At 35.8% G+C, this 124,333-nt stretch overlaps 1 protein-coding gene across 2 annotated transcripts; it reads left to right on the forward strand.

Annotated features, from left to right (window-relative positions):
* Nucleotides 1-37,512: 37,512 nt before the first annotated feature.
* On the forward strand, nucleotides 37,513-119,809 carry RBBP8 (RB binding protein 8, endonuclease). 2 transcript variants are annotated; one of them, XM_060118876.1, is made up of 19 exons: nucleotides 37,513-37,730; nucleotides 40,834-41,038; nucleotides 52,290-52,332; nucleotides 56,996-57,091; nucleotides 68,284-68,396; nucleotides 75,297-75,363; nucleotides 86,397-86,572; nucleotides 88,507-88,611; nucleotides 92,578-92,663; nucleotides 94,161-94,270; nucleotides 95,363-96,245; nucleotides 96,328-96,454; nucleotides 97,387-97,475; nucleotides 98,399-98,516; nucleotides 107,942-108,082; nucleotides 112,201-112,270; nucleotides 115,339-115,435; nucleotides 118,171-118,312; nucleotides 119,620-119,809. In XM_060118876.1, exons 2-19 carry the CDS (start codon nucleotides 40,930-40,932, stop codon nucleotides 119,715-119,717), a joined length of 2,670 nt encoding a protein of 889 aa, XP_059974859.1. In that variant the 5' UTR covers nucleotides 37,513-37,730; nucleotides 40,834-40,929; the 3' UTR covers nucleotides 119,718-119,809. The 2 variants fall into 2 exon arrangements, with proteins under 2 accessions (XP_059974859.1, XP_059974860.1); XM_060118877.1 differs by lacking the exon at nucleotides 40,834-41,038.
* The last annotated feature ends 4,524 nt before the right edge of the window (nucleotides 119,810-124,333 follow it).

The following is a 124,333-nucleotide window of genomic DNA, read 5'->3' on the forward strand; positions in this document are numbered from 1 at the left end:
AACATTTATATACTAATGACAGAGCATCAAAATATATGAAGCAAAACATGACAGAATTAAAGGAAAAAACATATAGTTTTATATTATTAGTTGGAGACTTCAATACCCCACTCACAGTAATGGACAGAATAACTAGACAGAAGATATGTAAGGAAACAGAGGACTTAAACAACATAAGAGACTAACGAGATCTAACAGACATGTACAGAACACTCTACCCAACAACTTTAATTTAACAAAATTTAAGAATATACATTCTTCTCAATTGTACATGGGACAATTTCCAGGCTAGACTACATGTTAGGCCACAAATTAAGTCTCAATAGATTAAAAGATAGATATCTTATAGTATCTTCTCCAACCACAACAGGCTGAATTAAGAAATCAATAATAGAAGGAAAACTGGAAAATTCACCAAATTGTGGAAATTAAACAGCACACTTTTAAACAACCAATGAATTAAAGAAGAAATCACACAGGAAATTATAAAATACTTAGAGACAAATGAAAATGAAAACACAACATATCAAATCTTATGGGATGCAATAAAGATGGTGCCGAGGGGGAAATTTATAGCTATAAATGCTTACATTACAGAACAAAAAAGATTTCACATCAACAATCTAACTTTGCATCAAAAGAATAAAATACCTAGAGATAAATTCAACCAAAGAGGTCAAAGATCTGCATACTAAAAACTACAAGACATTAATGAAAGAAATTGAAAAACACACAGATAAATGGAAGGATATTCTGTGCTCATGGATCAGAAGAATTAATGTTGTTAAAATGTCCATACTACCCAAAGTGATCTATAGATCCAATGCAATCCCTATCAAAATTCCAATGGCATTCTTCACAGAAATGGAACAAACAATTCTAAAATTTGTATGAAACTACAAAAGACCCTAAGTAGCCAAAGCAATCTTGAGAAAGAAGAACAAAGTTGGAGACATCACACTCCCTGATTTCAAACTACATTGCAAAGTTATAGTAATCAAAACTGTACAGTATTAGCTAAAAGACAGACATAGTGACAAATGGAGCAGACTAGACAGCCCAGAAATAACCCCACAAATATAGTAAATTAAACTCCTGGAAGATAAATAGAGGGTAAGCTCCATGACGTTGGTCTTGGCAATGATTTTTTTTTGGACTTGACGCCAAAAGCAAAGGCAACAAAAGCAAAAATAAACAAGTGGAACTACATCAAACTAAAAAGCTTCTGCACAGCAAAAGAAACCATCAACAAAATGAAAAGTCAACCTACTGAATGGCAAAGGATATTTGCAAATCATATATCTGATAAAGGGTTAATATCCACAATATATAAAGAACTCATACAACCCACTAGCAAACACACACACACACAATCCAATTTAAAAAATGGGGGTCAAAACGCACAAACTTCCAGTTATAAAATAAACGAGTCCTGGGGATGTAATGTGCAGCATGGTGACTATAGTTAATAATACTGTATTGCATATTTGAAAGCTACTAAGAGAGTAGATCTTGAAAGTTCTCATAAGAAAAAAAATTTTGTAACTATGTATGATGATGGATGTTAACTAGACTTATTATGGTGATCATTCTGCAATATATACAAATATCAGATCATTATGTTGTATACCTGAATGTAATATAATGTTATATGTCAATTATACCTCAATTGGGAAAAATGAACAGTTCCTGGCTTACAGCAGATGCTCAAAAAAATTTGCTGAATGAAAAAATGAAATCTAATCAACAAACCTCTGCCAAGTTCTTACTAAGTGTAGAATTGCTAATACTATGAGAAAAATGATGTACTAAACACTCTAACTTGCTTGATTTAACTTCACTCACTACTTGCAGAGGACTGTCTAGAAAGAGAAATGTGACAGATGGCTAAGTCCCCAACTTGATGTCAAAAAAAATTTTTTAATAGAAAACAAGAGAATCTCTAGTCAACAACCTAAGTTTACAACTTATTGAACTAGAAAAAGAAGAACAAACTAAATCCAAAGCTAGAAGAATGAATGAAATAATAAAGATTAGAGCAAAGATAAGTAAAATGGAGAATAGAAACACAATATAGAAAATCAGTGAAACCAAAAGTTGGTTATTCAGAACAATCAACAGAATTGACAATCCTTTAGCTAGACAGAGTAAAGTTCAATTACTAAAATTAGAAATGAAAGTGAGGACGTTATTACCAATTCTACAGAAATAAAAAAGATTGTAAGAGAGTACTATGAACAAGTTCATAGCAGCATTATTCACAATAGCTAAAACATGGAAGCAATCCAAGTGTCTCTTAACAGATGAATAGATCAGCAAATGTGGTATATACACACAATGGAATATTATTCAGCCTTAAAGAGGAAGGAGATTCTGCAATATGCTACAACATGGATGAAATTTAGAGGCATAATGCCAAGTGAAATGAGCCAGTCACAAAAAGACAGATGCTCTATGATTTCACTTATATGAGATACTTGGACAGCAAGCAAGGAAATGGGGATCCCAGTTATACTTCCACAAGGAACTGAATTCTGCCACAACCATATGAGCTTGAAAGAGGACTTCAGCTCTACATGAAAAGACAGCCCAGACAACACCTGGATCTTTATCCTTGTAAAGGATTTCTACCCAATAGAAATGAAAATATATGTTCACACAAAAACTTGTCCACAAGTGTTTTAGCAGCATATTCTTAATAGCCAAAAGGTAGAAATAACCTAAATGTCCATCAACAAACAAATGGGTACACAAAATGTGGTATATCTGTACATTGGAATATTATTTGGCAATATAAAGGAATGAAGTTCTGATAAATGCTACACCATTGGTGAAACTTGAAAATATACTATGAAAAAAGGCAGAAACAAAAAACATTTTGTGTGATTCCATTTATATGAAATGTCCAGAATAGGCAAATCTATAGAGACAGAAAGTAACTTAATGGTCTAGAGCTTAGGGGATGAGGGGTTGGGGGTGTTAGCTAAAGGAAACAGGGCTTCTTTTTAAGGTGATATAAAATTCTAAAAATGATTGTGTTGATTGATGCACATATTTTTAGTGTCATATCTAAAATCCATCTAATTGTACACTTTAAATGAGTGAATTGTATTATGTGAGTTATTTCTCAATAAAGCTATTATTTTTTTATGGATTAAATGTAAATCCCAAACTGGAAAACACACAATAACTGTAAAGAAAAATTCACTAAATGAGCATAACAGCATATTGGAGATGGCAATATTGGAGATGGCAATTGAAAGAGTCAGTGAACATGAAGACAAATTAATAGAAATTTTACACTGTGAAGAGCAAATATAAAAATGATATAAATACATAAAGTGGTTGAAAGTGAAAGAATGGAAAAATGCATGCCATGCAAATAGGAAATATAAGAAAGCTGGTATGGCTATATTAATATTAGACAAAGTAGGACTCAAGATTAAGAATATTACAAGGGATAAGGCAGGAAATTTCCTGATGATAAAAAGCACAGTTCATTAGGAAGACGTAACAATCTAAATATGTATGTACCTACTAAGAGCTTCAAAGTTCATTAAGAAAAATTAACAGAAATAAAGAAAGAGACAAATCCACAAACGGTATTGGACATTTTTAATAACCGTCTCTCAGTAACTGATAAGACAAGTAGACAAAAATTCAGCAAGGAAGTAAATGATAAACCATATTGACCTAATCAATGTTTACAAAACACTCTATCCAGTAACTACAGAATGCATATTCTATTCAAGTGTACATGGAAAGTACACTAAGGTAGGTATATAGTAGGCTATAAATCCTCAACATTTTTCCAGTTTAAAATCTTGCACAATGGAATTAAATTAGAAAGTTATTATAGCAAGATATCTAGGAAACCCACAAACATTTGAAATTAAATAACACAATGTTATGCAATACTGAAGTCAAAGAAAAAATTCACAAGTTAAATTTAAAACATTTCTGGTGTGCTCTGTAACACCCTTCTGCTGCCTTTTGCAGGGGTGGGAAAAGAGTGCAGACAAAGGCTGATGAGGGTCTAATCTAAATTTAGTCCTTTGCCTTATTTTAACTCTTATTTTGAAATAACTACAGTTTCAAAAAAAGTTGCAAAGGTAGTACAGAGAGGTCACACCTATCCTTCACTCAGTTCCCCCCAATAGCTACATCTTAGTAAATGTGTATAGTTACTCAAAACCAGGAAATCTCAAAATCAGGATAGTGACAATGCCACATGTATACATTCCTGTGTGTACATTTGATCATGTGTACATTCATGGAACCATTACCACAATTAAGATACAGAACTATCACCACAAATAAGTCTCTTGTGCTATCACTTCATAGTCACACTCTCCCCCTACCATCCCTAAACCCTGGCAACCACTAATTTGTTATATCTATCTCATAATTTTGTCATTTCCAGAATTTTATATAGATGAAATTCTATAGTATGTGGCCTTTTAAGACTGATGTTTTTTCACTCAGCATAATGCTCTTGAAATCCATCCAAGTTATTGCATGTGTCAATAATCCATTCCTTTTTATTGCTAAGTGGTATTCCCTGGTATGGATACACCACCATTTGTTTAACTAGTCACCTATTGTAGGACATTTTCGTTGTTTACAGTTTGGAGCTCTTACAAATAAAGCCACCGTGAATATTTACGTAAAGGTTTTTGTGTGAACATAAGTTTTCATTTCTCTGGGATAAATGCCAGGAGTGTGACTGCTGGGTTATATGTTAAGTATATGTTTAGTTTTTCAAGAAACCAATGAACTATTTTCCAGAGTGGCTGTACCATGTTACCTCCCCACCAGCAATGTATGAGAGATCTAGTTTCTCTACATCCTCACGAGCATTTGGTATTGCCACTGTTTTTTTAAAAATTTTAGCTAACATAATAGGTGTGTTAAGAATATTTAATTGTGGTCTTAATTTACATTTCCCTAATAGCTAGTGATGTTTAATGTTGAACATCTTTTCATGTATTTGTTTGCCATTTGTATAAACCCTTCAGTGAAGGGAAGAGTATCAAAGTCACCTTGGAAAAGAATTATGTGGAATGGGCAATATTGTTGCTGCCGTTTTTAGAAAATACAGTCTGATACACGCTACTTGGAGAAAGTGGACATCAAGCTGAGCAGGATTTGGATAGGCAAGTAGCAAGGAAAATCATTTTGAGTGTATAATGTTGTATGTACTCTATCATTAAGAAATTTTAAAGAACGCAGCATTCTTATTTAGTCAAAAATGTATAACCAGAACAAAAGATATGGAGATATGAGGGACAGGGCACACCAATTTCACATAGTAAAACCTCCTGAAAAGATCCTTTATTAATCTATTTCTCCCAAAACTCACTCCCTCTGGCAATTGTCACATCTTTTCAACCTCTACTCCTTCTCCTCTCCTCTGCAGCTCTACACATCAACCTGCCTCTCTTCTCCTTCTTTATAAAAAGGAGAATGTTACTTCCTTAACTTCTCCCAAACTCTTCTAACATCAGTTCAGAAAAAAATAAAAGGATTATATCATAACCATTTATCCTTTGAATGTTAGGGGAGGAAACACATTCCATACGATATGCAAGGTAACCTGGGGGAGAAGCAGGAGTTTTACAAACAGAAAGAGATAATACCCCAATTTTTCACTGGTTTTCAGTATATAAGCAATGCATTTCTGTCTATACATGCCTAATTAAGTGCATTTATGGATTATTAAATGTAACCCTCAAATGATGGCTTGGAAAGGCAAAAGAAAAGGCAAAACAAAGATAACACTAACAAAGCAAGCACAATACCAAACAACAAGAAAGTGGATAAATCTCTTCTTCATCAGCCTACCTTCATTTAAAAACAGTAACAGTATAATCAAATCTGGCAAGAAGCCAGCCAAAATAATTTTAAACTACTTCTTAAATTATTTAAATAATTGCAGTTATCATTAACCATGAATTTTATTATGCACTGAGATGCTACTAGTAATACAGGTACATGTATATAATTTATAAATAAATAAAAATAAAGAATAACAGTCAGAAAGGTTTAGAGGCCGCTGGGCTAAGGCATGGGTAGCACCATTCTCTCCACCTCTCTTACGCTACCCTACTCCCAGGTTAGACTACTTTTATGAAGGTCAGGCTGCTGTTTTGAGCACCTTCACAGATTCCTTGAGTTCCTAAGTTTCTCTGTTCCCTCTTCCCCCAAGGTGCCTGGAGGAAATCTGGCCTTGGGTACCAACTGAATAACTTGAGCCTGTTTTCCTTTGCCTCGATACTAGATAGATTTCCTGAGTTTCCACCTCACATTCTAGTTCTTCCACTCAACTTCCAAAGCTGGGACCAGAGCCAATCTTCTAGGTTGAATATGGTTCATCATTTTGATCCTGATACCCACCTGGCTGTCCTCTCCCTGGTACCTAGGAAAGAGCCTGCCAGCCTATGTAGCTGGGACAGAACTGAGAACAGAGCAAAGAATGCCAACACCTACAGTTCTAATGAGTCATTTATGATAACTTGCTCTTAGGATAAAGTTCTTAAAATCTAAAGTTAAGAATAAACTTCATTTACAGGTATTTTTAAAAATAATAATGTAGCCTTAATAGAAAAATTAAGAACCAACTATCAAGTACCAAGTGCCTTCCCAATATAAAGATACATTTACACTGATACTTTTTGAGTCCCACACTTTATTGGTCTGTGAGTTCCTTCAAGACAGGGACCATGCCTCATGTATCTTTGTTTCCCCAGGCTTAGCACTGAAAATAATAATTAGTATTATTTGTAACTCTTGCTGCTACTTTTTAAACATTGACTATGTGCCAGGCTCTTGCTAAACACAATGCAAATATCCCATTTAATGCTTTTAATAATCTTATTATCCCTCTTCATGGATGAAGAAACTAATCTCACAAGCCCAGTAATTTACCTAAGAATTTAACAACTAATACATGGTTGAACAGGGATTTGAACACAGGCCTTTCTCATTTTGAAACCCAAACTCCTAACAACTATACTATAATGCCAAGGAGGAAAGAATTGTAGTGGTAGGAAGAGAGAAGCTTGCCATTGCCTTCCAAGCCAGAAGTAAAAGCATGTTGCTACTTAGAAAATGTGACCTCCAGCCATGTTTCCGGCTAATTATAACTTCTCTGGCACTAAAGACACTGGTCATTATACTCTCTGACATAGGAAATCTCTAACATGTGTCACAGCAAAAAATCAGTAGTAGTGACACAGGCATAAAGGTAAAGAAAAAAATATATGAACTTTTGGGCTTCCCTGGTGGCGCAGTGGTTGAGAGTCCACCTGCCGATACAGGGGACACGGGTTCATGCCCCAGTCCAGGAAGATCCCACATGCCGCGGAGCGGCTGGGCCCGTGAGCCACAGCCACTGAGCCTGCGCGTCCGGAGCCTGTGCTCCGCAACGGGAGAGGCAACGGGAGAGGCCACAACAGTGAGAGGCCCGCGTACCACAAAAAAAAAAAAAAAAAAAAAAATATATATATATATATATATATATATATGAACTTTTGTAAAGGTGGCTGAGGTTACCTTTCCTTGGTGAGTCTATTTATTTATTGCTGGCACGTAAAGTGAAGCTATTTGCAAATTCATATCTCTTAATTTGGCACAAGGCAGCAATTTAAAGGAAAAAACTATGGGTGGAAAAAAAATAATCACTGCTTACAGCAGCACTTACAACCAGAGTGATACAATTTTCATTGCATGTCTCCTCAAGTTGGAGAATTCATTAGCATCTATGTAGTACTTAGGTAATTTCAGACAGAGCAAGTTGCAATATTTAACCATAAGTTCATTTTGCTTTGTAGTTCTATGACTGCACATTAGAAGTTTGAGTACACCAATTACTTCCACATTAAATACAGATATAAAATACCCATTTCACGTCCTTTCTCTTGTCTTGATCAATCATAAAATTTTCTCAGTAATAAATTCTTAAGGGTTTATTCTACTATTTAAGTTAGTTTTAGTCATAAAAATTGGAAAATATACAATATTGCCCTTTTCAATTCTAAATAAATTTTTATTTACACTGGTTTTTTAATGGTAGATAATGCTTAAGGTGACTGACCAGCTCCTAACTGTTCTCACTTCACTGGAAAACTAGTCAACAAGGATGGGCCCCATCAACCTGATATGTACTAAATAATCTTACGCTGGCAAGTGCTGAGTGATCAGGGGTAGATACATAATCTCAATTCTGTCAATCTGATTCTCTGTCCTGGGAATTTGGAATTGGAACCCAATTCTAATCCGCTAAAGTTGCTTGCTTAAACTGACTTGCTATAGAGAGAACTTTTTTCCCCCAATAAACACTAAGAAGCAAAAGTAACAAAGGTAAAACTTATACTATTTTAGAGACAAATACCAGTGCTGTGGGCTAAATTATGTTACCCTCCAACCCCCGAATTCATGTGTTGAAATCATAACTCCCAGTACCTCAGAATATAACTGTATTTGGAGATAGATTTTTAAAGAAGCAATTAAATTAAAATGAAGTCATTAGGGTGGACCCTAATCCAATATGACTGGTGTCCTCATAAAACCAGAAAATCTGGATACAGATACATACAGAAGGAAGACATGGGGAGAAGATATCCATCTACAAGATAAGGAGAGAGGCCTGGAACAGATTCTTCCCTCATGGCCCTCAGAAGAAACCAACCCTGCTAACACCTTGATTTCAGAGTTCTAGCCTACAGACTGTAAGAATATAAATGTCTGTTTTTTAAGTCACCTAGTCTGTGGTATCGTTATGGCAGCCCTAGCAAACTAATAAAAACATAAAGGGATGTGTCTTTGTTTGAGTTGCTTAAGATAGAGTATAAAACCCTGAGGGTGTAAGTATCAGAAGAGATAGAAACAAAGGAGATGGTAAAGCTGCTCTGCATGACATCAGAAAAAATTATTTCCCTCCAGAAAAGAGGAGGAGAAAGAATTCAGCAGGGAAGTTTGAAGTAGAAGGACTATTGTGGGTAAAGGTCCAAAGGAAATTTCTCAGGAGTGGTTAAAAATATTCTCAGCAAATAGTACTGATTATATTGCTGTGATATAAACCCCAAAATCTTCAACAAAGTCTATGACATATGGAAACAGGGACCCAGACCCAGGAGAGCATCAGCCTGGCATTCTCCCACCACCTAATCTCACTGGCCCTCACTCAGAAATCTGTAGAAATCTCATAGAAGTCTCCAGAGCCTCAATGGGTGTGGAATGTGTTTCATGCCAATATTATCTAAATCTCAAGTCCTGGGATATTTTAGCTGACATTTGGATCTGCAAAGAACGGAAAATGAAGTAGATTTGCAGATACATGCAGAAATGAAAGACCATGTGCCCCAAAGAGGGAGAGAATGAGGCTTTCTATTTCCTGGTACAAATTCCTCATTTGGCCAGACTGACTCCCTGCGTTCAAAATACTACATCCCTTTATTCTTCTTAGGATACCTTTATAACCTCAAAATAAATCTCTGCCTTTTTTGGCTTAAAGTATCTCAAGTTAGTTTCATTTGTGACAAAAGAATTTAACTAAGATTTGTAAAATACATGTAAAGGCATGAAAAATAAACAGCAAAACCAGGTAGATCATTATGGGAGGTTTTCATCACACCTGCTGCTATTCCAGGGAGAATATTTGATATTACAACATACAGTGAGTATTGGTGCTCTCTCATTTTTCCCAACTAGTGTCCTGCAGAATACTTCACACGGTAGTAGGTAGGAGGTTAACAAGTATGATAGTATGCTATAAAAAGAAGAGTGTTCTCAGGTCAAATATGTTTGAGAAATACTAACACAGAATAAATAGCTTGTGAGAAGTAGAGGAAACTTTTTTTTTTTTGGAAGGGGTGAATATAAAACTCCTTTCCCACTCACTGAGTGGCAGAAAAAAAAAAGTATGTTATTGAAAGGAACTTTAAAAGTAATTATTTCCCTAACAATAACACATATAAATAAGAGTAGCTAAATAATAGAAAAAATATCAATTTGAGGATCAAAATGTAGTTCACCTCTAAGGCAGTATAATGTAATGATTAAACACATGAGTTCTAGAGATGAGCTGCCAAAACCTCTTTAACGGGGACTTTCCTGGTGGTCCATTGGGTAAGACTCTGCACTCCCAATGCGGGGGCTCAGGTTCGATCCCTGGTTGGGGAACCAGATCCTGCACGCATGCTGCAACTGAGTCTGCATGCCGCAACTAAAAGATCCCACATGCTGCAACAAAGATCCAGCATGCTTCAACTAAGACCCGGTGCAGCCTAAATAAATAAAATTAATTAATTAATTATTTTTTTAAAAAACTGTTTATTTCCTCATCTCTAAGTATTTTAACACCTATCTTATAATGTTTTATGATAATTAATGAGTTATTGTATAAAAAGTGCTTAGAGGTGACAAGTACCCTAAATTATTAGTTATTATTATGAAAAAGCTATAGTCCCAACAAAATATTGAAGGAGAACAAAGTTGGAGGACTGACACTACTGGACTTTGAGACTTACTATAAAGCTACAGTAATCAGGACAGTGTGGTATTGGCAAAAGAATAAACGAGTAGGTTAATGGAACAGAACAGAGCCGAGAAATAGGCCCACATAAATACAGTAAACTGATATTTGATAATGGAATAAAGGAAATACAATGGAGCAAAGAAGAGACTTTTCAACAAATTAGGCTGGAACAACTGGACAAGCAAAAATAAGAATCTAGACACATACCTTACATTCTTCATAAAAACTGACACAAAATGAATCATAGACCTAAATGTAAAATGCAAAACTATAAAATCCTTAGATGATAACATAAGAAAAACCTAGATGACCATGGATATATCAATGACCTTTTTTCAGCTAAACTGAGGTGATAATTTGATATATATATATACACATTATAAATGGATTCCCACCATCAAGTTAATTAACACATCCATCACTGCATATATTTATCTTTTTATTTATTTTTTAATTTTTGGTGAGAACACTCAAGTTTTACCTTTTCAGCAAATTTCAGTTATACAGTACAGTATTATCAGCTATGGTCACCATGTTATATCTTATGTCTTCAGACTTTATTCATCTTATAACTGAAAGTTTGTACCATTTTACCAGCCTCTCCTATTTCCCCAACCCCCAAGTTCCTGGCAACCACCATTCTACCCTCTTTTCCTATGTGTTCAAATTCTTTTAAAGTGATATCATGCAGTATTTGTCTCTGGCTTATTTCACTTAGCATACTCATACTGCCTTCCAGATTTACCTATGTTGTTGCAAATGGCAGAATTTCCTTCTTTCTCGTGGCTGAATAATATCCAATTTGTCTATTCTGTCCCATTGATCTATGTGTCTGTATTTTTGTCTTTATTTTTTTTGTCTTTTTTTCCCTATCTGTCTATTTTTATGCCAATAGCATACTGCTTTGATTACTATAGCTTTGTAATAGTTTGAAATCAGGGCACATGACGCCTATAGCTTTGTTCTTCTTTCTCAAGTTTGCATTGACTACTTGGGGTCTTTTGTGATTCTACACAAATTTTAGGATTGTTCCATTTCTGTGACAAATGCTGCTGGAATTTTGATAGGGATTGCATTAAATCTGTAGATCACTTTGGGGAGTATGGACATTTTAACAATATCAATTCTTCCAATCCATGAACATGGAATATCTTTCCATTTATTTGTGTCTTCTTCAATTTCTTTCATCAACATTTTATATTTTCAGTGTACAGATCTTTGTCCTCCTTGGTTAAATTTATTCCTGAGTATTTTATTCTTTTTGATGCAATTGTAAATGGGATTGTTTTTTTAATTTCTCTTTCCATTAGTTTGTTGTTAGTGTATAGAAACTCAACTGATTTTTGTACGTTAATTTTGTATCCTGATACTTTACTAAATAAATTTGTTAGTCCTAACAGTTTTTTGGGGGTTTTTTTGGTGGAGTCTTTAGGGTTTTCTATATAATATATATCATCTGCGTACAAAGACAATTTTACTTCTTCCTTTCTTATTTTCATGCCTTCTATTTCTTTTTCTTGCCTTGTTGCTCTGGCTAGGACTTCAATTACTATGTTGAATGAAAGTGACAAGAGTGGGCATCCTTTACTTATTCCTGATCTTAGAAGACAACCTTTTAGCTTTTCACTGTTGAGTATGATGTTAGCTGTGGGTTTGTCATATATGGCCTTTATTATATTGAGGTATGCTCCTTCTATACTCAATTAGATGACAGTTTTTACCATGAAAGGATGTTGAATTTTGTCAAATGCTTTTTAGATATCTACTGAGATGACAATATGATTTATATCCTTCATTTTGTTTAATGTGGTGCATCACATCTCTTGATTTGCATATGTTGAAACATCCTTGCATTTCAGGAATCTCACTTGATCATGCTGTATAATTCTTTTCATGTACTGTTGAATTCGATTTGCTAATATTTTGTTGATGAATTTTGCATCTATACTCATCAAGGATATTGGCCTGTAATTTTCTTTTCTTGTAGTGTCTTTTCTGGCTTTGGTACCAAGACAATGCTAGCCTTATACGATGAGTTTGGAAGTATTCCCTCCTCTTCAATTTTTTAGGAGAGTTGGAGGACTGGTATAAATTTTTCTTTGTGTTTGTTGGAATTCATGAGTGAAGCCATCTGATCCTGGGCTTTTATTTGTTGGGAGGTTTTTTATTACTGATTCAATAAGTAACTGGCCTGTTCAGATTTTCTATTTCTTCGTGATTCAGTCTTTTTTTAAAAAAAATATCTTTTCTATTTATCTTTTTAAAAAATATTTATATATTTGGTTGCACTGAGTCTTAGTTGTGACAGGCAGACTCCTTAGTTGCAGCTTGTGGGCTCCTTAGTTGCGGCACTCGGGACTCCTTAGTTGTGGCATGTGAACTCTTAGTTGCGACATGCATGTGGGCTCTAGCTTCCTGACCAGGGATTGAACCCAGGCCCCCTGCATTGGGAGCACCGCCGAGCCACCAGGGAAGTCCCCATGATTCAGTCTTGATAGGTGTACGTTTCTAGGAATAACCATATCTTCTAGGTCATCTGCTTTGTTGGTGTATAATTGTTCATAGTAGTTTCTTAATAATCCTTAGTATTTCTGTTATCAATTTTAATGTTTCCTTTTTCATTTCTGATTTTATTTTAGTGTTCTCTTTCTTTCTTAGTTTAGCTAAAGGTTTGTCAATTTTTTATCTTTCGAAAAAACCAGCTCTTAGCTTAATTTTTTATATTGCCTTTTTAGTTTCTATTTTATTTATTTCTGCTCTGATATTTGTTACTTTCTTCCTTTTGTTAACTTTGGGCTTACTTTGTCCTTCTTTTTCTAGTTCCTTAATATGTAAAGTTATGTTGTTTATTTGAGATCTTTCTTTTTCCATAATATAGGTGTTTATCACTATAAACTTCCCCCTTAGAACTGGTTTTGCTACAACCTGTAAGTCTTGGTATGCTGTGTTTCCACTTTCATTTGTTCCATGATTTTTTAAATTTCCCTTTTATTCTTTGAGCCATTGGTTTTTCAGGAGTGTGTTATTAAATTTCCATGCATTTGTGAATTGTCTAGTTTTCCTCCTGTTACTGATATCTAGTTTCATACCATGGTGGTCAGAAAAGATACTTGGTATGGTTTCAATCTTCTTACATTTGCTAAATTTTGTTTTGTGACCTGTATGTGATCTATCCTGGAGAATATCCCATGTGCACTTGACAAGAATGTGTATTCTGCTGATGGATGGAATGTCCTATATGTCTGTTAGGTCCATCTGGTCTAATGTGAGTGGAATGTGCTGTATGTGTCCATTAGGTTCATCTGATCAAATGTGTAGTATAAGACCAACATTTCATTGTTGATTTTCTGTCTGGATGTTCTATCCATTGTTGAAAATGGGGTACTGAAGTCCTCTACTTTTTTTTTCCTAAATGAGTGAGAATGTTACTGGGAGTGGGATTAAAATTTAAGGAAAGTAAACCATGAAATGTCAGAACCAAAAAGGACCTTGGAGAGTATCTAGCCCAAAGCCCTTATTTTACAGATACGGAAGCTAATGCTTAGAGAAAAGAACAAATTTGCTCAGGTCACCAAGTCAAATAGAATTTGGTTGAATTCATGCAATATACATTTATTGAATGCTGACTTTATGCCAGGAAGACCTTATGCTAGGTGTTGGAAGTACATTGGAGAACAGGCAGACATAGGCCCTGACCTCACGGAGTTTGTTTTTTAATTGAGCTATACTTGACATATAATATTTTATTCATTTCACATGTACAACATAATGATTTGATATATGTATATATTGCAAAATGATCACCACAATAAGTCTAGTTAACACCCATAACCACAGTTACTCATTTTTCTTTTGATGAGAACTTTTAAGATCTACTCTCTTAGCAACTTTCATATATACAGTTTACAGCTTTTTAGTTTGCTGTGGTCCCACTTGTTTATTTTTGCTTTTGTTGCCTTTGATTTTGATATCAAATGCAAAAAACATCACCAAGACCGATGTTAAACTGCTTACCACCTATGTTTTCCTCTGGTAGTTTTATAGTTTCAGGTCTTACATTCGAGCCTTTAATCCATTTTGAGTTGATTTTTTTGTATAGCATTATACAGTTGGTACAGTTCCACTCTTTTGCATGTGGCTGTCTAGTTTTCCAAGCACCATTTATTGAAGAGACTGCCCTTTCTCATTGTACGTTCTCAGTTCCTTTTTAATAAATTAATTGACAACATGCATAAACTTCCCTAATATTACTGTACTGCTGAGTATTTCTCCCTACAAATCTGTTAATATTTGCTTTATATATTTAGGTATTTATATATTTATGTTGGGTGCATAAATATTTACAATTGTTATAACTTTTTAATGAACTGACACTTCTATCATTATATAATGACCATCTTTGTCTCTTATTATAGTGACTGAAAGCCTGTTTTGTTTGAGGTAAATATGGCAACCTGCTTTCTTTTGGTTTCCATTTGCGTAGAATATCTTTTCCCATTCCTTCAGTTTCAGTCTATGTGTGCCCTTAAAGCTGAGGTGAGTCTCTTTGTAAGCAGCATTAGTTAGTTAGGACACGTTTTTTTATTTATTCAGCTACTTTATGTCTTTTGATTGGATAATTGAGTCCACTTACATTTAAAGTAATTATTGATAAATATGGACTCACTATTGCCATTTTGTTCATTGTATTCTGAATATTTTGTAATTCCTTTGTTCCCTCTCTTCCTTTGTGATTTGGTGATTTTCTGTAGTGGTATGCTTAGATTCTTTTCTCTTTCTCTTTTGTGTGTCTACCATAGGTTTTTTGCTTTGTGGTCACCATGAGGCTTACATAAAACATCTTATAGCTAAAATAGTCTGTTTTAAGCTGAAAACAACTTAACTTCAAACACATACTAAAGCTCTACATTTTTATTCTCCCCCCCAGCCAACATTTTGTTTTTGATACCACAATTTACATCTTTTTACCTTGTGTATCCATTAACAAATTATTATAATTATAGTTATTTTCAATACCTTTGTCTTTTAACCTTCTTACTAGATTTATAAATGAGTTACCTACCACCATTACAATATTAGAGCATTCTGAATTTAACTATATATTTTACCTCACAAATTTTAGTATGTTGTGTTTTTATTACCATTTATCTCAAAATACTTCCTAATTTCCCATTTATTTCATCATTGACCCATGAATTATTGAAGAGTGTGTTACTTAGTTTACAAATATTTGGAGATTTTCCACACATCATTCTTTTTTTTTTTTTTTTTTTTTTGTGGTATGCGGGCCTCTCACTGTTGTGGCCTCTCCCATTGCGGAGAACAGGCTCCGGACGCACAGGCTCAGCGGCCACGGCTCACGGGCCTAGCCCCTCCACGGCATGTGGGATCTTCCCGGACCGGGGCATGAACCCGTGTCCCCTGCATCGGCAGGCGGACTCTCAACCACTTGTGCCACCAGGAAAGCCCCACACATCATTCTTGTATTGACTTCTAATTTAATTCTCCTGAGCTCAAAAACATACTTTGTATGACTTGAATCTATTTAAATTTGAGACATTTTAGAACACAGAACATGGTCTAACTTGGTAAATGTTCCATGTACATTTGAAGAAATACATGTGCATTCAGTTGTTTTTAGGCTGAGGGATCTACACGTCAATTAAATCAAGATTATTGATAGTGTTGTCTTCTACAGTCTTACTGATTTCCTGTCTACTTATGTATCAATTTTTGAGTAAGGGTTGCTGAAATCTCCAAATACAGTTACTAAATATAATTATGGATTTGTTCTGTTATCCTTTCTGTTCTATCAGCCTTTGCTTCACATATTTTTTTATTTACATGATTAGATGCATAAATGTGTAGGATTATTAGGTTTCCTTGATGAATTCACTCCTTTATCATTTTGAAATCACCCTTTTTGTCCTTAGTAATATTCTCTGAGCTAAAATCTATTTTGTCTGATTAATATAGCCACTCCAGATGTCTTTTGATTAGTGTTAGCATGGCATATTTTTTTGATCCTTTTACTTTTAACCTATCTTCGTCTTTATATCTAAAAAGATGTTTATTGAGGGGAGTACACAGTTGGGTTTTGCATTTTTATCCAATCTGACAATCTCCATAAAACCACTAAACTCTACCTGAGGAACCCCTGTCTTCTCCATGGCCTGGATACTCTCTCCTGGCAGTAAGCTGGAGTGATTATGGGACTCACCTTGTTTACTCTCTCTCTCTAGAGATAACTGTTCTTTGTTGACTGATGCACAATGTCTTGAAAACCATTGTTTTATACATTTTACCCTTGTTGTTTTTTTAGGTGGTAGGGTAAATCTGATTCTTATATCTTCATCTTGGCTGGAAGCAGAAATATTAATGCTTCACTCTTAATGTTATAGCACCTACAACCTTCTTCAAAGGAATGTTCTCAGGTTACTAGAACCACTTCTCATGGAGAGCTGAAAGTGCCTGGAAGTTTACAAATCCCTGGAGCAGCCAGTAGGCAGTGACTGGTTCAGGAGTATGAAAGCCTTTTCCTTTGCCTCTAGGTGGGATAAATTCTTTCTTTGTAATTTGTGCTCTAGAGCTCCCTGGCACCAGGCTGAGCTGAAATCATACCCTTGCTTTTCTTATTCTCCTTTCTGGTTCTTCCTTCCTCACTCCCTAACTAGTTTCATATTGGAGCAGATTTCTAATAAATCACTTGAATGTGAATCCATACTTCAGTGTCAACCTTTGGAGAATATACAACCAAAAATTAACTTGCATTTTAAAATTTCTCTTCTGTAAAATGTCTCCTTGATTGGTCTATCTTGCTTTTGCTCCCATATTTTTTTGAATTGTTCACTTGCCCAAAAGAACTTTCGAATAAAAGTGTTGAGCTGAATAGATATTTAGAATATATCCAATCACACTCCCTCATTTAATAAATGAAGCAATTGAGGCTCAGGATGTTAAATAAATAACTAATCCATGTTTCCATACTCTAAGGACAACTGAGGCAAGCTCAAAATCAGGTTTTCCTGATTTGGGTTTATTCAGGTAAAACATGCTCTTAACTTCATTGTAATCAGGTTTTACTAGCTGTTGGATAGTATGTTGCAAACCTTTACTTATGAATATTGGCAGATATGAATGTTTATGCAATCTTTTTCTGCAGGTGCAAGTTTGTACTTGTACCAGTTTGACTGCCTTCCTCATTTTATGATCTGTGAACATTAACCCTTGGTAAAGGGTAAAGTGAATACTTGCATTTAAGAAAATCTTTTAAATTGAAATCCAAAACCAAAACCTAACCATATTCACATCTCTTTCTCTCCTCTTCTCTCTCTCTCCCCCTCTGCCCCACTTCCCTTTTCTTCCCTCAATCATAGGCAACGTGAATTTGAAGTAAAAATCACAGTCTTCAATAACTTACTAGTGTGCAGTGACCCTATAGAGTGCCGTGGTCTTGGGACTGGTGGCCATGTTGAACTTTAAGCAAAGAGAAGAAATGGAGCTACTTCTGGATTCCATATTTAATCTTTTTCAATTTATTCTTATTTTGTAACACATCCTTCAGTACTTTCTGAATTTTACTTCCTGGTAGATTTCCTCAATTTTATCTTCCAACTCCTGTTGACTTTATTTCTGCCACCATATTTTTACTTTCCAATATCTCTTTTTTATTCTGCAAAAGTTCCACTTTTAGATAGACTTCTGTTCCTGTTTCATTTATTCAGTATCTTCTCTTGTTTCTTTGAAGAAATTCTTATAGTGGATATTTTAAATTATTATTATTCTGTTCCCTACACTATTTTCTGTAAGTTCTTTTTATCTACTAGTTTATTTTTGTCTCTCTCATGTTAGATACTCTCTGTATCTTAGAATGAGGCATAAAAATACTGATTTGCAACTCTCTGTGCCTAGGTGCAACTTATTTATTTATATTAGGGTGATGTTGACTGGTAGGCTTAACATTAGAGTAGGGTTTCTCATCTTTGGCACTACTGACATTTTGGATCAGAAAATTATGTAGGGAAGCAGTGAGGGAGATGGAGGATGTGCTGTCCTGTGCATTGTAAGATGTTTAGTAGCATCCCTGGCCCTTATCCAATAGGTGCCAGTAGCACAACTCTCTTCTACTTTCCCCAGTTGTTTACAATCAAAAATTTCTCCAGATATTGCCAAATGGCCCCTGGGGGCAAAATCATCCCTAGTTAATAACCACTGTCTTAGGGTGATGAGAGTCTTGAGAGTTTCTTGGAGAGAAATTCTCTAGTTTTCTGCTTTCAGAGTGAGGAGTATGAACCTGGTTATCAGCATTCAGAAGCCATGCAGTGGAATGGATCTGGCCATCTCACTATTCAATATAGAAACTTTGACCTAATCTCTGTGGTAGGCAGAATAATGGTCTCTCAAAGATGTCCACATCCTAATCCTGGGAACCTGTGAATATGTTCTGTTACATAGTAGAGGAGAATTAAGATTGCAGATAAAATTAAGGTTGATAATCAGTTGACCTTAAAATGGGGAGATTATCCTGGATTATACAACTGGATTTAAATATGAAAAAGGAAGGCAGCAGAAGCAATGTCAGAATGATGCAATGTAAGAAAGAGTTGACTGGCCATTGCTGGCTTTGAAGATAGGAAGGGGCCATGAGCCAAAAACACAGGCAGCCTTTAGAAGCTGGGAAAGACAAGAAGACAGATTCTCCCCTAGAGCTTCCAGAAAAGAATTCAACCTGGCTGACTCTCTATATCTTAGAATGTCAACCCTGCTGATTTCAACCCAGTGAGACCCATTTTGGACTTCCGACCCCCAGATCTGTTAAGATAATAAACATGTGTCCTTTTAAACCACTAAGTTTCTCGCAATTTGTTACAGCAGCCTTACGAAACTAATACAATCTCATTACTTTACCATTTACCCTCAGCTCTGCCTGGTATTCTCAAGTCCAAAACCAACCTGGGACAATCTCTCCCAGCATGAATCAACAAGTCCTACCTGTCTTTCATCAACGTTGAAGAGGGGCAGTCTCCAGGCTCCTGGGCTGAGGAAGGGATCTAGGGTGCAAACTGTTGCTTAAGCATATTTTCAACCAATCCTCTACTTCAAATTCCCCCCACCCTCACCCAATACCCAAAGACTATTTAAAGGTACCTTATGCCTCCAATTCCTGAAGTTTTGCAGGATTCTGCAGAAGAGATAGACTTGCTTTTATTATTGCAAGTAGACTTCCTCCTTCTCTGTTCTGCTAAATCAGTCACCACTCATCCTCATTCCCTCTTCCAAAATTTATGGACACCTCTTGTCTGCTACCTCTCTCATTCTTTTTGATCCTTAAGAGTTCATGCTGTTTTGATTCTTTACTATCATTTTAGTAGACTTTAAGAAATAATGGAAATAAACAACCATGTTCAACTACTATGTTTAACCATTCTTATATTTAGCTGACAAAATTTTATCGGGCCCTCACTGTGTACTAGATTTTTGGATAAAGCCTCACGTGAGTTACATTATTTGAATTTTACAATAACCCTAGGGGTTAGATACTACCACTTTCATTCACATTTTATAAATGAAAGAGATGCCTGAATTAGGTGACAAAGCTATATGGAAGAGAATTGGGATGGAACCCAAGTCTTTTTGACTTCCAACCCTATTTTCCCAACCAATTATGCAATCTTGCTAATTTTCACAAGTTACACTCTAGAGCAGGGGTAAAATCCAGCCTGGATCACTTGTTTATAAAATTTTATTGGAACACAGCCACCCCCATTCATTGACTACTCTTTATATCTGCTTTTGTGCTACAATGTTAGAGCTGAATAGCTAAAACAGAAACAATCTGGCCCACAAACCCTAAAATACTTAATCTCTGATCCTTTATGGAAAAATCTGCTGACACCTGCTATAGAAAATAACCTTATTACTGAGTGTTGAGGTCATTGTGTCCTCAGGTACCTAAAACTTTTGTTACTTCTATCAAAGGCATTCTTTTTATTGTTCCCTCAACCTTTTGTTATCCTGCAGATAGCAATCGTTGGTCATGGTTAAAAAGGAAAGTCTCTAAACCAATCTCCTTTGTAACCTCCTATACTCAGTCATACTTGCTCCCTTTTCTGTGCTACCACCTCAGTTATTCTAATTACATTACTTAATGCAGTTTGATTCATATAACACTTACTAGTTGTGATGCCCCTGGGGTCTAGCAAGTGTTGCCCCTGAGTAGGTATTTCCTCAATAAGCATTTATTAAACACTTTCTAAGTGTCTGTGCTAGACACTAGAGATACAAAGATGAATACGGCAACTTGTGATTAATATAGTCTATTTAATTAGGTACAAAAATAGAAAAGAAGCTGAGCACCATAGGCTGAGCCCATGTCCCTGCAACAACTGCAGCAGGATCACTGTAAGTATCAATACTTGGATAAGATCTCAGATCTACTCAATCAGAATCTCTGGAGGTAAGGTCCAGTAATCTCTGGAGGTGAGGTCCAGTATAAACTTCAGGTTATACTTAAGCAGGAAAGTTGTAGAATCACTCCATCAGCAGATAGAAAAGACTGTTTCTAAATGTGTGTCATGAGAGAGTAAGAACAAATCTCACATGATCTCTCTTAATACAAACCAATTTTTGTCAAAATGTGATCTTGTGTTGCTCACTTCCTCTATCCAAACGATTAGTAGACGTGTTTAACCGGGAATCTGGACATTGCTCCCATTCTTACTAAATTTGTCTTTTTTCACCATTGTAACCCTTTACCTGGCACAGTTCCTGGCATATAGTAGTTATCATGAATTTGTGTTCAACTGTTGAATATCCAAAGTAAAACCTCTCCAAGTTGTCCTAGTACGTAGAAATAGGAGTTTTTCCAATTTTAAGACTGGAATGGTATGAGGATCATTTGAGTACACGAGAGATAACACACCCAGGCAAGTGTTTGGTCAATCCACATCTTGTTTTCCTTCCTCTAGAAATGCCTCCTTCAAACTCTCAGGGCCACTGCCCTTGTGGGGAATATCAACACCCCTTCAAGGATGAGCTAGACCAAGTGGACTAGTGGAAAGGTCAGGTATTATGGATTCTTCTTCATTGTAATCTCTTTCTAGAGGCTTTAGTCTGCAGAGCCATGGAGTACATTTAAAAAAGGATTACCTACCTCTGAGGATGACAGACTCTCAAGTTATCTACAATGAGAGGTTTATAACAATGGACGTTTGCTGTACCTAACACAGATCTACCCCTCCCACTAGAACTCTGAATTATTTTGCTGGAGGCTACAACATTCTGAGCAGTTTGTTGGGAGTTGACGGGGAGGTGGGGATAACTCACCTGGTACAAGCTTAGCAGAGCTGAGCCGCTGCAGCTTGTTGGGCTAGCCTTTGATGCAGACTGGTTGGACGGGTTCTGGATCTAAAGAAGAACCGGTCTGACTGGCCTGTTGTGCCAACATATTCTGGTGTGATTCCATGTTCCACAGACGGTAGAAACCTGCCCAGCCAGTTAAATGAAAGGCATATTAGGTTATCCACTGCACGCCTTATATAGCTTAGATGCAGCAGAACTCTTCCACATAGCAGTAGTGTCTAGCAAACTCTAGCGTGGTCCACAGAGGTGTCTCCCACTGATTTACTGTGTAAGTTCACAGCTTCAGGGAAAGTCAGCAGTGAAACACCTTCTGCTTTTGGCCAAGAGCAGAAGTTTTCTAAACAAATGGAAGGGTAAGTTAATATATTTTTTATCTTTCTCAATTTTCTATGCACTTTTAGAAGTTTAAGTTCAGAAATGATGTTTAAGAAGATATCTATTTTTAACATGGTAATACCTGCATTATATCTTTTATATAAAGCTGGTTAGATATTTTATAATACTTGCATATATGTTCATTGATTTGTTTGGATAAAGGTTATTTGGTATATAATCACTTTTGCTATACTTTTTGTAAGTTTCTTAATGGTCATTAAGAAAGCTGGGTTGAATAATTTTGCTAAATATATTTCACCTATTAATGTAATGTTGCATCTTAAGCTATCTACTTCTTTGATAATATACTATTATGTTTTACAGGCTGTTGCTATATGGTAACATTTTATATGGCAAATCTAATTGTGGATAAAATAATAATTGCCTTTTTAAGGCATTAAAAAAAATAGTGCTGGCCTGCTTGGTGATCCTCAGCACATTAAAAGAACAATTCACAGCAAGAAATGAGGAGTGTGAAAAACAAAGATTGTGGAATCTGGTAACTGATTAACTATTGGAGCTCAAAAGCACTTGCTGAGCTGAATAGAAAGGAATGAAGACAGGTTTTGTCATGCCTATTAGTCTGAAAACCTTTTTAGGTTAAAGAATATTTGGATCTTCCTTTAATTTATATTTTAAAATAATTCTTTTACCTCTCTTTTTCATTGATCCAATTAATTTATTTTAGTAATCTGTGTCACTTAAAATGAAAGTTATAAATCCCTTTAGATTTATTTTGGCATACCCTTAGTTATTAATATTAGGAACTGAATGTACACACCTTCTGGGCATTCAATCTAACATAACAACTGACACATGAACTTTACCTGGGAATTAAAAATTGCTTTTTAAAACAGATTTATACTAAATACTTTCCCTTCAAGGACTATCTGTAGGCCATCACATGACTTGCCTTGAACTGAGCAAGACTGATGCATCCTTTTCATTGTCCCTTTAGAGTCTTCACTTTGTCATTACGTTCAGACTCAAAGGCTGTAAGAGTTTCTTCAGGATGTTAATAAAGAATTTTTTTAAAGTGAGAATAAATGTTCAGATGAGATTTCAGTTTTTGTAGGGAAACCTTTTGGATGCTTGCCTACTCCAGGGCAATTCTGCATAAAACTTCTGATATTCAGCTGAATTTCTAAAAAGCTATGTAACGTTGAATCTGCAAAAGGAATGTGCTGATTCAGCAAACCAAAAATTAATTTATTCAGCATAAACTGTATTTGGACAATTTTTGGAGAATATGGACCAAAATTTTTAGTTAGTTGAATTTTTCTCTTTTCAGTTAGTTTTCAGGCTAAATATAGATATATGTCAATAGAGTATAGTTTTAGTGATTCTGGTAACTATATTATATATAGTAACTTAAAATTTTTAAATCTTACTATGTTTAAAATACAGGGCTTACTCTTCAAAGATTAACTTAATTTGGGATTCCAACTTATTTATTAAGTGTTTTTTATGTTTATGGTTTTGAGGAAAGCTATTTAGGAACTAGATATATATTTCATGTAAAATTTGTGGGTAAAATTTCAAGTCTAACTACATTTTGGGAGAGGAGTCAACAGTTTTCACTTAATGGATTTTTAGTTTCAAATATATGAAAGTCCTATTAAATATGACTTTTATGTATTTTCCATAAATTGATTCCTTTAAAATATTGATACACTGTGATGTTTTGATTAAAATTAAGGATATATGGATTTACCTAACAAATTAGGAGTCTGTGTTTGTACATGTGTGTGTGTATGTATTTTATGTAGCCCTGCATTATCTGAGGGCCCAGGTCAAAAATTGTTCTAGTCATTTAAAAATCTTTTTATTCTCTAAGTCTAGTTAGGGATGCATTCCTTTGTCTTTATTCCTGGCAACAGTTTCACACAATGACTCTTTTTGTCAACCATGCTAGCTTTCTTTACAACTATAACCTCTTTCCTTCCTGAATATATTCATGTGTTTCCTACCAAAAGCACTTAGAATCATGACATTTTTGAGCTAGAAGGACTCTTTAAGAATAACTAGTGAATTCAACTTCTCACTTTTTAGTTGAATTAAAAGCCCCCAAACGTAGCTAAATCACTATTACACAATCTAAGGGTAGAGGTGGTACCAGAACATCCCAGCTTCCTGATAGCAGCCCAGACGAATATTTGTTTCACTGCTCTATATTGATTCTTCTGACTACTACATGAAATCTGTTCTGAGTTCTAAAGGATTTGTAAAAAGGTAAAATTGTGTTGTATAAGTTATTTTAAGGAATATTTACTGAACCAATAAATTATTTGCTTTTATATTTTAATCTATATAATTATTGCCCCCAAACTTTTTTGGTACACTGGCCGAACTTATGGGGTTGCCATTGGCAATGAAGAAGACGACCACCTCAAAACCTAATCTCTTAGTGCCATCACAAAATTGTGAATCAAAATCATAAGAGTACCTCACACTCCTTCATATTTGCCCAGATTATTTGTGGATCCTGCTGTCATTTTCTGACTTATTATTGCTTTAAACTGTCTCAACTTTTTTCTTAGTATGTATGTATTCTTGTATTGTTTTAATCACTCTTATATGGATATAGTTTAGGATTTGCCTAAGAAGGTTGTACTTCTAAAATTTGGTTAGAATTGACAGGAAAATTTCAATAAGGTTATGAAGCCCAGAACTGAAGGACTCAAAACCCATCTAAGAGGGGACAAAACCTGCTATTTAAAGGGTGAGATCTTAATAGAGTGCTTTGAGCACAAGTGCTCAAAAATGCTTTAAATGTTTTCAACTTGAGGAATTCCAAGGAAATAGGACCATAGAAAGCTTGAGAACCAAAGGCTCAAAATTTTCAATCCTGATTCTTGGAGCTAAAAATTAATTCTCCTAAGCCCCTTCTCTTTTTACAGGTAATAACTTACCAGAGGGATGTTTCTAAATTTGGTAAATTTAGTTCAGTTCAAGTGGACTCTGGAAAATAATTACTTCCATTCGTTTCTTGTCTTTACAATCAAGGGAAAAGGTAGTATATTGAAAAACATATGGGTTTTTGAGCCAAACTGAGATGGGTTTGAATACTGACTCTGCTACAAGCTAGTTTACCCTTGGGAATTATTTAACAGAGTTCTCTTTTCTCCATCTGTAAATTAAGGAAACAAATACCATTCTCTAAGAGTTGTTGGAAAGATCAAATGAGATATTCTGTGTAAACACCTAGCAGAGTTCCTAGAACATAGTAGGTGTAGCACGTCAATATTCTTCCCCCCTCTTTAATAGAATATATAATAAATTTCAACAAATAGCTTGAGTAAGAGAAGTCAAAGCTTAACTTAGAATATACATTTTCTTTTGGTCAGAGATAAAATTAAATCAGCAACCTTGGAAAGCATTAAGATTTAATATTAGAAAACATTTTAATCTTATTAAATTAAAAAAATTAGAAACCCATATAATTGAATCCAATTAAAGAATCACTTCAAAGATGCCTTTGTTAAACGTATTCTGAGAGCAATATACCAAGGTGATTAAAAGGCTTAATTTTTAAAAATTCAAATTTCAATCATCTATACCAAAGGAAGGAATTGTGACATAGTCCAAATTATACCTTGCTTGTGCCTAGTATCTGAGTTTTTCAAAGGCATTTTACATCTATTTATATCTATTGTATTATTTCACATATCAGATTAGTTGGCCAAGGATTTCTATATGCTCTAAGGATTGTGCTTTCTACTACCGATTGAATTATTTCTTCAGGGCTCTAGAGTATGTTTTTTCCTCCAAAAGTTTCTCTTAGGAATTAATTTACTGTAGGTCAATATGAAATTATATTACATTCCCTTGATAGTAAATAATGATAGGAAGAGTGAATCCAAAATTGGATGTAAGAAGATAGAATAGGATTTAACATATTCTAAAAATATTAAATTAGCCTCAGACTGATAAATTGATTAGGAGATGGAGCCAATAAGCAAAGTTCACACGTGAGATATTCATGAAATGCATGTCATTAGCCAGAAGGGAGTTCAGAAGAGTGTGACAAAACATTTTAAGAGCTTATCTAACGAAAGCTCGGTCAACTGACACATCTTCCAATGTGTGAAGAAAGAACAGGGAAGAGGCTATGACTTCATATTAGAACCAACAAGTAGATCCACTTCTAACACAAGCTGATCTTATTGAGCTCTTGTAGTCAACTTTAATTTCCTGAAAGATGTTTCACTGTTGTACAAATAAGCGTTATGTGAATAGTATAATTTGAATTTATATCCATGGTAAATGCACTGTTTTTCTCTTAAACTGAAAAACATGTATGTAGATGGTATAAAGACAAAAGTACCACTTCACCAATTTAGCCCACTAATTATACATTCTTATTAAAACTATTAGATACATAAGCAATTTAACCTTATGTGACTATTCATTAAATTAGTATTTAATTTGCATTTAATTTTCATACATACAGAGTGGATATTACTATAAACAATTGAAAAGAAGGCATATATTTTTTAAATGTTTCTATATAAATAGCTAATTTGGATAACACAGGACTAATGACCAAACTTGCTATGCATCAAAAACTGACTGGGAAATAGAGAACGGTATAGCTCATCATGTTAAAGACATATAGTCTTAAAAGTAATCAGAAAACTGTTAACTTAGGAATTACGTATTACTGACAAAGTGAAAAAATAACTTACATGGCAAAGTTTTTTTCAAAGTTCTATTGTAAGTCTACTCTCTTGAAGGTTCTGTGCCTATCCATTCTACAATGATTTAGATTAGGAGTGAGAAACACTTCCTTCCAACATGAAAATATTTTAAATCTAATGGATTTCTGAATGAATCTTGAAACATTATGAAATACATATCGATAACTTTCTGTAGCTTGCAGTACAATATTTATGGACACAGAGCAATATTATAGAGTTCTGCGATGAGGTCTTCTAGAAAAAATTTACATTTAACATACACAGATTTTCCTCAACTTATGATGGGGTATGTCTCGATAAACCCACTGTAAATTGAAAATATCATAAGTTAAAAATGCATTTAATACACCTAACCTACTGCACACCATTACTTACCCGAGTTTACCTTAAATACGCTCAGAACACTTACATTAGCCTACAGGTGTGCAAAGTCATCTAACACAAAGCCTACTTTAAAATAGTGTTGAATATCTTAAGTAATTTATTGAATACTGTACTGAAAGTGAAAAACAGAATGGCTGTCTGGGTACAGAATGGTTTACATGTACCAGCTGTTTACCCTCATGATTGCATGGCTGAATGGGAGCTGCAGCTTGCTGCAGCTGCCCAGCATCACAAGAGAGCATCATGCTGCATACTGCTAGCCCCTGAAAAGATCAAAATTCAGAATTCGAATTATGGTTTCTACTGAATGTGTATGGCTTTCACACCATCATAAAGTTGAAAGATCATTAAGATCAAACCATCTTAAGTTGAGGACCATCCATACAGGTCTACATTTGGAGGTCTCCTAACTGAAAGTAGATGAAATTCAGTCTGAGATGAAAGGAACATTCGCATTTCTGAAGATATTAATATTGTGATCAATTTTCAATCATATAATAAGTACTGAATGATAAATACCATCTACATAGCAGTTTCGTGAGCTGTTACCTTCTGCTCTATTCACTGTCCAAGTGCTTGTTTGACAAAACTAAAAACAAATATACGTTGCCCAGGAACAAGTATACTGCTTTTTAACTATAATATAGAACTAACCACTGGAACCTGACTATAGGCCAGGAACCTGGAACCTGGAACCTGGCTACACTGGAACCTGGCTATAGTTCATTCAGCAAGAAAAGCTGTTCAGTCCATTCCAGCACAACAAAACCAGTCTCTTTTCCCACAGCTTTACTTTTTAAGATGAATGGCTTGTTATTCTAGTTCCACCAGTAAGTGTAAATTAAACACATCTAGTGTAAATTAAATTCTCAGCAGTTCCTCTGGTACCATAACAAATCACATGTTATGCTAATGTTAAAGCCGAAAGTCAGGTGAGGTGTCAGGTTTTACTTGACAGGAATCTGGTTTGCACTGCAATGACTGATGTAAGCAGGGCCCAAGAGGAGTCCAGTACGTTATTATTATTGAACAAATATCGTAAAACCACTTTTTCCTTGGTTTAACAATATACTTTTAACTAATACACTGTACAACTAAAATAGATTTTTTGAGAAATGAGTACAGCAATTTCAAATGGAAATAAGGAACTTGAGCCAATTTTTTTCTGACGTATTTGATCCATTCCCACAAAACCTGAGATGCACAGAAACTTGATCTTCTGTGAGAAAGGTATTTTCTAATAAACTACATTTCATTTCCTGAATTTGGCTGCCAATTTTTGAAGAGCCAAACAGCCACAAAATGAACAATTAGTACATACTCTGTAAATACTTTTATATCCAGCATTGATTCAAAGACGTTATTGTTTAAGTCTACACTGGTAAAACTGTAATAAAAACAGATTGACTATGTTGGACCCTCAAATAACACTTCTCACTATAGTAAAACACAGAATTTTGAATGCTACAAGTTTGTCTTGGACTATGTCCAATAGGGTCTGGTTACAAGAACTAATTCATTATAACCTATACTGTGATCCTGGAGCATGGCTCTGAAGAATACGTTAGATGAAGGCTCTAGTCAAGTGGATTAAAAAGAGAAAACTGAATAGCCAGTTATGTGCTCTGATTAAGTAAATACCATATTTGCATAATGATAGAAACTTAGCTTAGAAAAATGAGGAAGAAACAGGTACAAATAAAAAAGAAATCTGATTAAAATCATATCCTTTTTTCATTTAACTTGAACTATGTTAGAATAGAATAATTAACTGTGTTTTAAAAAAACTCTTTCTTAGAAGGTGGTTAAATTAGCTATGAACTGAAAAAGGGAAACTGGACTGAAGAGGGCATAGATATAAGAAAAAGTGGGGACATACACTACTGAACACAGCCCAATAATAGCATATACTATTTTCAAAAGGATTTATCAAACATACTCAGGTCTTCACTAAATTAGCTCAGATCATAATCAGCTTGATACCAATGCTCCCTTTCTTGGACTTGAAGCTGAATAGATCATAAATCTCTGTTAAATAAATGATTCCTTACAACCACCAATTTCTGAAATAAATGAATAAATTAGTTTCTCCTTTCTATACAATTCTGCAGTTCAGCTAGATAATGGTTAAAATCCCTTGTAATGTAATGGAAATAACAACAATATAATAATTACCTGACTATTTAACTACCAAACTTATTTAAACTTAATTATTTGAATCAAATAAGATGTATAAAAGCACTTGATTATTTAATCCATTCTATAATTATAAATCTCTCACAATTTGCATAGCAATTAAACAATTTCACTATAATTATATAATGTTAGCAATTGGAACAATCTCTCTGATTAGCTGCAGCTCTTAAATTTACCTATTATTAACAACAACTTCTTACACTATTTGAACACATATATATAATCATTCAATCCTTAACAATCTTGTGAAATACCCAAGGTTTATATTATTACCTTCATATCACTGATAAAACAACTGAGGCACAGAGAAGTTAAATTACTTGCTTAATAGGATTATAATTACAAATTATAATTCATTCAAAAAATCAGGTGGAACTGCTGCTGATTTCCCACTATCAACCTATACAAATACATTACTATATACTTGCACTTTCCAGAGCTCACAATGATTCCCCACAGCAGAACCTTTGCACATGCCTTCTGCCTGGAAAGCCTTCTACCACTCTCTTCCCAACTGGCAAGCTTTACGAAATTTCACATATAATACCTCATTTTTACAACCACCCTTTTGGACATACTAAGTATGAGTAGTCTCATTTTCCAGTTGAGGAAGTAAGACTTGTCTAGGAAACATGCAGATAACCAGAGATAGGGCCAGAGCATAAACCCTGGTCGTCTCTTACTCAGGACTTGCACAGTACCATAGGCTGGGAATATGGACACACACAATGGTTGACTGTAAAATAAGGCCACAATTTTTGGAGCACTTCCTGCTCTGGTTCCTTCTGAGATTACAACATAATTCAAGGCTCTTTAATCTATTTAGTTTTAAACGTACTACATGAAAGAATCTAGCTGGGAATCTAGTATAAACATTTTCACTAATTCCATTAGAAGTCAATTTATATTCATCTCTCAAATGTCCACATCTATTGTAAACCAAGTAAAAGGGCATATGTGCCATAATTACTAAAAAAATAAAATTATTATTGCAAAAAAGTCTAAAAACACTGAGATTAATCCATAGAATAGTGCTTCACTCCAATCCTGACCAAGACAGCCCAGTTTATTTTCCTTTTCTCAATAAGACAAATTAAATTGTTATCAAATTTAAAAGTCCTTATAGTAACCTCATATAATGTAAAGCTTTCTGAAGTAAACAGAAAAATGTACTGGGACTGCAAATTAGCCTTTAGGTAATAATTTTTTAATAATTTTTCAGAAACGTTATTTGGTTATTTTCTCAAAAGCATTTTCTAAATTAAAAACAGAAAAGCACAGAATAAGCTTCATAGAGATTCTATTATTTAAAAATAGCATGGTGTACTGAAAAGATCATAGTCACAGGACTCATGTCCAGAAGACTGAGTTTAAAGTCTTGGGTCAACTTATCTACTAGTTTGTACATATAGTGCTAGTCACACCACCTAATTTATCAACCTTTCTGAAAAGATGAAAACTGTACCTGTTCTACCTGTATGATACAGTTATTTTTAGGTTCAAAAGAGAAGATAAGTAGGAACAGTACTTTGTATTTTTATCATCGCAAATTTTTCTTGAAGCCATTTTCTATCAGTATTAAACAAACCACTTCCCAACTAATGGGAATTTCAGAGTACTAGCAATAAATCAAGAAGTGCAATTCTTTTATGGCTTACAGTATCTGTATCATAATATTCTTTAAAACGAGTTTAGATAGACCTGTACATAGTTGAGAAGAAAATACTCCTGACAAAAGGTCATTTGAATCTTCTCTTTTTTATTAGTTTATATTTCAAATTCCCTAAAGCTTCTGACCATTTGACTTATCACCCAAACCAGGACATTTTTTAGAGTAAATGGGAGCCCTGTTAATAGTTAAGCCAGAAGAACAGACATTAACCAGAACTGTTGCTGGTAAGCCAGGGCATATGGTCATTTTATATAAGTGTACTAGATTTGGGAAGAGGAATTCTATCTATCCTAAATAGTCTGCAAAAACAAATTGTCCCAAAGGGTGAGAAGTGAATTAAAATATAATTTAATTTCACTATTCAGTTCTAATACTTCCGATTATAACAAGTAAAATAGAAAAGTATTGGCTAAAACTGAAGGCCTCCTCTAAGAACTGAATTTTAAACGTAAAACATTTTTGGATCGGTAATTATCAAAGCTTCCATAACCTTAGACTGACATATGGATTAGGAAAAGTAAAATGTCATTATTTTTTAAAAAGTCTGTTTTTCTCAAACATGGTTAGCATAAGAAAAAAATGGGGGGGAAAAAGTCAGCCAGTGTGTTTGAAGACATATCTGCAATTTGTGAGGCATGAGTACATTAAAGATCACAACTATTTGCCAGCAGTGAATAAATTCATTAATTCATAGGTGGAAAAATTACGATTTAAGACGTGCATCATTATTTTTTTAAGTGGACAAAGCAATGAATATTAAACGTGTTTGCTCCTGTGAACCCATCAAGGAATGCTTTAATTAATAGACTCCAAGTGTCAGTGACTTGTTCCTACAGTTAACTCTTCATAATATTTTCCATTTACATTACTGTAAATATTGTTCCCCCAGTTTCCAGCATGGGAGCATTATACATATGTACACAGGACAATGTTGTATAGAACTACATTTACTGGATAAAAAGATAAAATTGGTTTTTCAAGATTCCCAAAATACAATCCACTTTTCTACTCTACAGTCTTAGTGATCACTCTTAAATTCTTTTATCATCTCTGCAGCGATTAAGCTCTGAGGTTCTTACAAATGCCAGTGTTACAGAAAGGGCCTAAGGGCTATCTAACAAAATTCCTAGGCTTCATTAACCTATATTGCAGAGATATGAAATACTGCCCAAGCAGCCACTGTATACAAACTGATGACCTGGAAGAAAAAGATGCCTCTTTCCACTGACAATAAATAGCAGATCATTAACATCCTGGATCAGCCCACCATCATTTAAACCTATGCCAATAGGCAAGCACACAGTATACTGTATAAGACTACTTATCAAGTATAAAGTGATAGTTCCTAAATTGGGAAAATTATATATCTAATAAAACTTTGCCCATTGCTGATGTGAAATGAACTAACTAAGTACTTAAAGACACAAACTACTTTAATAGTTTATAAAGGGAAATGAAGAAGGTATATGTAGCCATAGAGATAATTAAAATACATAAAGTTTCTCTACCTAAGTTGGACGTTGGCTAGACTACATGAGGCTACTTTTTCTAATCGGAAAGCAATGTATAATCTTTAATGTTTTTTATAAGCACTTTAATGACCACCTGACTGTCAAAAGAAAAACTGTGATACTGACATCCTCCACGAATGTTAAATATATCTTTTAAAACAATTATAAAACTGCTCAACCTAACTGGAATCTCAGCACCATCAACTCAAATCATAAAACATTTTGGCACTTGGGGCAAGATCACTAATTGATGTGTACCCCTACCCCCAAACACTTAGTAATTACTGTAAACAACTTTTTAAAAATTAAATCGTGTTCATTTAGGTTGACACAAATTTTGACAGCATAATTTTCTATTATGTTAATACTTCTCTCCCCTCTTATCCCTCTTATTATTTTTATCTTATTTTTTTATCTTATTATTTTTATCGTTCTCTTATTATCTCTTTTGTTCTGCTCTTAAAGTAGTTCTGACTGTAGGTATACAGCTCACTCCAGTTTACTAGTATTTTGTGTTCATATTAAAGGTGCTGGACATTATTATGTAAATAATCATAATGGGTTGAATCCCTAAATTTTTTGCCTGGGGATACAGGCAAAAAATCTGCTGGGAGGGAAAGAGAATGGCATGATGTATAGAGTGGGAGAGAGATGGGAAATGCCCAGCACAAATAGCAGAAATAGCCTTAGAGTAGGAAACAGCTCCATAGGAATCAGCTCCATCTTGGTTCTTCAGGTAAATCATGTAACCTCATTTGTTCATTATATATGCTAGGCATGTTTTGTGCCAATATGGTAGCCACTAGCCACATGTGAGTTTGAGCACTTGGAATGTGGCTAATCTAAATTGAGATGTCCTGTGAAGGTAAAATACACATCAGATTTTAAAGACTCAGTATGAAGAAAAATAATGTAAAAGGCCTCATTCATAAATGTGTATATGTATTACATGTTGAAATGATATTTTAGATAAATTAGGTTAAACAAAACATATTAAGTTAATTTCACCTGTTTCATTTTACCTTTTTAAATGTGGCTAATAGAAAATTTTAAATCATATATGTGGCTTTATTGGGTAGTACTGTTCTAAGACTCTCTGATAAGAACAAGGAATACCGAGAAGATTGAAGAAAGCACAGTCTCCGCTATCAAGAAACCCCTTGCAGCCTAGCTGGGTAAGATAAAAGATATAAACATAATTACAATATAATAGCATTAAATGCAGTGACAAAGATACATATAGAAGGGTATGGGAGAATGAGGAGGGCTATTTGTGGAAGGGGGTAGGAAGAAGGGGTGAAGAGAGACATTAAGGTCGTCTCCTGGAAGCTGCACTACCTGAGCTAAGTCTTAAAGGATAAGTAGAAAGGGGGTGAAATATAAAGGATCTGGGGGGAGGTAATTTCAAGAGAAGAGGATTGTATGAGCCAAGACAATGAAATAGCAAAGAGCAGGAAGGAGGAATATAAGCAGTCTCCTGTTTTAGAGGGAAAGGATAAGGTCGGGGGTAGAGGTGTAAGGTTAAGAAGGGCTTCTTTGACATTTTAAAGGGATTGAATTTTAATCTTTAGGCAACTGAGAGCCACTGAAGGGTTTTAAACAAGGGAGTGCCAAGATCAGAAATAATGGTTGGGCATTCTGGCAGCTGTGTGGAAACTGCATTTAGGTGCAAGACTGGAAGCACAGTCTAGGTAAGAAATATCAGGGCCAAAACTAGGGCAAAGGGCTTCCCTGGTGGTGCAGTGGTTGAGAGTCCACCTGCCGATGCAGGGGACACGGGTTCATGCCCCGGTCCGGGAAGATCCCACATACCGTGGAGCGGCTGGGCCCGTGAGCCATGGTCACTGAGCCTGCTCGTCCGGAGCCTGTGCTCCGCAACGGGAGAGGCCACAACAGTGAGAGGCCCGCGTACCACAAAAAAAAAAAAACACACTAGGGCAAAAAGAGTGAGGATGGATAGGAAAGCACTAATTCAGAACTCTATTTAGGAGGTAACATCAGTAGAATACAGTGATTGACCTGTACCTGACTCCATGGAAAGGGGGTTGATATTATTCTAAAGTGATGGGAAGGGCTTCCCTGGTGGCGCAGTCGTTGGGAGTCCGCCTGCCGATGCAGGGGACACGGGTTCGTGTCCCGGTCCGGGAGGATACCACATGCCGCGGAGCGGCTGGGCACGTGAGCCATGGCCGCTGGGCCTGCGCGTCTGGAGCCTGTGCTCCGCGAGGGGAGAGGCCACAACAGTGAGAGGCCCTCGTACCGCAGAAAAAATAAATAAATAAAATAAAGTGATGGGAAGACTCTGGCATGTCTTAAACTAAGGGAGTGTCATGTTCTGACTTAGGTTTTAAAGAATCATTCTGACTGCTGTTGGAGAATACACTGTAAAGGGAAAACAGTGTAAGTAGAAAGATAGTTGATTAAAAAAAAAAAAAAAAAAGGGAGGCTATTGCTGCAGAAGAGGTTTAAGATGATGGTGGCCTGGCCCAGGGTGGATACAGACGAGGTGATGAGAAGCAACTGGATTAGGGTTGCATTTTTCTCTGCAAAATGGTATTGCCTAATTCACAGAGTTGAGAAAGGAAAAGGAAGTTCAGGAAGATCACACTTGTTGAGTCCCATTGTCTTGTTTAACCAAGAGGTGAAGGTGTCTGCTGAGAGTGAGAATACTGTATAGAGGCTTGAGGAAAACAGTGAAGGTTTGGAAGACAGCAAAGGAAACAGAAGGAGCTAAATAAAGGCTATTTTAGAGATTAATTGGTGCCCTATATGAGGTCTGAAACCATGTAATTTTAGTGATATCAGTCTAACCTGTTATGTGATTTTCCCGTCACACCACTCAGCTACCCAGCTGTAGGAGGTAAGCAGATTGTATAGAATGAATCAACAAAGAGTTTCAGTTGTAAAATGGCTTGAGTTAGATGATTTCAAAATCTACATAGTTCCAAAATTCTACAGTACTAAGAATCCTAGAGTTTTTAGTACACAATTTTTCTCATTGCGGTTAAGTGTACACATATAAAAGTTACCGTTTTAACCATTTCACCACACAATTTTTAAATCGACCATCCTAACCAAGGGCCTCCAGTATGTATGCTAGGACATTAAACTCCCAACCCTCAAGGTGGCAGTGCTGGGCCTGAGGTGGCTGGAATCCTAGTTTCGTTGCCTCTGGATGGAAGCAGTCTCATCTTTTTATCACAATATGTAATACAAGTATTCTTTTTCCAGGTACTGAAGAAGTTTGGGAAGCATTGTTCTAAGCCATAAAATTTGAGAAACCCAGTATTACAAAGAGTTCAAAATATCTGCTTCACTGTTAAAGAAGTTTTCTCATAGGACTTCATAATTTATATGTAGGTCTTAAGGCTCCTTATTGGAGGCAGATATCTACACGTATGCCTACTGTTTCCACCGTTAAAGTGATTATCATAAAATCCCATAAAGAGAATCTAAGAATTTAGAATGGATTCAAAGATATTCTCCGCTTTAATGAAAAAGATGAATCCCTCAAGGAACGCCCAATTCATTCCTTTTACACGGAGACTGACTCTCTGGAAAGCACTGGGTTAGTTTCTGGTGATAAAAAGGTGAACAAGACATGGTTTTGACCTTAAGAAACTTAAGAGTCTAGTGAGGAGACAGAATTAATTAAATAAATAATGCAAACTGCAATAAGTGTCAGATAGGAAGGTACATAGCACATAGTGCTGTTAAGAGGATCTGATAGAAAAGACTAAAACAAGATAAAATTTGGAAGTGAATGATACTTTAACAGGGTAATGAATGTTCAGCAGCTCTCTTTTTTAAGATACCAACGTTCCTACAGCATTGCTAGGATGGTACAGAAACATCCTGTTATGTCCACTCGCAAGGAGTAAGCTGCGATATTCATCCCTTAAGACCGGGAATGAACGGGGAAATTACTTTTACATTTTATATCTTTGATTTCCCCAATACAACTCTACTTTTGAAAGTTTATAATATCCTCTGTCTTCCTCCCAGGTCTTATAAGTATTAAAGAAAAGTATTGAACTGGTTTAAGAAATATTATGATACTGTCTATTCTGTTTATTTTCTTCAACTTCATATATTTAGAATTTCTAACGCTAAAACGCTTCTTTTAAATAGGAAATATAAATAGGAAAATATACTAATAATTTGAATGTTTATGAACGAACAGCCACATAAAACGTTGACTTAAAAAAATTACCTAACAGCATGTTGTTCCAATAAATAATGCGTCACTTCTGATTCCGTCTCATTTCAGGTTCGTCAGAAACTTTCTTTAACCTGAGCAAAATATACATCGCTCATTTTGCTACGCGGCCTCGCCACCCAGTCCGGTCAGGTCGCATCACTAAACTGTAGATAAGAGCTACCAGCCGGAAAGCTACGTTAGATTGATCTGTGTCCCTTCCCTCCTCAGTTAACTTTAACTTTCCATCTGGTACAGGCCGCTCCTACATGCTTTCCCATAAACGGGCTTAAGTCAGCCACATTCATCACTTCTTAGGAGAACGTGAAGCTCCGCAGACAGAACAGCTTGAGCTTTCTCCGGGCCCTCTCAAAAACGCGGTGGCAGCCGCCAGCTGCCGGAGCTTCTGACGGCTCAGAGGAGGAGCTCCACTCTCCAGTCACCGCCCAACGCGGTGGGACTCGACGCCGACCCAGCTCCTCCTCAGGGGGCGTGAGGGGAACCACCCAGCTCCGCGGAGGGAGGAGGAGGAAGAGGCGTGACGTCGCGGGAACTCCCACGCGACGTTGCGTGACGTCGCGCGAGGTCCGGGCGGGGCGAGCGGAGCCGGTGGCCCTTGGGCCCTCCCCCAGCGCTGGAAAGCGCGGGCTGCCCCGAGGGGGCGGCTTGGCTGCTGGAGATTTGGCAGATTAGTGAGGGAACGAGCAGAAAAGCGAACGGCCGTCTCTTCCCCGCTCCAGAGCGTGCTCGCGTTCCTGCTGGGGCTTTCGAGAATCTCGACGCAATCTTGCAAGCCGTGAGTAAAAGAAATCTCTTTCCCCGACCCAAAGCGCTGGGTCCTAGCGGGCTATTTCCGGTCTGGAGCTGCCAGCTGACCGAAGGCGTTTGGCCCCGGGATGGTGATGGCTGTATGGCTCTGGGGCTGAATCTGAGGAGTCGGCTGGAGCCGGCCTAAACAACGCAAGAGGTAGACCGGATTGCGGATGACCCAGCGCTGAGTGCTGTTTCCGAGTCTTCGCACCAGCTGAGAACTTGCCTGCTGGCGCCGGGCCCGCCACGCGCATGCGCCGACCTGCGCCCGGCGTCGCAGCGCGCGCTTCCGGCGCCAGTCGTGCGGTTTGCTCGGGGGAGCGCTTTGGCGAGGGCGGACCGCCAGCCCTTGGCGGCGCGGGAGGAGGCTGATGGCTAAGGGTCCTGGGATGGGAGCCACTGGACCTCTGCTCTGCTCATAAGAGCAGCAGTCAGAGTCCCTGTTCAGTTTGTTCAGGGCCCTTGTGTGAACTGAGGAGCGGCTCTTGCCTCACCTAAGAATGTGTGTGGCGTGACAGGAAAGAAATCTTCTCTTGAGCACCTTCAGTGTGGTGGTTTATGGTTTACACTGAAATAGGAGGCACAGAAATGTGTTAAATTATTGCAGACTGTTGAGCCCAGGATGCAACTTGAGAGGCAAGATGCACATTTTTGAGAAGTTATTCGTGCATTGAATAACGGTTCAATATCAAAAGAAATACCAGCAAAAAGTGCTAAGCATGCAAAATAGATTGGAGAGGGTTTCAACTTTTGAGTTGATGTGGAATACAACAATATATTGAACGGAAAACTGGAAAACTCCCTGAAATATTCTTGACTTAAGCATCTAGACACACAGATGCACACACTGTAAAAGCGCAAGAAAGATGATTGCCATAACACGAGTATCTGAACAGCTTAGTATTTTTTTTTTTTTAAACAAGATGTTGGGGGTAGGAGTTTATTAATTAATTTCTTTATCTTTGCTGTGGTGGGTCTTCGTTTCTGTGCGAGGGCTTTCTCTAGTTGTGGCAAGCGGGGGTCACTCTTCATCGCGGTGCGCGGGCCTCTCACTATCGCGGCCTCTCTTGGTGCGGAGCACAAGCTCCAGACGCGCAGGCTCAGTAGTTGTGGCTCACGGGCCTAGTTGCTCCGCGGCATGTGGGAATCTCCCAGACCAGGGCTCGAACCCGTGTCCCCTGCATTAGCAGGCAGATTCTCAACCACTGCGCCACCAGGGAAGCCCCTGAACAGCTTAGTATTGATAACTTGTTATGTGGGGGGAAAAAAAACACTTAACCTTTTTATTACCCCTGAAGTTAGATTAAAGGAAGCTTATTTTACACTATTGGTTTTAAACTATTGAGCTAAAATATACAATTTTAAATTGTTCATTAAAGTAACTAAAACTTTGTTTTGAACTTTTTGATTAATAAAAATAATTAACTTTTTTTTGTTTTGTTTGCTTCTTAGAAGTATTTTGGAGTTCATTGGCATCACAACTTGAGTTGCAGCGGTGACGTGGCCGTAGTAGCCGTGTCCTAGCAATGTGACCTCGGGCGAGTCACTTAGTCTCTTAAGCCTGTTCTCTTCAACTCTAAAATGAAATTAATAATATCAGTAGTAGCTGTTTTATACAATTGTGAAGATTAAATTAAAAGGGAGGGCCTCCCTGGTGGCGCAAGTGGTTGAGAGTCCGCCTGCCGATGCAGGGGATACGGGTTCGTGCCCCGGTCTGGGAGGATCCCATATGCCGCGGAGCGGCTGGGCCCGTGAGCCATGGCCGCTGAGCCTGCGCGTCCGGAGCCTGTGCTCCGCAACGGGGGAGGCCACAGCAGTGAGAGGCCCGCATACTGAAAAAAAAAAAAAAAAAAAATTAAAAGGGAATATAAAACAGCACACTCCATGGTATATAGTGAACACTTAATAAATGGTGGCTTTTATCGACAGTAGTATAGACCCATTGATTTATCTTTTAGAGTTAATAAATAGTTGAATAAAAGCCTCTTTAGAAATTAAAAATAATTTCCTAATATTATGTAAAATCTATTACTTGTTCAATTTTCACTGATTATCTTTAAAAAAAAGTGTAATCACAATTTTTGAAAAGCTTATTAAATGTATTTTTATTTCTGTAGTGTTTTATAGTTTACCAAGTGGCTCTGCACATAATATTGCTCCCTTTAGACATGGCCTTGCTTATCTTAGCCTCTTCATCAGAGACCTCAGGAAATGGTTAGTAAAAGACACTTAAATCCGTTTGGGCACTTGTTAGCAATGGTAAGGCATTGACTAAGGAGCCGGACGTGAGGGTTAGTAGATTTGTTAATCATTTTATTTTATTTTTTTAGTAGTAGCTAGTTAATGGTTTCAGTTTAAGAACACATATTAAAATATTTATTAATCCACTTGAACTTAATAGCCTGTTGCTTCCTTCAGGGACTACACAAATAATAAACTTAATCATTCACCTTTATTCTGAGAGGCACAAAATAGCTTTACCCATATTTGCCTTGTTTTTAGATGTTTCTGTATTCATAGATCTTGGCTGTGTCTGTATCTTGCTCACCAAATTTCATTGTAATGAGAAAGCTGTTCAGATACTCGTGTTATGTCAGTCATCTTTCTTGCTCTTTTACAGTGTGTGTGTCTGTGTGTCTAGATGTGAATGCTTATTAAGTCAAGAATATTTCAGAGTGTTTTCCAGTTTTTGGTTCAATATATCGTTGTATTCCATATCAACTCAAAAGTTAAAAAAGCAATAAATTCTTTTAGAATGGGGAAACAATACTGACCATGAATGATTACAAACCTCTCTATATAATAATCCTTTCAATTTAACATAATGTAGGTAATTACTTCCTCATAGGTGGAATAAGAAAAAATTTGCCTGAAAGTGTAGCTTAACTTAAGGCCAGATAACTGAAATTGGGGCTTTTCTCACCATACTCATCTTTTTTCCTCACTTCCACCCCCTCAGATTCTAAAGTGATTGATCATAGGTAAATAAGGAAAACTTAAGATCAGCTGCCTGGGCTTGAAGTCATCCTGATTTCAAATTACACAAAGATAAATGCAGAATTCACTTATGTTGCAATCTGTTGTTTCAGGTATTTGAACTGGCCAAAGACAACTTCAGACCTGTATAATGTAACAGCAAAGGTCAGAAAACATTAGGCAGTAGAAGTGTGAGCATATTAAGTAAGATGAACGTCTCGGGAAGCAGTTGTGGAAGCCCTAGTTCTGCAGATGTATCTAATGACTTTAAGGATCTTTGGACAAAACTAAAGGAGTATCATGATAAAGAAGTACAAGGTAATTTTTTTCTGAAATACTTGGTAGCAGTATTCTGCTGAGACTATGATAGTAATAACTAATTTTTATGACAGTTCAAAGATCCCATTTTTAAGGGACCTTTACTATTCCAATTTTGGGAGATTCATTTTTATGGTTGAGTTGTTGTTTTTTGACTACAGACAACTACCACAGAATGTAGCTCTTGCACAGCTTGTAGTTACTTGTGGTAATATGTATGGTGTGGTGGAAGGGGCATAGAAATTGTTGACCGAAGATCTGGATTTTAATTCTAATTTCATTTATGTATTTGCTCTGTAATCTCAGCAAGTTACATAACCTCTAAACTTAATTATCTTCTGTAAAATTATTTGCAGGATTGTTTATTGACATAAAAATACTACCTAAGTCATTCGACAAACCTTCAGAATTTGTATCTCAGTGCTTGGGTTTGCCACCAAGCCCTGAGACCCAAAAGTAAATGGCAGTTTGCCTTCAAAGAGCCTGCAGTCTGGTAGAGAGAGAGTCATGTGAACAGAAAATTAACAGTATAGTGAAATAAGAGCTAAAAGGTTTATATGAAATGCAATGAGCATACAGAGAATTGAGCTGTTGTGGTTAGGTTGAGTATATAAATGTTATATAGGATTGTGTTAAAATGTACTATTAAAAGCTAAACTATTAAAGCTAGACTCAAGTTCTGATATAGTAAGCCTTAATATACCTATCTAATTCTGTGACTTTCATGTAATACATTTCCCCCATGTGTGGGAAATGCTTCATATTACATTTGTTTCTTGATTACCTACTGCAACCATAGGTTAATACTACAGTGCTTTATAGGTTTTTTTTTCCCGTCAGTTGAATAGCTTTCTGTTTTTTTAAAATTGAAGTATAGTTAATTTGCAATGTTGTGTTGGTTTCAAGTGTACAGCGAAGTGATTCAGTTACACATATATATACATATATTCTTTTTCAGATTCTTTTCCATTATAAGTTATTACAAGATATTGAATATAGTTCCCTGTGCTGTATAGTAGGTCCTTGTTGTTTACCTATTTTATATATAGTAGTGTGTATATGCTAATCCCAAACTCCTAACTTATCTCCCCCCACCCCACCCCCAGTCCCCTTTGGTAATCATAAGTTTGGTTTCTTTGTTTCTGAGTCTATTTCTGTTTTGTAAATAAGTTCATTTGTATCATTTTTTTTGATTCTACATATAAGTGATATCATATTTGTCTTTGTCTGGCTTACTTCACTTAGTATGATAATCTCTAGGTCTATCCATGTTGTTGCAAATGGCATTATTTCATTCTTTTTATGGCTGAGTAATATTCCATTGTATATATGTACCACATCTTCTTTATCCATTCATCCGTCGATGGACATTAGGTGCTTCCATGTCTTGGCTATTGTAAATAGTGCTGCTATGAACATTGAGGTGCATGTATCTTTTCAAATAAGAGTTTTCTCCTGATATATGCCCAGGAGTGGGATTGCAGAATCATATGGTAACTCTTTTTTTAGTTTTTTAAGGAGCCTTCATACTGTTTTTATTTCCCTAATGATTAGTGACGTTAGCTTTTCATGTGCTTATTGCCCATTTGTGTATCTTTGGAGAAACGTCTATTCAGGTTCTTTGCCTGTTTTTTTAATCATATTGGTTTTTGTCGTGGTTGAAGTTCTTTGTATATTCTGGATATTAATCTCTTACCTGATATATGGTTTGCAAGTATTTTCTCCCATTCTGTGAGTTGCTTCTTCACTCTGTTAATTGTGTCCTTTGATGCATAGAAGTTTTTAATTTTGATATAGTCTAATTTATCTACTTTTTTCTTTTGTTGCCTATATTTTTGGTATTATATCCAAGAAATCATTGCCAGATCCATTGCCATTAAGTTTTGCCTTGTGTTTTCTTCTAAGAGTTTTATAGTTTTAGATCTTATGTTTAGGTCTTTTTTCCATTTTGAGGTGAATTTTGTATATGGTGTAAGGTAAGGGTATAACTTCATTCTTTTGCTGTGGATATCTAGTTTTCCAGCACCATTTGTTGAAAAGACTGGCCTTTCCCCATTGAATGGTCTTGGCACCCTTCTCAAAAACCATTTTTTTGAGAAGGGTGCCAAGGCTCTATTCTAATTGGTCTGTATGTTTGTCATTATGCCAGTACTATATTGTTTTGATTATTGTAGCTTTTTATTAAGTTTTGAAATCAGGAAATATGTGACTTCCAACTTTGTTCTTTTTTAAGATTGTCTTGGCTATTTGGAGTCCCTTGAGATTTCATATGAATTTTAGGACATATTTTCCTATTTCTGCAAAAAAACATCATTGGGATTTCAACAGAGATTGCATTGCATCTGTAGATCACTCTGAGTAATGTTGACATCTTAACAATATTAAGTCTTCCAGTCCATGAACATAAGACGTCTTTCCTTTTTTAAATTTCTTTCAGTGATGTTTTGTAGTTTTCATCATACAAGTCTTTCATCTCCTTGGATAAGCTTATTCCTTATTTTGTATTGGATGCTTTTGAATGCTACTGTAAATGGAATTTTCTTAATTTCCTCTTCAGAGTGCATGTGGTTAATGTAAAGAAACACCACTGATTTTTGTGTGTTGCTTTGTATCCTACAACTTTGCTGAAAGTTTCTATTTCTTAGTTGTAGTTTTTGAATTCTTAGCTGAGAAAAACATTAGAAACTGTTTAATTTTATTATGAAAGGTTGGAGTTCAACTACATCTACTACTTCACTTGCCTCTGTTACTGCTCTGTTATGCTCATTCTTTGATAGATTTTTCTGATCCATGTTTCCATTAAAGCTCTCTTTCAGCATATTAGGATTGCTGATGCAGTCAGGGTACATTAGTGTTCAATTAGAAATCCAGGTGTCAATGGAGTTATTGTTTTATCCATTTTTTTTAATTTAAACTTTTTTTCTAAAATTGTTAAAACACAAAATAAACAGCAAAAATTTACCCTCTTCTCCCCACACACAAACAGGTAACCACTTTTATTATCTTTTGTGTGTGTATTCTTCCATTTTTTTAAATTTAAAGTTTAAGACTTTTTAATTTTAGGAAATATTATACATTTATAAAAGTAAAGAGAATAGTATAATGAACTCCTATTTACCCATCACTCAGCTTCAACCATTATCAGTACACAGCCAATCTTGTTTTACTTATTTTGCATTTGCATCTTTATCCCTCTTCCACTCAGTTATTTTGAACTGTCTGACATAATTTCATCTATAAATACTTCAATATATTCCAGTAGTCTTTTTTAACAAAAAATTGCCATTATCGTACTAACAAAACAAATTCTTTAATGTCATCTTATACCTATTAGATGATTGTGTTCAAATTTCCCCAGTTATCTAAAATGTCTTTTTATAGTTGGTTTGTTCCCATCTGTATCTAGAAGAATTCTCCATGTTGTGTTTGATTAATATATCTATCGATTATTTTCAGTGTAGTTTTAGTTTATGTTTCCCTTATGAATGAGATTAAGCATCTTTGCTTATGCTTGAGGGTGATTTGTATTTCTTTCTTAAGAACTGTTTATATACCTGATTATTCTTTGGTAGTTGGCCTTTTCCCTATCAATTGATAGGAGCTGTTTATATCTGAGGCAGATTAGTTCACTTCAAATATTTGAAAGTTTAGAAACTCAAATTTGTTGTTAGTGATAAAGATCTGATTTTTAAGTGACTGTTCTTGTGGTCATATGTTCAGGGACAAATATGAGTATTTTACATTAATTCTGCTCTTCATTTGACTACACTGTTTTCCCCCAGAAAATGTAGTGTGAAACATTGAGGAAGTATTCTGAGTTTTAGTACTGACTTGCTATTCATTCAGTGAGCAGTTATTGAATTATATGCTGAGAATGGTAGCAGTTGCTGAGAATACAACAGTGAAGAAGACACAGTAGGTTTTGGGGGCATTGTATTCATTCTCTTTCGGAAAATATTTATACAGTATAGTTATATAATGAAATGATAACAAAAATAATCCAGATACAAGATAACATCTCCCAACTTCTGTTGAAGAGAAGCCCCATATCTTCCTCTTGGTTTATAATACTGCAACCCCAGCATGTAAGTTTACCAATAGGAACAGTTTCAAGTTTAAACTGTTATAGGAGCTATACGCTATAAAAAAGCTTATTCTTTGTGACCTGGAGGTAAAGCAAATACAATATCTTCAAATGATTTAAATAGGACCAGATGTACTTGAGTTTTTATTAAACATTTAACAGAGAAGAATTAGCATTCTGCCATCTTCAAGTATAAGGTTAAATTCTTTATCCTTCAAATGATTACTTTCTATTGTCTTATAACAAGAGATTAAAATTTTAAGAAGATCATTAAAATTTTATTATGCAGAGTCCCTATCTTAATCATCTTTCTACCTGCATTTCCATAGGTAAAAGTGCTTGGCACATAGTAAGAAATTAGTAAATGGTATCTGAATGAATTGCATAGTTTAGCTGCATCAGTGAAACATTTTCTTGAACATAAGTTTTTAAAATCCCATAATATATGAAAATATCAAAATTTTATATCTCTAAAACCCTGAAATGCTTTACTACCCATTTACTTTAAATTTTCTATTTTTAGATACTACTGTAGAAAGTTGGGAAAAGAAAAATAAATCACCATTTTATAGGAATGGCATTTGTTTATTCTTTCCTAGTTTTAAAAGAAATGCATGTAGCTTATTGTTGTGTTCAGTGTACATACTGTTTTATATGTGACTTATTTTTGTGATTATTTCATTACTTAACCAAACTGCTTGTTTTTCATGTGGTACATAATCTTCATTTTAGAATATTTAGGCATACCCATTTAAAACTGGGACAGTTTTATTTTTTAGGCTCCCAGTTTAACAAGGATGAAGCATTTGGCAGCTTTCTTCCTCATGTTCATTGGTGTTTCAGGGTCTTCAGGAGACCTCTATGATGAGGAAGCATCAAGAAAATAACATATTGTTTGATAAGAACAACATGCCATTCATCAGATTACAGAACATATAAGACTCACAAATATTACATAATGGAATATTCTTTTTTAAAGTGTGTACTCCTCATGGCCATACTCTTAGTAGCCATCACACTCCCAGGAGCATTAGTTTATATACATGGAAAAACTTTAAGGGAGGAATACAGAAGTTGTTGATGATTTTGATTAATATCTATGTGCTTTATGAATGGTAGGTATTGGATATATGTTTGAGCTGATGAGGGAAGATAACTTCCAGCATATTATAATATATTGATCAGGCTACTTTTACCAATTTCAAAATCACTTATGGATTCTTAAAAGTTTTAAATGATCGTGCACTATTTTTTAAAAATTAGTATGTTATTTAAAAACATTTTGGTTGGGCCCAGGCAAATTTGTTGAAAGGAAGACTTTTTTGACAGTCCCTTGTCAATGTGTTCCAGATAGTTCCATATAAAATTAGATCCTGTGACTCTGTGATAACATCAAAGACATGCCTAAATGGTACTTAATTTTTTTTTTTTTTAAGTAGAGGATCCACTTGGAGAGACCAGTATAAGAGGCTATTTGAAAGACATCAAACATGGACTTGTCCAGACTTTGCAGGTTTTGAAGTATATATAGGAATCAAAATTCAGTCATTGCTTTTAAAACTTCATGTCAGGTTAAAAAAAAGGGGGGGGGAGAAAAGATATGAAATGAAGGTAGTACCTGAGTTACATAATTTTTCTTAGATACGCATAAGAACTTAGATGCATCTGAACTTGTTTGGATACAGGGTTTTTTTTTTTTGCCTTTTAAAATCCCTTTCAGTATCAGGTTTATTATTAAAAAGCACAGGTAATAAGATGGAATTTAGAATATTGTTCAGAATGTCACCATTTTAATAAATGGTTTTTGTCCATGCTATGTTTTACCATCAACATCTCATCTAGTAGTGTTTTCTATATCTGGTAAATAAGGTAATCAATTTCATAGAAAACTAGGCAGATTTTTGAGGACAGAATTGGAGCCCCATTAAAGAAACAGAAAGTATAGAGGCTCTAATATGACAGGATAAATATTTCTTGATTCAGTTTTGGATTGCTCCATTTATTTTCTTAGATGTTTCATCAAAAATTCCAAAAAGATAACATTCATATTATGACTACACAAATTAGCAATGAAAGGAATTGCAAGTAATTTTGGTCCATAACATCAGTGTTCTAGTCATTAAGAAAGGCTAGTCATCAGGAAAATGCAAATCAAAACCACAATGAGATATCACCTCACACCTGTCAGAATGGATATCATCAAAAAGAACACAAATAGGGGGCCTCCCTGGTGGTGCAAGTGGTTGAGAGTCCGCCTGCCGATGCAGGGGATACGGGTTCGTGCCCCGGTCTGGGAGGATCCCATATGCCGCGGAGCGGCTGGGCCCGTGAGCCATGGCCGCTGAGCCTGCGTGTCCGGAGCCTGCGCGTCCGGAGCCTGTGCTCCGCAACGGGGGAGGCCACAACAGTGGGAGGCCCGCATACCGCAAAAAAAAAAAAAAAAAAAAAAGAACACAAATAACAAATGTTGACGAGGATGTGAGGAAAAGGGAACTGTCATACACTGTTGGTGGGAATATAAATTGTTGCAGTCACTGTGGAAAAAAGTATGAAGGTTGCTTAAAAACTGAAAATAGAACTGCCATATATGACCCAGCCATTGCGCTCCTGGGTATATATCCGAAAAAAAACAAAAACAGTAATTTGAAAAGATACATGCACCTCAATGTTCATAGCAGCATTATTTGCAATTGCCAAGATATGGAAGCAACCTAAGTGTTCATCAGCAGATGAACGGATAAAGATGTGGTGTGTATATGTACTCAGCCATTAAAAAAAAAAAGAATGGAATACTACTCAGCCATAAAAAAGAAATTTTGCCATTTGCAGTAACATGGGTGGACTTAGAGGGTATTATGCCAAGTGAAACAGACAGAGAAAGACAAATACTGTATGATGTCACTTATATGTGGAATCTAAAAATACAACAAACGAGTAAATATAACAAAAAAGAAGCAGACTCACTCAGGCTCAAATACAGAGAACAAACTAGTGGTTATCAGTGGGGAGAGGGAAGTGGGGGGCAATATAGGGTAGGAGATTAATAGGTATAAACTGTTAGGTATAAAATAAGCTACAAGGATAGGGACTTCCCCAGCAGTCCAGTGGTTAAGACTCCGCACTCCCATTGCATGGAGCTTGGGTTCGATCCCTTGTCTGGGAATGGAGATCCCACATGCCGCACAGTGCGGCCAAAAACAAAAACAAAAGGATATACTGTACAACATGGGAAATATAGCCAATATTTTATAACAACTATAAATGGAGTGTAGCCTTTAAAAATTGGGAATCACTATATTGTACACCTGTAACAATATTATACATCAACTATAATTCAATAAAAAAGTACTATCATTAACTCTCAATGTTATTTTCCATTTGTGTTAACATAAATTCGATAATATCCACAAAAAATTAACTTACCCATTTTGAGATAATTAAATCTTAATAGTAAACTAAGCACACCTTAAATATGGCTGCATCTCATAAAGACAAGTGTCTTTACTTTGGAGTTGAAATAATTGATTAGGCAGTTACAAAAATACTAGTAGTTGTGTTTTTGGTAGAAGCTTAATTATTTCATCTATATATAAAGCCACTATTTATCAAGAAAAGTGTTATTAGGCTTACAATTTATAATTCAGAACCATAAATAACTTGTTTTACAGTGACAGTACATACATATATGGTTTGTTCTGGGTAGCGAACGAGAATGAGTAAAAATGAACATAGCAATGATTTTTATTTTGTTTATAACAAATTGAATTCTTGGTTTATTTCTGAATTCTTACTTAAATTTGTTTCTTGTGTTACATTCGTGACTACACATATGGGCCCTTAATTGTTTCATTTCTTTCAAAATTCACATACACGTTATAAGGTTAATTGTAGTGCAGCGCTTTTGGTCTTTTGAGCGCTGTTTCCTCATTAGGTGTCTCAGGTTGCCAGTGTTACAATCCTAAATACTTTTTTGAACACAGACTACCTGTTCATACAGGAGCTGCATTGTTGTATAGCCTCATTCCTTCCGATGGGTGTGGAGCAGGATTAAAGCACACTTTATAGGGGTTCTAATTGTGGATGCCTAATTGACTTGATGAATGGCAAATGCTAAAATTTAAACACACATACATACACATACACACATAAACCTGTTTCAGGGCTGATCTGCATGACAGAACAAATGCCTCACAGGTGTTGAATGCTTACAAGATAAAAGAGTAGTCTTTCCATATTTCCCAAGAATTTTCTTTTGAAGTTTGTAAGGATTTTCTGTCTCATTGTTTCTTTTCTTAAAATGGTTTATGGCAATAATCCATTTCATCTTGGGTGCACTTTTCACTTCTAAAGGCGGACCTGAGTTTTAGAGTCAGCCAAAGTTAAAAACAAGAAAATCTAACAGCAAGTAAATTTTCACACACTTTGGGAAGGGTAAAAAGAGACTGAAAAACTGCTGACAATAGTCTTTGGCCTAGTAGGGTCACAAGTTCTTTTCTTAATTCTTCAAGAATGATTTGATGCTTTACTAAGTACTTTCAAGGTCTTGTGAGTTTGTCATCATTACCTGAAAAAGAAGGAAGCTTCTCCAGCTACGAACTTGACAGATGGAAAAGATTTTTTTAAAAATCAAAAGATCACACCAGTTTTTATTTTTAACAGTGAAAAAATAATGTTTCCCTTTATTATAATAATTTACATTTTAACAGTATTCCAACTCTTAGGGTAAATATTTTTCCATAATTTTTTTTTAGCTTTTCATTTTGAGCTTATTGTAGATTCACACTGTAGTATATACCCTTTACCCAGTTCACCCCAGTGGTAACATCTTGTATAACTATAGTGTAATAGCACAATTTAGAAATTGACATTGATACAATCTATCAATCTTATTTAGATTCTGCTACTTTTACATGCCCTCATTTGTGTGTGTGTTTTAATTCACTAACGTGTAGATCCCTGTGACTACCTAGGGTCCCTAATGCTACTCTTTAAAGTCCCCAACCACCTTCCTCCCACCCCAACCTCTCCAGCTTCTGGCCACCCATAATCTGTTCTCCACCTCTATAATTTTGTCATTTTAAGAATGTTATGTACGTGGAATCACATAGGGTATACTTTTTGGGTTGGCTTTTTTTTTTCCAACTCAGCATAATTCCCTGTAGTCCATCCAGGTTGTTGCATATTTTAATACTTCTTTCCTTTTTATTGCTGACTAGTACATGTAGTACAAGGATGTACCACAGTTTTGTTTTGTTTTGTTTTTTTTAACAGTTCACTCATTGAAGGATATTTGGGTTGTTTCTGTTTTTGGCTGTTATGAATAAAGCTGCTGTGAACATTTGATTACAGGTTTATTCATAACATTTTATTTATTCAAATTATAGGCCATAGAAATGAGGGTAAATTTATCATATCAGTTGGACATTTCCTAGAGGTGAAATTTGAGATATAGGGCAAAAGTATAACTAAAAAATTCTCCAGGGCCTTTATTTTTCCATAATAACTGGATTTCCTGGCATTAACTCCTTACCTCTTGGGCAGTAAGAAAAGGTGACTTCCCCATTAGTATCTATGTGACTTTTAATTTCATCCCTAGTCAGCACCAGGGATGGGGAGATTGTGGAAAAATGTATAGGTCTGTTTTCTAAAACTCTTACTTAGCTAAATGATGTTGTTCAGACAGATAATGAAAAATCCTGTTCTTAGAAGTGACAAATTTATTAATGTTTCTATACAAATTATATGGAAAGATTTTCTAAATGTATAACTTATTAGAAGCCATAAACTACCAAAGACAGTCAATCTTTAATTTTTCAGAAACTAGTTAACTAATAACCATTTATTGGGGATTAACTATGCCCCAAATAAAAGAAATTCTTAAGTAGATACAGAGTTTTTAAACTTTCTAGGCACTATTTTTAAAAGTGAATATAATATCCGCAAGTGGGAAAATTGTAGAATAGTAAAAAAAAATTGGTTTAGGAATCTGAAAATGTAAACACAGAAGTTTCTCCCCCCTTTTAATAATCACATTGCAGAAAATAGCATAGAGGAAATAGAGAACCAAATAGTTTAGTGTTGCTAAATAGACTTATTCTTTTTTACTTAATGATTTTAACAGCTGTGTATTATTCTGTCTAGTGGTTACATCATATTTTACTTAAACTCATCCCTATTTTAAGCATTTTATATTTCAATACATTGTTCAATATTCTTTGTGACTATGAGTTTCTCTATTGTTTGGATTATTTAGGTTAGAATCCAAGATGTGGGATATTGATGAAAAAGACTCCCGTTATATATCTCTAGCTTGCTTTCCAAAAGAACTGTGCTAATTTATAATACCTCCTGCAAAGCATGGCAGTGTAGTTTTACAACACTTTTATCAACACTGGGTATTATAATTTTAATAATTTTGCTAAGTAATTTTTTGGGTTTGGATTTATATTGCTAGTGGTGTTGGATATATTTTCATGTTTGTTTAATGGCTGTTTTTCTCCTTTTAATTATTGTTTCTGAGACTGAGGAATGTCACTCTTACTTTGTTCATATCCTTTCTTGCAGTCTCAATGCTCATCAGCCTGCTTTCTTAACAATAATTACCCAAGTCCCATAGGCAGTGGTCTTCTATTTTGTATCAGACTCAATTAAAATTAAAAATACATATAACACATGTAATACATATCTTGAGCTAAAAACAGTACTGCCTTATATTAAGTACTTTTTTGTTAGCAATTGTGTTCCTAGTCCAGGACTTCCTGACACAATCTGTTTTAATCCCAGAAGATCTGAGCCTACATAAGCACTATTGCTGTTATCAAAATACATAGGCTGTGCCAGAACATAAACCTTCATTTATAGTGAACTTCTAATTATATGCTTGCCCATGCTATTGGGAAGTAACTCACTTTAGGTGGAGAAAATTTCATTCTATTTGGCTGTCATACAATAGACTAAGAGCAATAATGTTGCAAACACTCTTTTGTGACCTAAGTGTGCAAGTAAGGGAAATACACTCTTCAAACTAATGGGACCTGGCTCATTGTTCAGAGGCCAGGCTCAAGTAACTTAATAGTGTAGCATTAGATTCATAAAGAAACTTAGATTAACTGCTTTTGAAACGATAAAATGTATAAATAAAATACCGAGGATATTTTTCTTTTTCAGGTTTACAAGTAAAAGTAACCAAACTGAAAAAGGAACGAATTTTGTAAGTATCAGCATATATAACACTGATGTCTTATTTATAAAGTAATTGATATTGATGTCCTATTTGAATTCAGTGTCTTATTTATAAGGAAGTTAGCTTTACTTAGTGTGGACCTTGTGTAGTTGACAGCGAGTTATTCAAAATTCTAAAGGAAAAAATAATTTTGAGTATAGCCTTAGTTAACATTTGCATATATTTATATTTTAACATAATTTTAATATGTGTATAATCTTTTTCCTTAAAATATTTATGAAGATGGGAACTGATCTATAAATCATTTTGATCTGTTAACAGCATTTTTTTCTCAACTATGATTAATACCTGGGATTTAAGATGCTACAAGGTGGGGAGCAGAATAAGTCTGGGATTTCTAACTCATATAAGAAATGGGAACTAAATGGATATTCTAAGACCCCTTTTAACTAATTTGAAATTACCAGCAGTTCCCCTGAATTGTTTTGGTTGTTAAGCCCAGGATCAGATCTGATTTTCTAAGTCAGGAGCAGATTTTATTCGTGGTTCTTTAGACCTTCCGCATTCAGGAATCTGAAACAGATGGCATAATAGAATGTTATTACTCATAACAAAAATTAATATCATTGTGACTAATAATAATTGCATTTGCTTTACAGTATATATCCATAGGTCTCAGTTCCTTCATATTCCTAAAGCTTCCAAGACTGTAACCAGAAGCTGGAGTTACCAACCACTCATCAAAACACACCTCACTATTTTTGCTATTATAATCTGAAAATAGAAATTGTGAAGTTTTCCATTACACCTGTAAAGTCATGTTTGGAAGATGACCTAGATACAGAAATGAGAAATCATAAATTTTTAAAACAGTTTTTTTGAAGAACAATTTTATGATTCTTAATTACTGACACTTTTAAATGCTTTGCATGTTGAAAATGTACCTGTTCCTACCTTAAAGGTGTCATTTTAAACATTTAAATTTAGGATGTATATCTTATTAGTTAATCATATTTTCTTACTGTGAGACCAAAAAAACACCAGAAGTGACTTTTATGATAAAGAAGATGTATCCTTTCACATAGAAGGCCCAAAGTAGGGAGATTCTAGGACTGGTTATCACTTACTTCTGTCTTTCTTCTCTGCCATCTTTAGTGTTCAGACTTGCCCTGTTAGTCTTGATTCACTTCAGTATGTCAAGCTGGCCGTCATCATTCTAGTTATTACTTGCACAACATCTTTGTGTCCTTTTATTTTTACTAATTATAAAAGTTTGTCAGAAGCAGCCCCCAGCAAACTTCCTCTAACTCATTGACAATGTTCATTCCTAAATAATAACTGGCAAAGAGAATTGAATTAACATGATGGGCTTACACTAATTCTGACACTACTTTCTATATATTCTAGGATTAAGTGAATAAGTAAATATATTGTTGATAAGGAGGCTTTTCCTCAGTGGTGAAATTGTTTTTGAGTGGTTTGAGATGAAAAATTATGAAATACACTTATTCTATTGTTTTCATCTTCACCTTTGCCTATAGCTCAGCTAGTGATGGTGGCTACAAGCATTGTTAATCAGAAGATGAGTATGTACTATCAGTGACTTGGTATGCTGATTTAACACATACTACACTAAATAGCTAATTACTGTTCGTTGGAGTTATTCTACAAGTCTCCTCTTTTATATATAATAATACTGTATAGGAATTCTTGTTCCCTCTTACCATTATAATACCCAAGGTATAATATTTTGGAGTTGATCAGTAGTTAGACAGTGAGCTCTTTATATTGTACCTTGGTTCAGTGTTGGAAGTAAATGACCTCGTAAATCCTAGATTAACAACCATTGATTAGAATGACATCCTTTAGAATCAAAGTGTTGGTCAGTTATTAGAAACACTGTGTTTGCTATTTGATTTTACATTTTAAACTGCATTCACTAAATGTTTTTGAAGGAATTTAGTTTTATTACAAATAGATCCTTCTTGTAGACCTAGTAATTTTATTTTCTAAAATGTTACTATTTTAAATGATAGATTTATAGCTATAGAATAGTATTTCCTCTTAGCTAGAATCAGAATCATTTCCCTGCAGATTGAATGATTAGACATAGTTAGAAATGATAGGGCTTCCCTGGTGGCGCAGTGGTTGAGAGTCCGCCTGCCGATGCAGGGGACGCGGGTTCGTGCCCCGGTCCGGGAGGATCCCACATGCCGCGGAGCGGCTGGGCCCGTGAGCCATGGCCGCTGAGCCTGCGCGTCCGGAGCCTGTGCTCCGCGACGGGAGAGGCCACAGCGGTGAGAGGCCCGCGTACCGCAAAAAAAAAATGATCTAGGGCCTTCCTGGTGACCCAGTGGTTAAGAATCCGCCTTCCAATGCGGGGGACGCGGGTTCGATCCCTGGTCAGGGAACTAAGATCCCACATGCCGCGGGGCAACTAAGCTTGCGCACCACAGCTACTGAGCCCACACACCACAACTAGAGAGCCCACGTGCCACAACCAAGACCCAATGCAGCCAAAAATAATATAAATAAATAAATAAATTTTTTTAAAGATCTAGATTTGCTTATAACAAACGTACTTTTTTTAACTGAGACTTTTTATACAAAATGTATTTCTCCATACCTCTAACCAAACAACCACATGAAAAACCTTCTTTAATTCGTAAATGACTTGAATATTACTTTCTCAAAAATCACCTATAACGTTTCTGAATCTTAAAGAGCGGAAACACGGCTGGTTGTTCAGTAGGTGATAATAATGGTTTACTTCACTGTATAGTTCTCAGTCATTTGATGCTCTTAGCAACCTTTTAATATATATTGTAATTACCCTGTACCTGCCTACCTTAGGTAGCTTGGGGTTACACATTTTAGAAGCATGGGTAAGTAACTAAATCCCCTGAGTAATCAGAGAATTAAAGGGATGCTTTATTTTGTAGAAGGATAGGTCATTGCATTGTGGGACCAGGAACTCGGATTTGCCTGTATGACCATAACTCTCCTTTCCAAGTATGTTTTATGATAGACAGTCAGGGTACAGTAACAGGATGTCTGGTCTCCATATTGTTAGAATAGCTTTATTTGTGAGGTATCTCAGTCCTAGGGATTCCCACCTGGAAGAAGCAATTAGAAAAGAAATCAGTAACTGTACTATATTTGTCTGTCACTTAATTGCTTCAGACCTGTGTTTTGATGATAGTTGTCTCTGCACATGACTAATGCTCCTCTTTTACACAGATTCATTTACAAAATTACACATGTATCAATAGAAATGTTGACTGTTGAATTTTTGTTGAATACTCCCAAAATAGGATCAGTGAAAACCTAGTGCTGTTTCTGAATTAAATACATTTTCTAGAAGTGTTAGAAAATTTTTTTGTTATTAGCTTCAGCTATCTATTACTTCCAAAATTTCATATATATATATATATATATATATATATATACATATGCTACCAGAACAATATTTGTTGTATAGCAGGAGGCCACTCTTAGATGTATTGGCTTTTCATTCAATATCAAATATTCAATCAGTATATAAGAAGTACCCCCTCATATTGGTATCTGACATTTTGACTTAGTTGTTTTGCTCGTCTGTTTTGTTGCCAGTGATGTTACATTCTACGTTTTAGCAATTTTGACACAGTCATTTGGACATCTCCTTTTTCTGGCAGACTGGTTTGTCACCTTTATTTGATTTGATATTTCAGACCCTTGAGAGGGCTGGGAGAAGATATTTGAACCACGGTATTATCCTATATTTTCAGATTCCAGATGACACAGAGAATCCTGATTCAATTTCTAATGGGTTTTTCATAGAATTAAAATATATGCATACTTTATATATGTGATTGTTTGAAATATAAAGATGGAGAGGTAAAATATGGCACAACCTTGGAAAGTAACCAGGTAGTTTACTGGAAGAAAATTTTAGGTGTCTTTCTTTTTTCTGACTAAAATCAAAATGGTAAATACTTAAATAGAACTTAACTGTGTGCCAGTACTGTTCTGTATGCTGTATATTCATTAGTACTTAGTCCTTGCAAATGTCTCATGAAGTAGATACTACTAATGTATCCACATTTTTTGAGGCACAGAGAGTTTAGGTTACTTGCACCAGCTCACACAGCTGGTACATGACAGCTGAGATTCAAACCTAGGCTTCAGGACGTAGGGTTTGTGTACTTCTACTTCACAGTAAACCCTGGCTTAAAAGTAATACCAGGTAAAAGTTTAAGCAACACAAAAATTAGTAAAATAGAAAGTATAAATCTCTCGTAATTGGAATAGGAATGATATGAGTGGAGTTACCTATTTACATTATTGAATGTAGATAAAATAATTAAAAAAACAGTAAGTGTACATTTTAATAGCAATTTTGACAATGTTGAGTCAGTGGTGGCATCAGAATTTACTCCTTCATCTGTGTTCCAGCATTGTATAACGAATACCTGGTGCTTAGGAATATACTTCTGTAGAACATAAAAATACTGCAGAGCAAATTTTAGTATAATTTGAACTCTGATTAACAAGATATTCAAACCTCACCTTCTAAGTTGTTTGTTTTGATACAACAAATTCATAATATGTAAGTGGTGAGATCATGCTTTGGAGTTCTTAATGACAGAATAGTCTTGTTAGAGTATTTTTCTGTTAAAAAAAAAATGACTTATTTCTTGACTTTCAGAGATGCACAGAGACTAGAAGAATTCTTCACCAAAAATCAACAGCTGAGAGAACAACAGAAAGTCCTTCATGAAACCATTAAAGTTTTAGAAGATCGGTGAGTCTGGTTCTTGGGTCTTCTTGTGTAAGAGGTGATTTCCCTCTTAATAGAGAGTATACATTGGCTTTCATTTGTAATCAGTTCTGAGACTTAAAGTGATCTTTTTTCCAACTCTATGTCAACTTTGGATAAATACTTTATGAAATTAAAACAAACTTACATGTTTTTTCATTAATTACAGCAATCACATCAATTTACCCTTTAAATGAAGTTTCTTTATCTGGTATTTGTTGTAGGACAAGCTCAAGAGTAGCAGTGTTCTAATACATTTGATGCTTTCATTCCATTTTTACTTCTAAATAGGTGGAAACTGCTTCACAATTCTGTTCCTGTCTTCTTTTTTTTTTTTTAGTTTATTTATTTTATTTGTTTATTTTTGGCTGTGTTGGGTCTTTGTTGCGGCGCGCAGGCTTTGTCTAGTTGCGGCAAGCAGGAGCTACTCTTAGTTGCGGTGCGCAGGCTTCTCATTGCGGTGGCTTCTCTTGTGGCAGAGCACAGGCTCTAGGCACGCGGGCTTCAGTAGTTGCAGCACGCTGGCTCAGTAGTCATGGCTCACGGGCTCTAGAGCGCAGGCTCAATAGTTGTGGCGCATAGGCTTAGCTGCTCTGCGGCATGTGGGATCCTCCCAGACCAGGGCTCGAACCCACATCCCGTGCATTGGCAGGCATATTCTTAACCACTGCACCACCAGGGAAGCCCTATTCCTGTCTTATTTTCTTACTCCTGCCATTCTCTTTTCTTCCTTTCATATTTCTCCACTTTCAGGCATTCTAGGAATTCTTTTTACTGAGTATTCCCAAGATAATGCCTATTACTTCACCTCATGTACAGACTTTTTTCTTTCCCACTCCTTTGAGGTTAACACTCTACATTAGAAAAGGCTTTCAGATTTTGCTGTTTTCCCTTGTCTGAACTGTAAGTGCTATTTAGGAACTTGAACTATTTATAGCAAACTATGTTTCTTTTTTTATTTATAGTTAATATTTTTCCATTATTATCGTTTTTGTATATGTTACAGGAAGGCTGGTGGTTTGAATTCGCCACTGTGTCTTAGTGGTGGAATAATCTAATAGTCTGCATGATGCAAACTAAAGTTGAGTACTCTTTCTTCCATGACTGCTATCTCAGTGGATGCACACTTACTGGAATAGGCAGCCTATTGTGGGAAAAGGCTCCATATGCTTTGGAATCATAGATATGAATCTGAATTCCAACTTCACACTATCTCCTTAATTGAATTCAACAATTAATAATTGAGCACTTACTATGTTCCAGGTGGTGTTCTAGCAGCTAGGAATACTATCCTTAGTATATCATGGAACTGATACTTAATTTTCAAAGATTGGGAGTGGGCCTGCAAATAAGATGATTTCAGATTACAAGAGCTGAAGAAGAAATAAAAATGAATTATGTAATTGAGTGACTATGAGTATTGGGAAATGAAGGGCTACTGATGGATGTCAGGGATGACCTTTCTGAGGCAGTGCCATTAGAACTGAGACCTGAGTGATACAAAAAAGAGCTGTCACTTGAAGAACTGAAGATAAGAAGAGGACAAATGCAAAAGCCTATGGAGGAAATAGATTTTGAAATATTTGAGGAGTAGGACATCCACTGTGATTCTAACTTAATGAGTAAGAAGATGAATGATAGATAATATTGGAAAGGTGGGAAGTAACTAAATTCTGTAGGGACATCAGAAAAAAGTTTGGATTTTAATTGCATTGGGAAACCGTTGGAGGGTTTAAGCAGGGGAATGCCAAAGGGATACACGCAGGTACTGACAGCATCTGTTATATCCAAATGTAGATGTCGAGTAGGTAGTTGCATATGTGAGTCTGGAACTAATGGGAGAGGTTAGAGCTAGAGAAACAAGTTTGAAAATCATCAACTGTATATAAACAGCATTTAAAATCTTGGGACTTGATAAGATCTCCTAAGGACATCTTTAAAAGTATAGGAAAAGAATAGAAGAGGGCTCAGGGCTGAATCCTTGGGCATACTAATTAAGGTTTAATGAAGAATAAGGACCCAGCCAGCAAAAAAGATTGAGAAAGGAATTATCAGAGTAGGAGGAAAGCCAAGAACATATGGCGTGACACTAACAATACCTTCTTCACAGGGCTGTTTTGAATTTTAAATGAGATAATGCAAGTAAAAATACATAATGGAAGCTTAAAAAGACTTACAGTATCCCTCCTGTTTGGTGAATATGATTCCAACCTCTAGTGCTCTAGTCTGTACTCTGCACACAGCCAGACTAGTCACTCTCTCTAGCTGAGATATCTGGAAACTAGAAAGCCATCTGTCCATCTCACTCTTCCCTAGTCCAGGATCAAAGAGGAAATCATCAGTTACTCTTCCTTCAGTGTGGTGCGGCATTTCCTTCTGTTTTCTCTGGATATGTAGTACAGGATTGAGCAGGAAGGGTGGAGAGCATATCTTTCTCAGCCTTTAACTCTCCAGTGATTGAAGCACTTCCTTCTCTTACTTCACCATATTTTTTCTCTCATCTCTACTGCTCCACTACTTTCTACAAGCGATGAGGTTCTTCCTTCCATATAGTAATGGTAGTAATGGCAAGAGATTAGGAACTTTCTTTCTGTTCAGTGATTCCCAAGTATAGAAAATTTTAAGTCTGAGTTCTCTAAGAAAGCAAACATCAAGATGACATTAGATATTCAAGAGATTTTGGGGGGGAAACACACCTGTAAGGTAAATGAAGAAGGAGCTGGAGGAGACTGGGAGAGCTGTGAGATGTCCTTGCATCTAACCCTTTTGAAAAAGAGAGAAAAAGGAAGGTCTCAGACTGCACTGAAGTTTTAAGAAAGCTTTGGCAAGGCCAATGGGGAGTTCTGGAGCCATAGTATCCCTGCTCTACTGATTCCTTGCTGGCTTCTGACTGTGGGATGCCTGATGTGTTCACCTGTCTGGCGGGTGAAGGATTTCAGAGCACAACAGCTGGAGCCGGTGATTTTACTTCCCACGATAGGAGATACGTTTTCATGGTTGCCACACTGAAAGACTGATTGTGTTTCCTTCCAGCATTCTTTCTGTTTAGTTGATCATTAGCAAGTTGTTTAGGACTCAGTACACTGAAAAAAAATCACAAGGTAAGGTTTTCTTTATGTTTTGCACGAATTGGCTTAATACAGTTCACTCTCCCATTTCATCCCCAAGATATAGTGTTCTTCATCTTAGCTCTTGAAGACACTCCTTTCTAATACCTTCAGAACATTTCTTCACTTTATGATATAAAGTTTTGGCTGTTCTTTTATTCTTTGCATCTTGTGCTTCTCTTCTTAAGTGAATTTTTCTTCTCCACGCTCATTCTGAGAAGAAATGTTAGTGGATGAGTGCCCCTACCCTTCCCATTGAAGTATTTTCTAAATTACCATCCTTTATTCGGTTAATATATTTAATTGTTAAAATTATCATTTTTATTCTGCAGTTTTTAAAAACTAGATTCTTTTCTTTTTATCATCTATTTTCACTAATTTCAGGTGGATGTCACACTTCTGTGCTGTTTCTTACCCTAAATGTTCTCTTGCCTTTCATTCTGTTCACCTTTACATTTTTAGGTAGGTGGGCCTATAATTCATTACATGGTATTAATCTGGGGGTGGGACAAGGAGTGTAGCTCATTTCTTTATTCACATGCTTTTTCTTTCCTTTCTTTAAATCTGCAATTTCCTTCTGGGATTACTTTAAGATTTGTCCCTCATTTTATGAAGCTTCATTTAATGAAACCAAGAACGATGTAGATCTAATCATTTTTTTAATGTAGGATCTGCTAGTTTTGAGGGCTCATGTTATACCCAGCCATCCAGCACTTAATCTTCACCTTAACACTGTGAGGTAGATGATAAATCTGTTTTACAAATGAGGAAACTATGCTGACAAAGAGTTAAGAAAGTTTCCCAAGGTCACATAGTTAATGGATACTTAGGTTAAATTTGCCCCTCAAACTTCCCAGTTGCTGCTGTTTGACGATGCCTTGTCTGTGTGTTGTCTTAATTTTATAAACATTTAAATGAATTACAACTTAACTGATTATCTCAAAGTATTTATGCTTTAAAGTATTTATGATATAAAGTTACCAAAACAAGTACTCTGAAATATTAAGTCTTCAACATTGCCTATTATCTAGTCTTGTTTTCTTGGAAGGTTGTTTTGCTTGTTTGTTTTTGGCTATTTTTCTTTTAAATTGCTACTAACTAAATCCTGCCTTTAAATGTCAAAGTAGGTAACATTTAGTAAAGTTCTGCTTTACTTAAAATTTTACTTTAATTTTGTCATATGTAAGCATGTTAATTCTAGAGCAAGCTTTGAATATCTATAAAAATTAATGTTTTGGGGCTTCCCTGGTGGCGCAGTGGTTGAGAGTCCGCCTGCCGATGCAGGGGACACGGGTTCGTGCCCCGGTCCGGGAAGATCCCACATGCCGCTGAGTGGCTGGGCCCGTGAGCCATGGCAACTGAGCCTGTGCGTCCGGAGCCTGTGCTCCACCACGGGAGAGGCCGTAACAGTGAGAGGCCCACGTACCGCAAAAAAAAAAAAAAAAAAAAATTAATGTTTTGCTGAGACCTTTTAAAAGCAATATATATTTTGTTAAAATTTCTAAATGGTAATTCTGCAACTTGCTGTTTACCCTTCATAGGATGAAGCGATTCTTATTTCTTATGCTCATATTATGAAAACATCAGGAGATGTTTAGATGAAAGGAATTATTCAGTAAAGATAAATTAGATAATAAAAAGTTCTAATTTAATGTGGCTTGTTTGTGTTTTAGTAGTAGTTATTACATTACTATTTACGGGAACCATTTACAGGTTTCCTCAAGAAACGAAAGTATTTCACTTAATCTAAGGAACAGTCACTGTACTGGATAGAAGGCATTTAAAAAAGAAAAATCTGAACAAAGCAGTTAAACCATAGTTGTCTGATAGATTTTAATATTTTTAAAAGCATTTTTGTCAATATTAGGAAACTCATATTTCAACTGTTGTTAAAAGGGAAAATTGGTACTCATAATCAGAGGATTTGTGGTTCTCTATTTTTGAAATACTGACCAAATGTCTTCTTTTGTCTTGCTAACTCTTCTTACTTATGGATTTGAATTTAAATGTATTCTTCAGGAGACCTTCCTGGACTTCCTAGACTCGACTGAGTTGTGCTCTGTGGTTTCATAGTATCCTGTATTTCCACTTTAATGTTGTGAATCATACTTTATTGTAATTACTTTTTATTGTCTTTCTTTTTTTAGTACACTGTAAACTCTTTTAAAGAAGTGACATTATCTTGGCCACTGTTGTATTTTAGCACTTACAGTACTCACTGTAGGTGTTTAGTAAAACCCTTTTGAATGAAAATGAATAAGTTTGAGGAAATCTTTTTAGCGTATAGCAAACAGTTGAGCATACTTGTTTATCCGGTAAGTTTTAATTGCAAACTGAAATCTTTTCTTTCTTCATCTCTGTGAACAAGCTGTAATATAACTCAGAATGCATGATACTTTCAGCCCTTACAAGTAGAATTACTCTTCTTTCCCGTTTACCTGCTTATAGCTACTGAAATTGCATTCTCCTGTGAAATTGAGGCTTTTTCTTTCTCTGACAGCAGCAGTTGAAGATAGGCAAGAGGAAAACAGTAGAATCCTGCTGATGGACTAGGAGCTAGCCTGTTTTCTCACATTCATTTAAGCTAGGATCAGTGAACAATCAAGAGTTGACTCTTTTTCACAGGTATTATCAAGAGTGGCAGTTAACTGGAGAAAACTAGATGTAATAAACAAGTTAGGGAATATTGTTTCATTTTATAACTGTTTATACCAGTGGCATTTTTAAACTTGGAAACTAAGGGTTTCAAGAGGTTGTCTAACATGATACCTTGTGACATTTTAATATATCAGAGTTGATTTCTTGGAAACAATAAGGTGTTCAGTTTTCAATGACAAAGTGGTAGGGTGACATTTGAATATTTAATTAGAATTGATTAATGCCATTTAACTCCTTCAGTGTTTTCAGTGACCTTTCAGTGTCAGTGCTCTTTTTGGCCTCTCTAGCTTAGTAGTTCTATCTATAAATTATTTACCCCAGTCAGGTCAACTATTTGAATGTTTGTTGCATGAATCTCAAGCTATTAATTTGAATAGATCTTAAAAGAGAAATATAAAAGTGAAATGTGAAGTATTTTAAACCAATAGTTAAAATTGAGTTTCTTCTTATATAACAGTTTAACAATGTCTTGGTTTTGGAAAAGTTTAGAGAGAACTTTATTCTTATTTCCTTTGGAATTTTAAAGGCATAAATAGACTTTACTATTAGCTTTGGAAATGCTTGAAAGTCTGAAAACATTAAGTTATAGCAGAAAGTTAAGAAGGTGTATGTCCTTAGTACCTTAATTCTCAAAAAAATCTTATGTAAAGTTTACTAGAATATATTTCTATTAAATTAAAATGCTATGACAAAAAAGGAGTATAACGTACTATTTAGCTGATTTTACGTTTTTCCTTTTATAATTTTTATTCAGGTAATACATGTACGTTATAAAGTTGTATAGTTATCATCAACCAACAGTTTCCTGTTCCACTCTTTCCCACCCATGCCTGTCCCAGTTTTTAGTTCTCCAAAGTTCTAAATGATGTATTTTCACTTTAACACTTGATTTATCAGTTTGAGACAATAGTTGTTTACTTCTTGTTATGAAGAGGAAGAATTTTTCCCTCCCTCACCTATTTTTGAAGTTATTTTAATGCTGTTTTCCTTTTGGACCTTAATACATACATTTATGCAGATATACATACTTACATAAAGATGTTTTAGAGAGAGATGTCTGAACAGTCTCCCTGAACTCACCTCTGTATCACAGGAGGATACTGATGCTTTCACCCTTACCTGTATCACTCTTCCTCTCTTGCTACCTTCTGCTTTGTGTTAGCTGAACCAATAACCTATAAATATTGACAAAGTTGATAGTTGCTACGTTCTTTTCGGTTACCAGATTTCAGCCCCTTGTATTTTGTTTACAAGTTGATTGTAGAAGTTGGAAAATAATGAACAATGTTTGTTTATTGACTATTCACTGCTGAGCCAGGATTCATTTCCTTCTCTATAGATCCATTGTCATGACCCCTGTGCCACTCAAGGAGAGTGTTTCTAATGTCCAGGTCAAATAGATTCTTTTCTACTCTGTCCCAAATCAGTTGCTCAAGTCACCCTATAACTGTATTATGATAGACGTACTTGTATAAGTTTGCTTTGTTTTTCTTAGAATTTCTAACTACCTTTTTTTCTTATTGAGATTAGAAATGTTTTCCTCATCGTGTCATTAATATTATTTAATGCCTGTTATTCTATTTGATTATAATCTTTTTTGTTCTTTTTCTTGAAGACATACTTCTTGGGCTGAAAAACTTTCTGTACTAATTTGGACCATTTACTTTCTAGGCTATCCTACAACAGCAATTCTGGAATTTCTCTCACTGGATCCCTACATTAATTCCATTATTTCTTTCAACTCATGTTAGTCAACAAATATTTATGGAGCTCCTGTCTTGTACCAGGCACTATTTTAGACCTTGAAGATACACTAGTATACATGGTTGGGAAAATGTGGGCCTGTTTTTCCTTTTTTTTTTTTTCCCCTTATAGCTCACCCACAAGTAACTGCTTAAAAATGCACAGGAAGTAAATTTTCAAAGAGTCTTGCATATCTGAGAAAATGTTTCTATTTTACTATTGCATATAGATGGTATATTGACTGGATATAAAATTCTAGGTTGAAAATAGTTTTCCCTCAAAACTTTGAAGACATTTTCTCATTGTCTGTGAGCATCCAAAGCTGTCATTCTAATGTTCATTCCTTTATAGGTAATAGATTGTTTTCCCTTTCTGGGATGTAAGATCTTTTTATCCTAATTCTGAATTTCATAATGGTGTGTGTGTGTGAGTGTGTGTGTGTGTGTTTCTTTCATTGTGCTGTCCAGTCATCCTGTTAACCTGAAGACTAGTATCTCTTAAGATACTATTTTTGTCTATTATTTCCTCTCTCCATTTTTGTAGGTTCTTTCTTTCTGGAGCACTTCTTAGTCATAAACTGATCCTTTACAATCTTTTGTCTTGTTTTTGTTACTTGTTTTTTTCCATGTTCTGAGAGATTTCTTCTATTTTACTCTCCAGCCCTATTATTGAAGCTATTTTGGTAATCACATGTTTAGTATCCAAGAACTTTTTATTGTTTGTTGATCATTTATATGTACGTGTGTGTACGTGTACCCTTTTCTTGTTTTATGTCAACATCACTTCTCATTTTTCCAGGGATACTAGCTCTTTTATGTTACTGGTTTGCTTCATACACTAGTGATCTTTGGTTGTCTGTATTTAGTAGTGTATGACTGCAATGAGTTTTCTGCATTAGTTGGTATGATGTAGTCTGCTTTTAGTTGTCTATCTGTTTTACCCCAGCCATTCCCAATTCTCCCTCCCCCAGGAGTTTTCCTATGAATAGGAAAGTCAACTGAGGACTCTGTATATGTTATGGGAGCTTTACTTTTCAATAAGAAAATGAGGAGCTATCCTTTGACCTGGGTAGGATTTTAGACTGGGGCACTCAGCTACAGCCCTATTATTATAATTTCCCTTGTGATTTCTTCTTTAACTCATTGCTTATTTGGGAGTGCATTGTTTTTAAGATTCACATATTTGTGAATTTTCCAGATTTTCCTTCGTTTTTGATTTCTAATTTAATTCCATTGTGGTGAGAGAACATACTTTGTCTGATTTCAGTGCTTTTAAACTTATTGAGACTTGTTTTGTGACCTAGAAAATGGTTTGTCCTAGAGAATGTTCCAAGTGTGCTTGAGAAGAATGTGTGTTCTGCAGCTGTTGGCTGGAGTGTTCTGTAGATGTCAGGTAGGTTTAGGTGGTAGTGTGTTCAAGTCTGCTATATCTATGCTGATTTTCTGTCTGTCTTGTTCTATCCACTATTGAGAGTGGAAGTCTATAACTTATTGATGAATTTATATATTTCTTTCTTCAATTCTGTCAGTTTTTGCTCTGCATATTTGGGGGCTTTCGTGTTGAATGCATGCTCTGCATATTTGGGGGCTTTCGTGTTAAATGTTATATCTCTAATAAATTGACCCTTTTGTTATAGAATTCACTGTCTCTAGTAACACTTTTACCTTAAAGTCTCCTTTGTTTGATACTAATTAATTAATCACCAGCTCTCTTTTGGTTTTTGTTTGCATGGTATTTCTTTTTCCATCCTTTTGCTTTCAGCCTATTTGTATCTTCAGATCTAAAGTGTGTCTATTGTAGACAGCATATAGTTAGATCTTTTTTTTTTTTTTGTCCTGTCTGACGGTTTCTGCCTTTTGATTGGAGTGTTTAATCAATTCATGATTAATGTTATTGATATGGTTGGATTTATGCTAGTCATTTGGCTTTCTATATGTCTCAAGTCTTTTTTGTTCCTCTGTTCCTGTTTTTCTTACGTGCCCCCACCTTGCTCTTTCTGTAACTCCTATTATTGATATGATGGACCTTCTAGGATAATCTTCTAGTTTTTTATCTTCTCTCTTAATTTAATTTATTTAAATTAAAATAGCCGCATGTGGCTTGTGGCTACCATTCTGGACAAGAGTTCTAGACTTCTCCCATTGTTAGCCTATGATTCAGCATTCTCAGGTCAGTTTCTATTTGTCCACCAGCTCCTTGCTTTTTAATTCGTTTGTTTTTCTTTCCCATTCTCCCAGTTCTCATAGTCTTTTGTCTTTAAAAATATACACAGATCTTTACTGTAGTTTTGTGGGATTTGGGGAGGAAGCAACAGTAGATGCAGATATTCACTTTGTCATCTTTACTTAGATCTTGATTGGCCTAATTCCTGTTCTGGAATCTACTCCAATTAAACTATGTTGCCCAATTCTTTATTCCTTCATTCTAGAAATTTTAGTCCTATTAATGTAACCTATGATCTCTAATCTTTATTTTTTACATCCATATCAACACTGTTGCTATAAGTTTTACTTTTATATAAAAATCTCTAGGTTCTTTTTGTTTGTTTTAGTTGTTTTATAGTTTTCATGTTTTGTCTCCTTATTTTAAAATTCATGGCATGTACTACCATGCTATGACTTCCATAGACACTCATGTACTTAGTATCTTATTGACTTAGGTCATTGAGTTAAAATGATTATCTTAGATTTTATATTTTCTAAATTCCTAATGTGGGATATGTGTCATTTTTTTCAACCATATTTTTTCCTGGTTATATAAATAATGAAATTAGAGAAATTTTGAAAAATAGAGCAAAACACTAAAAAGAAAATCTTCTGTATTACTGGTACCTACAAGGTAACTGAATTAACATTTTGAAATACACCTTTCTCTCCATCACCCACCCCTCCTGTGTAATATATGTATTTCCCTTTTCCCTTCAGCATTCACAAATAATTAGTAAAAGCTATTTTGTAATCTTTTTCTTTTTTTAAAAAATGGTAGTACACTGTGAATTTCTACTAACACTGGAGTCTTTTTTTAATGCTGAAAAGAGCATTACTTTTTTTTAAACTTTGTATTCTTTGACCTTTAGTATTCATTCAACTAAAACTTAGTTGTTGAACACTCATTCTGTGTTATATGCTATGCTAAGCAGATGCAAGCTTGCTTAAGATAAAATTCTGTCCATTGGTACGAGACTGGGTTCATATTTTGCCTCTAATAAATTAAAACAAGGGAGCTTCAATAAATAAGTTCCCTTGAATAGAGTTTCAAATTGGCAGATTTTTACAGAATTGCAGTCTTTAGAAAATGATGTAGCATGATTTCAGCCTATTTGGGAATATGTTAAAGGTATAATAACTAGTTAATTTTCTCTGTATTTTCCAAGTAAATTCTTTAGTTCTTCATAAAATATAAAAATCTTGAAATTCAAATATGAATAAGTATCTTTTAGTTGTTGAAAAAATTTTTTTAATTTCAGTTTTATTGAGGTATAATTGACAAATAAAATTATTTTTTTTAAAAGTATTTATCATGGTGATTTGATAAATGTGTATATTGTGAAAGGATTCCCACCATCTGGTTAATTAACATATCCATCACCTCACATCTTTTTTTATTTTTTTATTTTTTGATGAGAACATTTAAGTTCTACTCTGAAAATGTTTTGTTTTTGTTTTGTAGATTAAGAGCAGGATTATGTGATCGCTGTGCAGTAACTGAAGAACATATGCGGAAGAAACAACAAGAGTTTGAAAATATTCGACAGCAGAATCTTAAACTTATCACAGAGCTTAGTGAGTTTCCTTTCTTCATTTATTAAGTATGTAAAGCATAGTATGGTATTGTTAAAACCTGTTATTAAATTGGTTACAATCAGATGGATTATTTACATATGTTTTTCTTTATTTAGGCAAAAGTTCAAATGTTGTTTTTTCCCTTTTTGTAGATTTAATCTCATGCTTATTTTAGTAAGAAATAGGGTACAGTAAGGTGCAAATACTGTCCTCGTTGGCCTTAAAGTCTCCCCAGCTGTAAGACAAGAAGCAAATTTTCTTTGGTTATATCCATATTTGCTTCTTTGGTTTTATTTCATATTAATTCAACTACTTATATTTAGTAAATTTAAACACAAAGCAGACAATTTAGTGTTCTACAAAGGTGTATTTTTTTATTTTCACTATTTTTTTGGACACACTATTACAAGTATACCATTTTTAGTTTAGTCTACTTACCATTTTATGTAGGATTTTCTTACATTTATCTTCTTTTCCAAACTAATTTGGTATTTTGACTTTTTTTTTCTATTAATTATATTGCTGTCCTCTGGTTACTCAAGCAAGAATATATGAATGTATGCTGATTGTTTTAAAAAGAGATAGAAGGAACATAGTTTTATTCTCCCAGAGGTAACTACTATTAAGTATATAATAAATATCTTTACAGGTCCAGATTTATCTATCTTTCTGTTTGTCTCTTTCCCTCATTTTACCCCCTCCTCTATCTTCTCTTTTAAATTTTTAATGGGATCATATCATATACTTCTTGTTCTGACATATGTTATTTTATTTTAGACTATATATTAGAAGTCTTTACATGTTTATATGTTTGTTTATATATTTAGACCCATAGATTCTGTGGTGTGTATGAATGAATGCATGCATGAGTTTATTTAGGAATATAAGATTATCAATGAGTAGAAAACTATTACATTTCAATAGACATAGTTGAGATCCACAATTATATTACCATTAGTACTTGAAATAATCTGCAGTAATGTCTACATGTCTAATAGTCAGATTTCTAGCAACTTTAACTGTCTGAAAAATAGCCCAAAACTCAACAAGCAAAAACCTTAGGTATTAAGGAATAAGACAGCATTCTTTTTAATGGCTGCATTGTGTAGATGCCATTTATTTACCCATTCTCATATTGATGAACAAGTCAATTTTTTGATTGAGTGTTTGAGAATTTCAGTTTCCCTATATTCTCTTCAGTTTTGTGCAAAAATGTATTAATTGACAATATCCAGTTCAGTGGGTAAAGAACGATATACCTTTTTAATATTAGCATTCTCTTTATTACTATTCAGGTCAAGTATCTTTTATCTTGATCTTCAGTTTGCATTTCTTCTTGGGTGAATGGTTTGAATATCCTTTGTCTAATTTTCAGATAGGTAAAATACTTCATGAGTTCATGTTGAAAATTCAAATTCAAGACTATAGAGCTTTTGCTAACCTCTTCTAATAACATCTGTATCCCCTTTCTTCCACACTGAGAATCATGGTTCTCAAGGACACAGGGATGATAGAATTAAAATATCCCCTAACTACTCATTTTTTAATCTCATATTATAGAACAATAGTCTTAGAATAATACCACTAATAATACCTCCAATGTGATTACTGAAAAGTTCAAGAAAACTAATTTTACATTAAAATGAGCAACAGGAAAATCATTGAAGTCAAATCCCAAAGTTATTTTATGAATAAAAATACTAAGCCTTCATGTTTATGAATTCTTGGTGTTTCTATTATCGTTGCTACTTTTTACCCCCCGGCCTGCCTCTCTTTTTTGTTCTTTTTCCAGTTATTGCATTTTGAAGATATTTATCTTGTTATTTCATCTTTATTTTATCCTTATTTTGTTTTTTTGTTATTTCATCTTTATTTTATCCTTATTTTGTTTTTAAACTCTTTATTTCTATTTTTTTGATCAACCTTGAAATTTTACCATGCTTTCCTAAAATATAAAGATAGTATCTTACCCTCTTCTGAATAATACAAGGACTTTAAAACACTTTCACTCTGATCATCTCCTTCTCCATTTACATAGTTTATGGCCTGTATTTTTTTTTCAGCCCTGCAAGTTAGAAACTTTTTTAAAAATTACCTTATTCAGACAGTTTTTAACAGACTTACCTACATGTGCAGCAGTTTCTTTGCTTATTATTGCTTTTTACATCTCACTTTTCTTCTGGCATTATTACCCTTTCTGATCTTTCTTTTTTTTGGCCATGCCACACTGCAAGGCATGTGGAATCTTAGTTCCCCCAAGTAGGGATCAAGCCTGTGCCCCCTGCAGTAGAAGTGCAGAGTCATAACCACTGGACCACCAGGGAAGTCCTGAGATTCATTCTTTAAAAGTTCCTTTACAGGATATTTGTCGGTTCTAAACCCTCAGTTTTTATCCTCAATGTTTTTATTTTACCATTATTTTTATACGGCTATTTTACAGGATAACAATTATTTTTCTCTGGCTACTATTAAGATTTTTTCCTTAGTTGTTGGTATTCTGTAGTTTTAGTGCAATTTCAAGTAGGTTTTTAAGAAAAAAGTCTGTTTAGTATACATTACAAAATCTATTGAATCACTTCTTTTTTTTTTTTTTTTTTTTTTTTTGCGGTACGCGGGCCTCTCACTGTTGTGGCCTCTCCCGTTGCGGAGCACAGGCTCTGGACGCGCAGGCTCGGCGGCCGTGGCTCACGGGCCCAGCCGCTCCGCGGCACGTGGGATCCTCCCAGACTGGGGCACGAACTCGCGTCCCCTGCATCAGCAGGCGGACTCTCAACCACTGCGCCACCAGGGAAGCCCTGAATCACTTCTTTAATCATATCTGTAAAACTGTCGGCTACTAGCTCTTCAAATATTGTGTCTTCTCCATTCTCCTTATTTGGGGGTTATGATGAGACCTTGTCATTCGATCCTTTGGTCTCTTAACATCTCTTTCCTGTTTTTCGTCCCCTCATTTCACTGCTGCGTTCTGGGTAATTTCTTCAGCTTTCTTGCTTATTATACTAAGTTCTTCAGCTCTGTTACACTGAGTTATTTTATTTCAGTAACCAAATTTTTCATTTTTAAAAATTCTGTTTGGTTCTTTTTCAAATCTGTGTAGTCTTTTTTTTTTAATGAAAATTTTTTTTCTGCTTTATAACAAATTTTATCAGTTATACATATACATATATTCCCATATCCCCTCCCTTTTGCGTCTCCCTCCCACCCTCCCTATCCCACCCCTCCAGGCGGTCACAAAGCACCGAGCTGATCTCCCTGTGCTATGCGGCTGCTTCCCACTAGCTATCTACCTTACGTTTGGTAGTGTATATATGTCCATGCCGCTCTTTTGCTTTGTCACAGCTTACCCTTCCCCCTCCCCATATCCTCAAGTCCATTCTCTAGTAGGTCTGTGTCTTTATTCCTGTCTTACCCCTATGTTCTTCATGACATTTTTTTTTCTTAAATTCCATATATATGTGTCAGCATACAGTATTTGTCTTTCTCTTTCTGACTTACTTCACTCTGTATGACAGACTCTAGGTCCATCCACCTCATTACAAATGGCTCAATTTCGTTTCTTTTTATGGCTGAGTAATACTCCATTGTATATATGTGCCACATCTTCTTTATCCATTCATCCGATGAGACACTTAGGTTGTTTCCATCTCCGGGCTATTGTAAATAGGGCTGCTATGAATATTTTGGTACATGTCTCTTTTTGAATTATGGTTTTCTCAGGGTATATGCCCAGTAGTGGGATTGCTGGGTCATATGGTAGTTCTATTTGTAGTTTTTTAAGGAACCTCCATACCGTTCTCCATAGTGGCTGTACTTTTTTTTTTTAATGAAATTTCTTAAAAATATAGAAAAGTAAGGAGAATAGTAAGGAACCCTCATACACCTATCACATAGATTAACAGTTGTTCATATTTTGCTGTATTTTCTTCATTTCTTTTTGAACTGAAATATTTTAATGTCAATTACATACATCAGGAGATTTTTCCCCTAAATACTTGGATAATTTATACCTAACCACAATACCACTACCTTGCCTACCAAAGATTACCCATAATTTTCTCTAATATTCTTTAAGAGCCAGTCCATATTCATATTTCTACAGCTGTCCCTCTTAAGGTAGTTTGCAACCGTTTTGTTCACACCTGCCAATCACAGACCACACATTGCATTTGTCTCTTAATCTGGAATAAGCTCCCTTCCTATTTTTTTCTTTTATGACATTGACTTCTTGAAGAAGTAGGGCTGTTTTCCTAAAATTATGACACCTTCTGGGTTTTTCTCATCATTTTATTTATCTTGTTTCTTTATTTCCTATAAAATAGAAATTGTATCTGAAGGCTTGATTAGGTCCAGATTAAACATTTTTGACAGCAGTACTTTATAGGTAAAATTGTCTACTTTACATTGTATCATATTAGGATATGGATATTGTCAGGTTATTCCACTCTTTGGGATTGGTGGCCAGATTTCTCCATTATAGAGTTATATTTTCCCCCGAGTACCACCAAGTAGTCTAAATTGGGAGGATGGATGTGTGATACTTTGAAATCTTGCAAAAATACAATTCTCCCTCAATCTTTCTTTAATGATTTTAATATCCATTTGTGATTCTGGCCTGAATCAGTTATTTAATTACAGACTACAAAATGATAATTTTCCATTTCTGTTATTCTTTATCAGCTAGCATTCTTCTATAAACAAGAATTCTCCCTCATCAGTTTGGGGCTATTGGTTACCTTGGGATGTAGTTCCTACTAGAAAGGCATGATACATCTTAATTTTTTCCCTTTAATTGCCAGTTTTCAGAGTAATATCTTGTATAATAGTTACAGTGGTGACAAATAAGGTTTTTTTTTTTAACATCTTTATTGGAGTATAATTGCTTTACAATGGTGTGTTAGTTTCTGCTTTATAACAAAGTGAATCAGCTATACATATACATATATCCTCATATCTCCTCCCTCTTGCTTCTCCCTCCCACCCTCCCTATCCCACCCCTCTAGGTGGTCACAAAGCACTGAGCTGATCTCCCTATGCTATGCGGCTGCTTCCCACTAGCTATCTGTTTTACATTTGGTAGTATATATAAGTCCATGCCACTCTCTCACTTCGTCCCAGCTTACCGTTCCCCCTCCCCGTGTCCTCAAGTCCATTCTCTACGTCTGCATCTTTATTCCTGTCCTGCCCCTAGGTTCTTCAGAACCTTTTTTTTTTTTTTTAGATTCCATATATATGTTAGCATACGGTATTTATTTTTCTCTGTCTGACTTACTTCACTCTGTATGACAGTTTCTAGGACAAATGAGGTTTTGTGTGTTGTATATGTTATGTTTCATTTTGCTTTTGACATGAATGGAGCTTTCTCTTTTTTGAGCATAATAGACATATGTAATTTTATATATTCAGTGTGTGTCATTCAGTTATGTTCATTATTTTTATTGATGCTCAAATTATCTCAATCTTCTCTGTCTACTCATTTTTGGTAATCACTTTTATCATGTTAGTTTTGAGCCTTCCATCTTTTAAATCTTTAAACATTTCATTATCATATAATTCTGTTATCTGAAATACTTGGGAATCTATATATGAGTTATTTTCTACTGACTAGTGGTAAATGAATTCAGATCACTTTGGCTCCATCCCAGGAGTTCAGGCTTAAACTGGAAATCTCAAGTTCAGTCCCTCCACCAGTGCTGATACCAGTATCTGCTTGCTAACACTGCTTGGGTTTTAGCTCACAATTTGTTTTGTTTTTGTTGTTGATTGTGGTGGTGGAGTGGGAGGCTCTTGGATTTCTCTCCCTGTGTCCAGCTTAGTTGTCCTCTGGAATCCTTCCTGATTTTTTCAACAGCTCAACGTAACCTTTTTCTCCTTGGAATTTCATTTTTTCTCCTTGGAATTTCATTTAGTATTTTATCTGAACCTCTCTAATGCCCTTGTCACTTTCAGTTGTAAAAAATATGTTTATATAATATCTTGTCTCATTAGGCTACACTTTCTTCTAGGTCACTGTCATATCTTCAGGTTTTTGTTTTGTTTTGTTTTTTTCCAGATCCTCCACAGGAGGTAGTTTAGTAACCCTCACATATTGTATTGATATATAGTCAACAAATTTTTATTTACTCAGTGTAAGAAAATATGTTTGGATTTGTAAACCACTAAATTATTAACAGATTTTTGGAGTATGATTAACTTTCTTTCTTAGAGGTTAATTGTACTTACTCTGACTTGATTTCTTTGATATATTTCTCCTCGTAAAACACATGCTTAACCAGTGACATAATATCAAGGATTGATAATTTTGTGCTGGCAGCAGTAGAAATTATAGCCCAAAACTAAGTTTCTGCTTTATAAATAAGGATGGATAGGAAAATTTAGTCAAGATAGATTCAAACAAGGAGATACTACTTCAATGGTATATTTAAGTTACTGATACCATAATTATTAATGAAACATAGAGTATGACTAGGAAGAAAATTTACTTAAGTGTGCTTATGTTATAAAAATTACACTGATATTCAGTGTTATATTTTATGATCAGATTTATTTCAAGATAAATGGTGTTTGAAATTAGTAGGACTGAGTAACCAGATGGAATGCTTTCTTGTGCTCAATATGAATAATTAAACTATACTCCCCAGTACATGAGGTACTCTTTTTTTTTTGCCCACAAGCATTACACAGAATTATCAGTTAATCATTTACATGGAACTTGTACTACATGAGATGTAATAATCACTACCTAGTAACAAATTAGTTTTGAACAGTAGCATTAACCCTGACTAACATCATGACTTAGAATTTGAATTCCTAATTCTCCATAATTGTTGCAACTGTTGAAAGAACCTGACATACATCTTATTATAGCTATAATTTGTGCTTTCTTTTCACATTATATTTAAGTGAATGAAAAGAATACTCTGCAGGAAGAAAATAAAAAGCTTTCTGAACAGCTGCAGCAGAAAATCGAGTAAGTATTTTTTCTTAATTGTGGCAGAAAATTGAATATTTTCCCCTAGCTTCTCTTTCTTCATTTTACTTAGCTTTGCAAACTGTAAAGATATATTAAGAGTTAAAGGTTTCATTTTTAAAAGTTATAAAGTATTCTGCAAATGAAAATATAAAGAAAATAACTATATTTTTGTTCTGGGAGTATATATGAAGGGTGTGTATGCATCTCTTAGCTTAGTGTGTGAATATATAAAAATCAAAACATTTTAATTTAAAGCACTTTAATTTTTATAACTTTATTATAAATAACAAATCATTCAAATAAATTATTTGAAGTACTTATATTTTAAACATTTGAGTTTTGTTACCACCTTTCTAGCCCTGTCCCAGAAACTTTATAAAATCAATCTGAATAATTATTTCCTCTTATACACTTCTCAGGCCTGGAGAACTTCCTCCTTTCCCTCTCCCCCAATTTCTCATAATAAAAATAATAACTTTCATCTTGTGTTCCAGTTACTCTTCTTTGTGTTTTATGTTTATTATTTCTAATCCTCACTGTGACTCTTCAAGGTAGTTTTATTAACTCTACTTTATGGATGAGGAATCCACATCTTAAAAAAGTCAAGTAACTTGCCATGGTCTCACAACTAGTAGATAATGAGACATCACTCAGAACCCCATCTTCTGACTTAAAAGCCACTGTTCTTTCCATTATTTGACAGTGTCTCAAAAAAAAGAATCTGTTTTTCTGGGTCTAGTCTGACTGATGCCAAGCAGAGTTATAGCCAGTTCTTAGTTCCCATTTATGTAAAGCTTATATAATATTTTTTAAAAGTTAGGATTCAGGATAGTGTTAATGGTTTATAGGGTTTTAAAGACTGTTGCATCTGAGTGGACATCTACAAAAACTTTGCTAAACTATGTAGACGTAACATTATTTTGGCTTACGAGTAGTTACTGTCTTATGTATAAACACATATCACAAGTGGAATTAACATCTTTATCATATCAGTATATTTTTAAGTAGTGGATGTCCAATAGGATTTTGATATTTCTCCCATGTTATCATGAATATTGGTCCAATATTCAGCCCACTGAATATTGGTAGCCAAAGAGAATTTTGAGGGGGGATAATAGATGAGGAAAGAAGGCTATCAGGCCAGACTGAGGTTATCAAACATGTGTGTATGAAAATGTCAACCCTTTATCATTTTACTCATGCTGCATATTGAAGTGGAGCTAGAACACAAATTCACAGTCTTTTCTATATGATTCCAAAACACAAAGTTTTTCTTTTTGAAAAGTTACAACCTAATCTCACTTCAATTGACAAGATACTTTTTATTATAGTCCTTATTTGTCCCACTTCCTGTGAGCATTCCTATGCTTCACTGTGATAATATCAGTGTGTTTGACTACAGGATGATACCTCAGGCTCTACTGGAGGTGTTTTGTAACAAGCTGTATATGCTCTGCATTGCCCTTCAATTTTTTTTTAATAGATCTTTATTGAAGTATAATTGCTTCACAATACTGTGTTAGTTTCTCTTGTACAACGGAGTGAATCAGCCATGTGCATATATATATCCCCATATCCCCTCCCGCTTGAGCATCCCTCCCACCCTCCCTATCCCACCTCTCTAGGTCATCACAAAGCACCAAGCTTATCTCCCTAGGCTATGCTGCTGCTTCCCACTATCTATTTTACATTCGGTAGTGTATATGTCAGTGCTACTCTCACATCTCCCCAGCTTCCCCCTCTCCCACTGTGTCCTCAAGTCCATTCTCTATGTCTGCATCTTTATTCCTGCCCTGCCACTAGGTTCATCAGTACCATTTTTTTTTAAGATGCCATATATATGTGTTAGCATACGGTATTTGTTTTTCTCTTTCTGACTTAACTTCACTCTGTATGACAGACTGTAGGTCCATCCACCTCACTACAAATAACTCAATTTCGTTTCTTTTTATGGCTGAGTAATATTCCATTGTACATATGTACCACATCTTCTTTATCCATTCATCTCTCGATGGACATTTAGCTTGGTTCCATGTCCTGGCTATTGTAAATAGTGCTGCAGTGAACATTGTGGTACATGTCTCTTTTTGAATTACGGTTTTCTCAGGGTACATGCCCAGTAGCGGGATTGCTGGGTCATATGGCAGTTCTATTTTTAGTTGGTTTTTTTTGTGTTTTTTTTTTTTTTGCGGTACGCGGGCTTCTCACTGTTGTGGCCTCTCCCGCTGCGGAGCACAGGCTCCGGATGCACAGGCCCAGCGGCCATGGCTCATGGGCCCAGCCGCTCCGCGGCATGCGGGATCCTCCCGGACCGGGGCACCAACCCGCGTCCCCTGCGTCGGCAGGCGGACTCTCAACCACTGCGCCACCAGGGAAGCCCTATTTTTAGTTTTTTAAGGAACCTCCATACAGTTCTCCATGGTTGTTGTATCAGTTTATGCTCCCACCAACAGTGCAGGAGGGTTCCTTTTTCACTATACCATTTCCAGCATTTATTGTTTGTAGACTTTTTGATAATGGCCATTCTGACTGGTGTGAGGTGATACCTCATTGTAGTTTTGATTTCTCTACTAATTAGTGATGTTGAGCATCTTTTCATGTGCCTCTTGGCCATCTGTATGTCTTCTTTGGTGAAATGTCTGTTTAGCTCTTCCACCCATTTTTTAATTGAATTGTTTGTTTTTTTGATATTGAGCTCCATGAGCTGTTTATATATTTTGGAGGTTAATCCTTTGTCCATTGATTCATTTGCTAATATTTTCTCCCATTCTGAGGGTTGTCTTTTCATCTTGTTTATAGTTTCCTTTGCTGTGCAAAAGCTTTTAAGCTTAATTAGGTCCCATGTGGTTTTTTTTTTGTTTGTTTTTATTTCCATTACTCTAGGAGGTGGGTCAAAAAAGATCTTGCTGTGGTTTATGTCAAAGAGTGTTTTTCCTATGTTTTCCTCTAAGAGTTTTATAGTGTCTGGTCTTACATTTAGGTCTTTAATCCATTTGGAGTTTATTTTTGTGTATGGTGTTAGAGAGTGTTCTAATTTCATTCTTTTACATGTAGCTGTCCAGTTTTCCCAGCACCACTTATTGAAGAGGCTGTCTTCTCCATTATATGTTCTTGCCTCCATTGTCATAAATTAGGTGACCATATGTGTGTGGGTTTATCTCTGGGCTTTCTACCCTGTACCATTAATCTATATTTCTGTGTTTGTGCCAGTACCATACTGTCTTGATTACTGTAGCTTTGTGGTGTAGTTTGAAGTCGGGCAGCCTGATTCCTCCAGCTCCATTTTTCTTTCTCAAGATTGCCTTGGCCTTTTGGGGTCTTTTGTGTTTCCATACAAATTGTAAAATTTTTTGTTCTAATTCTGTAAAAAATGCCATTTGTAGTTTGATAGGGATTGAATTGAATCTGTAGATTGCTTTGGGTAGTATAGACATTTTCACAGTATTCATTCTTCCAATCCAAGAGCATGGTATATTTCTCCATCTGTTTATGACATCTTTGATTTCTTTCATCAGTGTTTTATAGTTTTCTGAGTACATGCCTTTCACCTCCTTAGGTAAGTTTATTCCTAGGTATTTTATTCTTTTTGTTCAGTTGGTAAATGGGATTATTTCCTTAATTTATCTTTCTGATTTTTCGTTGTTAGTGTATAGCAATGCCAGAGATATCTGTGCATTAATTTTGTATCCAAATTCATTGATTAGTTCTAGTAGTTTTCTGGTGGCATCTTTAGGATTTTCTATGTATAGTATCATGTCATCTGCAAACAATTACAGTTTTACTTCTTCTTTTCCAATTTGTATTCCTTTTATTTCTTTTTCTTCTCTGATTGCTGTGGCTAGGACTTCCAAAACTGTGTTGAGTAAGAGTGGCAAGAGTGGCCATCCCTGTCTTGTTCCTGATCTTAGTGGAAATGCTTTCAGTTTTTCACCATTGAGAATGATGTTTGCTGTGGGTTTGTCATATATGGCCTTTATTATGTTGAGGTAGGTTCCCTCTATGCCTGTTTTCTGAGAGTTTTTATCATAAATGGGTATTGAATTTTGTCAAAAGCTTTTTCTGCATCTGTTGAGATGATCATATGGTTTTTATTCCTTAATTTGTTAATATGGTATATCACACTGATTGATTTGCACATATAGAAGAATCCTTGCATCCCTGGGATAAATCCCACTTGATCATGGTGTATGATCCTTTTAATACGTTGTTGGATTCTGTTTGCTAGTATTTTGTTGAGGATTTTTGCATCTGTGTTCATCAGTGATAGTGATCTATAGTTTTCCTTTTTTTGTGGTATCTTTTTCTGGTTTTGGTATCAGGGTGATGGTGGCTTCGTAGAATGAATTTGGGAGTGTTCCTCCCTCTGCAATTTTTTGGAAGAGTTTGAGAAGGATCAGTGTTAACTCTTCTCTAAATTTTTTTTTTTTTTTTTTTTGGTGGTACGCGGGCCTCTCCCTGCTGTGGCCTCTCCCGTTGCAGAGCGCAGGCTCCAGATGCGCAGGCTCAGTGGCCATGGCTCACGGGCCCAGCCGCTCCGTGGCATGTGGGATCCCCCCAGACTGGGGCATGAACCCATGTCCTCTGCATCGGCAGGTGGGCTCTCAACCACCGTGCCACCAGGGAAGCCCTTCTGTAAATGTTTGATAGAATTCACCTGTGAAGCCATCTGGTCCTAGACTTTTGTTTGTTGGAAGATTTTTAATCACAGTTTCAGTGTCATTACTTGTGATGGGTCTGTTTATATTTTCTAACTCTTCCTGGTTCAGTCTTGGAAAATTGCACGTTTCCAAGAATTTGTCCATTTCTTCATGCTTGTCCATTTTATTGGCATATAGTTTTTTGTAGTAATCTCTTATAATCCTTTGTATTTCTGCAGTGTCAGTTGTGATTTCTCCTTTTTTGTTTCTAATTTGATTGATTTGTGTCCTCTCCCTTTTTTTCTTGATGAGTCTGGCTAAAGGTTTATCAACTTTGTTTATCTTCTCAAAGAACCAGCTTTTAGTTGTATTGATCTTTGCAATTGTTTTCTTTGTTTCCATTTCATTTACTTCTGCTCTGATCTTTATGATTTCTTTCCTTCTACTGACTTTGGGTTTTCTTTGTTCTTCTTTCTCTAGTTGCTTTAGGTGTACCCTTCATTTTTAAAAAAACTGAATTCTGAATCACATCTGGTTCCAAAGATTTCAGATAAGTGGTGGTTGACCTACAATAATTTATGTTCTGTGAATTAATTTAGCACATGTAGCTTATGGTATTTTGAACACATCAGCCCTGATATTTATGAATTCCAAAGATAAATAACTAGCCTGTAGAGGTTATACGGAATTAGATGGGTGAATGCCTCCAAAACCAAGGTTATAAAGTGAATTGTAACTAGATAATATCATTTGCTTGGTCAACTGTGAATTCTAATTTGTTCAGAATTAGTTTTAGTGTTCTCAAATTCACAGATTTTTCTGTTGAAGCTCATTGATACATTAGAAAAGAAGTAAAAGCTGAAGTTTTTAATAACAGTGAAGATCAATCATATAGATGAGCTCAGGGCATGTATGTTTTATTTAGTACATGGCCTTAGAACAGTGTAGGAGGTAATCTGTTGTCTCTTTCAGTTCTCTCCTGAAATTTAAGATAGTTATTCTCATAAGCCAACTTCTTTTACAACTTATTCTCCTCAAGTTCCCTTTTGCTTTCAGTCAGAAAAAAAAATAGCAAGTATTATCTTGCCTGAAATTTCCCTGAACTTTAGAAAAAGTATTATTTTATTTATACTTTTCCTTGTTAAATGCAGTAATTCTGACTCACCTAATCTGGGTTTGATGTTACAGATACCTTCCTTTTTTGTTGTTGTTTTTGTTTTGTTTTGTTTGGCTGCATTGGGTCTTTGTTGCTGCATGTGGGCTTTCTCTAGTTGTGGCAAGCAGGGGTTACTCTTCGTTGCGGTGCATGGGCTTCTTATTGCGGTGGCTTCTTGTTGCAGAGCACGGGCTCTAGGCGCGTGGGCTTCAGTAGTTGCAGCACGTGAGCTCAGTAGTTGCAGCACGTGGGCTCAGTAGTTGCGGCACATGGGCTCAGCAGTTGGGGCTCACGGGCTTAGTTGCTCCACAGCATGTAGGATCTTCCCAGACCAGGGATCGAAACCACGTTCCCTGCATTGGCAGGCAGATTCTTAACCATTGAGCCACCAGGGAAGTCCCACAGAGACCTTTTATCGTAGGACAGTTGTTTAGTGACACTATAGTAGGAAATTATTCAGAAAAAAATTTGCTGTTATAAAGTTCAAAATATGTACTCAGCTGTACCAGTCACAGAAAGCAAGTAATTAAATAATCTAAGTGTTGAGGTCATGACTTGTTTTGGGAAATGGATGAGCTGGATGTGAAAGTCAAAGGAGTCTTCTTTTTTGTTTGTTTGTTTTTTAAAACCCGAGTCCTCGACAGTGAAAGCACAGAGTCTTAACCACTGGACTGCGAGGGAGTTCCCTCAGTGCTCTCTTTTAAATTGAATTCCTTGTATAACTTCTTTAACAAATAGCCATTGTTAGAATACCTCTTATACAGGTTCACTGTGTCCCAAGCGTATTTAATTTTAATGAGATGATACTGTTAAAAGTTCTAAGTTTGGGTAGAAGTCACTGTACAGAATGATATTTGTTGATTCTGATTTTTGCCTTCTGGGACCATGTGGAGCAAGTTTACCACCACCCCCCACCCCGCCTTCTATTTGATGGCCCTTTGTTTACATGAAGACAGGGTACGGGGCCCTCCTGAGTCTTAATTGTAAATATATAAATATACAGAGTAGATATTCTCTGTTCATTAACTGTTCTTTGTGAGACATGACTTTAAGACGCTTCAAATTATCATTTCTCTTTAATGTTTCAGTTTGTCGATATTTTAATTAATTCAGTTGTCTTCTAGGTATAGTCTGACCAGTAGACCAATACTGCTCCCTCCATTTTTCTGTATCTTTTTACTTAGGTTAATGTGATCAAAACATACATACATTACTGGTGGTTCTTTACCGGGTTTACTGCTAACTAGAACCTGTAAGTCAAAGTCTTCCCTATGGCTTTATAGCAGTTGTTATGGAAACCTTCTATCAAAGGAATCTTCACTGTAAGGTAAAGAGCACTATTGATTAAATACTATTTTCTGGGCATTGCATTACATTTTTACATATATTATTTCTTTCTCACCACTTTCCCACAAAAACGAAGTAGGAAAGTACAGTACTGTATCTACTTTAATAGAGGCTCAGAAAGGTTAACTAACTTACCCAATGTGACTAGTCAATGTCAGATGCAGGATTTGAACTCAGGTCTACCTCAACTACAGAGTTTTTAAACCCTTTGTATAGTTTTGTGCTAAAACAGCCTTAGAAGTTTACCTGCATGGTGTCACCCTGTATAGGTGGATTCTCTCTCTTCTGACTGAGGCTTTTTACCTTGCATTTATCCTGTTCTATTTCATTTTGTTAGATTTGGCCCATTATTCCAACCTCTGGGGGTCTTTCATATGTTGATTTTTTTCCTACCATGTATTAGGTTAGCTTTTATTCTCAGCTTTGTGTCTTCCACAAATTCGATGAATATTCCATCAGCACCCTCATCAAAATCAGTAATAAACGTTGAACAAAACCTGCCTGAGGATGGAGCCCTGAGGCATACTTCCACAGGTTTCCTCATTGATATAATTCTTTGTCTGATGGTGTTCAGTCAGTTTGGAGTCTGTCTTTGTCTATTAGTACCAAGTTTGTATTTCTCCCTTTTGTTTACAGTGAGAAGATAACAATAGAGTCACTGTCAGATGCCTTCCTGAGAGTGAAATATGCAGTAGAGCATTCCTCAGAAAACTGGCTTAATAACCCTATTTTTAAAAATTAGTCTTATTTGAATTATTCATATAATAAACTGGTTCCAAGAAGCCAGGGTATCAGACTCATTAGTGTATATTTCAGGGGACCCTTTTTTTGAAAATCAGAATGTCTAAGTGAACCTGATAGCTGTAACTACTGCATTAAATTTAAATTATGTTTTAACTGGAAGTGTAAGTTTTTTGGAGGAGGAGAAAAGCTTGAATATGATAAGCTTTTTTACAGACTCATTATGAAGGGAGACCCTGGATCCTTACAGCTCTTAGAAAAATGAACAACTAAAATTGTTTTGACAGGAATTTAAGGGGAGGCTCTCAGGCCGTTAGAAAGAAAAGTGGAAGGAGAAAGATGGCCAGTGTACATAATTAACCTAAAGCTATGGCATAAAATTTTAACTTTTCTCAGAAAATCAGAATGAGACCTAATGCTTTAAAGAAGAAACTTGGTTAACACATGGAAAGTTGTTTTGTTTTGTTTTGTTTCTTTTTCTTTTATGACAAAGGACAAAGGAGAACAAAGCCAGCACTTGTTTACTTAGTTTGGACACCTCTAGTTAGAGCTGGTTGTGTGTGTGTGTGTATGTGTGTGTGTGTGTTTGTATGTTTTTTCCTTTTGTGATCCCAGCTACTTCTAGATTGACTCTGCCAGGAAATCAGTTTCTTCTAGTGACTCATTCATGTTTCAGGTTGAATTTTTATGACTAATAGGCAGGTAGCCTGTGATGTGATTAATTAAAGTGAGGTCAGATAGATTTCATACTCCATTAATTTGTAAGGGTTTCTCGTATGACTTTAGTTTACTTTGTTTTTTCCAGAATAAGATGGTAGAATTGTAGGTAGAGATTAGGTATTAGCCCTAAAGATTTTACTCAGTATAGAGTATAGGATTGTAGACCACAAATAATATTGATATTATCTAGGAAATTAAGATACAAATCCATTAGGAAAAATTAATCTTTTAATTAAAATCTCTGTTGGTCATAATTTATAAAAATCTCATTATTCTTTGTTTGAAATATGTAGTATTACAAACTGATATGAGTATATTAGGATAGATTGGTTTTGTCATGTAAAGCCTAAATGCCTGACAGACTGATAAAAATTGGTGGCAAATAAGGTCAATGATGGCTTGACATGGGAAAGACAGTTGAGTTAAAGTGAATTAACTTTATTTTACTCAATACCCACAATTCAGTCCAAACCCCGTCTTTAGGTGCCTTCGGGCCTGAATTGAATTGGGCAAGAACATATGCCTAGATGAGCACAAACTTATTTTTCTAGTGAAATCTGGGAACCTCTCATATTCATTCAGTAAATATTTATTGGGCATGTACCAAGTACCCACTGTTGCAGACACTTGTGATGTATCAATGAACCAAAAAGATCCTTATCCTCTTAGAGCTTACTATCTGGCTGGTGAGCAATAGACAAATCAATTATGTACTATGTTAGAAAGCAGTAACTGCTATGGATAAAGTAACAGCAGAATAACAAGGAACCGGAGTACTAGGGTGTGGGAAGGGGGTTACGGTTTTAAATAGCATGTTCAAGGCAGGCATTGACGAGAGGGCAAACACTTGAAGATGAGGTAGTTAGCCATGTGATATGTGGTGATGAGCATTCCAAGCAGATGGAACAGCTGGAGCAAAGAACGTAAAGTAGGGGTGTGCCTGGTGTGTTTGAGGAGCCTCGGGGAAGCGAGGGTGGCTGGAGTAGAATGTAATATGAGAGAAGGGGGATGATCAGATCAGTCATTATAAGGAGTTCGGCTTGTGTTTTCAGTGAACTGGGGAGATGTGGCAGGTTTTAATCAGAAGAGTGACATTATATGACATAAGTTTTAATAAGACTATTTTGATTGATGTGTTGAGAGTACTGACAGTGAGCGTGGATAGAAGCAGAAGTAGAAATTCAAAGTCTGAGTCCTACTTGTAGTCAGTCATAAGTCCCATGGTCTGTACCAAGGGTAACAGTGTTGTCCTGAGAGTCTGGCTGCCAGGGTTTAGATCCTGCTTCTGTTAAACGTTTTTATTTTATTTTTTATAAATTTATTTATTTATTTTTGGCTGCATTGGGTCTTCGTTGCTGTGCGTGGGCTTTCTCTAGTTGCATTGAGCAGGGATTGCTCTTCATTGTGGTGCACGGGCTTCTCATTGTGGTGGCTTCTCTTGTTGCAGAGCATGGGCTCTAGGCGCTTGGGCTTCAGTAGTTGGGGCTCACAGGTTCTAGAGCACAGGCTCAGTAGTTGTGGTGCACGTGCTTAGTTGCTCTGCAGCATGTGGGATCCTCCCAGACCAGTGCTTGAACCCATGTCCCCTGCATTGGCAGGCGGATTCTCAACCACTGCGCCACCAGGGAAGCCCTTACTATTTTATTTTAGTGACTTAACCTCTGTATCTGTATTTTCTGTTTGTAAAATGAGAGTAATAATGATAATACCTTATACTTAAACTGATACATGTAACGCTTTGAACAGTGCCTGCCAGTGTAAACCTGCAACAAATGTTGGTGTTACCAGTGTTAGTATTATTTATCACCCTGAATTTGTCATTTGCCAAGTCTTGTTGATTCTGTTGCCAGAGTGTTTAACACTGGTCCCTTCCTTTCCATACCTATCTTCAGAATTCCAGTTCAAACCCAGAGAAGCTCCTGCCTGAACTACTATAGCCACTACTTCCTTCCTTTCTGTCCCAGTCAATCTTGCACACTCTTGCTGCTATATTGTCACATTACTTCCATTCTCTAAAACCTTAATTCCTTTCCTCTTGCTTTCTAAATTGTGTGCGCACTTAGTCGAGGCTCTCCATGTAGTTCCGGCTTGTCTTTCTCTAACACAAGTACACAGTACTGCCTGCCTTTACTCAAACTTGGAGGATCCTCTGCTGATTTTCTCTGCCATTTGAAATTCTTTTAATTTCACCTCAAGTACCACCAGCTGCACGTTCTACTTCACCTCTCACAGTAATATTCCCCACCTGGTACTCTAGTCATGTGAGTACTTCTCTAATCCTTGTATTTAGACTTGGAACATCAGATGCAAGGAATTATATCTCTTACAGCTTCATACCTGTGTTCTGCTGTCACTCATACCATATGCTAGATGTTTTAATAAATATTTATCAAACTAATTTTCATTCAGTTGTCCTTATTTTCCTCTAGGAATGATCAACCACATCAAGCAACCGATCTTGAATCTGAGGAAGATGTTATTCCAGATTCACCAATAACAACCTTTTCATTTTCTGGCACTAACCGACTACGAAGGAAGGAGAACCTCCACGTCCGATATGTAGAACAAACACATACTAAACTGGAGCACTCTGGGTGTGCACATGGTGAGGATTGGAGTTGTAGTTTAGTTACCTGGTTCTGTTAAAAAAAAAAGTATTCATCTATTGTTAGGAAGATAGTCATTTTTCAGGTAACTTATGTTACAACTGTAAGTTTAACTTCCATTAGTGAAGTGACTGGGAAGGCATCTACTGCCCGTATTATGTATAGACGTGTGTTGCTCATCTGAATATGTAAACACTCAGCATTTTACAAAGGTAGTGAATAGTTTTTTTCCTTTTTTCTTTTTATTTAAAAACTATTCCTATGTGTATATATCTGAGTGGGATACATGGAAAGAGGAGATATCCTAACATTAAGTTCCACCTACCGTGTGCTGGTTATTTTGCTGATTTGAATACATTATTACTGTGTTTTAATCCTCATGACAGGTTTGAGGTAGCTACTAGCACCTTCATTTTATAGATGAGGAAAGATTTGCTCTTTAGAGAGGGGTTAAGTAACCTGTCAAGTAAGTAGATGAGTCAAAATTCAAATATAGATCTTCCTGGCTCTAAACTTATGTACTTTCCAAGTCTTATCCACAGCTACTCCCACCAACGCTTTAACTAGCTATTTTTATTTTTTATAATATGTAGCACTTGGTGGTAAATCAAGAAATGGCTTTATAATGTATCTACTTCGTGGATTGTCAGTGGCATATTTCTAATTCCAAGCCAGTTTACCATTTCTGCTAAATGCTTTGGAACTACCTTTCCGTGTAGTCCTGAAATTTATCCTGTGACGTGATACAGTGCTTATTCCTTTTAATATTAATCTAAAAGTAAATATTTTTAAAACTTTCATCTTAACCTAAACTGTTTGTAACAAGGCAAGCACTTGAGGGGAAGGAGTATACACAGTCTTAGAGATATCTTTCTAATGCAAATAAATTGTTGACAGTAGCTATGCCTTTTAAAGAAACAGTAGATCTTAATCTTTGATACTGGAAAATTGACACAGTTTTCCCCCATTTTATATGAGCTTGCATCACCATCTAGTGGAAAACAAAAGAATTGTTAAAAATCTTACACGTAATTAGGAGCTAAATTAAAATGTAAGATCGTGGATTTAGAATGAACATTTGTGGGCCTTTTAGTCTAGTATCAGATAGAACATGAATCACTACAGATAAGCATTGGCATAATTTAGATCATGTTTAAATCCATCTGAAAGAATATCCAGAAAAACAAATCACAGCAATTTTCTTTTTTAGGAAAAGTCGTCTTTTGTATCTAGTAAAATGCTCTTGGTTTACTTCTTCATTGTATGAGAATAATCTGTAACTATTTAAAACTTTGTCAATTTTAATCTTGTTCTGATCATTTTTACTTGGAATATGAAATTCTGCTTTTAATATATGCTTTTGAGCCATGCAAATTATATTAAAACTAATTTAATGACTAGTTACTCCTTTTCTCTTTCTAACCACCCATGCTTGTTTATTTTTACCTGTATACTTCTTTTTAATGATAATTTCTAGTTATAATTAGTAAAAGTCTATTTCCCTTTACTTTGTCCTTCTTTTGGTTTTCTTTGAATTAAACCCTTAAATAGTGGAATGATTTCTGATAAAGCATGTTTCAGCTTTCCTTCCAGAAAATGAAAACTCTAAAACAAAGATAGAAAAAGCTGTATGATGCAATATTCATTTCAAATGAACCTACTGATTTGCAATGATACACAAGGAAAAGATACATTAAAATATTATAACTCTAGAAGGTTTAGGTCAGAAGAATTTATCTGTTCCAGTCCTCTCTACCCCACTGTCCTAACTACCAACTTTGTTTCTCAGTGAAACTAAAGGAATAACCTTTTTAGAATATTAAAGTTACGTCAATAAAATGCACTTCTAGTGCATTTAAAGATAGATTTGTATTGGCTTCTCATTTTTCATGATTGCTTGTTTATATGTAATCTCTCTTCTTTTTTCCCTTAGAATTGAGAAAAGTACCAAAGTCTTCAACTCATCCACAACATAAACATAATGAACGTGAAATTCTAGTGGCTGACACTTGTGATCAGAGTCAAGCTCCAGTGGCTGGTAAGCAAGATACTGAGATTACTGTATAAGTTTAAAATTGGTGGACAAGAGTGACTGTCTGAATTAGACAACATTTTAAAATATTTTCCATACAATTTTGTTTGTATTATTTGTTGTTTAGCAGTCTTTTTCATATTGGAAAGTAATGTTCTCCTGTTATTAATTCATGTTAATATCCCTATCCACATTAATTACAATTGCTAGTAATTTTAAGTAAATAAGGCTTTACTGTGGTTTACTCATTCATTCAACAAATATTTGGATGCCTAATGTATACCGGGCACAAAACAAAACAAAATCTTTAACCTCATAGAGCTTACAATCTAGTTGGGGAAGAGAGAAAGTAAATGTATGTTAGATGGATCAGGGGCTCTGAAGAAAAATAAAGCAGGGTAAGAAGAGATATTAGAAAGCCTCACTTTAAAAGCAACATTTGAGCAGAGACTGAGGGAAGCAAGTGAGTCATGTTGATTTCTGGGGCAAGGGCATTCCAGGTGGAGAAGTCAGTGAGCACAAAGGCCTTGAGGTGAGGGTGCTCTTTGGTTTGATTGAGGAACATTAAGGAGCCCTGTGTGGCTGGGGCAGAGTGAGTGAAAGGGAGATTGGTTTGGGCAACGCTGTTCTTTAGAGTTGCTATTTGCTGAGAGGAGAGAGACTGGGAGCAGGAGGCTTGCAGGGTGGCTGAGGGTACAGGTTTGGTTTTGAGAATATTTTGTTTTCAGATGCCGGGTAGACATTCAGGTAAAGATTTTGGATGGGTAGGTGGGTGTGAATGTAGAGAAGTCTAGCATAGAGATACAAATGGAAGTTGTTAGCATGTAGGTGGTGTCTGAAGCCATGAGACTGGATGAGATCGCCAAGCAAGTGAGTGAAGATGGGAAAGAGAAGAAGTTCCAGTACTTAGCCCTGAGGCACTCCATTATGTAAAGGAGTGATTCTCAGCTATTTATTATCACTCCCACCTGGCCTTTTTAGACTCCCACTCCCCGCCATCACTTCCCCCATGGGATTTTAATACTGCAGATATGCTGTATTGAGTGTATGTGTATCTGTGTCTCATACATAAAAAGATTTTTTTGCCCCCCAAGAACCATTTTCACCTCCTCGGAGGCAGTATCGCAGCTGTTGGGATGGTGATTTAGAGATTGTGAAAATGAGGAACAACCAAGTAGCCAGAGAAGGAGCTGCCAGTGAGATAGGAGAACCAAGATAAAGTGGCGTCCTTTAAACCAAGAGAGAAAGGAGGGAGTGGTCACAGTGGAGGACAGTGCTGATAGGTCGCAGAAGATGAAGACTGAGTATTGACCGTTGGATTTGGTCCCCTGGGGATCATTGAGTGTTTAACTCTTAATGAGAATTGTTAAAGTGTAGAGGTGATCAACTAGACTATCATGTTCAAGAGAACAGGAAGGAGCACTTGTGAACAAGTCCTTCAGGGCCTTTTTGTAGTGAAGGGGGAAGGGAGAATGGACAGTGGCTAAAGAGAAACATGGGTCCAGGGAGGATTTTAAAAGATGGACTATTATAGCATATTCAGCATGTTTTTATGCTGATGGAATGATCTTGTAAAGAGAGAAATGAGTAATTCTGGAGAAAGAGGGAACAATTGCTAGATCCTTGAAAAAGAGAGGAGATGAAATGCAGAGCAAAACTGGGAGGACTGGCCATGGTTAATCACTCATTTTATATTAATAAAATGAGTAAAATCAGAGCCTATACTCTGAAAGCTATGAATCATTTTATATTAGTGTATGTATATTTGTGTGCATGTGTATAGACAGACTGTCAGGCAAAGGCTGCAGGGGATGTTAAGACTGTGTCAGAACCTTGCTTCTCAGCACTCGGGAGCCCATTTTCTTCTGCTGCTGCCAGAACTTTACTCCATCAGTCGTTTTCTTATCCTGTATCTCCAGTTTCTCTGCAGGTTCTTTCTTTTCAACATAAACATACATGTTATCTTTTGTCTTTTAAAATAACCCCCTCTTAATTGTCTCCACTCTTAGCTAGAGCTTCTCTTCAAAGCTGAAAAAGCAGTCTGTGCTCAATTTCTCCTTTCTGTCAACTCCCATTCACTCCAAGAAGAAAAAGGGGTGCAGGGGAAGGGAGGAAGGAGGGCGGAAAAGAGGGAGAGGAAGGGGGGGAGAAAAGCGGACACATCCTCACACTCTCTTCTCTCACTCGTTACATTGGAACTGCTCGGCAGTAGTCATCAGAGACCTCCTGGTTGTTAAATCTAGTGAATGCTTACCAGTCTGTATCTTACTTGACCTTTCTGTGACATTTGACATTGCACACACTCTTTCTTGAAGTGGTGCCACTCTCCTGATTCTCTTACTTATTGTTCATTTTTCACCTTCCATTACTGGCTATTCTTTCTCCATCTGTCTTTTAAATGTCACTGTCCCCAGTATATATGATCCTTGGCCTATTCTTCTCTCATTTTCTGTTTCTGGAGGAATCTTCACTTAGAGTTAGTATTCTGCTACCACCTAGATGATAATAAATTCCAAATCTATCTTTCCAAGACTTTTCTCTTGAATTCCAAACTGATGTATCTGCCTGCTATTGAACATCTATACCTGGATATCCTTCCCCTTCAGCATGTCCACAGTGAAACTTTCTTGTCAAACCTGCTCATCCTTTTATTTACAGTCTCAGTGAATGACAGTTTACATACCTCTTTGAGTTACCTAAATCAGAAAACTTCGAATCATCTTAGATTCCTGCTTCTTCAACTCTCATATGTAAATAGTCTCCAAGTCTTATTGATTGCACCTCCTACACATCTGTCATGCACATTCTTCTGCACCCACATTATATTAGTTTGGGCCATCAGCATCTCTCATGAGATTCTTTTAGTAATCTAATTAGTCCCTTTGCCTATTAGTGAGTGCTTCTTGTTCTGTCAGCCTGTCTGAATCACCTTTTTAGCCCAAATATTGCATCTGTCCTCCATTAAAAAACCCTTGGATATCTCTTCATTGCCTACAGGATAAATTTTAAATTCTTTAGCATAATCTGATCCCTTATCAACCTATCTGCGCTCATGTCCTAATTACCATTTTATCTTTTGCACTTTGATTTCCAGCAGTTGAACCACATGTAGTTGCCTGAACATGCAGTTTTGTTTCACATATCGCACCTTCCACATACCTAGAATCCTCTCTGCCCCCAGCCCAGTTTAATTCCTTTTTCTCTCAAGGGTCAGCTTAGTCATCACTTGGTGAGCTTTCCTTGTTTTCTCAAGGCAGATTTAGGAGTCCTTGCTCTGTTTAAATCACCCCTTTTATGTACCTTTAATGTTTATCACATTTTATTGCAATTTTCTTTTTACCTTTCAACTATAGCAGACCATAAGCTCCTTGAGGACAGCAACCTTTTCTTTTCGTAGCACAATGCCTGAAACATAGTATGTGCTACATAAATACTTGTTGACTTATTGAAACTCTATATACATAAAACTTTATAAAATATTTGAACACAGGTGAATTCTGTATAAATACGTTGTGTTAGCTTAAAACTTGAAAATTATGCAGTGCTGAAAATCTCTCTGCACTGTGAGAGTTTTCATGAAGTGAAACTCTCATGAAAGAGTGTTTTCATGAAAGGTTACTATATAAATACGGTTTGATATTCATGCTGTGTCTTGTATCACAAGAACTCCGTTTAATTATATGTTTTTTATGATTTTTTTCCAGTGGAAATAAGAAAAATAATCTACCTGTTAACATTCAATTCACTTAGGAAAAATAGAAAACCTAGCTGAAAAAGTTTGGCAAGTGTAGATGCTAGATACCTGCAACTTATTGCAATTTATAGTAGATATTTTGGACTTTACATAGAATTTTAAAAATTGTTCAGTGCCATTTTGTAAAGTGGTCCTTTGAGCTTTTTCTTTCCTTTTATGTATTTTTTCATACATCTAGTTTCTACAATTGTATAATTTGTTTGTTTTTTTAAACTTAGATACACATGGAAAAAGCAGTTATCCTCCTGATAATTTAGCTACAGTTGTTGCTGAAACACTGGGACTTAGTGTTCAAGATGAGTCTGTAAGTAATTGTTTACTTTGGTGATAATATGAGTTAATTAGTGTCTTTTGAGGTCAGTTTTTAGAGAATTGAGCAAGAGAAAAATTTTATCCAAAGATTATTGGATAAAGGCCTAGAACAAAAATTGATGTGACTAGAAAGGCCCATTTATATTATTCACCCCAGGCAGTCTCAGAAATCTAGAATCTTTAGAATTCTTGGGATATATAGGTTGTGGGTTGAATCAAAATTTATACGCCTTAGAGGATTTAGCAACCCTCTTCCCTGTCCCCCTCTCCTCCCTACCCTGTTCCAACTAAGAGAAAACTTTAAGAGAAGTCTTAAACCTTTAGGTTGATTTCAGAATTTATTGGATCTTTTCAACATCCTTTAAACCAGGCTTTGATTTGGAAGACTTGGGTCTACTATAGATCCTTTAATTCATCTTTGTCCTTATAAATGCCAATCCAATTAGACCAAACCTTTAGGGATTGAGTCAGAAATTGACCCCATGATTTTCTTTTCATTATTTTAGTTCTTCCTTCCATCAGACACATTTACTTTTTTTCTTAATTGATCCCTAAAAAATGGAAACCTTGAATTCTTCAATCTTAGGGAAGTTTCATTTTGGTACAGCTTTAAAACTATTCTTTTGCTTTAGTCAGTAAATGTATATATTGAATATACATTTAATATATGTAAATGTATATTCAAACCATTGAATTGGTTTTTCACTGCATTTGAATTTTTTTTTTTTCTGGTCCTTTCTAGTTTTAAATCTCTCTTCAAGTGATGGTGGGTAGTTTTTACCCTTTGAACTTTAAATGTTTTAATGGTTTTTAATTCCGTCCTGCCCATACACCTGGCAAGTCAGTAGTTTAGACACCAAATGTAGTAAGGGAACTGATCTCTAAAGACCTGCTGCTCAAAGTGTGATCCACAGGCCGACAGCATCTGCATCCTTGGAAATTTGTTAGAGATAGAAAATCTCAAACGTAACCCCAGACCTACTGAAAGAGAACTTATATTTTCACAAGATCCTCAGTTGATTTGTATGCATGTTAAAGTTCGGGAAGCACGGCTCTCTAAAGGATCCTTTTAAATTTGTCTCCTATAAGTATAATCAGTCATCTCTCTTCCCTTCCTCTAATCTAACTAATCTTGTTTTTTGGAATTGGCAACCACCAGTCTGCTTTCTGTCCTTATGAATTTACCTATTCTGGATAATTCATATATAAATGGGATCATATTATGTGGCTTTTGAGTCTGGTGTCTTTCACTTAGCCTCATCCACATCATAACGTATATCAGTATTTCATTCCTTTTTAAGAATAAATAATCTTGGGACTACCCTGGCAGTCCAGTGGTTAAGACTCCATGCTTCCACTGCAGGGGGCATGCGTTTGATCCCTGGTCAGGGAACTAAGATCCCACATGCTGTGTGGCACGGCCAAAAAAAAAAGGAGAGAATTAATAATCTTTCATTGTATTTATGTACTTTATATTTTATTATTGAAGGAATCTCGAGGTCCTATGAGCCCTCTTGGTGATGAGCTCTACCACTGTCTGGAAGGAGATCACAAAAAACCTTTTGAGAAATCTAGAAGAAATAGTGAAGATAGTTTAAGGTAATTTGGGGCACTTTGGTAAAAACTTACAAACTGTCGATGAAATTCCATTACAGTGAGTTCCATATATTTAAACTATTTCTCTCCCTCAGCTTGTTATTCTGGTTGTATTAATTTTTACTTAAAAAAATATATTCCCCAGTTTATGACCAATTGAGGGCTTTTTGTGTTCATGTAGAAGATGGATATTACTTTTAGATTCTTTCTGTACTTCTATCAAAGAGTACTTAAGAGGTCCCAGCCTTATCTCCTTTAAAGATCCAATCATCCCTTCTGGGTTTCTGTTTTCAAAAACTGGACATTTTATGAAATCCATTATTAGTTCAGATGAGCTTCCAAGATTGGGATACATCTTGTTTTTACTAATTTCAGAACATCCCTTAACTAACAGTACCTATCTTTATGTGGCACTTTGCTTTTTAAAAGAGCTTTCTGTATTAGATACATATATCACATTTAATTTGTCATCATAGTAACTCATTAAAGTAGGTTTTATTACCCCCATTTTTTACAAAATGCAGTCAACAAAAATGCAGCTTCACAGAGATGAAATGTCTTTTTAAGACCACACAACTATTAAGTATGAGAGTCAGAGCTCTCTCCCATTCCACGTCTTCAAACTTAACCCTAATGCTCCTCCTACTGCTACAGCTGTCTCCTCTGCTCCAGGCAGGCTGGGTCTTGAGTTATGTTCAATTCTGTAGTATAAGAATTTTGTTTCTTGGAGTTACTCATGATAAGATTTCGTCACAACAAAAGAATTTGGGTCCCCAGTGGGATTTACTAAAATACGATTTTCTTATATAGTGAATTTATTTAAGTTACTTAGGAAAAATATTTATAGATAGGAATATCACTGTATTGAGATAGGTTTGCTGTATCATTTCCCTCTGCTTTTTATCATCCAAATAAAGAGAAGCCAGCAGCTATATTGTATCTTAAATTTTGGTTAATGGTCTGCGTCTAAGATGTGGATAAGACCTTACTATTACTAATTGTATATTAGCAAAAGTTTTCTCATTATGCTTATCTTTTAATTTTTACTCTATTTCTTTAATAGGAAAAAAGCTTTACCACTCTTTATTTTTTTAGATTTTCAGATTCTAATTCAAAGACTCCTCCTCAAGAAGAACTGACTACTCGGGTATCATCTCCTGTATTTGGAGCTACCTGTAATGTGAAAAGTAGTTTAGGTTTGAATACAAGTCTGTCCCCTTCTCTTTTAGAGACTGGGAAAAAAAACCATCTGAAAACAATGCCTTTCAGCAACACTTCTAATTCTAGATCAGAGAAACCTAGATTAAAATCTGAAGATGGTGCCCTTTTCACACATCATAATATTGGGGCTGAAGTGAAGAAGATCACTAACCAGTCATCTTCTAATAAGCAGATGCTTATAAATAAAAATACAAGTGAACAGGATAGTATTGATCACATTAAAGATACTGTTACTGATAAAGATAAACATGTGGTACCCCTGAAATCACTGGGAGGCCGAACCAAAAGGAAGAAAATCGAGGAAGAAAGTGAAGATGAAGTAAGCTGCCCCCAAGCCTCCTTTGATAAAGAAAATGCTTTTCCTTTTCCACCGGGTAGTCATTCTTACATGAATGGAGACTATGTGATGGATAAACCTCTGGATCTGTCTGATCGATTTTCAGCTATTCAGCATCAAGAGAAAAGCCAAGGAAGTGAGAACTCTAAAATCGGATTTAGGCAAGTGACTCTCTATGAGGTTTTGAAGCCTGTTCCAAAGGGCTCTTCCTCAAGCCATAAGGCCTTGAGTGGGAGCTGTGGGTTAACCAGAGATTCCCCAGAAGAGTCCAGCAGTGTACAGGAGTCCCTCCTCCAGTCCTTGAGTAAATCTCCAGATAATAAAACACTGTTACAAATAAAGGAAGAAAATTCTACCTTTAAAATTCCTCTACGTCCACGTGAAAGTTTGGAGACAGAGACTCTTTTTGATGACATGAAGGTTTGTGTTAAATGTTCAAGGATTTTGATTTAAATGGTTGTTTGTGATTTCTCCTAGATGCTAATAATTCTTTCTGTTTTAGGATGCTGGTTCTCGTGAGCCTGTAAAAATAAAAACCAGGTCAGTCCCTGGAGCATGTGAACTTGCATCAGTTCTTCAGTTAAATCCATGTAGAATTGCTAAAACAAAGTCTCTACAAAACAACCAAGGTATGTACACTATAAGTAGCATTTCTACTCTTTTTTAATGACTTTAAATTGAGTATTGTAATATATTATGTACATTCTTTGGATAGACTGAATTATTTTCAGAAAAAATACCTTATCCCTGTGTGTTTGTGTGTGTATAGCACAATTCTTATTGGTTTCACTTTACATGTGATTTTCCTGCTCTTCTGCTTTTTGAAAAAATAAATTGACATCTTTACTACCTACTTTCTATAGGTGATTTTATAGATTTACCTGTTCTATGTAGTTGTTTCTTATTTTCTTTACAAAAAGAAAGCTTTAAAAAATTTAAACTATACAGATTTTTAAAATATAAAAAGTAGAAATTTATCATCCAAACCTTGTTCCTCACCCCATAGATAGCCTGTCCTTTTCTTTGCATTTACATGTATATCTGTAAACATTTGCATATGCTAACTCTGTGTGTAACCTTTTGAGGAACTATAACTTTCTTCCAAAGGAGCTACAACGTTTTACATTCCCACCAGCAGCGTGTGAGGGTTCCAATTTCTTCACATTTTGAGGGTTCCAGTTTCTCCACATTCTCACCAACACTTGTTACTGTCTGTCTTTTTGATTCTAGCCATCCTGTGGGTGTGAAGTTATATCTCAGTTGTGGTTTTGATTTGCCTTTCCCTGATGGCTAATGATGTTGCGCATCTTTTCATGTACTTATTGGCCAGTTGTATATCTTCTTTGAAGGACTGTCTATTCAGGTCCTTTGCTTATTCTTAATTGGAGTAATTGTCTTATTATTGAGTTTTGACAGTTCTTTATATATCCTAGGTACAAGTCCTTTATCAGACATATGATTTGCAAAACTTTTCTCTCATTCTGTGGGTCCCATAATGTTTTAAAGTGATGAGAATTTTAAAAATTTGTTTTATTTGTGCATTTTTTTCTCCTTATCTAAGATGTGTCCTTTGAAAACATCCAGTGGAGTATAGATCCAGGAGCAGACCTTTCTCAGTATAAAATGGATATTACTGTAGTAGATACAAAGGTAAGTTAGAAAATAGAACCAAAGCCCATGTGGTTATTCTAGTGTATTGTTAGTCACCCTGCTGTCCTGACTCACTCTGTGACCTTGAGGGAATCACATACCTCTTAGAGCCTTCATGTATTTATTCAGAAAACTATGAAATAATAACACTTACTATGCCAACATTATGGTATTTTTGAAAGTGTAATAATAATAATAATAATAATACTTTCTGACTTTAGAGAACTTTGCTGGAAAATATAGTTTTAAAATAATGTAAAATGCTAATTACATATTTTAAATAGTTTTATTTTTTATCAAAATAATCTGTCATATGCATTGATTAACTTAAAATAATATACCTTCAAGAAAAAAATTTCATTTTTCCTAGTTGGCTAATTTTTTAAAATACTCTGTATTTTTTCATTAAAATTCATAGCAGAAATAAATTTTTTGGTTTGTATTTAGGTTCTTCATAGTTTGAGAAGTTCTCTTTCACTTGGTAACATATTAATAAAGTATTTAACAGTTGCTAGAGTAATAAATACCCATTAAGAAATCAAATTTGACTTGTGAACTTTTGTTCTTAGTGTACACTGATGTTCATTTCTGTGAAGCAGATTAGGGAAGAAAGGAAGCTCCAGGGATCATGGTAACTCATAGTTCTCTCATGCTTGGCAGCAGTCCTTTTCCTAGGCTTGAGAGACAATGCTTGTATATCAAAGCTAAAAATGGTTTATAGGCATTTAAACCTAAATGTATCTATATTCCTAAAGGGTAAAGGTAAATATTACTTAATGCTACTGAAATGTAAGTGTACACTTAAAAAATGATTAAAATGGTAACACTTACGTTATGTATATTTTACCCCACCCCCAAAAAAGTAAACATTAAGCCGTAAAGGAAGGATTGTTAAAATTTTGAATTTTTAAATATTTATTCAGGATGGCAGTCAGTCAAGATTAGCAGGAGGAGAGACAGTGGACATGGACTGTACATTGGTTAGTGAAACTATGCTTTTAAAAATGAAGAATCAAGAGCAGAAGAGAGAAAAAAGTCCAAGTAAGATTTCATTTTTTTAAAATTTTAATACAAATGTGGAGGGAAGTTTATAGACATACCATTGCACTGATGAGTATAAGTGACCTCTTCACCATAAACTAGTTTTTTTTCTCCCCTGTTCTCCTAATACTAGATTTCTCTTTAGTAAAGCTTAGTGTCAGTATTTCAGGAAAAAAATCTTTAGTAAAAATAATTTTATTTCCAAAAGAATTCAAGTTGTTTCCAGGGGTCAGCAAACTACAGCCAGCTGCCAGTTTTGTAAGTAAAGTTTTACTGGAACCCAGCCTCACTCGTTTATTTATTGCCTATGGCTGCTTGTTGAACACAGCAGCAGAGCTGAGTAGTTTCTGCAGAGACCTTATGGCCCCACAGGCCTAAAATATTTACTGTCTGACCCTTTAAGAAAAAGTTTCCTGATCCCTGGTTTAGATAATTTTTTTATAAAAGTTGTAAAGGGAATCTTGAGAGTCCTGTTTTAGAAATACTATTTTCCAAAGCAATTTGATAAGGAAAAAAAGGGAGGATTCCACTGACAAGTATTAGTATAGATTTGCAAATTAGCAGTAAACTAAGAATGATAGTGTATATGATGAGTGAGTGACTGCCATATTCTACTTCTATAGAAAAGGAGATTTGGCAAAACTAGGAGTCTATAACCCTTTGTAGTGAGAAACTGTTAATTCTTCATCTAAAGCCTTGATTTTCTGAAAGAGATGGGAACAATGGAAGGATTTCATTTGGCACCACCTTAGCAACATTCCTAACTACAGAGGCATATGACATGAGATCAGCTAGACTGGGAATAGTTGTCATTCATCACCCTTATGTGTTAAAGAGTTAGGACCTGCCACGTGAGGATGCAGGGCTAAAAGCAGAGGCCTTTTCCAATGATCGTCTCTTAGAAATTGAGGACATTCAGACTGTGTGTGCATCTTCTGCTGAATATTCTCTAGTCTACCTGCTTAGGGCCCAGTAGTAAAACAGCCAGTCTTATCCTTGCTTCTTAAGAAACACCTTATCTCTTGCTGCCCCAAATGCAGTAAGTGAGAGAAAAGTTTAATAGCCTTTGCCTTAATTCTTTGTTCTTGAGTAATAATATCCACACAATCAAGTACCTGGCTGCCTATGTTGAGAGGACAGTACCTATTAAAAGTAAACCTTAACCAGGTGTCCGCTCCTCTGGTGAGACGGGGCCAGAAGATGCTCTCCTCAGCTCCTTGCCTGGGTGGGCAAGTCAGGCTCTATGGCTGGCAGAAATCCTTGTTTGAGGGTCCCACCGAGTTCCCCGGTCAGAGTGCTGCAGCTGAGCAGCTGCTTGGGACTACTGCTCTGGCGCTGCAGGAAGCCTTTTTGGAATCTGACATGTTATCACTTTGGGACTGTTGGCCAGCTGCTCCTGACTTGGCCACATGAAGGCTCAGACTGTCCCAGTCTCTGAACTGAAGAGAACCAACACTATTAGCATATCTCTCACCACCATGAATGCAAAGGTATTTCAATCAAGAGTATCAGGAGGACATCTACAAATCCCAGACAGGCATGTGCAAGTTCTGAGGAATGGTGGAATAACCCAGTGTATCCGGGTGACCTCTGGAGACAGCTGAGACAGAGCTACAACAGGGCAGTGGCTGACACCCAACTCATGGCCCACCTTCTCCTGCCACGTGGCTGACAGGGTCTTGGTGCTCTAGGAAGCTGTCAGGCCTGAGCCTCTGAGGTGGAAGAGCCGAGTTTAGGACATTGGTCAACCAGAGACCTCCCGGCCCCACGTAATATCAGTCAGCAAGAGCCCTCCCAGAGGTCTTCGTCTCAATGCTAAGACCCACCTCCACTCAACGGCCAGCAAGCTCCAGTGCTGGACAACCCATGCCAAACAACTAGCAAGACAGGAACACAACCCCACCCATTAGCAGAGAGGCTGTCTGAAATCATACTAAGTTCACAGACCCCCAAAAACACCACTAGACGCGATCCTACCCACCAGAAAGACAAGATCCAGCCTCATCCACCAGAACACGGACACCAGTCCCCTCTACCAGGAAGCCTACACAACCCATTGAACCAACCTTACCCACTGGGGGCAGACACCAAAAACAACAGGAACTACGAACCTGCAGCCTGCGAACACACCCCAAACACAGTAAGTTAAGCGAAAAAGAGAAACACACAGCAGATGAAGGAGCAAGGTAAAAACCCCCCCAACCAAACAAATGAAGAAATAGGCAGTCGACCTGAAAAAAGAATTCAGAGTAATGATAATAAAGATGATCCAAAATCTTGGAAATAGAATGGAGAAAATTACAAGAAACGTGTAACAAGGACCTAGAAGAATTCAAGAGCAAACAAACAATGATGAACAACACAGTGAATGAATTTAAAAATTCTCTAGAAGGAATCAATAGCAGAATAACTGAGGCAGAAGAACGGAAAAGTGACCTGAAAGATAAAATAGTAGAAATACCTACCACAGAGCAGAATAAAGAAAAAAGAATGAAAAGAATTGAGGACAGCCTCAGAGACCTCTGGGACAACATTAAATGCACCAACATTCGAATTATAGGGGTCCCAGAAGAAGAAGAGAAAAAGAAAGGGACTGAGAAAATACTTGAAGAGATTATACTTGAAAACTTACCTAATATGGGAAAGGAAATAGTCAAGTCCAGGAAGCACAGAGAGTCCCATACAGGATAAATCCAAGGAGAACACAGCAAGACACATATTAATCAAACTATCAAAAATTAAATACAAAGAAAACATATTAAAAGCAGCAAGGGAAAAGCAACAAATAACATACAAGGGAATCCCCATAAGGTTAACAGCTGATTTTTCAGCAGAAACTCTGCAATCCAGAAGGGTGCTGCAGGACATACTTAAAAAGATGAAAGGAAAAAAAAACTACAACCAAGATTACTCTACCCAGCAAGGATATCATTCAGATTTGACAGAGAAATTAAAACCTTTACAGACAAACAAAAGCTAAGAAAATTCAGCACCACCAAACCAGCTTTACAACAAATGCTAAAGGAACTTCTCTAGGCAGGAAACACAAGAGAAGGAAAAGACCTACAATAACAAACCCAAAACAATTAAGAAAATGGTAATAGGAACATACACATTGATAACTACCTTAAATGTAGATGGATTAAATGCTCCAACCAAAAGATATACACTGGCTGAATGGATACAAAAACAAGACTCATATATATGCTGCCTACAAGAGACCCACTTCAGACCTAGGGACACATACAGACTCAAAGTGAGGGCATGGAAAAAGATATTCCATGCAAATGGAAATCAAAAGAAAGCTGGAGTAGCAATTCTTATATCAGACAAAATAGACTTTAAAGACTGTTACAAGAGACAAAGAAGGACACTACATAACGATCAAGGGATCAATCCAAGAAGAAGATATAACAATTGTAAATATTTATGCACCCAACATGGGAGGACCTCAATACATAAGGCAAATGCTAACAGCCATAAAAGGGGAAATCAACAGTAACACAATAATAGTAGAGGACGTTTAACACCCCACTTTCACCAATGGACAGATCATCCAATGGAAAATAAATAAGGAAACACAAGCTTTAAATGACACATTAAACAAGATGGACTTAATTGATATTTCTAGGATATTCCATCCAAAACCAGCAGCATACTTTTTCTCAAGTGCTCACAGAACATTCTCCAGGATACATCATATCTTCGGTCACAAATCAAGCCTTGGTAAATTTAAGAAAATTGAAATCATATCAAGTATCTTTTCTGACCACAACACTATAAGACTAGATATCAATTACAGGGAAAAAAAACTGTAAAAAATACAAACATATGGAGGCTAAACAGTACACTACTAAATAATCAAGAGATCAGTGAAGAAATCAATGAGAAAATCAAAAGATACCTAGAAACAAATAACAATGAAAACATGATGACCCAAAACCTATGGGACGCAGCAAAAGCAGTTCTAAGAGGGAAGTTTATACCAATAAAATCCTACCTCAAGAAACAAGAAAAATCTCAAATAAACAACCTAACCTTACACCTAAAGCAATTAGAGAAAGAAGAACAAAAAAACCCCCAAAGTTAGCAGAAGGAAAGAAATCATAAAGATCTGATTAGAAATAAATGAAAAGGAAATGAAGGAAATGACAGCAAAGATCAATAAAATTAAAGATGGTTCTCTGAGAAGATAAACAAAATTGATAAACCTTTAGCCAGACTCATCAAGAAAAAAAGGGAGAAGACTCTAAGCAATAGATTTAGAAATAAAAAAGGAGAAGTAACAACTGTCACTGCAGAAATACAAAGAATCATGGGAGATTACTGCAAGCACCTATATGCCAATCAAGTAGACAACCTGGAAGAAATGGACAAATTCTTAGAAAAGCACAACCTTCCGAGACGGAACCAGGAAGAAATAGAAAATATAAACAGACCAATCACAAGCACTGAAATTGAAACTGTGATTAAAAATCTTCCAACAAACAAAAGCCCAGGACCAGATGGCTTCACAGGCAAATTCCATCAAATATTTAGAGAAGATATAACACCTATCCTTCTCAAACTCTTCCAAAATAGAGCAGAGGGAGGAACACTCCCAAACTCATTCTGTGAGGCCACCATCACCCTGATACCAAAACCAGACAAAGATGTCACAAAAAAAAGAATACAGGCCGATATCACTGATGAACATAGATGCAAAAATCCTCAACAGAATACTAGCAAACAGAATCCAACAGCACATTAAAAGGATCATACACCATGATCAAGTGGGGTTTATCCCAGGAACGCAAGGATTCTTCAGTATACGGAAATCAATCAATATGATAAACCATATTAACAAACTGAAGGAGAAAAAGCACATGATCATCTCAATAGATGCAGAAAAAGCTTTCAACAAAATTCAACACCCATTTATGATAAAAAAACCCTCCAGAAAGTAGGCATAGAGGGAACTTACCTCAACATAATAAAGGCCATATATGACAAACCCACAGCCAACATCATTCTCAATGGTGAAAAACTGAAACCATTTCCACTAAGATCAGGAACAAAACAAGGTTGTCCACTCTCACCACCATTATTCAACATAGTTTTGGAAGTTTTAGCCATAGCAGAGAAGAAAAAGAAATAAAAGGAATCCAAATCAGAAAAGAAGTAAAACTGTCACTGCAGATGACATGATGCTATACGTAGAGAATCCTAAAGATGCTACCTGAAAACTACTAGAGCTAATCAATGAATTTGGTAAAGTAGCAGGATACAGAATTAATGCACAGAAATCTCTTGCATTCCTACACACTAACAATGAAAAATCTGAAAGAATAATTAAGGAAGCACTCCCATTTACCACTGCAACAAAAAGAAGAGAAGACAAAAGACCTGTATGCAGAAAACTATAAGACACTGATAAAAGATTAAAGACGATACAGATAGATGGAAAGATATACCATGTTCTTGTATTGGAAGAATCAACATTGTAAAAATGACTGTACTAACCAAAGCAATTTACAGATTCAGTGCAATCCCTGTCAAACTACCAATGACATTGTTCACAGAACTAGAACAAAAAATTTCACAATTTGTATGGAAACAACAAAAGACCCCAAATAGCCAAATCAATCTTGAGAAAGAAAAACGGAGTTGGAGGAATCAGGCTCCCTGACTTCAGACTATACTACAAAGCTACAGTAATCAAGACAATATGGTACTGGCACAAAAACAGAAATATAGATCAGTGGAACGGGATAGCAAGCCCAGAGATAAACCCATGCACATATGATCACCTTATCTTTGATATAGGAGGCAAGAGTATACAATGGGGCTTCCCTGGTGGCGCAGTGGTTGAGAGTCTGCCTGCTGATGCAGGGGACACGGGTTCGTGCCCCAGTCCAGGAAGATCCCACATGCCGCGAAGTGGCTGGGCGTGTGAGCCATGGCCACTGAGCCTGTGCGTCCGGAGCCTGTGCTCCGCAACGGGAGAGGCCACAACAGTGAGAGGCCCGCATACCCAAAAAAAAAAAAAAAAAAAGAGTATACAATGGAGAAAAGACAGCCTCTTCAATAAGTGGTGTTGGGAAAACTGTACAGCTACATGTAAAAGAATGAAATTAGAACACTCCCTAACACCATACACAAAAATAAACTCAAAATGGATTAAAGACCTAAATGTAAGGCCAGATACTATAAAACTCTTAGAGGAAATCATAGGCAGAACACTGTATGACATAAATCACAGCAAGATCCTTTTTGACCCACCTCCTAGAGAAAGGGAAATAAAAACAAAAATAAACAAATGGGACCTAATGAAACTTAAAAGCTTTTGCACAGCAAAGGAAATCATAAACAAGACGAAAAGACAACCCTCAGAATGGGAGAAAATATTTGCAAACGAAGCACTAACAAAAGATTAATCTCCAAAATATACAAGCAGCTCAATATCAAAAAAACAAACAATCCAATCAAAAATTGGGCAGAAGACCTAAATAGACATTTCTCCCAAGAATATATACAGATTGCCAACAAACACATGAAAGGATGCTCAACATCACTAATCATTAGAGAAATGCAAATCAAAACTGCAATGAGGTATCACCCCCCACCAGTCAGAATGGCCATCATCAAAAAATCTACAAACAATAAATGCTGGAGAGGGTGTGGAGAAAAGGGACCCTCTTACACTGTTGGTGGGAATGTAAATTGATACAGCCACTATGGAGAACAGTATGGAGGTTCCTTAAAAAACTAAAAATAGAACTACCATACAACCCAACAATCCCACTACTGGGCATATACCCTGAGAAAACCATAATTCAAAAAGAGTCATGTACCACAATGTTCATTGAAGCTCTATTTACAATAGCCAGGACATGGGACCAACCTAAGTGTCCATCAACAGATGAATGGATAAAGAAGATGTGGCACATATATACAGTGCCATAAAAAGAAACGAAATTGAGTTATTTGTAGTGAGGTGGATGGACCTACAGTCTGTCATACAGAGTGAAGTAAGTCAGAAGGAGAAAAACAAATACCGTACGCTAACATATATATGGAATCTTTAAGAAAAGGAAAAGAATGTTCTGAAGAACCTAGGGTCAGGACAGGAATAAAGATGCAGACGTAGAGAATGGACTTGAGGACACGGGGAGGGGGAAGGGTAAGCTGGGACAAAGTGAGAGAGTGGCATGGACATATATACACTACCAAATGTAAAATAGATAGGTAGTGGGAAGCAGCTGCATGGCACAGGGAGATCAGCTTGGTGCTTTGCGACCACCTAGAGGGGTGAGACAGGGAGGGTGGGAGGGAGGGGATATGGGGCTATGTATATACGTATGGCTGATTCACTTTGTTATACAGCAGAAGCTAACACACCATTGTAGAGCAATTATACTCCAATAAAGATGTTGGAAAAAAAGAAAAGTAAACCTTAACAGTGATTTATTGTCTTTTTATAGTAAATGATGCTTAAATAACTTTCTTCTTAAGAAGATGACTTTGCTTTTAAGATTAGTTTTTTCCTGGGACCAGTTCCTGATAATGTTTTCCTCAGTTTTGTAGAAAAGGGAAAAACGAAGTATGACAACTTTCGCTTCAAATTTATGTAGTTAGCTAAGAAGATGATAGTTTCCCAAATATATTTGAAGCAAGTATCATATGGAGGTGAAACCAGAACTTAAACTAATGAGTTTAACTAGGACTTAAACTAAAATTACCTAGATAATTTTGACTAAGGTGTTGTGAGTACTATTGCTGAAAAATAAGTCACTCCAGTAATTTAGAGGATTAGAACAACAACCATTTTCTTATCTTTCATAGTTTCTGTGCCTCAGGAATTCAGGAAGGTCTGGGCTGGGTGGTTCTATCTCCAGGTCTCATGCAGTGATAGACAGACGGTGGCTGGAGCCGGAACAGCAGAGGGCTAGACAGATGGGAGATACTTCGCATCTCTCTCTCTCCTTATTCAGTCTCAGGGCTTCTCCATATAGTCTTTCCACATGGGTTAATTTGAGCTTCCTCATTACTTGGACACTAGGTTCCCAGAGTGAGCATCCCCACAGAGCAAGGTAGAAGTGCATGGTATTTTTATGATCTGGACTCAGAAGTTGCTCAGTAGGAGGAGTTCCAAGATCACATTATAAGAAGAGCAAATGGAATAGGAGATATTGTTGAGCCCATACTTGGAAAAAAACAGTCTGCCCATTTTACCCATAAAGTAGATCTTTTTCATACTTAGAATTGGTTAAAGATGAAGCATACCATTAAACTTCCAATTACTACTATTTCAAGTCAAGAACTGATTTTTATATCTCTACTCTGTGTTAGACTTAGTAGATGCTATGATAGAAAGATCAATAAGGATATGGTCTCTGTCCTCAAGCACTTTACAATCAGAAGTCTGACCCGCAAAAAAATAAATCATTAACTTATTGTGATTTACTAACAGCATACATGGAATGCTTTGGGAATGCCTAGAATACTGCCTGGCACATAGAAGTTATTTTTACTTACAGATTTGACCCTCAAAATGAAAAATGAACAAATGTTTAATCACTCAGTAATTATCAAGACACAGTTCTGTATCAGGAATTGGAGATAATAGTGAACAGAACAAAAGTACCTACCTCGTGGAGCTTACATTGTAATAGGGAAAAAACAAACAAGTATGGTATGCTAGATGATGGCAAGTGCTAGGGAAAGATAAAACGGGGTGAGGTGCCAGAGAGTCTGCATGGGGGGAGGTGGTAGTTACTTTATATAGAGAAACCTTGGTAGGCTTCAGTTTTGTCATATTTGTTAGCCAACTGAATCTTATTTCTATTTTTAGTAAACTGGTGTTTTTAAAAATATAGTTAAATAATGGAAATGTAGTTAGTACTCTGAAGATGAAGTTAGCGCTTTGCAGATCAAATATGGAATTGAATTCATTATTTCTCTAACACTGAACTTCCAAGTGTTAATGATAATGCAAGAAAATACTTTTTTGCGACCACATTAGAAAAATAAGCAGGTAAACAAAACTCTAGAGATTTTGATGTCAGTTATTTATACATAGTTTATTTAAACTTCATATTTTTCACCATTTATTATGCTGTGTTTTCTGTTCCTCACCATTCCTTTCGGTAGTTCCTTTTGGTTTAGTATGAATTATATTGATACATGAGCGGATAGAGAGAAAAAGACTTTTTAAACATTTATAATAACAGTAACAAAAACTAGCATTCTCTTGACATGAGTAAAGGACATTTGAAGGCATAACATAAAACCTTTATAAATGTGCAGTAACTACCCAGGCTTGGGGTTTACTGTTTCCTCATTCACATCTGAATTATTTTGTGGCAGTTCCTACAAGTTTCACATTGGTCTACATAGAAAGCAAAAAGCTTGCTTGTTGCCTAAGCCAATGCTCTTTCACACAGATGGAGAAAGAAAAATGAATGATACCTTGGAAGATATGTTTGATCGGACTACACATGAAGAATATGAATCCTGTTTGGTGGATAGCTTCCCCCAAGTAGCAGATGAAGAGGAGTTGTCAACTGCTACAAAAAAAACAAACTGTAAGGCACTTTCCTTTCTAATTATGATTTTTCCAGTACACTGAGTTTAGTAAATTAAGTCATCATGCTTATTAAACAGAGGCTTAATGAGGTATCTTAACCAAGTTTCATGCTTCTTGAATAACTTTTTTTCCAGTTTTTTTAAAGACAATTTTAGATTAATAGAAGAGTTACCAAAAATAGTTCAGAGGATCCTACGAACCTTTCACTCAGCTTATAAAAGTTTTGAGAAAATTCTTTGTTAAGTGATACCATAATTAAGTGAATTATTGTAAATGAGTGAAAAGAGGAAGTTTTGCAGAAAATTCAGACCTGTTACCTGCTTGAATACTTTACCTTCCCAGATAAAATACTATATCTGCCTTCTTCAGATCTGTTTTATTAGAAACAGTAATTTATAATGTAGGATAGCAATCAAAAGAAGAACAGTCTAAGTGAAACTCTTAAGTAGATAATCTGAATTGAAAATTAGTTAAAATTCTTGCTAAATATCTCATTTTCTTACTGTGAGTAAAACGGTCATACTTTTTAATTTAGTGCAAAGGTGGTTTTATAGTGGCTTAAATGAGCACAGCTTCTGCTATGACAATAGTCAAAGCATTGAGTATAAATCTATCTTGATTATGTTTTTCTTGTGCTTTTTAAAGTGACATCCCACAGGATGAGACCTTAACCAAAGATACATAACAGCATGCTTTTGTCTGCTCAGTCCATGGCAAAAACTTGATCAAGCAAATTTGGTGATAAAAATTCACAACTGTTGGGCTTCCCAGGTGGCACAGTGGTTGGGAGTCCGCCAGCCGATGCAGGGGACATGGGTTCCTGCCCCGGTCCGGGAGGATCCCACATGGCCCGTGAGCCATGGCCGCTGAGCCTGCGCGTCCAGAGCCTGTGCTCCGCAACGGGAGAGGCCACAACAGTGAGAGGCCTGTGTACCACAAAAAAAAAAAAAAAATTCACAACTGTTCAATTCATTTTTCTCCCCAAGCCCTTTGCAAATTGGTTTCACTTAAAAAAGATATTCTTTTATAAGGTATAATTATTAATTTCTTTTTTTTTTAAGTTGCTTTTCACACTGAACATCCAAGAATTTCTTCTCACTTAGATTTTTTGGCAATGCTGCACTGCTCTTCTGATCTCTGGCAACTTCTGTTTCCAAGAGTATCCCCAAGACACTGTTTTCTTCCTCACACTCATTTTCTCTCATGCTTTTATTAAATTACCTCTGAAAATAAAACTCCAAATCTGCATCTCTAGTTTGATTTCTCCAGTGAATCCCAGCCCTGTATTTCTTAGTAATCCTACTTTTGTGTCTCTTCAACAGCTTGAACTTAGGATATCTAAACCAAGTTCCATTTATTTCCTACCAAGTAACCTTTGAGACTTTTTAATTTTTCCCAGTCACTCAGGCATAGAATTTAGGACTTTCTGTCCATTTATTTCATTTTCTAGACCCCCATATCACAAAATTCTACCCAGTCTTCCCTCATAGGAAGGAGTAGATTTTGGGCAGGATATCAAAAGCTCAGTTCTGGACATGTTAGTACTTACTAGATATTCAAGTGGAGGTGTTTGTAGGCAGTTGACATGTATCAAGTTTGGACAGGAAATCCAGAATTTAAAAAAATGATTTAGTGGGCAGGAGGTGAACAGCAAGTAGATGGAGCTGAAAGTCATGGCACTGAGTGAGAACACCCAAGAATTGAATATAAATAGAAAAGAGGAGTATTTCAAGTTCTAACCTCTAGGGTATGGCAACTTTAAAAGGTCAGAGAAACAAAGAAGAAACCAGCAAAGGAAACTGAGAAGGAGGTGCAGCTATGAAGTAGGAAGAACACGAGAGTACGTGCTGTTCTGTAAGACAAGTGAATAAGACGTTTCTATGTATTCATTACTCCCAGCCTCATCCTTTCTCTTCTGAACCTCAGACTTTATTCCAGTTACATACTGGATGTCCTATAAGCACCTTAAAATTAATATATTCCAATTAGAAATCTTAATTTTTCTACCCAAATTTGATCTTCCTCTGCCTTTCTGGGTTTCATTAAGCCTCAGTAACTATCCTCCCATTTACTAAAGATGGAAATGTGGGAGTCATATTTGACTTCTTTCACCTGACCTTCATGCCCAGTCTAATACCCTGGCAGCAGTATCTCCAAAATATATTTCATAACACTTCACTTCTCTCCATCTCTGTAGCCACTACCTGGTCTCAGCCACTCTGATCTCTACCTATTCTATTCCAGGCCTCCTAACTGGTCTTTTTATGTATCTCTTATCTCTAGCCCAGTCTACAGAGAATTAAAAGTGATTTAGTTTAAATTTAAGTTGGATTGTATTCTTGCTTAAAAATCCTTCAATGAAAAGAAGATATTTGAATAGCCAATAAGCATGTGAAAAGACAGTCAACATTCTTGGACAGTCAGGGATGGCAATAACACTTCACACTCCCAGAAATGGTTAAAAAGATTGCTAACATCTAGCATTAGCAAGTGTGAAGAGCAGCTGGAACTCTCATGCATTGTTGGTGGAGTAGAAAATTGACTATACTTTGGAAAACAGTTCAGCAGGGGTTTTTTAACAGCTTTATTGAAGTTGTCGGTATTTTGTAAGAGCTAAGCATATACCTGTGTTGTGACCCAGCAATTCCACTCCTAGGTATATACCCAAGAAAAATATGTTCACGGAAAGATGTGTTCAAGAATGTTCATAGCAGTGCTATTTGTAATAGGTCAAAACTGGAAACAACCCAAATGTCCATCAGCAGGTGAATAAATTGTGGTATACTCATGATAGAATACTACTTCACAACAAAAAGGAGAGAGCTACTAGACTCATCAACATGGATCAGTCTCCAAAACCTGTTGAGCTAGACAAATGCACAAGATGAAAAAGAATACATACTATATAGTCTCATTGATATGAAGCTCTAAAACAGACATAACTAAGCTATGGTGATAGAAATTAAATCAGTGATTGTTTAATTTCAATTAAGGGGAGGGGAGAGACATAAGAACATTCTTGTGCATGAGAAACAATGAAATAGGAAACTTTCATGGGAATGTTCTCTGTCTCGATTTGGGTAGTAGCAGTTACACTGGAATATACATCTGTCAAAATTCATCATAATACACTTAAAATCCGTGTATGTAAATTATGCCTCAATAAAGTAGATAATATTTAGAAGTCTTCAGTGGTTTCCCACTGCACTTGCAACAAAATTCAAACTCCTTCTCTTGGCCTCCAAGTCCCATCATGATCTGGTACCTGCCCACTCCCCCCACCCCACCCCCACCCCAGCCTCATCTTCCCCAACACTTCCCTTTTTTGCTAAATCTCAACCACACTATCCTCCTCTTCTTATAATGTGCCAAACTTTTTGCCATCGAGGACCTTTACCTAGAACATTCCCCATTCGTACCTCTTCTCACGGCTGACTTCTCTGTATTCATCAGTTATTACCTTACATGTTCAGGTAGCCTTAGCTGTCTGCTTGCTTAATGTCTGTTTCCCTCACTGCAATGTAAACTCCGTGAGGACAGGAGACCTGGTCTCTCCTGTTCTACATTTTATGTCCAGAACTTAGCACAATGCTCAGTAAATTTTGATTATTTGAACAGATGATAGCAGTTAGCTATTTGAGTCTAGACAACTTGGGATTCACATCCATGGGCTCTAGTTCTTCTTTTGTCACCAATATTCTGATAAAATTTTAAAATATTTTTATTTCCTAGTTATCAGCTACCTTAAAGACACATTATAAAAATCAACGGGACTAATAAGTGAACAGATTAAAAGCCATCTTGTTATTTGTTGTTTGGTGCCAGATGATAATGGGCATCTGAGTAGTTCTTTTAAAGTCTAAAATACTTTTATAGTTACGATTTTTATCTCTTTAGTAATTCTTAGGTGAGATAATCAGCAGTTTCCTTATTATGCAGATGAAAAAGAAAGGAAGGAATTAGTTATAGAAAATTTAAACTAATTGCCTAGGGACCAGAGTATGAAACCCAATAAAAATAGAAGTTTTGGTATATGTCCTTTTTTTCCCCCCAAAAAGCTAATTATTTCTAAGTAAGTTCTACATTCAGTTTGTGGTATGGTGGTTTTGTTTACAGCTCCTGGTGATAAACAAGATAAAGTCAAACAGAAAGCATTTGTGGAGCCATATTTTAAAGATAATGAAAGGTAAGTTGGCCTTGGTTAATACCAGCAATGTGATTGGAAGTACCACAGAGCTATCTTTGTCAGAGGATCTCTGACCTATTAAAATTGCTACTTTGGTTAAAATAGAATCTAAATCATTTACTTTATGACCATAACAAAAATGGAACTCAGGTATAAAAGCCTCTTTGAATGGACACTACTCTAGCTGTCTTTCATAGCTTCCTTGCTCTGGTATGAGAAGATGTTCTAGGCTCCTGCCATAGGCTGGAATCTGTCATTTCTCCAGGAGCCCTAGTTTAACAGTATTTAGGCCGTAGTCTGACTGCTGGGGTTGCTCATTGCTCCAGTTAGCCATTGTTTCTGGCCCTTTTAGGTGGACAGAGTTAGAAGTAAAGTTTTTGTTTTTTAAGATAAACTACATGTGCTCATACTGATAGCTTCAAGTTCAGGACTACAGGATTTCTCTGTAACCTCCCCTGTTACATCTGTATCTAGTTCCCCGCTTACTGAAAATCCCACTTCTCAGTGCCACTAACATCATTCTTCATTTAACTTGATTCCACAGAACAGTCTCAGAATAATTCAAACTATCACGAATAACATGATTTATGAAAATGGTTTAAGACTTTTTTGAGTCTTTTTGTCCTTACGATATATCCCATCAGAAAGGTACAGTCAAATCACTGTGTTTTCAGGTCACTTAGGATAATTATTTTCACTGTAGTTGTGCCACCAACCCAGTATCCATGTTTGTGTTATTTTGCTTTTGATTTTTTAGAAATTGTTTCCTTTTATCTTTAATTCTTTCTTTAAAATTAAGGGAATTATGTATATGATACCAGAGGCTGCAAAATGGTATATTCAGAAGTCTGTCTTCTATACTGAAGTCCCCTTCATTTTGATAGCTTCCTATTCCTACACACATAACCATTTGTTAAAAATTTATGGTTTTCCATCCATTTTAAAAAGTAAAAGCAAATTTCTATCTATATATCTTGAAACTGATGTAGATGTAGATAGATAATTGTACTCTCTCCTCTATACAAATGGTAGAATGCTATATATGCTTTTCTCTACTTTCCTTTTTTCATTTAACTACATGTCCTGGAAATCACTCATAGTAGTATATAGTGATATTCCTCGTTTCTTTTTTTAATTTCATGGTATTTTGTTGTTTGTACCATAGTTTATTCCCTAGCAATGAGCATTTGGGTTGTTTACAATTATGCTAGCATGCATAATGCTACAGTGAATAGCCTTGTGCATTCTCTTCAAATTTTTGCCTGTGCATCTTTGGAATAGATTCCTAGAAGTAAGATTGCAGAGTAAGAACTGTCATTTCAGATGTTTCTAATACAGGTTCACTAACTTGTTTTTTTTTTTTTTTTTTTTTTTTTTTCTATTTTTGGCTGTGTCGGATCTTCTTGTGGCGCATGGGCTTCTCTTTCGTTGTGGCGCACGGGCTCCAGAGTGCTTGGGCTCTGTAGTCTGCGGAACGCGGACTCCCTAGATGAGACGTGTGGGCTCATTAGTTTTGGCACATGGGCTTAGTTGTCCCGCAGTATGTGGGATCTTAGTTCCCCGACCAAGGATCGAATCTGTGTCCCCCGCATTGGAAGGTGGATTCTTAACCATTGGACCACCAGGGAAGTCCCATAGGTTCACTAACTTTTAAAAAAATACATGAGTAGTTTTATTTATTCTAAAACCATTAGATAGCTGGAGATGCAGGACGTGGGTAAAGATGTAGGGATAGTATACGTCTCAGAGTTAGTGTGGTCCCTTTCCCCACTGAGAGTACTAGCAAACCCTGGGAAGATGGGTTGTGTTATGTCAGTGACAAGAAGCTTAGTAACCTTTTAGGTGATGCTTGATGTCTACTGCAACTGCCAGTCTACTAATGGATTCCCTGCTGCGTTATAGTACACTACAGAAACAGAATAGATTCAGAGGAAAGGATATGGCTAAATTATATTCTATATAAACCTAAGATTCCATAAACTATTTGAAAGAAAGTATAGTCATGGCAATATTTTTTTTATCTGTTGTTTCTTGGTCTTTTTTAATTTACCGGTTGCTCCAGAGAGTTGTTGGATTTAAACACAAAAAGGACCTATATAACCTGATATGTTTTGAAATAGAGCATTTAAAGCTTTTTTTTGAAGAACAGTTCTTGCCAACTATCAAAATACCTCAAAGGAATAGATGTGTTACCAACAGGTTATTTTAAAAGTCAGTTTTTGTGAGTCAGACTGTTTAAGTTCACTGGTGATGTTTCTATTATAAACAAATGTATATGGTGTTACGTAAGTCTTCATTTACTTGTAAATTTGGAGTTTTCTATATTGGGCTTTTTAAAGTAGGATGCAAGTATATTAATAAAGCAATGTTCCATGCTTCCTGATTGCTTTTTCTTACCAAAGAACTATATACCTCATCAATCCACACCTCAGTGGCTTTGACCCTTCCTAGGTTTCCAGTGGCTCACAATAGAATCTTTGTCTTTAAGGACAAGCACAAATGATAATTGTGCCTAATATTTTGAAGAATTTAAGGTAGACGGAAGCAACAAAAGAAATTGTTGGAGAAAATAGTAAATGACATGCAAACAAATGAATTTGTTCTTTAGGGAGGGGTAGGTTAGCCCTGATTTATGGGGTTTTAGTACTAGAAACCGAGTTAACAGGCAGTATTCTCTCAGTTATGTTATAGAATAGCTATTCCTGAGTTTAATAATACAGCATTCCTTTATGATTAGGTTATTTTATATTTTACCTCCCAACCTAATAATTATTTTCATCCAGCCAGAGGCAAAAATAGGAAGTAATAGTTATCTTTTTCAGTTAGAGAAAAATACCTATAAAAATACCTGATATGTAAAATACTATGTAATATGTAAAATACTTAATATTTCAGTGGAGAGTGAATGAAGACATGCTTGTTTTTTTTCACATTCTGAGGAAGCATTTCAAATAAAATGAATGAATGTTTTGGGATTATTTCTCCTCTGGATGCTCACCTTTGCTAATTTAAAACCTAAACCAAAGCTCTCTATAGTAACAGATAAATTTAATTCATTTCCCCCCCAGAGAGACTAGCTTACAAAATTTTCCTCATATTGAGGTGGTCCGGAAAAAAGAAGAAAGAAGAAAATTGCCTGGACACACATGTAAGGAATGTGAAATTGTAAGTACTAATGTAACTACTGTCATTTGGGTTATTTAAAGATGGCTTTATATGCATGATTTAAAAATCACATATACAAACCGTATTTGTATCTAGAAACAAGTTTGAGCCAGGAATAACAGAATGAATACATAGACTATACATACTGGCTGGGACCTGAGAGATATAGATGAAAACAAAAGCCCTCAATTTCTCTTAGATTCTCTAAGTGAATCTGGAGCCTAAGCAGTAGTTCTTATTTCCAGCTTAAGACATTTGTGCCATTTCTCTTTTCTATATTTATTTGTATGTCTTTTAATTTTTTGACTTTGTGTTATGTTACAGCAGAGGCTCTAACACATATACTATTTGGGCAAAATTTTGACATTTTAGTTGGAAACTTGGCTATTTTATTTTTTACTTAAACACTAGCACTCTCAGGAAATGAGATGTACTCATAATTGTTTTTTCTAAATAACTGGTACAACCATAAGCTCTTTTTCCCCAAACATTTTCCTTTCTAAACAAAATGTGATGAATAGGCTCTCCTTCATCCTTAAAACACAATTGTATTTTCCTTTTATACATTGGGTGTCTTGGACTAGATAGTATATCTTGAAGTAGATTGTACTAATCGTTCTCTTAATAAATAGTGCTAGGCAGGTTCTGTGTCTTTTTGAAACTTACTGTTTTTATTTCTTCCCTTGCTATCCTCTAGCTGTTGGATCCCTGCTTCCAGCAATGTACTTCCCCTTTTAAATTTTCTTCTTAAAAACTATGGCTAGAGAATTTGATAACCAAGCACATTAAAATTATGTATGAATAGGTTACAGTGCAGGTAAGCATTTGGTGAGAAAAATGCTGTCATATACTAACAGTGGGAGTGTAAATTGAGATCACTGTTTTGGAAAGCAGTTTGGTGATACAAGCAAAACCTCTTCCTGTATCATGAGTTTTCATAACACGAATGTATCATGATTTCTTAATTAAGGAATATGGTCTATACTAAATAAACCTCCAGTTTTTAGTTCTAAGTGGAGCTATTACTACCAGTGAGAAAAAAACTTTTGCTGGAAACACTATTAATTTGCTTTCCTTCTCTCAGGAGTCATTTTTTGTGCTGTTATCCAGTCTCTGAAAACACTGTTTCATGCATTTTACTACATTTTTTCAGTTTTTTAAGGTAGAGAGTAATTCTGTTCCCTGTTACTCCCTCATGACCAGGAGTGAAAGTGCCAGTCCCATGTATTTAAATATTGTCTATATGCTTACAATTACAGTTCCTAAATTTTTCCTATTGCCTGTTCCACATGTGGAATATGCAATATACATGTGGCTAATAGTCACCTCAAATTTCACGTGTCCTAAAGCAAACAGTTTCTATCTCCAATTCTCAAACCTTACCTCTGAGCCTTTTATATGTCCATTCTTCTCTAGTTTAAACCAGAGATCTTGTAGTTACCTACTTTTTTCTTTCATATCTCAGTAATGGATCTATCAGCAAATCCTATTGATTGAACTTTCAACACAGCAATGAATGGTCTTTTTCCCAAATGATCTTTTTAGAATAAAAGTTAAATCATGTCACTTTTCTGCCCAAAATCCTTAGTTGTCTTCCTCTCTAAGAAATGGTATCAAAGCCCTTATCAAGGACAGCAGACTCGCACCCCACCTCCTCTCTGACTATCTTCTAACACTCTTCTGCTTGCTTGCTGCGTTAACAGCTACACTAGCCTACTGTGTAATCTCGTGGCAATGTTTCTCTAACACTGACTGATAACCATGATTCTCTAAGGCCAGTTCCCAGGCTAAGGTAACAATGGCTTATATTCATGGCAATGAGAATGAAGAAAAAGATACCCTCCCCCCAAAAAGTTTCAGAGATACTCTAAAACCTTTAATTAATCTATGTAAAAGAAAAATATATTAGAAACCTTTACTTCAAAAAAATTATAGTCCTAAGTCTGCCACTTGTAATAGGTGATATCTTTGGTGAATTATCAATTTGATTTTCAGTTCCTCAAGTGTAAAATGGAATTAGCTGGATTATGTGATCCTATCATCTGTGTTCTATTAAACTCTACACTACTGCTTTATTTTCTTTAGATATAGAGCTTGAAGACCGGTATAGTTTTCACATAAAAGTTTTATCTTTCTTTGCATGAAGTTCAGGTTCTTTATGATCACACTTGCAAAAAGTAATATGCCTTTGATCCTAATTGAAAGATCTAGTTTAAAAGGGGAAGTCGTGAAGCCTACAACATTCAAAGCTAAATTTTTATTTTAAAAAATTGTAGTGAAAGGAAAATTACTTCAAAACACACGTTATATTCAAATAACAATTGAGAAATGTGCTATTCAGAGTGCAGGCCTTGGCCTTCTTGTTACTGGTCTGAGAAAGATGAAGAGTTTGCACCAGTATATAAATCAGCTGTACCACTAAGGACGCTGTAAAGTTCAGCTGGCACGTTTTTTTACTTGTAAGACTTTACTGATGCAGGAAGCAGTATGTTTTTTTACATTGTGATACAGGCTCCTTTTCTTTATGGAGCAAACATTTCACAGACCAGCACTAATTATTATTAGTAATTTATATAGTAATTTACTTAGAGATAGTATTACTTACTAATATTATCAGTGAGAATTCAGTTTCCTTAGCATCCTGAATAAGTCTCCTTAGCTTATAGTTTATAACCAGTAAGCATAACACTCCATTTATTATTCCTAAGTGGAAAACTCACCAGTTTTATTATCAGTATTATGCAGATTTTCCAGCAGAAGAAAGAGAAAAGAAGTTGGCTTCCTGCTCAAGGCACCGATTTCGCTACATTCCACCCAACACACCAGAGAATTTCTGGGAAGTTGGTTTTCCTTCCACTCAGACTTGTATGGAAAGAGGTGAGAATACAGATTGTAACATTTTGCAACTTTTTTTTTTTTTAATACTGTGTATCCCCGAGTCTAAACACTAAACTTTTTCTCCATGGTTCTCTACCTTCTGCTGTAAGTTGGGTGCCAGTTTTGTGACATAAATACAATTTTGTAAAGATAAAGACTTAACTTTCAACTCTTCAGATAACTTCATTGGAATCATAGATTGTTTAGAAGCACTTTAATGGGATTGTGTATGCATTATCCTCCTTTATCATTCAAATTTCAGAAAGTAATTTCTGTTTTATCCAGTCATCAAAATGACTTCTCATAACTTTACAAAAGTTGCCAGCAAATTTATATTGTTGAAAAGCATCTTTTTTTTTTAAAGAGACTACCCTGAATTTTAGATGTTAAAACCTCACTATTCAGAATGCTAATTATTTATAAAACATATTTGAGTAAAAAGGACTTTTGTTTGTTTGTCAAACTTTTGTTTGACATGCAACTAGCCCCTTCAAATACAGCACTTACATTTAATGTAATTTGAGAACGTATGCAGCTTTAAAGCTCCAGATATTTAGTGATAAGTTTTTCTAAAAGATGCAAAGTCTCTTACAGCTATTACCATACTTCCACTTTCACCATTAACAAGTCCTCTTTGACATGATGTCTCTGCTTGGTCATCAAATAGAATTAGACTCTGGATAGAGCCTGTGCTTGTACCCCTAATATGGCCTAGGGGTATGGCAGAGCAGAATCCTCCCCTGAAAACTACGTGAATGGAGACACCTTAGGAGAATCGAATAGTCTGAAGAATATAGGGACATGTCATCTCAACAAATAGCTACTGAAAAAAGTCTTTTTGATAAGCACCTGGAAGTTATCATAATAGTAAAAAGTTCATGTTTACCATTTGTCCCCATTTGCAACCAGTGGGAGGCAGAATAGGAAAGTGCTTAAGTGCTCTGTTTCTGGAGTTAGATCTTGGGCAGGGCACCAGCTTTCCTACTTCCGAGCTTTGGGAACTTGAGCGAGTTATCAAACTTCCCTGGGTCTCCATTAGCTCAGCTGTGAAATAGGCACAGTAGAAGCTGCTGCAGAGGAGTGTGAGAGTTATCCTAGATGATGTATACAGCACATTTGATAAATGTTTGCCATTGCTTTTAGTATAAATGAGAAAATTGATGCTAAGTAGTGAAATCATTAATCAACACAACCAGCTAATAGAAAAATCATGTGAACTTAAAAGGCATTAAATGAGACATGTTTACTGGATATATGCTGAAATATGTTGCAGATATTGTCTTCTAAATTTGTGATTTATTTTTAAGGTTACATTAAAGAAGATCTTGATCCTTGTCCTCGTCCAAAAAGACGGCAGCCTTACAATGCAATATTTTCTCCAAAAGGCAAAGAGCAGAAGACATAAATGTTGAAGCAAAAACAGGAGAGATGACAATATTCTTTTTATTTATAGTTAAAGTTGGTATTAAACATTGATTTTTTTTGATCTTCTGAAAACTGATTTATAAATCATTTTTCTATTGAAAATGTTTTGAAATAGCATTTACCCATCACACAGATGACTATTTAAAAATGGATAAGTTTATGTCATATTTTCTTGCTTTTGCACCTTTAAAATAATAAGGTGCTTTTATTTTGCACTCTAAGTTAAAAGTTGTTTATTACTTTATTTGGTAACACCTAATTACAATTTTGCAAATATGATAGTTGTAGTCTGATTTGTTGCCTTTCGGATTGTTTACTCCATCTTCCCTTGGTACTCACATTCAGCAGTGACTTCATGTTAACATAGATTTTTATGCTCTTAATCAATTTGCTCTTATGTAGGTCATTCCAATGTCTGGCATTCCTGTCTTTTAAAAGGCTAAATCTTAATAATCCTTTTAACTTTCCAGCTTCTTTCTTTCACTGACTTGAAATGAAGAACTACTCGGTAGTGAATTCCTTTCAAGGTGACTACAAATATCAACTTTTCCTTTGCCACGTACTATAAATTAACATCCTCTGATCATACTATTCTGGCTCTTCACGTGTTTTCTTTTCATCATACTTGTTCTTCCTAGTGCAGTTTTCAAACAATTTGAGTGCTTCTCTGCCCACATGTTCAAATTCAGTTAGTTGTATTTCTCTGGATTGACTAATGTTATGAACTTCCAATTTGTGAACAAAATAGATTTCTGTATTTAGCAACTTCCTACTCCTCTGGAACCCAGTGTCTGAGTCATCAAGATGACTGACCACATCTGTGTCACCTTTTCTAGTGGCATTTTGTTTATCAGTGTCTTGTGTATTCCTTTAATCCAGATCTTGACAGTATTACATAAGCAGGAGTACATGACACACTGAATGGAATGCCTCACTAAAATCTAAATAACCTTATAGGTATAACCTTTACTTCTCAGAGTTTTAAAAAATCTGTTTAGTTTCATCTTCCTCATTGATCAAGGTTTTCATGAATAAATGACATCAGTTTTATGTTTTCACAGAGGGGGTTGGAAAAGAAATCACTTATATTTAGTATCTACTTTTATGTTAGACCCTCTTTATACATTCATTGTTTGGCTCTGAATGTGATTCTCAATTTTTTTTGTAATGGACCTATCATAGCTTCTATTCAGCACTTTTCTTCCCTTCCCAAATTGTTTATCCTATGTTCGATTTTTTGTTCTCTGCTGGCAGTCAACTAATCTCCCCCAAATAATAGCCATTCATTGGTCACTTAGTATATGCCAGAAACCATGTTACACTCTTCACATAGATTTTTCTCTTTTAATCTTCAAATAATCTTGTGAATTTATGTATAGCTTAACACTAAGCTGCAAAAAAAAAAGATCCAAAAAAGATTAAACAACAAATGACTAGTTTTCTTTTTCTCACATTAGAATGTCTGGAGATGGGCAGTCCAAAGCTGGTCTGTGCCCTCGTAAACCCAGATTTCTTCTAGCTTTCTGCTTTCATATTTTGTATGTGGCCTTCATTCTTGTGACTATTAAATAGTTATGCCACCTCTGGAATCATGTCCATGTTCTAGCCAGGTAGAAGGAAAAAGAAAAAGGCACATGTCATTTGTTTTTGTCCTTTAAAAAGTTTTCCAGAAGGCCCCTCCCAGTAACTTTCCCTGTGTCTCAATGGCCAGAATAGTCACTGAGAGACACCTGGATTGGAACACGGCACCACAGGATGTGCAGTTAGAGCTGTATATCTCCAGTGATGTTTTTTTTTTTTTTTTTAAAGGTAACCTAAGCAGAGACAAGAGATTGTCTACCTGATAGTGGCTTGACAGAAATCCAACCCTTTAGCCAGCATTTTTCATTTTTCCTCAGTAACCCTGTGAGGTTGGGTAAACTGAGGTCTCTTCATCTGCTGTTGACCAGCTGTACCTTTAAATGTAATGTAAGTAATGTAATAGACACTTTTTAAAAACACTTGAGTTAGACAGATGCATTTAAACACAGAACTGCAGTTTGTGATTTAAGGAGATATATGAAAGGGCTTCTTCATTTGTAAAGCATTATATATGTTAGACAGTATTTTCATACAAATATGTATCAATCACTGTATGTAGTTACATATAGTTTCAGGTTGCCTGTGAGCTTTTTAAAGTTGAAGGCCTGTGATTTAAACTTTGAAAGCATGCAGAACCTCAACGTCAGCACTTCACATTGGATTAACACCTTTCTTGCCTTTGACAGACAGGCATCCCGATTAAATCATTTGAAACATAAGGTTGTCAGAGGCAACAGTTTGAATGAGTTAATCATAGGTATCCAAGTGTATATAGAAGATACAACATGCTACCTTGAGAAAAGAACAAATGAAGCAGAAGAATATTCTTAACACCTCTCACGTAGTGAAAAATTTCCCAAATTCCAACTGGAAAGGCAGCTTAACATATTAGTAACTCGATTTAAAATTGCATCTAGCATATGTATTTAAAAACTTACAGAGAACACTCTTAGGCCCTCTAAAACAAATAACTGAAAAGATTCTTGCCCAGATTGTCTTTAATTTATAATTTAGTTGTCAAAAAGGAATAGTGTTACATAAACCAAATAACACTAGTACATTTACTTAAACCTTTATCAAGCACTTTTATCTTTGCCAGGTATAATACAAGTATCAGAATCAGGCAAATTTTGACAAGTTTATTCCAAAGGGGCAAGCTTTTAAAGCACACACCTAAGAATCTTATTCACTTGTTCCTGACATCTTAACAAGCATGAGTTTAATTTGGAAAAATGCCACTTCAGAAATAAGCATTTTAAATATCTCAGGTTTTACCACTGTCTATTCTCAGCAAGCCTAGCAGTTTAAGAGACATCTCAAAATCTTTCTCTTTGCTGAGCTGATGCTGTTAGAATGGTTCCTTGGAAAACTGAAGTGTCCTTAAACTTGAATCCTTTAGTGTGCATTTAAGGAATCAGTGAAGCAGTTGTCTACTGTCAAACCAGCAGAGGCCACAAGAGAGCTATTTTTTGAGAATAATCAGTGGAAACTAGGGGCTGAATAGGACTATCATAAAAGAAGATTTGTAGGATAAGTATATAAGGATATAAGTTGGAAACCTTTGGTACAGTCATGAGAGCTCACTCAGCAAAAACAAGCTTTCAACATAGCTATTGTTGGAATAAAACAAATGGCAGTGGCCATAATTCATGGTCCTGAGAAAAGAGATAACAAACATGGACTTTTATACTGGGCATTTAGGGATACAAAGAGATATGTGCAATCTATTACCCAGTGGGAGACCAGACATAAACACACAAAGATGCCTAAGAGGTCAAAGAAGCTTGGACTTGAGTGCCAAAGAAATGCTAAGGATAATTAGATCTTGAACTGTGCCTTTGGATGAGTTATCCTACAGAAGGGACAACACAGTCTAAGTTGGAACTGAACCTGAATGTGAAAATGCTAAAACACTAAGAAGGAGTGCTAGACATCATTCGGTTCTGGCCCCTCCCTTCGTAATGCGGAAACAAGCCAAAAGAGAGTTAGTGACTTGCCAAGGTCCAACAGGCTGGAACTAGACTGTAGTCTGGGACCTCAGTCTGGTGCTCTTTCCCCTTCCTAGGTGCTAGGAAGCATACTTCCTACAGGTATACTGGGTTGGCCAAGAACGTTCGTTCATAAGCTGCTACGGAAAAAACCGAACAAACTTTTTGGCCAACCCAATATTACAGCTAGAGAGTAGGGCTATGTGGTATTAGTGAGAGAGACAATAAACTTGTGCTTTAAAGGCAAGACTGAAGTGGACTTGAGTCTGTAGGCTTGTGGTTTTCAAACCATTAGTAGACCTTTATTCAAATTAAATCTGTCTACAGAGAACCTCAATATCTTAAATGCACACATTTATGTTAAGAATTCAAACTTGTCACCATATAAATCCAATCAGTAAGGTTAAATTTAAAATTCTGAGATGAGTTATAGGTGGTAGGTTACATCAGCCTCAGCATCCATGATGATATATTAGTCAAATGCTTGCTGTGCCCCAATTCAATTAGAATATCTGGAGGTAAGGTCTAGGTATCAGTATTGTTTTTGTTTTTAAAACTTCCTTAGATTGTCGTGTGCAGCCAAATCTGAGAACCACTGCCCTAAGTCATTGTTACAGGCTAGTTCAATGGTATTCGAACTTTAGTGTACATCAGAATCACCTGGAAGACTTATTAAATCAGATTGCTGGACCCCAAAGTGAGAAGGGGCCCCAAATTTACTTTTTCACATGTGATACTAATGCTGCTAGTACAATAACCCCAAGTACTTAATCATAAAAGTCACCCGGATGCTTGATAGATAGAGATTCTTGGGCTCCTTCTGTGGGAATTTTTTTTTTTTTTTTTTTTTTTGCGGTACGCAGGCCTCTCACTGCTGTGGACTCTCCCACTGCGGAGCACAGGCTCCGGACGCGCAGGCCCAGCGGCCATGGCTCACGGGCCCAGCCGCTCCGCGGCATGTGGGATCTTCCCAGACCGGGGCACGAACCCGTGTCCCCTGCATCGGCAGGCGGACTCTCAACCACTG

This window comes from Mesoplodon densirostris, chromosome 15 (assembly GCF_025265405.1).
Source record: "Mesoplodon densirostris isolate mMesDen1 chromosome 15, mMesDen1 primary haplotype, whole genome shotgun sequence".
In the NCBI taxonomy this organism is placed as follows: Eukaryota; Metazoa; Chordata; class Mammalia; order Artiodactyla; family Ziphiidae; genus Mesoplodon; species Mesoplodon densirostris.

Coding starts and splice junctions, on each gene's coding strand:
- RBBP8 (XM_060118876.1), top strand. CDS start 40,930: ATGAACGTCTCGGGAAGCAGTTGTGGAAGCCCTAGTTCTGCAGATGTA. Junction 52,333..56,995: donor CTGAAAAAGGAACGAATTTT/GTAAGTATCAGC, acceptor CTTGACTTTCAG/AGATGCACAGAGACTAGAAG. Junction 57,092..68,283: donor ATTAAAGTTTTAGAAGATCG/GTGAGTCTGGTT, acceptor TTTGTTTTGTAG/ATTAAGAGCAGGATTATGTG.